Source organism: Haematobia irritans, chromosome 4, assembly GCF_050003625.1.
Source record: "Haematobia irritans isolate KBUSLIRL chromosome 4, ASM5000362v1, whole genome shotgun sequence".
In the NCBI taxonomy this organism is placed as follows: Eukaryota; Metazoa; Arthropoda; class Insecta; order Diptera; family Muscidae; genus Haematobia; species Haematobia irritans.
The window spans coordinates 182099604-182243782 of record NC_134400.1 but is presented as its reverse complement, the minus strand read 5'-3'; the positions used below and the strand labels follow the sequence as shown (position 1 = coordinate 182243782).

The following is a 144179-nucleotide window of genomic DNA, read 5'->3' as shown; positions in this document are numbered from 1 at the left end:
TATTTCTATAGAAACTTTTTTTAACAAAATTTTATTTCTATAGAAAATTTTGTCAAAATTGTATTTCTTTAGAAAATTTTGTTAAAATTTTATTTCCATAAAAATTTTTTTTTCCAAATTTTACTTCTATAGAAAATGTTGTCAAAATTTTATTTTGACAAAATTTTATTTCTATAGAAACTTTAAACTTAATTATATACGTATTTAATCGGTCTTTATACCCTGCGCCACACTGTGGTTAGTGCATATGTTTGCAACACCCAAAAGGAGACGAGATAGACACATGGTGTCTTTGGAAAAATGCTCAGGGTGGGCTCCTGAGTCGATATAGCCATGTACGTCTGTCCATGAACACATTTTTGTGATCAAAGTCTAGGTCGCAGTTTTAGTCGAATCGACTTCTGATTGGGCACATGTATGTGTTTTGGCTCAGAATAGATCCCTATTGATTTTGGAAGAAATCGGTTCAGATTTAGATATAGCTCCCATATATATATTTCGCCCGATATGGACTTATATGGCCCCAGAGTTTTACCCTAATTTGCTTAAAATTTTGCACAAGAAGAACAATTAGTACTATAGTCAAGTGTGCCAAATTTTATTGAAATGGGTTCAGATTTAGATATAGCTCCCATATATATCTTTCGCCCGATATGGACTAATACGGTCCCAGAAGCCAGAGCTTTACCCCAATTTGGTTGAAATTTTGCACTAGGAGTACAATTAGTAGTATAGTCAAGTGTGCCAAATTTTATTGAAATCGGTTCAGATTTAGATATAGCTCCCATATATATCGTTCGCCCGATTTACACTCATATGACCACAGTGGCCAATCTTTTACTCCGATTTAATTGAAATTTTGCACAAGGAGTAGAATTAGCATTGTAGCTATGCGTGCCAAATTTGGTTGAAATCGGTTCAGATTTTGATATATCTCCCATATATATCGTTCGCCCGATTTACACTCAAATGACCACAGAGGCCAATCTTTTACTCCGATTTAATTGAAATTTTGCACAAGGAGTAGAATTAGCATTGTAGCTATTTGTGCCAAATTTGGTTGAAATCGGTTCAGATTTAGATATATCTCCCATACATAGCTTTAGCCCGATTTACACTCATATGACCACAGAGGCCAATTTTTTGCTCCGATTTAGTTGAAATTTTGCACAGGGAGTAGAATTAGCATTGTAGCTATGCGTGCCAAGTTTTGTTGAAATCGGTTCAGATTTAGATATATCTCCCATATATAGCTTTCGCCCGATTTACACTCATATGACCACAGAGGCCAATGTTTAACTCCGATTTAGTTGAAATTTTGCACAGGGTGTAGAATTAGCATTGTAGCTATGTGTGCCAAATTTGGTTGAAATCGGTTCAGATTTAGATATAGCTCCCATAGATATGTTTTTCTGATTTCGACTAAAATGGTCAAAATACAAACAATTTCCTTGTAAAATCACCACTGCTTAGTCGAAAAGTTGTAAAAATGACTCTAATTTTCCTAAACTTCTAATACATATATATCGAGCAATAAATCATAAATAAACTTTTGCGAAGTTTCCTTAAAATTGCTTAAGATTTAAATGTTTCTCATATATATACCCTGCGCCACACTGTGGAACAGGGTATTATAAGTTAGTGCATATGTTTGTAACAGGGTGGGTCCCTGAGTCGATATAACCATGTCCGTCTGTCCGTCCGTCTGTTTGTGAACACATTTTTGTGATCAAAGTCTAGGTCACAATTTAAGTCCAATCGCCTTCAAATTTGGCACATGTTCCTAATTTTGGTCAGATATGCACTAATATGGACCCAGCAGCCAGACTTTTATACCGATTTGCTTGAAATTTCGTACAAACATAACACTTAGTCGTATAGTCAAGTGTGCAAAATTTGATGGAAATCGGTTCAGATTTAGATGTAGCTCCCATATATATCTTTCGCCCGATATGGACTAATATGGTCCTACAAGCCAGAGTTTTCGCCCAATTTGGTTGAAATCGATTCAGATTTAGATATAGCTCCCATATATATCTTTCGCCCGATATGCACTTATATGGACCCAGAAGCCAGAGTTTTATCCCGATTGAAATTTTGCACAATGAGTACAATTGGTAGTATAGTCATGTGTGCCAAATTTGATTGAAATCGGTTCAGATTTAGATATAGCTTCCATATATATTTTTCGCCCGATATGGACTTATATGGCCCCAGAAGCCAGAGATTTGACCCTATTTGGTCGAAAGTTTGCACTAGCAGTACAATTAGTAATATAGTCATGTGTGCCAAATTTGACTGAAATCGGTTCAGATTTAGACATAGCTCCCATATATATGTTTTTCTGATTTCGACAAAAATGGTCAAAATACCAACATTTTCCTTGTAAAATCGCCACTGCTTAGTCGAAAAGTTGTAAAAATGACTCTAATTTTCCTAAACTTCTAATACATATATATCGAGCAATAAATCATAAATAAACTTTTGCGAAGTTTCCTTAAAATTGCTTCAGATTTAAATGTTTCCCATATTTATACCCTGCGCCACACTGTTTTAATAACATTGTGTTCCACCCTAGTGCATTAGCTTAAATTTTGAGTCTATAGATTTTGTAGAAGTCTATCAAATTCTGTCCAGATCGAGTGATATTTAAATGTATGTATTTGGGACAAACCTTTATATATGACCCCCAACACATTTGACGGATGTGATATGGTATCGAAAATTTTGATCTACAAAGTGGTGCAGGGTATAATATAGTCGGCCCCGCCCGACTTTAGACTTTCCTTACTTGTTTCTTACTAAAATTGTGTTCCACCCCAGTGCATTAGCTAACTTAAATTTTGAGTCTATAGATTTTGTAAAAGTCTATCAAATTCTGTCCAGATCGAGTGATATATAAATGTATGTATTTGGGACAAACCTTTATGTAAAGCCCCCAACACATTTGGCGGATGTGATATGGTATCGAAAATTTAGATGTACAAAGTGGTGCAGGGTGTAATATAGTCGGCCCCGCCCGACTTTAGACTTTACTTACTTGTTTGGTTATTAATTTATTCTGTATTGTGCATATTACCAAACACAAACACGCATAACATAAATTTAAATTTATCACTCTCTGCATAGTGGCTTTAGTGGATCACACTTCTAGCTGTTTCGATTGTCCATAATGTTCTCCATAAATATGCCCAAAAATTACCAACATGAGCTAATTTTCCATAATCGTCATGAACCGTATGAGAAACATCTGGGTTAATTTAACGCCTGCATATGACACTCTGGCCACACAATTTGTCACACACACACACACATATGTGGAGGGCACTCTGGATGCAAGCAACCAGCAGTAGTTGGTTGTCATGTACCCACCAAATGTCACTGATGTATATTGGCAGGGGGTGGAGGAGGTCTAATATTCCATTCATGGATTGCCAAGAGCCACTTGAAGTGGGTCTCTGGTCTCTCAATGAATGAATTTTTCGAAAATTTGAAACCAAATCTAAAACTGAAAACAAAATACTTGAAACCTTTAAAATGTCACTCCATGGCCAATGAAAAGAAGCCGCTTTGCCCTTATGGTCATTGCTCGCCCAAGTGGCCAAATGTGAATTGGAACCCTAAACTCAAGTTAGGCCTATGTCAAATACCCCACCACAATCACCAAATGAATTTTATGTACAATCGACCCATGTAGAGGCTTTGGAATAACATCATCTCATATTCCAGTTAATTCCAAGGAAAACAGTATTATCACTTCTCTTTTGTTTTTTTGAAGAACTAACTCCGAAATGACCATGAGGAAATACTGCAATTAGTATGGCGCCATTAAGTGACCAGTGACGACGACCAGCTCTATTTGCATGCATGCCTTATTAGCCAGGGATAAAGTAGGTAGGTAGGAATTCGTCATTTTGTATTTACTTCTTAAGGCTTTTGTTTGATTTCCTAGTCTAGTCTTGCTAATGATCTGCACAATTCTTTGTGGAAGATTGAAAATTATTTGAGGAAATTATCACCGGAATTGGGTATGAAGTGTGAACGATCTTTTTTCGTATTTAGGCCAACACAAAAACAAATAAATCGGCATTTGATGACAGTGCACAAAATGGAGCATTCGAGCACAACATAGGAAGGTCAGTTGAGTGTTGCTAAAATACTAAAATCTGGGAACATAAAGAGTGGTTAAAATTTCAAGGGCCGATGTTGATTTTGAATAAAACACAAACTATTTAGGAAATTATTGTAATTTTATTTTATTATGATATATTGGTATAACTCAATTATGTATGGAACAAAATATCGGCCAAATGGGCGCCGCGACCACGGTGGCACACCTTCATCCGATGTTCCAAATTTTCGATGACGCTGAGGCATAATGGAGGTTCTATGCCGTTAATGTGCCGAATTATCTCATCCTTTAGCTCTTGAATTGTTGCTGGTTTATCGACGTACACCTTTTCTTTCAAATAACCCCAAAGAAAAAAGTCCAACGGTGTCAAATCACATGATCTTGGCGGCCAATTGTCATCGCCATTACGTGAGACGTAACACGGCCATTGAATTTGTTGCGCAAAAGAGCCATTGTTTCGTTAGCTGTGTGCACGCTCCCAAAAAATCGCTTCTGTAACATATACTCCCAAACATATTTTGCTTCAAGCATATACATTTTTGGGTATTGCCCAAACATTTATATGTTTGATCTCTTCCAATATATAATATGTTTGAAAGCATATTGGTCTAAACAATATATGTTTGGGTAGTCTAAGTTCCACACATTTTGTATTTTTGCATCCAAATTCAATAATGTTGTCTTCCAAAAAACAATATGTTATTATGTGAACATATAATATGTTTGGAAGCATTTTGCACCCAAAAATATTATATGCTTTAAAAAAATTCTCCCAAACAATATTGTGCTCAAAATTTTATTTATTTATTTATATATTTACAATCATAATGAATTATGAAAATAAACAGGACCTATATTGCTAACAACAAAGGTTTTTGACCTGAATGCTCAAAATTTTGTTTCTGCCTAATTGTATATTCCCCCACATCTTTCTCACTTCCACGAGATTTTTTAGTTCTTAGCACCTTTTTCTGTAATACAAACATTGTAGAAGAAATTATTCAATTTGATGATTTTGTTTATTTTAATTTTACCTTTTGCCGGACGGGGATTCGAACAGCGGACCACACAGTTTGTAAGGATCAAAGAAGTAGCTGATCAATTGCCCAAGGAAAAATAAAATGTTAATTTTGTAATAACAAGCAACAACCACCAACTTAATTCAATATCGCTCCCTGTTAAATAGCGCTCCAAGCTACTAAACACATATATGTTTATAGGCTATTTCTAAATTAATATATGTTTGCATCCAAGCATATTATATTTACAAACATTTTATGCCCCAAACATAATATGTTCTAACATATTAACATATATGTCCCAAACATGTTATGCTAGTTTATGAACATTATATGCTTGCACTCAAAAATATTGTGTTTAAAAATTTGTGTTCCAAACATATAATGTTTATAGCCAAACATATTAAAAACAGTCTTTTTCATCCGTGTGGCAAGTGGCATCGTCCTGCTGAAACCACATATCGTCCACATCCATATCTTCCAATTCGGGCCATAAAAAGTTCGTTATCATCTCACGATAGCGAACACCATTCACAGTAACTGCCTGACCGGCCTCATTTTGGAAAAAATACGGCTCGATGATGCCGCCAGCCCATAAACCGCACCAAACAGTCACTCTTTGTGGGTGCATTGGTTTTTCGACAATCACTCTTAGATTCTCATTCGCCCAAATGCGGCAATTCTGTTTATTGACGAAGCCACTGAGGTGAAAATGTGCCTCATCACTGAAGATGATTTTCTTCGAAAATTGATCATCCACTGTTGCCATTTCTTGGAACCATTCTGCCCATTCACGGCGTCCATGGTTCAAATTGAGTAAGTCTGAAATAGAGAAATGTCAAAAAAAAATTTCGGAGAAAAACTTGGCGTTTAGGTATGGTTCACATTCAACATCGGCCCTTACAATTTAACCACCCTTTATTATATTGAAAATGGGTCATATCGGTCCACTTTTACGTATAGCCCCCATACAAAGGGACACTCAGATTTGGCTTGTGGAGCCTCTAACAGAAGCATATTTCATCCTATCCGGCTGAAATTTGGTACATGGTGTTGGTATATGGTCTCCAACAACCGTCGGTCCATAATTATATATAGCCCCCATATAAACCGATCCCCAGATTTGGCTTGCGGAGCCTCAAAGAGAAGCGAATTTTATCCGATCCGGCTGAAATTTGGTACATGGTGTTGGTATATGGTCTCTAACAATCATGCAAAAATTGGTCCACATCGGTCCTTTATTACATATAGCCCCCATATAAACCGATCCCCAGATTTGGCTTGCGAAGCCTCTAAGAGAAGCAAATTTCATTTGATCCGGCTGAAATTTGGTACATGGTGTTGGTATATGGTCTCTAACAATCGTGCAAAAATTGGTCCACATCGCTCCATAATTATATATAGCCCCCAAATAAACCCATCCTCAGATTTGGCTTGCGAAGCTTCAAAGAGAAGCAAATTTCATCCGATCCGCCTGAAATGTGGTACATGGTATTGGTATATGGTCTCCAACAACCGTGCCAGAATTGGTCCATATCGGTCCATAATTATATAGCCCCCATATAAAACGTTCTCCAGATTTGACAACCGGAGCCTCTTGGAGGAGCAAAATTCATCCGATCCGGTTCAAATTTGGAACGTGGTGTTAGTATATGGCCGCTAACAACCATACTAAAATTGGTTCATATCGGTCTATAGTTATATATAGCCAATCTCCAATCACACAAAAATTGGTCCATATCGGGTCATAATCATGGTTGCCACTCGAGCCAAAAATAATCTACCAAAATTTTATTTCTATAGAAAATTTTGTCAAAATTTTATTTCTATAGAAAATTTTGTTAAAATTTTATTCGGTTCATAATCAAATTTTCATCATTGTCAAAATTTTATTTCTATAGAAAATTTTGTCAAAATTTTATTTCTATAGAATTTTTTTTTGTTTATTCGTTTTATAATCATTGTTGCCACTCGAGCCAAAAATAATCTACCAAGATTTTATTTCTATAGAAAATTTTGTCAAAATTTTATTCTATAGAAAATTTTGTTAAAATTTTATTTCTGTAGAACGTTGTGTCAAAATTTTCTTTCTATAGAAAATTTTGCCAAAATTTTTATTTCTATAGACAATTTTGTGAAAATTTTATTTCTTTAGAAAATTTTGTTAAAATTTTATTTCTGTAGAGAATTTTGTCAAAATTTTATGTCTATTTTGTCAAACTGAATTACATACGTATTTGATCGATCTTTTTTGATTTAATATATACCACGTACAGAGAATGAAGCCGCCGAGTCGCGCCGCCGATTTTAGCCGTCGCCGACCCGTTTTTAGCAGTCGACGCCGCCGCCGAATATGTCGACTCATCTCGACTCAAATTTTGCCGCCAATTAATCTAAAATATTGATTTATATCAGAAAAATTTAATAATATTTGTTATAGTTTTTGCCAAAATTTTGAACTTTCCACTTTTAATCAATTAGTATCAAGTTGCTATAATAGTTTTACAAAAATTTAGCTCAAAAAATTTGAATGAAATGTAAATTTGATTGTAAGATTGGTTGTACAACTAATCACATTACAATTGGGAAAACATCAAATTGATTTTATAATAGATAATTTTGCGCCGCCGAACAGACAATTTTTTATCGGCTTAGCCGTCAAGCCGCCGCCGCCGGAGGCAAAAATTTAGTGTTAGTCGCCGCCGACAAAAATGGGTCGGCTTCATTCTCTGACCACGTATGGACTTACATACAATTTAGAAGATGGTGTTAAAAGGTGATACGGTCAAAATTTGGTCAATATAAACTTGACGTATTTCTTTCAATTTTGCATTTAAAAAACCTGACCACCCCTCATTTTTAAAGTGTGTGTGTGTAGAATGTTGCTCCTATTTTGAGTTTGGAATTCACTCTTCAGTTGTCACAATGTCGTCCAAGCAAGAAGAGCAGCGTATCAAAATTTTGCTCGCGCATCGCGAAAATCCGAGCTACTCGCACGCAAAGCTGGCAAAATCGCTAAAAATTGCCAAATCAACCGTTACAAATGTAATTAAAGTGTTTGGGGAACGTTTTTCGACAGCCAGGAAGTCTGGATCGGGGGGAAATCGAAAACCGGAAGCCGCTGAGACGACAAAGAGAGTACCGGTAGTTTCCAGCGAAACTCTAACCTCTCTCTCCGAGATGCCGCAAATAAGCTGGGTGTATCGTCTACAACCGTGCATCGAGCCAAAAAACGAGCCGGACTATCGACGTACAAAAAGGTAGTGACTCAAAATCGCTATGATAAACAAAATACGACGGCCAAAGCGCGATCCCGGAGGCTGTACACGACGATGCTGACGAAGTTTGACTGCGTGGTAATGGACGACGAAACCTACGTCAAAGCCGACTACAAGCAGCTTCCGGGACAGGAGTTTTATACGGCAAAAGGAATGGGAAAGGTAGCAGATATTTTCAAGCACATAAAACTGTCAAAGTTCGCAAAGAAATATCTGGTTTGGCAAGCCATCTGTACCTGTGGCTTGAAAACCAGCATTTTCATAGCTTCCGGGACTGTCAACCAAGAAATTTACGTGAAAGAGTGTTTGAATAAACGTCTGCTGCCTTTCCTGAAGAAACGCGGTTGTTCCGTACTGTTTTGGCCGGATTTTGGCATGTTGTTATTACGGTAAAAAGGCCATGGAGTGGTACGCCGCCAACAACGTGCAGGTGGTTCCGCCCAATTGAGAAATACTGGGCTATTGTCAAGCGGAACCTAAAGAAGACCAAAAAAACTGCTAAGGACGAGCAGCAGTTCAAGGCAAACTGGCTTTCTGCGACGAAGAAGGTGGACAAGGTGGCTTTACAAAATCTGATGGCAGGTGTCAAGCGTGAGGCCCGGCAATTCGGATTTGGAAAAGCGAAAGCCTAACTGAATATTTTTCCTGAATTTTATACTAATTGAACTTGAAAAAGAAATTTAATTTTATTTTTTAAAAAAACGATTTCACCGATTTACACGCGTTTTCCCTTGACCAAATTTCAACCGTATCGCCCTTTAGGAGGTTTTAAGATACCTTGCCATCGGCAAGCGTTACCGCAACTTAAGTAATTCGATTGTGGATGGCAGTGTTTAGAAAAAGAATCCATGGTGGAGGGTACATAAGTTTCGGCCTGGCCGACATTACTTCCGTATATACTTCTTTTAATATTGCTTCCATTTAGAACCATCTCCCGATCTGACTTCTTGGATTTCTGTTTTCAGAGTTTGTTTGTTGTTTGTATTATAGCTCCATAAAGACCTCTATAAAATTTGATTTATATGTGTCCCTGTTTCGGTATAGCTCCCACCAGAAACGTTCACAGAATTCTATTTCGGCGGCCCGAGTCGACATTTATTCCATCTCACTCATCAGTTTATATCACATTATTCCATAGCACTTATCATCCAAAACTATAATAAAGATTTGTCTATTTTATTTCTGATACTCATTTGAATTATGCAGGTAAAAATCTACAGAATTTTGATTTAAACTCGTACGTTATTTTATCGGATTTTATTTACTCGCTTAGACGAGGACCTCAAGATTCCTTTAGAACTCAAACAAAAAAAGATTTTTTATAAATCCATAATCTGATGTAGTCTCCATATTTCAAATTTAACTTCTTGATGTATGTTCTACCAAATCTACCTGAAATGCTTTGTATAATAAGTAAGGTTAGGTTAGGTTAGGTTATGTGGCAGCCCGATGTATCAGGCTCACTTAGACTATTCAGTCCATTGTGATACCATAGTGGTGAACTTCTCTCTTATCACTGAGTGCTGCCCGATTCCATGTTAAGCTCAATGACAAGGGACCTCCTTTTTATAGCCGAGTCCGAACGGCGTTCCACATTCCAGTGAAACCACTTAGAGAAGCTTTGAAATCCTCAGAAATGTCACCAGCATTACTGAGGTGGGATAATCCACCGCTGAAAAACTTTTTGGTGTTCGGTCGTAGCAGGAATCGAACTCACGACCTTGTGTATGCAAGACGGGCATGCTAACCATTGCACCACGATGGCTCCCATAATAAGTAATAATCCGCTACAACATGTTGGGGTGGGGCTTCATAGAAACCTTGTGTATTTGATCCATGGTTGTGGGTATATAAGATTCAACATTTATTATGGCCGTATATACTCGTAGTTGTTTATCACCCTTTTTTGCTCATTTAGGAGTTTTGTCTGCTGTTTCTAATATCTAATTTCTTTTAGTGTGGTTTTAGCTCTGTTGATTTTACGGTATATTTGTTGTATGCGTGTAAATAAGTAGTTCCTTAATTGTCCATAGCATTACCTGCAATATTCCTTGGTAATGTAAAGTTTTATTATTGAACCCTATATTGCTTATAGAGAATTTATATTTACATCATTTAATCCTTTCGCCTGCTCAAATTCACTTTCCATCACCCATGTCATGACATTTAGGAACGATGCCAATAAATTTATGACCTTGTTTTCTTATGGCCTCGAACTCATAGCCCATGGTGAGAGCCAAGAGCCAGCCAATAGTTACATTGCAACAGGTAATAAATTTAAATGTTGTTGGTATTTTTTTACCATTTCTACATTACATCCTTAAGACACAACCCAAAAACGCAAAACGAAAACACTTGGCCTCATGGGTTTCTTAATGCGATATGACTATGCAGGTGGTTGATCGGTTACTCATTTGCTCAATCACTTGTTTATTTCCTATAGTCGATCGGTGTCACTGGCCATTCGATGGTCAATTCCTCAGTTTCCGAGTATCAACATGCTCATTTGGATGTCATACTGGTGGTGGTGGTGGTGGCCTCTGTAGAACAAGTGAGCAAAAAGGTTTTTATTGCTTGGTTGCCTTCATTAACCGCTGGCGACACTTGATGGTTACAAGAAAAAACAAAACAACAACAAAGAGGCGTTCTTGTAAATGATCAATATTTGTCGCCACCATTACTTAAGTATTTGCTAATGTAAATTTAATTACAAATCTATTTATTTATGGCAGCTCAACAAACTATTACCACCAATTGCTTCCGTAGCGTTTTCAAAAAAGTGATTGTAAGACTGTCATTTCCAAAGATTTTTCCATGATCTTATGGTGATTTCGATTGGTAAAAAATGTGTTGCATATCTTACCCCCCATAAATCGAAAATTTTTGTTCGATTGGAAAATACAGTGCAAGTGCAGCTTACCCAAAATATGCACGTTCGATTGACGGGGTGTTACCCATCGCAAGAGCAAAAGTGTAACCCATTTTACACCGTAGCTGGTCTACGGTGCAGATTGTTACACTTTCAATCAGATGTTGAAGACGCTTTTATTCTTCAACCTAAATCATAGCGTTGTTGAAAATACAAAAGAAAGTGCGTGACGCGTGTATTCTGGTTGCTTTTCAATTCCTTCAACACAGCTGATTAATTTACCAAGAAGCATATCAATTGTTTAATGCAGCGAAAACAAAATTCGATATTAAATATTTTTAATATAATAGCAAAATGCAACAAGTATATACGGCCGTAAGTTCGGTCAGGCCGAAGCTTATGTACCCTCCACCATGGATTGCGTAGAAACTTTTACTGAAGACTGTCATCCACAATCGAATTACTTGGGTTGCGGTAACACTTGCCGATGGCAAGGTATCTTAAAACTTCCTAACACCGTAATAAATACCACATAGTAATAAATACCACATATGTGGTATATATTAAATTAAAAAGGATTATTAAATATGTATATAATTAAGTTGAAAGTTTCTATAGAAATAAAATTTTGACAAAATAAAACTTTGACAACATTTTCTATAAAAGTAAAATTTGGAAAAAAATTTTCTATTGAAATAAAATTTGGAAAAAATTTTCTATAGAAATAGAATTTTGACAAAATTTTCTATAGAAATACAATTTTGACAACATTTTCTATAGAAATAACATTTTGACAATGTTTTCTATAAAAATAAAATTTTGGTAGATTATTTTTGGCTCGAGTGGCAACCATGATTATGAACCGATGTGAACCAATTTCTGTGTGATTGGGGATCGGCTATATATAACTATAAACCGATACGGACCAAGTTTGGCATGGTTATTAGCGGCCTTATACTAACACCACGTTGCAAATTTCAACCGGATCGGATGAATTTTGCTCCTCCAAGAGGCTCCGGAGATCAAATCTGGGGATCGGTTTTTATGGGGGCTATATAGAATTATAAGCCGATGTGGAGCAATTTTTGCATGGTCATTAGAGAACATATACCAACACCATGTACCAAATTTCAGGCGTATCGGATGAAATTTGGTTCTCTTAGAGGCTCCGCAAGCCAAATCGGGGGATCGGTTTATATGGGGGCTATATATAATTATGGACCGATGTGGACCAATTTGTGCACGGTTTTTAGAGACCACATACCGACACCATATTCCAAATTTCAGGCAGATCGAATGAAATTTGCTTCTCCTAGAGGAGCCACCGTGTAATGCTGGTGACATTTCTGAGGGTTTCAAAGCTTCTCTAAGTGGGTTCACTGCAATGTGGAACGCCGTTCGGACTCGGCTATAAAAAGGAAGTCCCTTGTCATTGAGCTTAACATGGAATCGGGCAGCACTCAGTGATAAGAGAGAAGTTCACCAATGTGGTATCACAACGGACTGAATAGTCTAAGTGAGCCTAAAACATCGGGCTGCCACCTAACCAAACCTAGAGGCTCCGCAAACCAAATCTGGGGATCGGTTTATATGGGGCTATATATAATTATGGACCGATGTGGGCCAATTTTTGCACGGTTGTTAGAGACCATATACCAACACCATGTACCAAATTTCAGCCAGGTCGGATGAAATATGCTTCTCTTAGAGGCTCCGCAAACCAAATCTGGGAATCGGTTTATATGGGGGGTATATATATAATTATGGACCGATTTTTGCATGGTTGTTAGAGACCATATATTCTAATTCTGAGTCGATCTGAGCATGTCCGTCCGTCCGTCCGTCTGTTGAAATCACGCTAACTTCCGAACGAAACAAGCTATCGACTTAAAACTTGGCACAAGTAGTTGTTATTGATGTAGGTCGGATGGTATTGCAAATGGGCCATATCGGTCCACTTTTACGTATAGCCCCCATATAAACGGACCCCCAAATTTGGCTTGCGATTGCTCTAAGAGAAGCAAATTTCATCCGATCCGGCTAAAATTTGGTACATGGTGTTAGTATATGGTCTCACAACCATGCAAAAATTGGTCCATATCGGTCCACTTTTACGTATAGCCCCCATATAAACGGACCCCCAAATTTGGCTTGCGATTGCTCTAAGAGAGGCAAATTTCATCCGATCCGACTGAAATTTGGTACATGATGTTAGTATATGGTCTCTAACAACCAAGCAAAAATTGGTCCACATCGGTCAATAATTATATATAGCCCCCATATAAACCGATCCCTCGATTTGGCTTGCGGAGCCTCTAAGAGAAGCAAATTTCATCCGATCCGGCTGAAATTTGGTACATGGTGTTGGAATATGTTCTCTAATGACCATGCAAAAATTGGTCCACATCGGTCCATAATTATATATAGCCCCCATATAAGCCGATCCCCAGATTTGGCCTCCGGATCCTCTTAGAGGAGCAAAATTCATCCGATCCGGTTGAAATTTGGTACGTGGTGTTAGTATATGGTCTCTAACAACCATGCAAGAATTGGTCCATATCGGTCCATAATTATATATAGCCCCCATATAAATCGATCCCCAGATTTTTCCTCCGGAGCCTCTTAGAGGAGTAAAATTCATCCGATTCGGTTGAAATTTGCAACGTGGTGTTAGTCTAAGACCGCTAATAACCATGCCAAAATTGGTCCATATCGGTCTATAGTTATATATAGCCGATCCTCAATCACACAAAAATTGGTCCATATCGGTTCATAATCATGGTTGCCACTCGAGCCAAAAATAATCTACCAAAATTTTATTTTTATAGAAAATAGATGTCAAAATGTTATTTCTATAGAAAATTTTGTCAAAATTATATTTCTATAGAAAATTTTTTCCAAATTTTATTTCAATAGAAAATTTTTTCCAAATTTTACTTCTATAGAAAATGTTGTCAATATTTTATTTTGTCAAAATTTTATTTCTATAGAAACTTTAAACTTAATTATATACGTATTTAATCGGCCCTTTTGTAGTTTAATATATACCACGTATGAACTATGTGGTATATATTACGTTGTTAGGAAGTTTTATGATACCTTTTCCATCGGCTTCAGTAGACGTTTCTACGTTTCCATGGTGAAGGGTACATAAGCTTCGGCCTGGCCGAACTTACGGCCGTATATACTTGTTTTTTTTTTTTTTTTTGAAAAGGCACTAAAAAGGCAATTTGGAAATCAAAAAGCACTAAATTTGTGCTAAAAGCACCACATTGGCATCACTGGTTGAAAAGGCGACTTTTTGATCCTAACTGCATTCAATTATTTACTGAACCTCAAATAACAGGCTGTTCCTACGACATAAGCAAAGCGAAATGCCTTGCTCTTCCTTGGAGAGTACGCTGAAAAAATAATGACCTAATATGAATACAAACTAAATTTTAGGATACGCAATTTACACAATTCCAAGGACAATAAAAAAGAAAATTTTACTAAAAGAAAGTTACCCCCTTGGCCCTTCTCACATCTTTTATGCTCATTATAGTAAATATGAATAAGGGATTTCATTATTCTCTACCTGTTGATTTAGTTTAAATTTTCTCGTCTGAGTGGACAAAAGACATACGTTTCTCATTTAAAGCAAAACCATTGCACACAGCGAAATATGAACTACGAAACTTAAGAAAAAAAAAACAACAACATCGAAATGAATGAAATGAATTTTAGCTCATTTGTCATTCTTTTAAAGTACAACTCATAAACTACAAAATGCCTTTTTGTTGCCAAAGAAATTCCTAAGAAAAAATATTTCCATTAACGAAATGAGAAAAAACGTCTCATTTTTTTTCGTCAAAAAAATCACTCCATTCTATGTAGAATATGAACGGACGGACTAGCGGACATACCATAAGCGGACTCACCTCATTCATATGATAACCATGCGACCATAGGCCAGACACATGGTCGTAAGGAGTGGGGAGTCAAAATATGGATGGAGTAGAAATCTACCTCATATGTGTAGAACATGATAAACAGACGGAACCTTGTCTGTCTGTCTGTCTATCAGAGCATTCTTAACCGTAACCATCATCCTCTTCGTGTTATTTTGGAGGCCCTACTACATGTGATTCTTATCATGTAACATGAACTGCGTGTCTTTCATTATATCAACTCGTCGACGTTCTCGTCGTCGTCACCATCGCACTTGTGGCATATGTAAAGTACTCGGATAGGGGGGAGGGAGGTATCCACAAACCAAATATGGAACCATCAAACATGAGACGTATGTATGTTGTGCTCTGTTTTTGGGCAGAGTGCATATTTTCTGATAGTTTCCAGGCTATTTTTCGGGTTAAAAAAATCGTTTTGTGTTTTTTGAAGATTTGGTCTTATGTTTTCTGTCCAATGCTTGTCAGGAATGTGTTCCAATGAAGTGGTGAACTAAACAAAACCGAAGGTGTTATCTGAATGAATTGGATTTTCAAAAGTGTTCCCCTTCCATATGCATTTTGGGGAATTTTCAAGTTAAATGAGACACATGAATAAAAATCCATTCGAATTTGAAGATCCCCATATAGAATATCTGTCATAGGAACTTCAAATTATTTGCATCTTTCTTTTCATATACTGAAGTAAAGAGGACAAGATTATTAAAAGAGGAAAGAGATTATTATGCCGAAATTGAGTTTTTTTTGAAAACATTTGTCTTGTCTTCTTTTTCTGGGGGAGAATTTTGAATACTGTAATTAAAAACCTGTCAGGTTGTCACAACTTCAGGGGCAGCATAGAGCTACACAGTTTTTGTCATCATTACCAAGCAAAAAAATTTGGAAGTTCTTCCAAAGGTACAACTTTAAAAGCACTTCCAAAAGATGTACTCCCAAAGATGTTCTTTATTTTAACTACACAGGAAGTTCTTGTAATTCAATCATTTATAACTCGCTTTTTTCTTATTTTGTCAAAATTTTATTTCTATAAAAAATTTTGTCAAAATTTTATTTCTATAGAAAATTTTGTTAAAATTTTATTTCTATAGAAAATTTTGTTAAAATTTCATTTCTATAGAAAATTTTGTAAAATTTTATTTCTATAGAAAATTTTGTCAAAATTTTATTTCTATAGAAAATTTTGTCAAACTGAATTATATACGTATTTAATCGATCTTTTTATACCCTCCACCATAGGATGGGGGTATATTAACTTTGTCATTCCGTTTGTAACACATCGAAATATTGCTCTAAGACCCCATAAAGTATATATATTCTGGGTCGTGGTGAAATTCTGAGTCAATTTGAGCATGTCCGTCCGTCCGTCTGTTTAAATCACGCTAACTTCCGAACGAAACAAGCAATCGACATGAAACTTGGCACAAGTAGTTATTATTGATGTAGGTCGGATGGTATTGCAAATGGGCCATATCGGTCCACTTTTACGTATAGCCCCCATATAAACGGACCTCCACATTTAGCTTGCAGATCCTCTAAGAGAAGCAATTTTCATCCGATCCGGCTGAAATTTGGTACATGGTGTAAGTATATGGCCTCTAACAACCATGTAAAATTGGTCCACATAGGTCCATAATTATATATAGCCCCAATATAAACCGATCCCCCAATTTGGCTTGCGGAGCCTATAAGAGACGAAAATTTCATCCGATCCTGCTGAAATTTGGTACATGGTGTTAGTATATGATCTCTATCAACCATGCAAAAATTGGTCCACATCGGTCCATAATTATATATACCCCCAATATAAACCGATCCCCCGATTTGGCTTGCGGAGCCTCTTGAAAAAGCAGAATTCGTCCGATCCGGTTCAAATTTGGAACGTGGTATTAGTATATGGCCGCTAACAACCATACCAAAATTTGTCCATATCGGCCTATAGTTATATACAGACGATCTCCAATCACACAAAAATTGGTCCATATCGGTTCATAATGATGGTTGCCACTCGAGCCAAAAATAATCTACCAAAATTTTATTTCTATAGAAAATTTTGTTATAATTTCATTTCTATAGAAAATGTTGTCAAAACTTTATTTCTATAGAAAATTTTGTCAAAATTTTATTTCTATAGAAAATGTTGTCAAAATTTTATTTCTATAGAAAATGTTGTCAAAATTTTATTTCTATAGAAAATTTTGTCAAATTATATTTCTATAGAAAATTTTGTTAAAATTTCATTTCTATAGAAAATTTTGTCAAAATTTAATTTCTATAGAAAATTTTGTTAAAATTTTATTTCTATAGAAAATTTTGTAAAAATTTTATTTCTATAGAAAATTTTGTCAAAATTTTATTTCTATAGAAAATGTTGTCAAAATTTTATTTCTATAGAAAATGTTGTCAAAATTTTATTTCTATAGAAAATTTTGTCAAATTATATTTCTATAGAAAATTTTGTTAAAATTTCATTTCTATAGAAAATTTTGTCAAAATTTAATTTCTATAGAAAATTTTGTTAAAATTTTATTTCTATAGAAAATTTTGTAAAAATTTTATTTCTATAGAAAATTTTGTCAAAATTTTATTTCTATAGAAAATTTTGTCAAATTATGTTTCTATAGAAAATTTTGTCAAAATTTTATTTCTATAGAAAATTTTGTTAAAATTTTTTTCTATAGAAAATTTTGTTAAAATTTCTATAGAAAATTTTGTCAAAACTTTATTTCTATAGAAAAGTTTATTAAAATTTCATTTCTATAGAAAATTTTGTCAAAATTTTATTTCTATAGAAAATTTTGTTAAAATTTCATTTCTATATAAAATTTTGTCAAAACTTTATTTCTATAGAAAATTTTGTAAAAATTTTATTTCTATAGAAAATTTTGTCAAAATTTTATTTCTATAGAAAATTTTGTCAAATTATATTTCTATAGAAAATTTTGTTAAAATTTCATTTCTATAGAAAATTTTGTCAAAATTTCATTTCTATAGAAAATTTTGTTTAAATTTTATTTCTATAGAAAATTTTGTTAAAATTTCTATAGAAAATTTTGTCAAAATTTTATTTCTCTAGAAAATTTTTTCAAATTATATTTCTATAGAAAATTTTGTTAAAATTTCATTTCTATAGAAAATTTTGTTAAAATTTCTATAGAAAATTTTGTCAAAATTTTATTTCTCTAGAAAATTTTTTCAAATTATATTTCTATAGAAAATTTTGTTAAAATTTCATTTCTATAGAAAATTTTGTCAAAACTTTATTTCTTTAAAAAATTTTGTCAAAATTTTATTTCTATAGAAAATATTGTCAAAATTTTATTTCTATAGAAAATTTTGTAAAAATTGTATTTCTATAGAAAATTTTGTCAAAATTTTATTTCTATAGAAAATTTTGTCAAATTATATTTCTATAGAAAATTTTGTTAAAATTTCATTTCTATAGAAAATTTTGTCAAAATTTCATTTCTATAGAAAATTTTGTTAAAATTTTATTTCTATAGAAAATTTTGTTTAAATTTCTATAGAAAATTTTGTCAAAATTTTATTTCTCTAGAAAATTTTTTCAAATTATATTTCTATAGAAAATTTTGTTAAAATTTCATTTCTATAGAAAATTTTGTCAAAATTTCATTTCTATAGAAAATTTTGTTAAAATTTTATTTCTATAGAAAATTTTGTTAAAATTTCTATAGAAAATTTTGTCAAAATTTTATTTCTCTAGAAAATTTTGTTAAAATTTCATTTCTATAGAAAATTTTGTAAAAATTTTATTTCTATAGAAAATTTTGTTAAAATTTCATTTCTATATAAAATTTTGTCAAAACTTTATTTCTATAGAAAATTTTGTCAAAATTCTATTTCTATAGAAAATTTTGTTAAAATTTTATTTCTATAGAAAATTTTGTTAAAATTTTTTTCTATAGAAAATTTTGTTAAAATTTCTATAGAAAATTTTGTCAAAATTTTATTTCTTTAGAAAATTTTGTTAAAATTTCATTTCTATAGAAAATTTTGTCAAAACTTTATTTCTATAGAAAAGTTTATTAAAATTTCATTTCTATATAAAATTTTGTCAAAACTTTATTTCTATAGAAAATTTTGTCAAAATTCTATTTCTATAGAAAATTTTGTCAAAATTTTATTTCTATAGAAAATTTTGTTAAAATTTTTTTCTATAGAAAATTTTGTTAAAATTTCTATAGAAAATTTTGTCAAAATTTTATTTCTTTAGAAAATTTTGTTAAAATTTCATTTCTATAGAAAATTTTGTCAAAACTTTATTTCTATAGAAAAGTTTATTAAAATTTCATTTCTATAGAAAATTTTGTCAAAATTTTATTTCTATAGAAAATTTTGTTAAAATTTCTATAGAAAATTTTGTCAAAAAAAATTTCTATAGAAAATTTTGTCTAGAAAATTTTGTGAAAATTTTATTTCTAAAGAAAATTTTGTCAAAACTTTATTTCTATAGAAAAGTTTGTTAAAATTTCATTTCTATAGAAAATTTTGTCAAAATCTTATTTCTATAGAAAATTTTGTTAAAATTTTATTTCTATTGAAAATTTTGTCAAAATTTCATTTCTATAGAAAATTTTGTCAAAACTTTATTTCTTTAAAAAATTTTGTCAAAATTTTATTTCTATAGAAAATTTTGTTAAAATTTCATTTCTATAGAAAATTTTGTCAAAATTTCATTTCTATAGAAAATTTTGTTAAAATTTTATTTCTATAGAAAATTTTGTTAAAATTTCTATAGAAAATTTTGTCAAAATTTTATTTCTCTAGAAAATTTTGTGAAAATTTTATTTCTAAAGAAAATTTTGTCAAAACTTTATTTCTATAGAAAAGTTTGTTAAAATTTCATTTCTATAGAAAATTTTGTCAAAATCTTATTTCTATAGAAAATTTTGTTAAAATTTTATTTCTATTGAAAATTTTGTCAAAATTCTATTTCTATAGAAAATTTTGTCAAATTATATTTCTATAGAAAATTTTGTTAAAATTTCATTTCTATAGAAAATTTTGTCAGAATTTCATTTCTATAGAAAATTTTGTTAAAATTTTATTTCTATAGAAAATTTTGTTAAAATTTCTATAGAAAATTTTGTCAAAATTTTATTTCTCTAGAAAATTTTTTCAAATTATATTTCTATAGAAAATTTTGTCAAAATTTTATTTCTATAGAAAATTTTGTTAAAATTTCTATAGAAAATTTTGTCAAAATTTTATTTCTCTAGAAAATTTTGTGAAAATTTTATTTCTAAAGAAAATTTTGTCAAAACTTTATTTCTATAGAAAAGTTTGTTAAAATTTCATTTCTATAGAAAATTTTGTCAAAATCTTATTTCTATAGAAAATTTTGTTAAAATTTTATTTCTATTGAAAATTTTGTCAAAATTTCATTTCTATAGAAAATTTTGTCAAAACTTTATTTCTTTAAAAAATTTTGTCAAAATTTTATTTCTATAGAAAATTTTGTGAAAATTTTATTTCTATAGAAAATTTTGTTAAAATTTCTATAGAAAATTTTGTCAAAATTTTATTTCTATAGAAAATTTTGTTAAAATTTCTATAGAAAATTTTGTCAAAATTTTATTTCTATAGAAAATTTTGTTAAAATTTCATATCTATAGAAAATTTTGTCAAAATTTTATTTCTATAGAAAATTTTGTCAAAACTTTATTTCTATAGAAAATTTTGTTAAAATTTTATTTCTATAGAAAATTTTGTCAAAACTTTATTTCTATGGAAAATTTTGTCAAAATTTTATTTCTATAGAAAATTTTGTCAAAACTTTATTTCCATAGAAAATTTTGTGAAAATTTTATTTGTAGAGAAAATTTTGTGAACATTTTATTTCTATAAAAAATTTTGTTAAAATTTCATTTCTATAGAAAATTTTGTTAAAATTTTATTTCTATAGAAAATTGTGGATGGCAGTGTTTAGAAGAAGTTTCTACGCAATACATGGTGGAGGGTACATAAGCTTCGGCCTGGCCGAACTTACGGCCGCATATACTTGTTCAAAATATTTTAATTCAAACGTGTCGGATAAGCATTAGAATACATTAAAAAATCATATTAAAAAATATTTATTCACACCCAAAACACTGAATTTGAATCACAGTGTAAGAAGTGATGCAAGTTCAGTGCAACGGCTGTTGAAATGGCGAACATCCGTCCCATGTTAAATTCATCACTTCTGCGCCAATTTTGCACTACTTCCGGATCCAAAAAAAAAACATTTTCACTACTTTTTTTGGCGATGCTTTTTTACTGGGTAGTATATGTATCTTTTCTTATTCCTTAGATGTCATAACTAGCAAAAATTTGAAAAGTAAGGGTGGCTGAAATATGTTGCAACCAACTTCAGGTTGGTATAATTTCGAAATCGCTCATCTGACAGCAGACAGTGAAAGTTCATTTTATTGTTTATCAGCTTCCAAAAAGCGCTGTGATCTAATGCAATCAAAAATAAAGTTATTCGTGAGGAAATTCAAGCGTTATAGTATGAAGCCTTTATATAGGACGGGAAACCTCCAATTGGCTATCGTATTAGCCTTGGTGATAACACGCCAGAACGAGCTTGAACTAAAGCCATTGAAGTTCCCAAAAAGGCAAGAGCTCACCGATGCACAAAATTAGTTAGACCGGATAGAGCCAAGGAATTGCTACGCTACACGAAAGTGTCTAGTTACCGGATTTGGTTTTCTCCGACGAGAAGGCATTCCAAATTTAGCAGTTTGCGAACAAAATAAAATGATCGGTTTGGTCGATACCCTTGTGCCGAACATTATCTGGAAAATGCCCTAAAGACACTACTGAAGCCATGAACAAACGTACATTTCGTTCGCAGATCATGACATTTGAACTGGACTCAGCACGCGTCAACCAAGCATGGTTTACAAAAGAGGTTCCTTACTTCTTCCGTACCGCCCAATGACTGACCGAAATTGCCAATGTGTCGATCATCTCAAAACAGCGCTTCGCCGGAAATTGGCCAATATACCGCAGATTAACCTTCATGAAGACTTTGTCGGCCATTTGAAGGCAGTACGGATGGCTGATATAGAGTGGTTAAAATTTCAAGGGCCGATGTTGATTTAGAATAAAACACAAACTATTTAGGAAATTATTGTAATTTTATTACAATATGATATACTGGTATTACTCAATTATGTATGGAACAAAATATCGGCCAAATGGGCGCCGCCGGTGGCACACCTTCATCCGATATTCCAAATTTTCGATGACGCTGAGGCATAATGGAGGTTCTATGCCGTTAATGTGCCGAATTATCTCATCCTTTAGCTCTTGAATTGTTGCTGGGTTATCGACGTACACCTTTTCTTTCAAATAACCCCAAAGAAAAAAGTCCAACGGTGTCAAATCACATGATCTTGGCGGCCAATTGACATCGTCATTACGTGAGATAACACGGCCATTTAATTTGTTGCGCAAAAGAGCCATTGTTTCGTTAGCTGTGTGGCAAGTGGCACCGTCCTGCTGAAACCACATATCGTCCACATCCATATCTTCCAATTCGGGCCATAAAAAATCGTTATCATCTCACGATAGCGAACACCATTCACAGTAACTGCCTGACCGGCCTCATTTTGGAAAAAATACGGCCCGATGATGCCGCCAGCCCATAAACCGCACCAAAACAGTCACTCTTTGTGGGTGCATTGGTTTTTCGACAATCACTTTTGGATTCTAATTCGCCCAAATGCGGCAATTCTGTTTATTGACGAATCCACTGAGGTGAAAATTTGCCTCATCACTGAAGATGATTTTCTTCGAAAATTGATCATCCATTGTTGCCATTTCTTGGAATCATTTAACACGTTGTTGTATTGTGTATCTCTCCATGGTTCAAATTGAGTATGTCTGAAATAGAGAAATGTCGAATAAAATTAGGAAAATTTTATTTGACTTGTTGCGTTACATATCAGTCACCTGTCCAAATACATTAAGTTTTTACTAAGAATCTTCAAACAGATAAATCGATCCCCAATCACACAAAAATTGGTCCATATCAAGCTCATAATTGTATATAGCCCCCATCACAAATGTCCGCTACGAGGAGGTTCTTCAAAAGGAAATTTTTATATGTAATACACAGTGGTGGTTATTGAAGATCCGCCCTGGCCGCAGTTTCGGCCGTATATACTCGTGCTTGTTTGAGAGATATCTTTATATTTCGATATAAACGAACTTTCTTTTTTTTTTTTTATACCCTCCACCATAGGGTGGGGGGTATATTAACTTTATCATTCCGTTTGTAACACATCGAAATATTGCTGTAAGACCCCATAAAGTATATATATTCTGGGTCGTGGTGAAATTCTGAGTCGATCTAAGCATGTCCGTCCGTCCGTCCATCCGTCCGTCCATCCGTCCGCCCATCCGTCCGTCTGTTTAAATCACGCTAACTTCCGAACGAAAAGAGCTATCGACTTGAAACTTGGCACAAGTAGTTGTTATTGATATAGGTCAGATGGTATTGAAAAGGGGCCATATCGGTCCACTTTTACGTATAGCCCCCATATAAACGGACCCCCAAATTTGGCTTGCGATTGCTCTAAGAGAAGCAAATTTCATCCGATCCGGCTGAAATTTGGTACATGGTGTTAGTATATGGTCTCTAACAACCGTGCAAAAATTGGTCCATATCGGTCCACTTTTACGTATAGCCCCCATATAAACGGACCCCTAAATTGGGCTTGCGAGTGCTCTAAGAGATGCAAATTTCATCCGATCTGGCTGAAATTTGGTACATGGTGTTAGTATATGGTCTCTAACAACCGTGCAAAAATTGGTCCACATCGGCCCATTATTATATATTGCCCCCATATAAACCGATCCCCAGATTTGTCCTCCGGAGCCTCTTAGAGGAGCAAAAATCATCCGATCCGATTGAAATTTGGTACGTGATGTTAGTATATTGTCGCTAACAACCATGCCAAAATTGGTCCATATCGGTCCATAATTACATATAGCCCCCATATAAACCGATCCCCCGATTTGGCTTGCGGAGCCTCTAAGAAAACCAAATTTCATCCGATCCGGCTGAAATTTGGTACATGGTGTTGGTATATGTTCTCTAATGACCATGCAAAAATTGGTCCACATCGGTCCATAATTATATATAGCCCCCATATAAACCGATCCCCAGATTTGACCTCCGGAGCCTCTTAGAGGAGCAAAAATCATCCGATCCGATTGAAATTTGGTACGTGGTGTTAATATATTGTCTCTAACAACCATGCCAAAATTGGTCCATGTCGGTCCATAATTATATATAGCCCCCATATAAGGTGATCCCCAGATTTGACCTCCGGAGCCTCTTAGAGGAGCAAAATTCATCCGATCCGGTTGAAATTTGGTACGTGGTGTTAGTATATGGTCTCTAACAACCATGCAAGAATTGGTCCATATCGGTCCATAATTATATATAGCCCCCATATAAGGTGATCCCCAGATTTGACCTCCGGAGCCTCGTAGAGGGGCAAAATTCATCCGATCCGGTTGAAATTTGGTACGTAGTGTTAGTATATGGTCTCTAACAACCATGCAAGAATTGGTCCATATCGGTCCATAATTATATATAGCCGATCCCCAATCACACAAAAATTGGTCAATATCGGTTCATAATCATGGTTGCCACTCGAGCCAAAAATAATCTACCAAAATTTTATTTTTATAGAAAACATTGTCAAAATTTTATTTCTGTAGAAAATTTTGTCAAAATGTTATTTCTATAGAAATTTTTTTTCCAAATTTTATTTCTATAGAAATTTTTTTCCAAATTTTATTTCTATAGAACATTTTGACAAAATTTTCTATAGAAATAAAATTTGGTAAAAATTTTCTATAGAAATAAAATTTTGCAAATTATAGAAAATTTTGTCAAAATGTTATTTCTATAGAAAATTTTGTCAAAATTTTATTTCTATAGAAAATTTTTTCCAAATTTTATTTCTATAGAAAATTTTGTCAAAATTTTATTTCTATAAATAATTTTGTCAAACTGAATTATATACGTATTGGATCGATCTTTTTTGATTTAATATATACCACGTATGGACTTACATACAATTTAGAAGACGGTGTTAGGAGGTTTTAAGATACCTTGCCATCGGCAAACTTAAGCGCAACCCAAGTAATTCGATTGTGGATGACAGTCTTCAGTAGAAGTTTCTACACAATCTATGGTGGCTTCGGCCTGGCCGAACTTACGGCCGTATATACTTGTTTTCGTATTAACTTGTTTTTAAGTAAAAATTCAAAAATCTGTTTGTGCGCCATTTAAGTGTAGACCAATGGTTTATTTAGTTCACTTCCAGAAAAAAACAAAACACCTCAATTGTAGCCATAACCGAAGAACATGAAGTGATAGTATATACTCGTATTTAAGGTTCATCGGTATCAACGAATTAATGTGAAACGTGAGTTTCATTAATTAAATAAAAACTTATTTTTTTTTTGTATTTTAGTTTCAAGTTTCTTTCTGCCCTGTCTAAGCCAAGATTATAACTATGCTGTTTTGTACTTGTACAAGGTGAAGCTACAATAAAGAGCAGTTAATGGGGAAAAAATTTCGATTTTTCATTTTCGCACAATCTCGTTTTATTTCCAGAGCTTGAAACTATAGCATTATCATTTCATATGAAAGACTGTGGTTTATTTATATGGCAAAAAACACCAATTTTTTGTAACCATTTTTTTTTGTTCTTATTTTTCGCATTCAGTTCAAGTTTCAATATAACTGAGTTGGCTTTAATTTTTTCTTTTTTGCGGATGTGTTGTAACGACGAATTTCTCAAGTTCGCATGAAATTGCATTCATATCCATCCATGGTTTATTGCATTTTCAAGTTAAGTTCGGCTTGGTTTGGTTTGGTGTCTCTTATCGGTTTTCTGGTAATTTCACATTAATGAAAATGGTTTTTATGTGGGTTTAGGTTTTTTTTGCTTTGTTTTTTTTTTATATTTTTGCCGACTTTATCAATCAAAATTTACTGTGGCCTGTCTGAATATTGAATGGTTTTATCTCACTCACTTGTTAATGTGAGAAAATTTTGCCATGCAAGATCAGATTACATGGAATTGTTAATGATACGGGAATTGAACCAACTTTGCCGCTTAGAGGTAATTCTAGGGGTTTCTTTAACTCGAGTAGCTGGGTTTGGTGGATTGATTGATCTACCGATGGAATCTTGAAATGTCGTTAACTAATATGCACACCGGCTACTGTGTTGTGCAAAGAGTTACCTACTACTTGGGTGTGTATGATCGGTGTTGCCAGTATTTTTATGACTCTTGTCCCCAAATTATGATGTTTTCGTCCCCAATTTAAACTTAAATTCCTCAGAAAAATCTCCAATAAATTTTTGACAAGTTTTTTTTTTTTTTTTTTTTTTAAAAGAATAATTCAAAATGCTCTGCTGTAGAAAATCAGTAATAATTTAAATATTAAAATTTTGTCAAATTCAACAAGCTGCAATAAGATCAAGATTTCGAACCACAACACCAAGAGACTTGTGATCGTCTTCCAAATGCTGGAGGTATGAAAATGGGAGTTCGGTCACTTTGTATTTATGAACGAAAATTTACTTCTAAATACTCAAGTAGTAAAATTAGGTGGTAGACACGTTGCAAAAGTTGGTAAAATTCTATCAGAAATGGTCAATTTTTTATTGTTTGATAGATTGGTAGAATTTTTTATGTTTTTGTAGACTTTGCAAAGATGTACTTCATAAATTTTCTATAGAAATATACTTCTGACAACATTTTCTACATAGAAATAAAATTTTGATAAAATTTTCTATATTGAAATAAAATTTTGAGATAATTTTCTATACAAAAAGAAAAATTTTGACAAAATCTCCTATAGAAATAATATTTTGACAAAATTTTCTACAGAAATAAACTTTTGACAAAATTGTCTATAGTTATGAAATGTTGACAAAATTTTCGATATGGAAATAAAATTTTTAGATAATTTTCTATACAGAATAAAAGTTTTGAAAAAATGTCTATAGAAATAAAATATTGACAAAATTTTCTACAGAAATAAACTGCTGACAAAATTTTCTACATAGAAATAAAATTTTGACAAAATTTTCTATATTGAAATAAAATTTTGAGATAATTTTCTATACAGAAAAATTTTTTTTTTTTAAATTTCTATAGAAATAAAATATTGACAAAATTTTCTATAAAAATAAAATATGGCAAGATTGTCTATAGAAATGGAATTTAGAAAAAAATGTCTATAGAAATAAAATTTTGTTAAAAAAAAAAGATTAAACTGAAAAATCCATACAAAAACCCCCAAATTTATGGAAATTCCCCACCAAGTCCCCAACTCGAAAAAATATACGCAATTTGGGAAAAAATACCCAATACTGGCAACAATGTGTATGAGTGTCGATGTCAAACGAAAAAAAAAAAACAAATACAAGTTACAAACGAAGATATCATTCATACACGCAAAAAAATAATTCTTTCCTCCCAAACGAAATTTTAGACAAACAAAGTTCGTTTCTCATTTGCTTTTCGCTGTAAGGAAGTGTATTTGGAAGAAAAGTATATACTTTTTGTGATAAACGTTTATTCTTTTCCAGGATGTAAAAACAATTTCATAAAGCCTAGCTCAAAAAAAAATATTATTTTCTTGCTAATTGCATTGTCCCTCACATCTTTCTCACATCCACGAGGATTTTTAGTTCTTAACACCTTTTCCTGTAATACCAACAATGTAGAAGAAATTATACGATTTTATAAATTTTTAAAATTTTTTTTACCTTTCGCCTGGACGGAGAATCGAACCGCGGACCATGCACATTGTAAGCCAACACACTAACCACTGAGCTATGTACCTGTTATGGTCATCAATAGATAAATATCAATACAAGTTATATTTATATAGCATAGCTTGCGGCGCCCACGAATCAAATAAACAAAGTTTATTTAACAGAAACAAACACTTAGTTTGGCACCGTGGAGCAGTGGTAGCTACGTCCGACTCTCATGCCAAGGGTCGTGGGTTCGATCCCTGCTTCGGCCAAAGTTTTTTTTTTTTTGTTTTTGTTTTTTTTTTACATATATTCCAGATATATTCGGAAGATTCCGAAAAAATGTTCAACATTACATTGTACTATATTAAATTTTGAACTGTAAAATGTTTCTTATTAAAGACCTAAAGTCAGAAAAGAACAGTGTTTGATATAAACGAAATGGACTGTGTTGTTATTTCAAAAATAACTTTTTTTATTGAAAAAATAAAAATTTTGTAACAAACGAATTTTTTTGGTGATAAAAGTTTAAAATTTTCGAAGCAATTCAAAAAACTCTAACAAAAGAAAAACGTTTTCGGTACACGTTTTCCAAACGTTTTTTTTCTTTGCGTGTAGTCATCCAAGATATAGATAGCCGACTGTAAACAAAAACTTAAATTAAATTGTCATTTGCAAAATTAAACAAGTAAGGAAAGTCTAAAGTCGGGCGGGGCCGACTATATTATACCCTGCACCACTTTGTAGATCTAAATTTTCGATACCATATCACATCCGTCAAATGTGTTGGGGGCTATATATAAAGGTTTGTCCCTAATACATACATTTAAATATCACTCGATCTGGACAGAATTTGATAGACTTCTAAAAAATCTATAGACTCAAAAGTTAATTCGGCTAATGCACTAGGGTGAAACACAATGTTAGTGAAAAATATGGGAAACATATAAATTTGAAGCAATTTTAAGGAAACTTCGCAAAAGTTTATTTATGATTTATCGCTTGAAATATATGTATTAGAAGTTTAGGAAAATTACAGTCATTTTTACAACTTTTCGACTAAGCAGTGGCGATTTTACAAGGAAATTGTTGGTATTTTGACCATTTTTGTCGAAATCAGAAAAACATATATATGGGAGCTATATCTAATTCTGAACCGATTTCAACCAAATTTGGCACGCATAGCAACAATGCTAATTCTACTCTCTGTGCAAAATTTCAACTAAATCGGAGTTAAAAATTGGCCTCTGTGGTCATATGAGTGTAAATCGGGCGAAAGCTATATATGGGAGATATATCTAAATCTGAACCGATTTCAACCAAATTTGGCACGCATAGCTACAATGATAAGTCTACTCCCTGTGCAAAATTTCAACTAAATCGGAGCAAAAAATTGGCCTCTGTGGTCATATGAGTGTAAATCGGGCGAAAGCTATATATGGGAGATATATCCAAATCTGAACCGATTGCACTCAAATTTGGCACACATAGTTACAATGCTAATTCTACTCCCTGTGCAAAATTTCAACTAAATCGGAGTTAAAAATTTGCCTCTGTGGTCATATGAGTGTAAATCGGGCGAAAGCTATATATGGGAGATATATCCAAATCTGAACCGATTTGGCTGATATTTTGCAAGTTTTTCGAGACCCATAAAATATTCGGATGTACGGAATTTGAGGAAGATCGGTTGATATACACGCCAATTATGACCAGATCGGTGAAAAATATATATGGCAGCTATATCTAAATCTGAACCGATTTTTTCCAAAATCAATAGGGATCGTCTTTGAGCAGAAACAGGACCCTATACCAAATTTTAGGACAATCGGACTAAAACTGCGAGCTGTACTTTGCACACAAAAATACATCAACAGACAGACAGACGGACGGACAGACAGACAGACAGACAGACAGACGGACATCGCTAAATCGACTCAGAATTTAATTCTAAGCCGATCCGTATACTAAAAGGTTGGTCTATGATTACTCCTTCTTGGCGTTACATACAAATGCACAAACTTATTATACCCTGTACCACAGTAGTGGTGAAGGGTATAAAAATAGAAAAACCCAAATTCATACGAATTCGAGTGACTGCCTTTCTTTCGAATGAGTTTTCGTTCGATATACAGGAAAAGGGCATTAAATATTTTTGTTTCAAATAGATTAAAAACAGAGTAAGAATTAATCAAATGGTTCAAATTATTACAAGTTTGTTAAAAAAAAAATGCTAAATCCAACATAGAAAAATTATGAATTTTTGAAAATATTTGAAAAATATCACAAAATATTAAAAAAATAATATCACAAAATTTTTTAATTCACATTCAAAACACTGAATTCGGATCACACCTTAAGATGTGATGCTATTTAATGTATAACATCCCGACATTTATCAATCATTACAATGATCTTTGCAACAAAATAAATATTTACTTTCAAAGACCACAATAATAATAACTCCTCAAGTGGTCTATCTGCCCATTATCGTACAAACTGGATGAATGATCTGGGTATCTTTTGTATCAGCCCGCACATTCACACTGTTGGTGAATCGGGGAAGAAAGTCACAATGGAATTAAATCTTGAATAAATTTCATTGTTCGTTCCTTGTCTTCTCCTTCTCCCAGATGCAGCACCTCATGACTGTTTGATATTTTAAGGGAAATATTTGATTTTGTTAGTTGAGGTGTTGTTTATGGCATTGTTAAGGCGAGATTCTTTTATTTGAGTATATCTCAATAAAGATCAACTCTTCCAGACAGACAAGAAAACAAAAACTTACCAGCTAAGGGGTTGTTTTTGATTTTAAGGCTTACTGACATTTGGGTGGGAATTATTTATACGCAAATGAGGGTATTAACACAATTTCTTATTGTCGCAATTGTAGCAACAAATTGCGAAGTATAGCTTTATGACGTCATATCAAATAGGACAAACTGTGATCAAGAATATGCAATGATACAACAATCCCTACAAATGCATCTGTGTGTGTGTGTGTAAAATTGAAAGGAGTTTTTGTTTGTAAAAAAAAACTTAAAGAAAAATTTTTGGCAAAATGTTGATTTATCTTTTTAATTCCAATGGTCGATTTTGGGAGCCACCATGTTAGGTTAGGTGGCAGCCCGATGTATCAGGCTCACTTAGACTATTCAGTCCATTGTGATACCACATTGGTGAACTTCTCTCTTATCACTGAGTGCTGCCCGATTCCATGTTAAGCTCAATGACAAGGGACCTCCTTTTTATAGCGAATCCGAACGGCGTTCCACATTGCAGTGAAACCACTTAGAGAAGCTTTGAAACCCTCAGAAATGTGACCAGCATTACTGAGGTGGGATAATCCACCGCTGAAAAACTTTTTGGTGTTCGGTCGAAGCAGGTGTTCGATCCTGCTTCGACCGACCATAAAAAAGTTTTTCAGCGGTAGATTATCCCACCTCAGTAATGCTGGTGACATTTCCGAGGGTTTCAAAGATTCTCTTCGATTTTGTTATTATTATTATTATTTTTTTTTTAATTTTCAAATCTCGACTTTCGAATATTTACGTATTTTCAAATTCGGGTTGTTTGACTTTCCGATTTTGTTTACTAATTTTGAAGAAGTTCCCATTTGTCATTAACTCTCTAAAGCCCCAATTTTTTTTTTGTCAGCTGATTAAATATTCAATGTTAACGACACAAAAGCAAGAAAACTAATCAAGAAAAAATTATACGGTCAAATTCAGTATATGCTGCAAAGGCTCTTGAAGAGGTTCAACTAAGTTTTCTTTTTATTTCATTCATTTTTGTTGTCTTAAGGTGTGTTTTACTAAAAGCTTCCTTACTTAATGAAGTCCGCCTAAAGGCGGGATTGGGCATTAGAGGTTTATGAATTCGAAGAATTTTCAGCATAAAAAAATCTGACTCAAATTCTCTTTCGTTAAAGTACGATTGGTCGATTTTTGCAAATTAAAAAACTTGACAAAATTTGCAGAAACCAACAATATCGTTTTTATACCCGCCACCATAGGATGGGGGGTATATTAACTTTGTCATTCCGTTTGTAACTCATCGAAATATTGCTCTAAGACCCCATAAAGTATATATATTCTGGATCCTGGTGAAATTCTGAGTCGATCTGAGCATGTCCGTCCGTCCGTCTGTTCAAATCACGCTAACTTCCGAACGAAACAAGCTATCGACTTGAAACTTGGCACAAGTACTTGCTATTCATGTAGGTCGGATGGTATTGCAAATGGACTATATCGGTCCACTTTTACGTACAGCCCCCATATAAACGGACCCACAAATTTGGCTTGTAGAACCTCTAAGATAAGCAAATTTCATCCGATTCGGCTGAAATTTGGTACATGGTGTAAGTATATGGTCTCTAACAACTATGCAAAAATTGGTCTACATCGGTCAATAATTATATATAGCCCCCATATAAACCGATCACCCGATTTGGCTTTCGGAGCCTCTAAGAGAAGCACATTTCATCCGATCCGGCTGAAATTTGGTACATGGTGTTAGTATATGGTCTCTAACAACTATGCAAAAATTGGTCTACATCGGTCAATAATTATATATAGCCCCCATATAAACCGATCCCCCGATTTGGCTTGCGGAGCCTCTAAGAGAAGCAAATTTCATCCGATCCGGCTGAAATTTGGTACATAGTGTAAGTATCTGGTCTCTAACAACCATGCAAAAATTGGTTCACATCGGTCCATAATTATATATATCCCCCATATAAACCGATCCCCCGATTTGGCTTTCGGAGCCTCTAAGAGAAGCAAATTTCATCCGATCCGGCTGAAATTTGGTACATTGTGTTAGTATATGGTCTTTAACAACCATGCAAAAATTGGTCCAAATCGGTCCATAATTATATATAGCCCCCATATAAACCGATCCCCAGATTTGACCTCCGGAGCCTCTTAGAGGAGCAAAATTCATCTGAGCCATTTGAAATTTGGTACATAGTGTTAGTATATGGTCTCTAACAACCATGCAGGAATTGGTCCATTTCGGTCCATAATTATATATAGCCCCCATATAAACCGATCCCCAGATTTGGCTTGCGGAGCCTCTGAGAGAAGCAAATTTCATCCGATCCGGCTGAAATTTGGTACATCCCAGCAAAAAAAGCGTCGCCAAAAATTTAATGAAAATATTCTTTTTGGATCCGGAAATGGTGCAAAATTGACGCAGAAGCGATGAATTTAACATGGGTTTGTCATAGGACGGAAGTCCTCCATTTCAACCGGCGTTTCACTGAATTTGCATCACTTCTTTAGGTGCGATCCGAATTCAATGTTTGGATGTAAATTAAAAATAATTAATGGATTGTAACGCTTGTCGGAAACGTTAGACCTCAAATATTTTCAAAAATTCACAATTTTTTCAGATTGGATTTAGCAATTTTTTCAATACCATTTTATGAATTCTTACTATGTTTTTAACCTCTTTGAAAAAAAAGTTAAAATTACCCATTAAAAGTATGAAAAAACCAAGTTATAAAAATTTTAATTAAAAGAGCTTCCTAGGTAGTTAAAAAAAAGAATATCATTGGGAGCGCATCTACTGGAAGTGCTTTTATAGTTGTGCCTTTGGAAGAACTTCCAAATTTTTTTGCTGGAATGGTGTTAGTATATGGTCTCTAACAACCATTCCCATCGGTTCACATCGTAATTTTATATAGCCCCCATATAAACCGATCCCCAGATTTGACCACCGGAGCCCCTTGGAAGGGCAAAATTCACCCGAACCGGTTGAAATTTGGTACGTGGTGTTAGCATATGGTATTTAACCAAAATTGGTCCACACCGGTCTTAATTATATAACCCCCATTTAAACCGATACCCAGATTTGACCGCCGGAGCCTCTTGGGGGAGCAAAGTTCATTCGATCCGGTTGAAATTTGGTATGTGCTGTTAGTATATGGTATCTAACAACCATGTAAAAATTGGTCCATATCGGTCCATAATTGTATATAGCTCCCATATAAATCCATCCCCAGATATGACCTCCGGAACCTCTTGGAGGAGCAAAATTCATCCGATTCGGTTGAAATTTGTTACATTGCGCTAGTATATGGCCGCTAATAGCCACGCAAAAATTGGTCCATATCGGTCTATATTTATATATAGCCAATGGCCAATCACACAAAAATTGGTCCATATCGCCAAAAATGATCTACCAACATTTTATTTCTATAGAAAATTTTGTCAAAATTTTATTACTATAGAAAGTTTTGTCACAATTTTATTTCTGTAGAAAATTTTGTTAAAATTTTATTTCTGTAGAAAATTTTGTCAAAATTTTATTTCTATAGAAAAATTTGTCAAAATATTATTTATATAGAAAATTTTGTCAAAATTTTATTTCTATAGAAAATTTAGTCAAAATTATATTTCTATAGAAAATTATGTCAACATTTAATTTCTATAGAAAATTTTTTGGAACTGAAATATATACGTATTTAATCGGCCTTTGTTTTGTTTAATATATCCCCCGTATGGACTAACTTACAATTTAGAAGACGGTGTTAAGGATTTTTTAAGATAGCTTGCCATCGGCAAGTGTTACCGCAACCCAAATAATTCGATTGTGGATGACAGTCTTTAGTAGAAGTTTCTACGCAATCCATGGTGGAGGGTACATAAGATTCGGCCTGGCCGAACTTACGGCCGTATATACTTGTTTTTTATACCCTGCCCCACACTGTGGAACAGGGTATTATAAGTTAGTGCATATGTTTGTAACACCCAGAAGGAGACGAGATAGACACATGGTGTCTTTGGCAATAATGCTCAGGGTGGGTCCCTGAGTCGATATAACCATGTCCGTCTGTCCGTCCGTCCGTCCGTCTGTCTGTCTGTGAACACATTTTTGTGATCAATGTTTAGGTCGCAATTTAAGCCCAATCGCCTTCAAATTTGACACATGTTCCTAATTTGGGTCAGAATAGAAACCTATTAATTTTGGAAGAAATCGGTTCAGATTTAGATATAGCTCCCATATATATCTTTCGCCCGATATGCACTAATATGGACCCAGCAGCCAGAGTTTTATACCGATTTACTAGAAATTTTGTACAAACATAACAATTAGTCGTATAGTCAAGTGTGCAAAATTTGATTGAAATCGGTTCTGATTTAGATATAGCTCCCATATATATCTATCGCCCGATATGGACTTATATGGCCCCAGAAGCCAGATTTTTGGCCGAATTTGGTTGAAATTTTGCACTAGGAGTAAAATTAGTAATATAGTCATGTGTGCCAAATTTGATTGAAATCGGTTCAGATTTAGATATAGCTCCCATATATTTCTTTCGCCCGATATGGACTTATATGGCCCCAGAAGCCAGAGTTTTGGCCCAATTTGGTTGAAAGTTGGCACAGGGAGTAGATTTAGCATTGTAGCTATGCGTGCCAAATTTGGTTGAAATCGATTCAGATTTAGATATAACTCCCATATATTTCTTTCGCCCGATATGGACTTATATGGCCCAGAAGCCAGAGTTTTGGCCCAATTTGGTTGAAATTTTGCACTAGGAGTACAATTAGTAATATAGTCATGTGTGCCAAATTTGTTTGAAATCGATTCAGATTTAGATATAGCTTTCATATATATTTTTCGCCCGATATGGACGTATGTGGCCCCAGAAGCCAGAGTTTTGGCCCAATTTGGTTGAAATTTTGCACTAGGAGTACAATTAGTAATATAGTCATGTGTGCCAAATTTGATTGAAATCGATTCAGATTTAGATATAGCTCCCATATATTTCTTTCGCCCGATATGGACTTATATGGCCCCAGAAGCCAGAGTTTCGGCCCAATTTGGTTGAAAGTTGGCACAGGGAGTAGATTTAGTATTGTAGCTATGCGTGCCAAATTTGGTTGAAATCGATTCAGATTTAGATATAGCTCCCATATATTTCTTTCGCCCGATATGGACTTATATGGCCCAGAAGCCAGAGTTTTGGCCCAATTTGGTTGAAATTTTGCACTAGGAGTACAATTAGTAATATAGTCATGTGTGCCAAATTTAATTGAAATCGATTCAGATTTAGATATAGCTTCCATATATATTTTTCGCCCGATATGGACGTATGTGGCCCCAGAAGCCAGAGTTTTGGCCCAATTTGGTTGAAATTTTGCACTAGGAGTACAATTAGTAATATAGTCATGTGTGCCAAATTTGATTGAAATCGGTTCAGATTTAGATATAGCTCCCATATATATGTTTTTCTAATTTCGACAAAAATAGTCCAAATACCAACATTTTCCTTGTTTAATCGCCACTGCTTAGTGGAAAAGTTGTAAAAATTACTCTAATTTTCCTAAACTTCTAATACATATATATCGAGCGATAAATCCTAAATAAAATTTTGCGAAGTTTCCTTAAAATTGCTTCAGATTTAAATGTTTCCCATATATTATGTTCCACCCTAGTGCATTAGCCAACTTAAATTTTGAGTCTAAAGATTTTGTAAAAGTCTATCAAATTCTGTCCAAATCGAGTGATATTTAAATGTATTTGGGACAAACCTTTATATATAGCACCCAACACATGACGAATGTGATATGGTATCGAAAATTTAGATCTACAAAGTGGTGCAGGGTATAATATAGTCGGCCCCGCCCGACTTTAGACTTTCCTTACATGTTTTTTTAGGTGAATATTTGAAAATATCAACTATTTTATTTTTCAAAACTAGAAAAAGTAAACTTTCTACTTTTTGTCGATTACGATTTAAAAAACAAAATCAAGAAGTCTACTTTTCCTTTTACTTTTTTGTGTACAAATGGACTTTCCGTTTTTATCAAAATTTGAAAAAGTCCTATTTTCCATTTCTTCATAATCTAAGTTATATAGTATGTAAAGTTTACTTGAACTTTTATAACTATAGGAGTAAATATTTGGATGAAAGATAAAAAAAAAAACTTCAAATCTAGACTAAAACTTTTTTTGAGAATTTTGCATCGTTGGCTTAAAATTATTGTAAAAATTAAGAAAACAAATTTTATTTTGAAGTAACTGCACTCAAAAAAAAAAGTGAACTCTCTATTTCACTAAAGCCAATTTAACTTTATTTTAGTTCATGGAATTATTAGGTTTGGAGAAAGTTTTCTTTACTCTAATAATTTTTTGTGTACGTTAGTTAAATTAACTAAAATCGAGGAAAAAATATACACAAATGAAGCATAAAGATTAACTAAATTCGAGTCTCCCACAAAATAGTTCAGTATTTCTTTAAATTTGCAAATTTTACTACAAATGCGTTCATCATGATCTTCATATGTCACTAAAGACATTCTTGCAATTTTGAACTCCAAATTTTTCCTTGAAACTACAAATTTTTCTTAAACAAGTGAAAAAACTTAATTATATCTAATAAATTTTCCTGAATTTGTCCAAAAATAAAGGGTGATTTGTTAAGAGCTTGATAACTTTTTTTTTTTAAAAAACGCATAAAATTTGCAAAATCTCATCGGTTCTTTATTTGAAACGTTAGATTGGTCCATGACATTTACTTTTTGAAGATAATTTCATTTAAATGTTGACCGCGGCTGCGTCTTAGGTGGTCCATTCGGAAAGTCCAATTTTGGGCAACTTTTTCGAGCATTTCGGCCGGAATAGCCCGAATTTCTTCGGAAATGTTGTCTTCCAAAGCTGGAATAGTTGCTGGCTTATTTCTGTAGACTTTAGACTTGACGTAGCCCCACAAAAAATAGTCTAAAGGCGTCAAATCGCATGATCTTGGTGGCCAACTTACCGGTCCATTTCTTGAGATGAATTGTTCTCCGAAGTTTTCCCTCAAAATGGCCATAGAATCGCGAGCTGTGTGGCATGTAGCGCCATCTTGTTGAAACCACATGTCAACCAAGTTCAGTTCTTCCATTTTTGGCAACAAAAAGTTTGTTAGCATCGAACGATAGCGATCGCCATTCACCGTAACGTTGCGTCCAACAGCATCTTTGAAAAAATACGGTCCAATGATTCCACCAGCGTACAAACCACACAAAACAGTGCATTTTTCGGGATGCATGGGCAGTTCTTGAACGGCTTCTGGTTGCTCTTCACTCCAAATGCGGCAATTTTGCTTATTTACGTAGCCATTCAACCAGAAATGAGCCTCATCGCTGAACAAAATTTGTCGATAAAAAAGCGGATTTTCTGCCAACTTTTCTAGGGCCCATTCACTGAAAATTCGACGTTGTGGCTCGTTAGTAAGTCTATTCATGATGAAATGTCAAAGCATACTGAGCATCTTTCTCTTTGACACCATGTCTGAAATCCCACGTGATCTGTCAAATACTAATGCATGAAAATCCTAACCTCAAAAGAATCACCCTTTATTTACTTATTTTAATGACATCGGCGTGATGCCAGCGTTTGTAATACTGTTTAGTTAAAATTTTCTAAAAATATTCAAAATTTTCTAAAATTAACCGAAATTTTTCTTCCTGGTGGGTTCACTGTTTTTTCAGTGTGGTATAATAGATAGCTCTTTAAAAATATATTTGTTTTAAAGAAACAACATCTTTGAGTTGAAAGCAATATTAAAATCCCAAGGTAAGGTGAAAATCTTTGGAACCTAATAAACTTTTTTTGAGTGTATCTAAAATTGATTATACAAAAGTCATTTTACTAACCAGTTGAAATTATGATGTAAAGATGAGAAAACTTATCTGAATATCTCGTTAACTATTCCTAAGATACAATCTCTAAGGTATCTTGTACTCGCTATGAAAGCAATATTCAGAAGAGACTTTCTGTGTATCCCATGTGGTTAACGATCTCACTACAGCGTAATGTTGGGAAAATCAACACATCTTTGTTCAATTAGAAATCTCTAACATTCCCCTTCATTGTTGAGCTAAAGCACCAAAGCTAAAGAGATACTAGGATTTTTCTCTTTATTTCTCCAAAAATGAGGGAATTTTTTTCTACCAGTATCTCTTTTTGTCAAAAATTCCCTCTTACAAATGTTAGTAGCTCTTTAATACCCCTCAAGGAAAAATTTCCCTGTGTTTACGTGAGTGTTGCAAAAACCTACCAATCAACTCAGCTCCATGTTGACTCTCAGTGAAATAAAGGTATTTTTGTAAAAAATAGGGGTATTTGTACAAAAATACCTATTTAACACACATGGGGATTTTCGTTTCTCATCTACCTACTTTCCGTTGAGGGGTTAATTGGTGTCTCATTTGTGTTGATACCTACTTTAGTGTTTATTTTCCCGCAGCTGTATGGTCGTTTAACGTCGACCAACGAAATTTCCTCTTCAATGAAAAAGGGATTATAATGTCAGCTGCTGATTTTTAATCTCACTCTCTGGTAATTTTGTTCTTGTAAGGGGAATTTTGAGAATTCGTCAATTACAAATACAGATGTTGAATGGGAAGCTAGCTAGTGCATCACCATGTGGCTAATAACGATGGCCAACGAACTGTGAGCGAGCAAGCGGTCGGATTATATGAGGTGCTATTATGGGCAATGTCAGCGAAACACGTGCATGTTTATAATGCGCTAGATTAATTCGATATGGGTTTAGAAATTGAACACTTGTTCAATTCGAATAGTGTGTGAATATTTTTGGTTAAGTTTGACAACAAAAGAAAATTAATTCTTGGAATTGCCAAAAATTTTATTTCTTTTTGGGAAAATGTGAAATATGAAAGTTATCCATATACCTAGTTAGGTTCTATACCTGGAGTGGTATTGTGAAGAGATCTTAATGATTCTCCGATCTAATGATAGATTATAATGTTTGCTCTATGGCTTGCTCGCTTCAATGGAATATTTTTACAATTCAAATGACACTTTTTTCAAATCATATGAACACTTTTACATTTTACAATTCAAATGCAACAATGCAAAATTAAAATTTCAATCGGATCGCATGAGCTTTGCTTCTCAAGAAGTCAAATCTGAGGATGCGTTTATATGTGGTCTATACCTAAAAGTGTTCCAATATGGCACATTTCCAATACCATCCGACTTTGATCAAAAAAAAAACTTCTGCCAAGTTTTAAAGCAATAACTTGTTTCGTCCAGAAGTTAGATTGATTTCAACAAACGGACGGATATTGTTAGATCGACTCATAATTTCACCACGACCAAGATCATATGTCATTTATGGGGTCTTAGACCTATATTTCGATGTTATACAAACGGAATGAGAAAGTTACTATACAGGATGTACCCTAAGATGGAGGATATAAAACCCCTATTAAAAGCTATGAATTTTTTTGATTGATTCGCTTGAGAGTTACAATTTCTAAGCTTGTATGATCCTAAAAATATCTAAATATTAAATTCCCTCTAAATTTACTCCATTCCCAAAATATCTCCCAAAGGAGTTTACAGGAGGAATGCTAAAGTCTCCCATCCAAAATACCTTTTTTGTCAGATATCAACTACGACAAAAATAGGCTCCAAGTAAATACTAGGAACATTTTAACCCCTTTTTGTGATTCAAATAAAAAATTTCCTTTATTCATTTCATTGTTTACTAACCTATAGAGGAGTCGAATGGAGAAAAGGCGAATTCATTAAATATAAAATGAAGGAGAATTTAAACAAGGGAAATTTCAAGTTTCAATAATTCCCAAGAGTGTATTTTTCAGGGAAAAAGGGAAATTTCTGGCTTCCCAAGCAATTCTTGTTTCCACAATATAATTGTGTTAAGGGGTAACTAAAAAAAGGTATTTTTTTCTTTCTCAATTTGATACATCCCATTCCCTGTATTGTCTTATGAATAGGAGAAATGAGAAGAAAATTCCCAGTCTTACAAACTTAAGGAATTTTTGAAGGAACTTTTTTATGTATGTTCGGGAAGGGAGGATGTTCTGTATAGAGGAAATATTTGTTAAAACGATGTTGTTTAATACAAGTTTTACTGGTATTATTTTAATATTTCCCCTTCACACGATATTATCTCCTACGTATGCCAAGGAGTTTTATATTATCGTATGTATGTGTGCCTTCTTGTTACTTGGCCCAGCGATGTTCCAAATATTTTAACACGTGTGAGTCGTCTTTTTTCCGAGGTCTATAGACTAGGTCACATTGATGATAAAACTTCCTCATTCGACATGTATTTGTTATCACACGGTTGAAAAAGACTGTTTTTCATATGTTTGGCTATAAACATTATATGTTTGGAACACAAATTTTTAAACACAATATTTTTGAGTGCAAGCATATAATGTTCATAAACTAGCATAACATGTTTGGGACATATATGTTAATATGTTAGAACATATTATGTTTCGGACATAAAATGTTTGTAAATATAATATGATTGAATGCAAACATATATTAATTTAGAAATAGCCTAGAAACATATATGTGTTTAGTAGCTTGGAGCGCTATTTAACAGGGAGCGATATTGAATTAAGTTGGTGGTTGTTGCTTGTTATTACAAAATTAACATTTTATTTTTCCTTGGGCAATTGATCAGCTACTTCTTTTATCCTTACAAACTGTGTGGTCCGCTGTTCGAATCCCTGTCCGGCAAAAGGTAAAATTAAAATAAACAAAATCATAAAATTGAATAATTTCTTCTACAATGTTTGTATTACAGAAAAAGGTGCTAAGAACTAAAAAATCTCGTGGAAGTGAGAAAGATGTCGGGGAATATACAATTGGGCAGAAACAAAATTTTGAGCATTCAGGTCGAAAACCTATGTTGTTAGCACCTATATTACCTGTTTATTTTCATAATTCATTATGATTGTAAATATATAAATAAATAAATAAAATTTTGAGCACAATATTGTTTGGGAGAATTTTTTTAAGCATATATTATTTTTGGGTGCAAAATGCTTCCAAACATATTATATGGTCACATAATAACATATTGTTTTTTGGAAGACAACATTATTGAATTTGGATGCAAAAATACAAAATGTTTGGAACTTAGACTACCCAAACATATATTGTTTAGACCAATATGCTTTCAAACATATTATATATTGGTAGAGATCAAACATATAAATGTTTGGGCAATACCCAAAAATGTATATGCTTGAAGCAAAATATGTTTGGGAGTATATGTTACAGAAGCGATTTTTTATGAGGGTGCAGCTAGTGACTTTTCTTAACATTGGGAGGAGAAAGGTCGATTCAGTTTTGCCATTATTTTTATGGCTCTTTTCCCCAAATTGGGACACCGTCGTCTCAAAAAACCACCATTTAGACTAAAACTCCTCACAAAAAATTCCCAATAAATTTTTGACAAATTTTTATGAAGAAGTAGAAAATCAGTAATAATATAAAAATTAAAACAAGTATATACGGCCGTAAGTTCGGCCAGGTCGAATCTTATGTACCCTCCACCATGGATTGCATAGAAACATGTACTAAAGACCCATCCACAATCGAATTACTTGGGTTGCGATAACACTTACCGTTGGCAAGGTATCTTAAAACTTCTTAACACCGTCTTCTCAATTGTAAGTTAGTCCATACGGGGTATATATTAAACAAAAAAGGGCCGATTAAATACGTTTGACAAAATTTTCTATAGAAATAAAATTTTGACAAAACTTTCTACAGCAATAAAATTTTGACAAAGTTTTCTATAGAAATAAAATTTTGACAAATTTTTCTATAGAAGTAAAATTTTGACAACATTTTCTATAGAAATAATTTTTTGACAAAATTTTCTATAGAAATAAAATTATGACAAAATTTTCTATAAAAATAAAATGTTGACAAAATTTTCTATAAAACTAAAATTTTGGTAGATTGGGGATCGGCGATATATAACTATCGACCGATGTGGACCAATTTTGGTATGGTTGTTAGCAGCCATATACTAGCGCAATGTACCAAATTTCACCACGTACCAAATTTCAACCGGATCGGATGCATTTTGCTCCTCCAAGAGCTCCGGAGGTCAAATCTGTGGATCGGTTTAAATGGGGGTTATAAATAATTAAGACCGGAATGGTTATATATAATTAAGACCAGTACCAAATTTCAGCCGGATCGGGTAAATTTTGCTCTTCCAAGGGGCTCCGGAGGTCAAATCTGGGGATCGATTTATAATGGGGCTGCATATAACTATAGACCTATATGGACCAATTTTGGCATGGTTGTTAGAGACCATATACTAATACCACGTACCAAATTTCAACCGAATCGAATGAATTTTGGTCAGCCATGATGCACCGGAGGTCAAATCTGGGGATCGGTTTATATGGATCCATTTTTGCGCGGTTGTTAGAGACCATATACCAACACTATGTACCAAATTTCAGCCAGATCGGATGAAATTTGCAAGCCAAGCCGCAAGCCAAATTGGGGGATCGGTTTATATGGGGGCTATATATAATTATGGACCGATCTAGACCAATTTTTGCGTAGTTGTTAGAGACCATATACTAACGCCATGTGCCAAATTTCAGCCATATCGGAAGAAATTCGCTTCTCTTAGAGGCTCCGCAGGCCAAATCTGGAGATCGGTTTATATGGGGGCTATATATAATTATAGACCGATATGGACCAATTTTTGCATGGTTGTTAGATACCATATACTAACACAATGTACCGAATTTCAACCGCATCGGATGAATTTTGCTCCTTCAAGAGGCTCCTCAAGCCAAATTTGGGGGTCCGTATATATGGGGGCTATACGTAAAAGTGATCCGATATGGCCCATTTGCAATACCGTCCGACCTAGGTTAGGTGATCCGATATGGCCCATTTGCAATACCGTTCGACCTAGGTTAGGTGGCAGCCCGATGTATCAGGCTCATTTAGACTATTCAGTCCATTGTGATACCACATTGGTGAACTTCTCTCTTATCACTGAGTGCTGCCAGATTCCATGTTAAGCTCAATGACAAGGGACCTCCTTTTTATCCGAACGGCGTTCCACATTGCAGCGAAACACTTAGAGAAGCTTTGAAACCTTAAGAAATGTCACCAGCATTACTGAAAAACTTTTTGGTGTTCGGTCGAAGCAGGAATCCAATCCACGACCTTGTGTATGCAAGGCGGGCATGCTAACCATTGCACCACCGTGGCTCCCACCGTCCGACTTACATCAATAACAACTACTTGTGCCAAGTTTCAAGTCGATAGCTTGTTTCGTTCGGAAGTTAGCGTGATTTCAACAGACGGACAGACGGACATGCTTAGATCGGCTCAGAATTTTACCACGACCTAGAATATATATACTTTATGGGGTCTTAGAGCAATATTTCGATATGTTATAAACGGAATGACAAAGTTAATATACCCCCCATCCCATGGTGGAGGGTATAAAAAAGAGATGAACTGTCAAAAACCCTTACAAAAACGTTCAAAATTGTATATTTTATAAAGAAATTTTTTTTTATGAACAATTTTAAACAAAATTATTTGTTGTCAAAATTAAATTTTTTGTAGAAAATTTGTCATTGTGAAAATATTTTATCAAAATTAATATTTTATAGAAAGTTTTGTAGAAATTTTATGTTTTATATACAATTTTAAAGTTTATTTTTTTCACAAAATTACGTTAAAATCATTTTTTTATTGAAGATTTGACGATTAACTGATTTTTTTTTAATAAAATGAATAAAAAAATTCCATGTGAACCTGATTTATTATACTGAGTCGATTTCCCAAAAATCCTAATATAAGCCCCAAATTTATGGAAATTCTCCACCAAATCCCCACCTCGTCCCCATCTACGAAAAATACTCCCAATTTGGGGGAAATCACCAATACTGACAACACTGGGCCGAATTGAAGTGTGGGACATTATGTTTTACTCAATAGCCATGTGACGGTGCCGAAATTGTTAGTTTGGTTTACAATCGAAATATTCGGGATTCCAATTTTTACCCGATAATAATGTCAGGTTCCAAAAAGCTATTCAAGAGTGGTGATGTATGATCACAACTGCCTATACAATCACCTGAGATGAAAAATTGTTTATGAAGGCCTTCGGTAAAGGTTCTCGGTAAAATTTTTTTGTCAGAGAGCACAATTTCCGCTGCTTTGCTTTACAGTGTTAAAAGTTTTTGCATTGGTGTACGATCGTGTGGCGATCATGATCTCTATGCAATTTTTTTATAATTTTTTTTTTTTTTGATATGTTTGAGATCGGCAACACAATAGCTTTCTTTATTTGGATGGACTTATGGATCTCATCATAATGTTGCAATATCCAAATGTTGTCCAAATAGCACCTCCATTGGTGTGAAGATAAATCACTAGAAGTTACCAACTTAAAATATTATCTTTATTAAGCGTCTATTTTGAAACAATCAAATTTAGCTCCGCACCGAGAAGGAATATGATTTTTCAGATGCTCGTATTAATTCTCTGGGTGCAATAAAGGCCTTTTTCATAAAATACTTTTCCATAAAATATTGTTTTTAGATATTTGTTTATTTATTTCTCTGGGTGCAATAAAGGCCTTTTTCATAAAATACTTTTCCATAAAAATATTGTTTTTAGATATTTGTTTATTTATTAATACTAAATTAGCTTAAAAAATACAAATACCACAGATGTTATGATTCGTGTCAGCTACAATAGCAAATGTGCTAATCTTACATTAGGCAGTGAGTTTAAGCCCTTATCGGTCTATCCTCCAAAAAAGACAACATCTACATCTCTTTCTCCTCTTAGTACACTGAAGGTCGTATGCAATGAATCTCCAAGTGAGAGTGCTGATTAAGACCAAAATTTTTAATTGACCTAAATATTTGGGACTTCTGGGTAGGTGAAGATCGACTCAACTGATTATTATCAGTTTATATATACAATCTATCATCTAGCATATCGTAGACATATTTTCTGTAGATACATTTATAGATTTCGATTTCATAAATATCGAACAGGTACTTGCAAACATCTTCACTTCGTACTCCCATCGGCATACTGAATAAAATACCCCCATCAATGAGTTTCCAACAAGTGACCCCCTACTTAATCTCTTTGTGAGAGCAGAGAATAAAAAAATCCCCCAATATTTACCCATAAGAAATAATGCATTAATATACTACAATGTCGCCCTCACAACGAATCAAAACAAATTTTCATTCTCACAAATTTTTTTATGATAATGTTGTTATTCTCTATTCTCTTTTCTACTCACACATACACTCTTTGTTTGGCCATAATTAATTAAAACATTTGTCAGTCACATTGTAGCGCATATAGGGTAAAACTGCATTTGGAATGGAAATAACATTAAATGCCTTAGAGAATCCATATGACAATTCTCTCACAGCCACATACAGAGTGAAATCCCTTTTCAACCGAAAAAAAAAACAAGAAGGGAACTATAAATTTCCCACGGAATTACATTTTGCATTGATTTCTTTTTCCCAACAAACATGGGTGAGATGATAGTGAATGCATTTAGCTAACCCACAGATGTTCAACTCTCACTGATAAGCACACACTCGCCCCTATAAAAGAGAGCCCATATAATTTCTACACAAAATCCATATTACCCATATTTTTACTCTCGCTCTCTTTCTCTCAACATATGGCAATATTTCGTATTATTCTCCCTAAGAGTTTCTTATCATTGCTATATGGGAGAATAAGCAGCTGATAGGCGGAGTTTATGGGCGCAGGTATAAATAGCCTTGCTCTGAGTGTAAAGAGCTCACAACGAGTTTGCTACTCAAAGCGCTAGGAATTCTTTGAAGAAATCGGAAAATCGTCTACAATTTTCACCAAACAAAAAATACCAACTCAGAGAATATTATATCAAAAAAAAAAAACAAGATTGAAAAAAATCTATCATATTAAACGCTCAGCTCACGGATTACGGTTTACAAACGCTGGAATATACAAAACAGAAAAAAAAATTAACGCAAATTTTGTGGATTAAAGTGGAATAAAAATAAAATTATAACAAAGATTATAATTTTGAAAGAAAATTAAAATAAAAAGTGTTGGCTACAATATTCAAAGCTGGTGTTTTATCCCAAGCAATTTGGATTAATTTATAAAACACTAAACAGCTTACGTATAAAAATAATAAAATAATTGGAAAAAATAAAGGAGATTTTGAAAAAAATAATTTTAAATAAATTGAAGATTTATTTAAAAATATACAAAAAAATCAATAAAATTATTTAAAATAAACATCAATACGGTTTAATCCCCGCTCCCATAACCGTTAATATAAACAGCCGTCAAAATTCTACTCAAAGAACGTAAAGACATCATTTCCAAAATGAAATCCTTAACGGCCGTCTGCCAAACCGGTGCCTCCATGCCCGCCATCAATCCCAACGGCCGCATCAATCGCCATCCGCCACATCGTGGCGATGGTGAAAATGCCGAAATGAAAATGTATCTCTCGAAATTGAAAGATCTGGTGCCGTTTATGCCCAAAAATCGTAAACTCTCCAAATTGGAAATAATTCAACATGTCATCGATTACATATGCGATCTCCAATCGGAATTGGAGACACATCCCGAAATTAATAATTTCGATGCTTCAGCAGCTTTAAGTTTTGCCGCCAGCAGTTTGGAACATGCCGACGCCTCCGGATCATCAGCATCGAATGATTCCATCTCAGACCCTTATGAAAATGCCGATGCGGATATGGCGGCTGCTGCTGATGATGAGATCCAACAAAGGCTAAATCCTCAACAGTCTAGTCCAGCTCAACGCCAGCCCTTGGTAGATCGTCAGACCCCCAATACGATTTTGCCCACAGCTAATTCCCAGCAACAGCAGCAGCTACAGCGTCAAATGACCAATTCACTGCAGAATCATCATAGCTCTACAGTTACAGACTCTTCATCCTCCTCCTCCGCCTCCAGTTCAGGTCCTTCAACACATGCGGTAAGTTTCTTGAAGAAATGTTAAAGGCCGGACACCGATACAAATCCACTCATCCCCCCCACCAACACCACCACCACAACCATAATTTCCCTACACTAGGCTTAGAAAATCGTATATAAGGAAATATCTCCAGAAAAATAACGCAGAGATTTTATAGGAAAATATTTGAATATCTCCTCTATACATTTTTTTTAATTTTATTTTGTTACATTACATTAATAATGTTTTCCTGGCTTTAGAAAAACAAAAAACAAACAAAAATTTTAACACCTTTTATCACTCCTCTATATTTTTTTATATTAAAAAAATTTAGTGAGATCTCAACACAAGATTTAAAAACAAAATTTTTAATTATTTTGAAAATATTGTAAAGGCCTAATTATAAAAAAAACAAATACTTTTTCCAATAAGGCCCTAATCTTTTAACTTTATCAAAAAAAAAAAGAAAAATTGTTAACTAATTTTTTTGTTATTTTCATTTGCCCTCAGTTTTTTGTATGATTTCCTTAAAAAGAAAAGCTTTTAATGTTGATTTATGTTTAAAACCTCCACAAACCTCAATGTAAAGTCATTTGTTTTAAGTATCGTTTATAATGATAATAAAAAAAAAAAACAAACTAAAATAAATGTGAAATTAACAATAAAAGTCCAACTTTCAGTTATTAAGAAAATGCAATTTTTTTGTTTCTTATTATTTTTTTAGTTTTGCTTATTTTTCTTTTCAAAAACAAAATTTATTAATTTTTTTTTGTATATATATGTAAGTAACTATTAATTATAAGCAAAAAAACAACAACAAAATGTATATATTTTATAAGTGATAATAGTATGTAAATAATTTTTAATATTTACTGAGAAAAAAAAAACACAAAATAAAACAATTAATGAAAATTTATTATGAAAAACAAAATATTTGAAAACTTTTTTGGAATTGGCTCTTCTACTTTAACTGGAAGTTGATTTTTATTGGAAACAATAAAATCATGGGGGTTGTAAAGGTTTAAAAAAAACATTTTAAAAAAATCTTTGGAATTTATTGATGACCACTAAAAAAAAGCAAAAAAAATTATTGATACAATTTTGCGAACAATAAATTGATGGTAGAGCAGAGGTGTGGAGACCTATGTAGTTTTTCTCAATTTATAGGTAAATATCAGAAAAAAATTTCATTAAAATTGGGCCAATGATCTTACTCATTGATATAAAAAAACATTGTCATTAGGGCCACGAACAACATCCTAAATTTTCATTATTTAATTGAAAACGCTTTATACTAATCAAAAATTTAGTTATTATTATATTACGAAGTTTTTTTTTTGTTACAAGTGCAAGAGCCTACGACTAAAATATCAAACAGATACAATTCGAAATTTGTAACAATTTAATGCAGATCGGTAGGATAGGAATAATATTAAAATTTGAAAATTCGCTGGATAACCGTTTGTGACCATTGCTTATTGCACACTGAAAAAAATATTGTTGTGAGGTCAAAGATGTCATGTCTTTCAAATACGAATGCAAATTTTTCTTAGCATAGAAGAAGCATTTCTCTAATATAAAGTTTTTTCCTTGTCCAATAGCCGGTAAACTTTTCAATGAAGTCGTATTGTCTTTATAATAAAGTGATTTCACTTAAAAATGGGTATCATAACATGAAAGAAAAAATGTTTGAACTGAGGTCAACTTGACTTTAATAATTCAGAAAAATTCTTTAAATTTAATTGTCTTTAAATTTGTTGTCTTTTTGCATCGTGACTACAAAGCAAAAAATCGTTCAAATATAGGACATGTTTTTCAACACATTATTTGAAAGAGGGGGCAGGCTTTTTTTTTTCAGTGCATCTTTTTAATAATACTAGACAATAGAGGAAGATACTAGGTATAATAATAAAATATAAAAAAGGTTTTTGAAAATTTTGGACGACTTTCCCCTCCACTCCATTTTTCAATTTTCGAAGAAAACAAAAAAATATTATCGAAAGTTAACTTTTTCATATTTTAATAATTCTCTTAAGTTCTTTTTGAAAATGTCGCTGTAATTATTAAGTCAGTTAATTTCTAACCCAGATGATTTTTTATACCCTCCACCTTAGGATGGGTGGAGGGTATAAAATTTTGTCATTCCGTTTGTAACACATCGAAATATTGCTCTAAGACCCCATAAAGTATATATTCTGGGTCGTGGTGAAATTCCGAGTCGATCTAAGCATGTCCGTCCGTCCGCCCGTCCGTCTGTTGAAATCACGCTAACCTCCCAACGAAACAAGCTTGACTTGAAACTTGTCACAAGTGGTTGTTATTAATGTATGTTGGATGGTATTGAAAATGGGCCATATCGGACCACTACCTATAGCCCCCATATAAACCGACGCTCAGATTTGGTTTGCGGAGCCTCTTGGAGGAGCAAAATTCATCCGATCCGGTTGAAATTTGGTACATGGCGTTTATATATGCACTCAGAGAAGGAATCTGATCACCTCAAACATCTTTTTGAGAGCAAAATGTTATTTTTGGGTGGTGACAAACATGTTACATGGTCACCATACAAAAATAACATTTTGCTCTTGAAACATGTTTGAGGTGATCATATTCCTTCTCTGCGTGTGGTCTCTAACAACCATGCAAAAATTGGTCCATATCGGTCCATAATTATATATAGCCCCCATATAAACCGTTCTCAAGATGTGAACTCAGGAGCCTCTTGGAGAAGCGAAATTCATCCGATCCGGTTGAAATTTGGTACGTGGTGTTATTATATGGTCTCTAACAACCATGTAAAAATTCGTCCATTTAGGTCCATAATTATATAGAGCCCCCATATAAACCGTTCCCCAGATTTGATCTCCGGAGCCTCTTGGAGAAGCAAAATTCATCCGATCCGGTTCAAAATTTGGAACGTGGTGTTAGTATATGACCGCTAATGACCATGCCAAAATTGGTCCCTATCGGTTCATAATCATGTTTGCCACTCGGGCCAAAAATAATCTACCAAAATTTTATTTATATAGAAAATTTTGTCAAAATTGTATTTCTATAGAAAATTTTGTCAAAATTTTATTTCTATTGAAAATTTTGTCAAAATTTTATTTCTATTGAAAATTTTGTCAATTTTTTTTTATAGAAAATTTTGTCAAAATTTTTGTTCTATAGAAAATTTTGTCAAAATTTTTTTTCGATAGAAAATTTTGTCAAAATTTTTGTTCTATAGAAAATTTTGTCAAAATTTTATTTCTATAAAAAAATTTGTCAAAATTTTATTTCTATAGAAAATTTTGTCAAAATTTTATTTCTATAAAAAATTTGTCAAAATTTTACTTCTATAGAAATCGTTGTGAAGATTTGATTTTGTCAAAATTTTATTTCTATAAAAAATTTTGTCAAACTTAATTATATACATATTTAATCGGCCTTTTTTAGTTTAATATATACCACGTATGGACTACCTTGCAATTTAGAAGACGGTGTTAGGAAGTTTTGAGATACCTTGCAAGTGTTACCGCAACCCAAGTAATTCGATTGTGGATGACAGTCTTCAGTAAAAGTTTCTACGCAATCCATGGTGGAGGGTACATACACTAAAAAAAATATTGTCGTGAGGTCAAAGATTTCATGTCTTTAAAATACGAATACAAATTTTGCTTAGCATAGAAGACGCATTTCTCTAAAATAAAGTTATTTTCCTTGTCCAAAAGTCGATAAACTTTTCAATTAAGTCGTATTGTTTTTATAATTAAGTGATTTGACTTAAAAATGAATATCTTAACAAGAAAGAAAAAATTTATAGGCTAAGGTCAACTTGACTTTAATAATTCAGAAAAATTCTTTAAATTTAATGAAATTGTCTTTAAATTTGTTGTCTTTTTGCATCTTGACTACAAAGCAAAGTTTTTCAAAACTTTATTTTGAAAAAGTTTTTTACTTCAAACATAGCATAATTTCTACTGGAAGTCGAGTCTTAATTTGGAAAATAAAGTTGCCGTTAACTCGTTTTTAAAGGACTTTGATAGCATATGAAGAAAAAAGCTGAGAAAGCGAAAAATTAAAATTTGCTTCCTAGAAGCAAGTACACAAAACCTAAATTGAAACGAGAATTGTGTCTTAAAAGTATCCTTACTTGTATTCTCCGCTTTTTTGGCTCGGAATCAATACTAAATTTTTTAAAGTAAAGACAAAATCTTTGGAACCGAGGATGCTTTTTTTTCAGTGTAAGCTGGGGCCTGGCCGAACTTACGGCCGTATATACTTGTTGTATTTGGCATTAATGCATTAGCCATACAAAAAGAAAATATCGAGAAAATGTTTCTTATGGGCAAGTAAAAATATTATTCAGAGTATTCCAACTAAAAAATATGTAATATCCCAGCAAAAAAAAAGGCGCGCCAAAAAAGTAATGAAAATTTTCTTTTTGGATCCGGAAGTGGTGCAAAATTGAGGCAGAAGTGATGAGTTTTACATGGGCTTGTCATAGGACGGAAGTCCTCAATTTTAACAGCCGTTGCATTGAATTTGCATCACTTCTTTAGGTGGAAGCCACCGTGGTGTTATGGTTAGCATGCCCGCAGACCGAACACCAAAAGGGTTTTCAGCCGTGGATTATCCCACCTCAGTAATGCTGGTGACATTTCTGAGGGTTTCAAAGCTTCTCTAGGTAAGGTTAGGTTAGGTTATGTGGCAGCCCGATGTATCAGGCTCACTTAGACTATTCAGTCCATTGTGATACCACAGTGGTGAACTTCTCTCTTATCACTGAGTGCTGCCCGATTCCATGTTAAGCTCAATGACAAGGGACCTCCTTTTTATAGCCGAGTCCGAACGGCGTTCCACATTCCAGTGAAACCACTTAGAGAAGCTTTGAAACCCTCAGAAATGTCACCAGCATTACTGAGGTGGGATAATCCACCGCTGAAAAACTTTTTGGTGTTCGGTCGTAACAGGAATCGAACCCACGACCTTGTGTATGCAAGGCGGGCATGCTAACCATTGCACCACGGTGGCTCCCAAAAAAGCTTCTCTAAGTGGTTTCACTGCAATGTGGAACGCCGTTCGGACTCGGCTATAAAAAGTAGGTCCTTTGTCATTGAGCTTAACATGGAATCGGGCAGCACTCAGTGATAAGAGAGAAGTTCACCAATGCGGTATCACAATGGACTGAATAGTCTAAGTGAGCCTGGCTCTTAAAGAAAATATTTTACATTAAGGGGAAATTATGTTTATCTGAAATTTCATTCCGCACTGAAAAAAAAGCATACTCGGTTCCAAAGATTTTGTCTTTAATTTAAAAAATTTGGAATTGATTCCGAGCCAAAGAAGCGGAGAATACGAGTAAGGACACTTTTAAGACACAATTCTCTTTTAAATTTAGGTTTTGTGTACTTGCTTCTAGGAAGCAAATTTTAATTTTTCGCTTTCTCAGCTTTTTTTCTTCATATGCTATCAAAGTCCTTTAAAAACGAGTTAACGGCCACTTTATTTTCCAAATTTAGACTCGACTTCCAGTAGAAATTATGCTAAGTTTGAAGTAAAAAACTTCTTTAAAATAAAGTTTTGAAAAACATGTCCTATATTTGAACGATTTTTTGCTTTGTAGTCAAGATGCAAAAAGACTACAAATTTAAAGACAATTTCATTAAATTTAAAGAATTTTTCTGAATTATTAAAGTCAAGTTGACCTTAGCCTATAAATTTTTTCTTTCATGTTAAGATACCCATTTTTAAGTCAAATCACTTGATTATAAGGACAATATGACTTCATTGAAAAGTTCATCGACTTTTGGACAAAGAAAATAACTTTATTTTACAGAAATGCGTCTTCTATGCTAAGCAAAATTTGTATTCGTATTTTAAAGGCATGAAATCTTTGACCTCACGACAATATTTTTTTCAGTGCGGAGGAGAGTATTTTGTTTGTTTTTTTTGTAAATTTACAAGCCGTCGGTAAAGTGTTTTCAATATTTGAGATGAATAATATTTGCACGTTTAAAAAACTTCACCAATTTTAAAAATGATTGAAGATTGAAAAAAATTTTTATTTTCTAAAGTAAAAAAAAAAATAAAACAAAAGAAATAAAAAAATTCTAACTTGAATTCAAAGATTTTGGTATTGATTCCGAGCCAACGATGTGGGTTCTGTATAATAAAGACATTGTTTAGGAATATATTTTGTTTTAAATATAGGCTCTATAAAATTACAATTAGGATACATATTTTATTTATTGAAATTTACTTTATTTGTGTTATATTAGTAGAGTTAGTTAGGTAGATGTAAATTTCCCATAAAATCTAAATTATTACAGACAAAAGTTTTCTAAATTAAAAAAAAAGAGATTTAAACCAAAAATGCAAAAAAACACACAAAAAAATAAGTTTCACAAAATTTGCATTTTCTTTTTGCGGGTTATTAACAAAGGTACACACAAAAAAATTTTTTTCTGATTCAATCACCAAATTAATTGATCCAATTAATTTTTTAATTGAAATGTCTTCAATCACGAAAATGATAGTAACAATCACAGTTTTAATTGGGCATAGAAAAAATTCTTGATTAAAAAATTAATTGATTTTTTAGCAAATTTCAATTAATTTTTTAATTGATTCAATTAAAAATTTAATTGATGTTGATTGCAAAACTCAATTAATTTATTTTAAAAAAGGTAACTATTTTTAATTACTTTCTGAATTGGCTTAGAGTTTTTATTTGGATTAACAAATGTTTGTTTGAAATACATTTTTAATTAAAAAAAAATCAGCACTTTTTAACTGAATTAGTCTTCCGAATTTGATTAAAAAGTTAATTGTATCAATTAATTTTTTAATTAAAATTTTTAAAATTTTCAATCATTGACTTAATTAACTTAATGTTTCTATCATGATTAAAAAGTTAATTGTATCAATTAATTTATTAATTAAAAAAATTTTCAACTTCAATTAACTTTTTAATTGGAAATATTTTGGTGATATTTTTTTCTGTGTACTCAAGTACAAACAAATGCCAGTTTAAAATTCCAAATTATAACGCAAAAATTTTTCCAAATCAAATTTTAATTGAGTTTTAAAAAATATTTAATTAAAAATTTTATTAATTCAAAAAATTTTTAAATTGAAACAAAAATCACTCACAAAAATTAATAGTATCAATTAATTTTTTAATTGATACTATCATTTCTGTAATTGAAGACATTTCAATTAAAAAGTTAATTGCTGGGCAACAAAAAAAGCATCGCCAAAAAAGTAGTGAAAATGTTCTTTTTGGATCCAGAAGTGGTTCAAAAATTGACGCAGAAGCGATGAATTTAACATGGGCTTGTCATAGGATGGAAGTTCTCCATTTCAACAGCCGTTGCACTGAATTTGCATCACTTCTTTGGGTGTGATCCGAATTCAATGTTTTGTCATAGTACAGAAGTCCTCCATTTCAACAGCCGTTGCACTGAATTTGCATCACTTCTTTAGGTGTGATCCGAATTCAATGTTTTGGATGTAAATTAAAAAACTCTGTGATATTTCGTCTAATAAATAATTTTTATAATTTTAACGCTTGTCGCAAACGTTTGAGCTCAAATATTTTCAAAATTTTTTTCAAAAAATTTTTCAGCAAATTTTTTAGATTGGATTTAGCTTTTAAAGTTGTGCCTTTGTAAGAACTTCCAATTTTTTTGCTGGGAACGAAAAAAAAATATATACAAATTAAGCATAAAAATTTACTAAATTCGTATTTCTCACAAAATAGTTCATTATATTGTTAAATTTTCTAAATTTCGTATGTCACTAAAGACATTCTTGCAATTTTGAACTCCAATTTTTTCCTTCAAACTATAACATTTTCTTTGACAATTGAAAACAATTAATTATGTCTAAAAAATCTTCTTCAATTTGTCGAAAAATCTTTACTTATTTTTGTGATATCGGCATGATGCCAGCGTTCTTAATACTGTTTAATTAAAATTTTTTACAAATATTCAAAAATTTCGAAAATTAACCAAAATTTTTCTTCCTGGTGGGTTCACTGTTTTTTCAGTTCATTAAAAAAAAATACGTCTATAAAAAAAATTGATGATTTTGATATTGATTTCGAGCCAAAGATGCCGTTTCCTTAAAATAAAGTCATTAAATAGCTTTAAATCTCATCTTAAATTAAAGTCATTAAATAGCTTTAAATCTAGGCTCTACACTGATAGAAAAAGCTTTATAATATCAGCGAATTGTGTCATTATAATTTAGCCAAAAAATTAAACTTTGCAATGATCACTGAATATTCCACGGTGAAGTGTATAGCTTGCCATTTTCTTTGCAGATTGTGGAGGATTATTTGTTTTTTTATTTTCTCAAAAAGTGTGTTAATTGTTTTTGCCCAAAAAATCATTTAAAATCATCAATTGACATAAGTTACTCTCACCATATATGGCTGGACATTTTTTTATACCCTGCTCCACACTGTGGAACAGGGTATTATAAGTTAGTGCATATGTTTGCAACACCCAGAAGGAGACGAGATAGACACATGGTGTCTTTGGCAAAAATGCTCAGGGTGGGCTCTTGAGTCGATATAGCGATGTCCGTCTGTCCGTCTGTCCGTGAACACATTTTTGTAATCAAAGTCTAGGTCGCAGTTTTAGTCCAATTGACGAGTATGTGTTTTGGCTCAGAATAGATTCCTATTGATTTTGGAAGAAATCGGTTCAGATTTAGATATAGCTCCCATATATATCTTTCGTCCGATATGGACTAATACGGTCCCAGAAGCCAGAGTTTTACCCCAATTTGGTTGAAATCTTGCACAGGGAGTACAATTAGCATTGTAGCTATGCGTGCCAAATTTGGTTGAAATCGGTTCAGATTTAGATATAGCTCCCATATATAGCTTTCGGCCGATTTACACTCATATGACCACAGAGGCCAATTTTTTGCTCCGATTTAGTTAAAATTTTGCACAGGGAGTAGAATTAGCATTACAGCTATCCGTGCCAAATTTGGTTGAAATCGGTTCAGATTTAAATATATCTCCCACATATAGCTTTCGCCCGATTTTCAACCATATGACCACAGAGGCCAATTTTTAACTCCGATTTAGTTGAAATTTTGCACAGGGAGTAGAATTAACATTGTAGCTATGCGTGCCAAATTTGGTTGAAATCGGTTCAGATTTAAATATATCTCCCATATATAGCTTTCGCCCGATTTTCAACCATGTGACCACAGAGGCCAATTTTTAACTCCGATTTAGTTGAAATTTTACACAGGGAGTAGAATTAACATTGTAGCTATGCGTGCCAAATTTGGTTGAAATCGGTTCAGATTTAGATGTATCTCCCATATATAGCTTTCGCCCGATTTACACTGATATGACCACAGAGGCCGATTTTTAACTCCGATTAAGTTGAAATTTTGCACCGGGTGTAGAATTAGCATTGTAGCTATGCGTGCCAAATTTGGTTGAAATCGGTTCAGATTTAGATATAGCTCCCATATATAGCTTTCGCCCGATTTACACTCATATGACCACAGAGGCATATTTTTTGCTCCGATTTAGTTGAAATTTTGCACAGGGAGTAGAATTAGCATTATAGCTATGAGTGCCAAATTTTGTTGAAATCGGTTCAGATTTAGATATAGCTCCCATATATATGTTTTTCTGATTTCGACAAAAATGGACAAAATACCAACATTTTCCTTGTAAAATCGCCACTGCTTAGTCGAAAAGTTGTAAAAATGACTCTAATTTTCCTAAACTTCTAATACATATATCGAGCGATAAATCATGAATAAAGTTTTGCGAAGTTTCCTTAAAATTGCTTCAGATTTAAATGTTTCCCATATTTTTACTAACATTGAGTTCCACTTAAACCGACTTAAATTTTGAGTCTATAGATTTTGTAGAAGTCTATCAAATTCTGTCCAGATCGAATGATATTTAAATGTATGTATTTGGGACAAACCTTTATATATAGCCCCCAACACATTTGACGGATGTGGTATGGTATCGAAAATTTAGATCTACAAAGTGGTGCAGGGTATAATATAGTCGGCCCCGCCCGACTTTAGACTTTCCTTACTTGTTTCTAAATGATTTTTAAGCATCTAACAGAAAAATAACCAGTGTATATGACCTGTTCGAATCTTAATTACAATAGCCTGTCACAGCAGATTATGAAGCCTGCAAACGATTTTGGCTATAATTTGACATAATATTGAGTCTAGTTTGATTTGAATTTCACATAAAGTAAAGTTTTCCAAAATTTGTAAACTTTATCAAAAATGTCCAGCTTAAACAACGTATGTGGGTAAGGACATTTTTACAAAGTCTAGCTTCAATAATTTCATCTTCAAAATACGAAATTTTCTTAAGCAAAAAAAAAAACAAAATACATAAAAAATAAATAAAAAATAAATAAAAAACAAGTATATACGGCCGTAAGCTCGCCCAGGCCGAAGCTTATGTACCCTCCACCATGGATTGCGTAGAAATTTCTACTGAAGACTGTCATCCACAATCGAATTACTTGGGTTGCGGTAACACTTGCCGATGGCAGAGTATCTTAAGACTTCCTAACACCGTAAAATATAACACAAAAATTCTATAGAAATTAAATTTGGAAAAAATTTTCTATAGAAATAAATTTTTGACAAAATTTTCTATAGAAATAAAATTTTGACAAAATTTTCTATAAAAATAAAATTTTGACAAAACAAAAACATTTTAACAATGTTTTCTATAAAAATAAAATTTTGGTAAATTATTTTTGGCTCGAGTGGCAACCATGATTATGAACCGATATCATATGCTGACACCATGTACCAAATTTCAACCGGATCGGATGAAATTTGCTTCTCTTAGAGGCTCCGCAAGCCAAATCTGGGGATCGATTTATATGGGGGCTATATATGTAATTATGGACCGATATGGACCAATTCCTGCATGGTTGTTGGATACCATATACTAACACCACGTACCAAATTTCTACCGGATCGGATGAATTTTGCTCCTCTAAGAGGCTCCGGAGGTCAAATCTGGGGATCGGTTTATATGGGGGCTATATATAATTATGGGCCGATGTAGACCAATTTTTGCATGGTCTTTAGAGAACATATACCAACACCATGTACCAAATTTCAGCCGGATCGGATGAAATTTGGTTTTCTTAGAGGCTCCGCAAGCCAAATCGGGGGATCGGTTTATATGGGGGCTATATGTAATTATGGACCGATATGGACCAATTTCTGCATGATTGTTAGAGACCTTATACTAACACCATGTACCAAATTTCAGCCATATCGGATGAAATTTGCTTCTCTTAGAGCAATCGCAAGCCAAATCGGGGGATCTGTTTATATGGGGGCTATATGTAATTATGGACCGATATGGACCAATTTCTGCTTGGTTGTTAGAGACCATATACTAACACCATGTACCAAATTTCAGCCATATCGGATGAAATTTGCTTCTCTTAGAGGCCTCGCAAGCCAAATCAGGGGATCGGTTTATATGGGGGCTATATATAGTTATGGACCGATGTGGACCATTTTTTGCATGGTTGTTAGAGACCATATACTAACACCATATACCCAATTTCAGCCGGATGGGATGAAATTTGCTTCTCTTAGAGCAATCGCAAGCCAAATTTGGGGGTCCGTTTATATTGGGGCTATACGTAAAAGTGGACCGATATACATCAATAACAACTACTTGTGCCAAATTTCAAGTCGATAGCTTGTTTCGTTCGGAAGTTAGCGTGCTTTCAACAGACGGACGGACGGACATGCTCAGATCGTCTCAGAATTTCACCACGACCCAGAATATATATACTTTATGGGGTCTTAGAGCAATAATTCGATGTGTTACAAACGGAATGACAAAGTTAATATTCACCCCATCCTATGGTGGAGGGTATAATAAATATGTCAAATAAATGTTATTGAGTTTGTCGAAATAGTATATTTAGGTTAGGTTAGGTTATGTGGCAGCCCGATGTATCAGGCTCACTTAGACTATTCAGTCCATTGTGATACCACAGTGGTGAACTTCTCTCTTATCACTGAGTGCTGCCCGATTCCATGTTAAGCTCAATGGCAAGCAATAGTATATTTACTTTTTTTTATTATATGAGCGTTTTTAATATATTTGAGTTAATAACATTTCCCTTCCTGGTATGTAGGTGTAGCGATCGTCTTCGGATAACCTCTCTGTTAATCCTTAGTCTTGAGTTCAATAGACATCGATTGCAATTTTCTGCAGGACACTGCAATCAAAAGTATTTTTTAAACATTTCGGGAAGATATTACAATTTTTTTTGTGATATATATAAACTAAAATTAAGATGAATATATGCTCATCTATAAATTAAATATATAAATTAATTTATCATTGAATATACTGCACCTGTTTTAATTTAATTTTTTTTTTTGTGAATTTCAAGTTTGCTTTGATATTCACATCGATAAATCTATAAAAAAAAGTAGAAAAATCACTTAATTTTAACACATCAAAAATTCCCCAACCATAAATAATTAACACCATTATAGCAGCGTTAGAAACCAGATTTCACCAAAAACCCTCAAAACAAAAACAAAAAAAACTAGAAATAATCAAAATTAAAAAAAACATACTTGAGCCAGAGGTTAGCATAAGCACCATCAGAAGATGCTGCTCTTAGCTGAAACAAGCAATAAAAATTAAAACAAAAAAATACCTCAACAAGTGTTATTTAGCTTAGATAAATATTTTAATTTTAAATTCAAAATATCATAAAAATTCCATAAAAAAATATTTTTATATTTGAAACAAATTTTTAAATTTTTGTATGGTAAAATAGCATAAAATAGCAACCAAAAAAAATTTTTTTTTAACGGGGGACAAGTGTTTGTTGCAAAAAAATGACCACATCGTTGAAATAGGCATAAAATTAAAAAAATACCTCAACTAGTGTTATTTAGCTTAGATAAATATTTTAATTTTAAATTCAAAATATCATAAAAATTCCATAAAAAAAATATTTTTATATTTGAAACAAATTTGTAAATTTTTATATGTTTAAAAACAAAATAGCAACCAAAAAATTTTTTTTAACGGGGGACCTGTGTTTGTAACAAAAAAAAAAAACTGACCACATTGTTTTAAATTTTGTTTTCTATTATTGAATATTTTTTTTTGTTGTTGTTGCTGCTGTTGTTTTTAATCGTGTGAATTAATGATGACAATGATGTGGCTATCCGGCTGCTTGCCTTTCTCATGGGGCGACTGTGTTGTGAATGTGCGTGTATTTTATACCATGTTTGTGGCCGAGGATGATGATAATGATCATCCATCCATCCTCATCAGAAACAAACAGCATTCAACTGAAACCTAATGAAATGATGGTCATCGGCCACTTGCTTGTCTTTCTAGATTATAACACTTGGTTACAAAATAAAAAAAATAATTTTGTATAAAAATGTCGGGGGCGAAAGCAAATCGTTAGATTTTTAAAAACCTCAAAGGAAGGAAGAAGAATTCAGAAGACCAAAGAAAACAGGCATATCTTCACGATTTTTTTAAAATATTTTTAGTATAAAAAGTTTTGGGTTCTTTATAAGATAATAAAGGTCGATATTTAGACTAATTGAATTTTTGTCAAAAATATTGTTGACTATTTTCTATACCCTCCACCATAAGATAGGGGGTATATTAACTTTGTCATTCCGTTTATAACACATCGAAATATTGCTCTAAGACCCCATAAAGTATATATATATTCTGGGTCGTGGTAAAATTTTGAGTCGATTTAAGCATGTTCGTCCGCCCGTCCGTCCGTCTGTTGAAATCACGCTAACTTCCGAACGAAACAAGCTATCGACTTGATACTTGACATAGGTAGTTGTTGTTGATGTAGGTCAGATGATATTGCAAATGGGCCATATCGGACCACTTTTACGTGTAGCCCCCATATAAACCGACCCCCAGATTTGGCTTGCAGAGCCTCTTGGAGGAGCAAAATTCATCCGATCCGTTTGAAATTTGGTATGTGGTGTTAGTATATGGTCTATAACAACCATGCAAAAATTGGTTCATATCGGTCCATAATAATATATAGCCCCCATATAAACCGATCCCAAGATTTGACCTCCGAAGCCTCTTAGAGGAGCAAAATTCATCCGAGCCAGTTGAAGTTTGGTATGTGCTGTTAGTATATGGTCTATAACAACCATGCAAAAATTGGTCCATATCGGTCCATAATAATATATAGCCCCCATATAAACCGATCCCCAGATTTGACCTCCGAAGCCTCTTAGAGGAGCAAAATTCATCCGAGCCAGTTGAAATTTGGTATGTGCTGTTAGTATATGGTCTATAACAACCAAGCAAATATTGGTCCATATCGGTCCATAATTATATATAGCCCCCAGAAAAACCGATCCCCAGATTTGACCTCTGGAACCTCTTGGAGGAGCAAAATTCATCCGATCCGGTTGAAATTTGGTATGTGGTGTAAGTATATGGTCTACAACAACCGTGAAAAAATTGATTCATATCGGTCCATAATTATATATAGACCCCATATAAACCGATCCCCAGATTTGAACTCCGGAGCCTCTTGGAAGAGCAAATTTAATCCGATCCGGTTGAAATTTGGTACGTGGTGTTAGTATATGGCCGCTAATAACCATGCCAAAATTGGTCCATATCGGTCTATAGTTATATATAGCCGATCCCCAATCACATAAAAATTGGTCCATATCGGTTCATAATCATGGTTGCCACTCGAGCCAAAAATAATCTACCAAAATTTTATTTCTATAGAAAATTTTGTCAAAATTTTATTTCTATAGAAATTTTGTTAAAATTTTTGTTCTATAGAAAATTTTGTCAAAATGTTATTTCTATAGAAAATTTTGACAAAATGTTATTTCTATAGAAAATTTTGTCAAAATTTTATTTCTATAGAAAATTTTGTCAAAATTTTATTTCTATAGAATATATTGTCAAAATTTTATTTCTATAGAAAATGTTGTGAAAATGTTATTTCTTAGAAAATTTTGTCAAACTGAATTATATACGTATTTAATCGGCCTTTTTTGTTTAATATATACCCCGCATGGACTATCTTACAATTTAGAAGACGGTGTTAGGATTTATTTATTTATTTATTCATTATTAAGTTACAATTGAAATTGATAACTTAAATGGCTTAATGGCTATGACAACTAAGGTCTTAAGCTCTAGGTGTTAGGATGTTTTAAGATACCTTGCCGTCGGCAAGTGTTACCGCAACCCAAGTAATTCGATTGTAAATGACAGTCTTTTGTAGAAGTTTCTATGCAATCCATGGTGGAGGGTACATAAGATTCGGCCTGGCCGAACTTACGGCCGTATATACTTGTTAATTTTAATTAGATAAATTTTTTAAGTACTTGGTGGTATTTGACAAGCAAGTGTTCTCTTCACTTCACTACTTGCGCTCTGAGAGAAAGACAGTGTATATGAGAGATGGAAAATACAAAATAATAAAATCTTTACACAATTTAAAAAAAGAAATAAAATTTTGACAAAATTTTCTATAGAAATAAATTTTGACAAAATGTTCTACCGAAATAAAATTTTGAAAAAAAAAATCTATAGATATAAAATTTTCAATAAAAATAAAATTTTGATAAAATCTTCTATAAAAATTTTTTTGACAAAATATTTAATAAAAATAAAATTTTGACAAAAAATTTCTATAAAAATAAAATTTTGATAAAATTTTCTATAGAAATAAAATCTTGACAAAATTTTCTAATGAAATAAAATGTTGACAAAATTTTCCACAGAAATAAATTTTGACAAAATTTTCTGTAGAAATAAAATTTTGATAAACTTTCTGAAGAAATATATTTTTGGAAAATAATATTTGTTGGTAGTATTTGATTAGATTTTCTCCAAGTGTTGGTAGATTATTTTTGTCTCAAGTTTCGACCGTGACGTCTTATCTAGAAAGTGTTCGTGTGGAAGCGTAATATAGAATCACATGCGTTTTTCTACTAAAACATTCTTCAAATTCAAGAAATATTGTTCTATGGCGTTTACAAAATCGAGATTTTCTTCCCGCATGAACTTGTCTGTTTTGCCAAATTTCTAAGAGACTATTAGCAAATAAGTTTGTTAAAGACTTTCTCAAAATATTAATTTATTTTGTCAAAACTATTGTACCGTAAATCTGATATCGGCTCAAAAGGTACTAAATCATTTGCGGGGGTACTACGGTACTGACGAGGGTGAAAAAGTGTTGAAAATAGTACTATAGTACTACATTTTCCATCCCTGGTGTATGTACTATATTCGACAGCAGACTATATTCGATGCAGACCTCTAGTATATATTAGACAAAAAAGTTATGTATAGATAATAGAGGTGTGCACGTGAGTAATAGTTTACTCACGCTCACGCACACTCACGACGAAAAAAACTTACTCACGCACACGTACACTCACGAAAGGAAAATTTGTACTCACGCACATTCACGCACGAAAATGTCACAACTTACTAAAACTACCGTGACTCACGAAAAATGTCGTGACTCACGAATAATTTTATAGGTAATTTACCTTAGCGACGTGTCTGAAAACATGAGCATTATTAAAATCGACAGCTCTATTAAATTCTTAACGTCCCAGGTGTCACTAAAATTGTAAATGAATTTAACTCTTAAGTGTTTTATGTTGGTGAGCGGGAATATTTTCGTGAGCGTCATTCCTTACTCACGCACACTCACGAAGATATTATTTTCGAGACTCACGCTCACGCACGACAAGTTAAAAGTTGCTGAGCTAGCCTTGCGCCAATAAAGTCTCATTAAAATGGATGTAAGCCGTATTTCTCCATTAGCATAGTGTAACACACACAAAATGTTTTTAGTCTCGTTTTTTTATTTTCAAAAAAACAAATTCAAACTAAGTTTTTTATTGTTTAGCTTTTTTTTTAGTATATCGTTGTTATTGGTTTGTTTTTTTTTTTTTGGATGGGGCTTTCTGCTAAGTTGCGTGATGCTTTATTTTCTGTCGGCTTTTGTTGTTGTTTTTTTGCTGTTCAGTAGATTTAACCGAATACGAATATAACAAAAAAAAAAAAAACACAAATGAAATAAATTTAAGTATTTGCAGGTGTTCAGAGAAACCAAGAAAAAATTAAAATAGCAACAAAAAACTTTTCTATGAATAAAATACAGAAAAATCAAAAACAACGAAATTTAAAACAAAATATATAATAAAATGTTTGAAGTTCATCAAAAGAAAACAAGATTTTTATTTTATAAAAAAAATAAAACAACGACAAAACTAAATAAATATCATCAAGATACATTAGCTATCATGTCAATAATCACTTGACAAAAAATCCTAGTATTTTGGAAATAAAATTTCAAAATTTATTAAATAATACAAATAAATTTATTCCATGGGTATATGGAGAATATGGTTGTGACGCCCCATCACCACATATACAAAATAAACACAAAAAAAACTAATTTAAATATTTCTCATCGCACTTGTTTTGATTGTCCTTGTTTTGCCTTTGGTTTCCCCAGAATTTAATGTTTTTTGTTTTTCTTTTTGTAAATGCATTTCTTTACTTGTTTTTTTTTTGTCACCAATGATACGAGTAACACTGTGACCTCATTTCATGCTTTGTTTAATCTGTATTTATTCGTGGCGGACATGTAAAAATTTTCAAAATTAATTTTATTTTGTTTTGTTATTTTTTGTGCTATTGTGGTTATTTATTTTAAACAATACCCTTATTTTTTTTTTTTTGAAAATATTCAAGTTTTGTGGTTTGACTTTGTATGAATAAAATAATTAATATTATGACGCTTCACTCATATCAGTAATTTTGCCTGTCGTAAACATCCGATATTTGTGTAAAAAAAATCACAATATTTCACTAAATTAAAATAAGTAAATAAGGCCTACATTTTGTTTGTCACGAATGCTTCATTATGGAATGTATTTAAGAATAAAACCCATAATAGCTCTCACACAACTTCCTACGGAATCCATTTCGTCTGAAAAGAATTTTGTCAAAATTTTATTTCTAAAGAAAAAATTAAATTTTAAAAAGATTAACATTTTTGCAAAATTTTATTTCTATAGAAAATTTTGTTTCCATAGAAAATTTTGTCAAAATTTTATTTCTATAAAAAATGTTGCCCACATTTTATTTCTACAATAAAGCTTGTCCAATTTTTATTTCTAAAGAAAATGTTGTCCAATTTTTATTTCTAAAGAAAATTTTGTCCATATTTTATTTCTAAAGAAAATTTCTCCAATTTTTATTTCTCAACAAAATTTTGTCCAAATTTTATTTCTAACGAAAATTTCATCAACATTTTTTTTCGATGGAAAATTTTGTCAAAATTTTAATTTTATAGAAAAATTTATCTAAGTTTTATTTCTATAGACAATTTTTCTCAAAATGTTATTTCTATAGAAAATTTTGTCAACATTTTATTTCTATAGATTTAAAAATTTAAATTTTAAACAGTCAAACATTTTTATTTCTATAGTAAAATGTGGTGTCGGTATATAATTGAAAATAGTAGCTCAAATTATAGTCTTAGAAAATTATAGTATTTGAAAAAATTACCAATTTGATAAAAACGGACCAAAATAAAAAAAAAAAATCTAAAAAATTTTGCGTAAATTTTATTTCTATAGAAAATTTTTCGTAAATTTTATTTCTATAGAAAATTTTTGCGTAAATTTTATTTCTATAGAAAATTTTGCCCAAATTGTATTTCTAAAGAAAATTTTGTCAAAATTTTATTTTGCCCAAATTGTATTTCTAAAGAAAATTTTGCCCAAATTTTATCTCTACAATAAAGTTTGTCCAATTTTTATTTCTAAAGAAAATTTTGTCAAAATTTTAATTGTAACGAAAATTTCATTAAAATTTGTTTTCGAAGGAAAATTTTGTCAAAATTTTATTTCTAAAGAAAAATTTATCTAAGTTTTATTTCTATAGACAATTTTTCTCAAAATGTTATTTCTATAGAAAATTCTGTCAACATTTTATTTCTATAGATTTAAAAATTTAAATTTTAAAAAGTCAAACATTTTTATTTCTATAAAAAATTTTTGCAAAATTTGTTTCCATAGAAAATTTTGTCCAAATTTTATTTCTATAGAAAATTTATTAAAATTTCATTTCTATTGAAAAATTTTGTCCAAGTTTTATTTCTAAAGAAAATTGTTGCAATATTTTATTTCTATAGTAAATTGTGGTGTTGGTGTATAATTGAAAATATTAACTTATTATTATAGTCTTAGAAAATAATAGTATTTGAAAAAATTACCAATTTGATAAAAACGGACCAAAATTTAAAAATGAAAAATTTCTATAGAAAATTTGCGTAAATTTTATTTCTATAGAAAATTTTGCTTAAATTTTATTTCTATAGAAAATTTTGCCCAAATTGTATTTCTAAAGCAAGTTTTGCCCAAGTTTTATCTCTACAATAAAGTTTGTCCAATTTTTATTTCTAAAGAAAATTTTGTCAAAATTATAATTCTAACGAAAATTTCATTAAAATTTGTTTTCGAAGGAAAATTGTGTCAAAATTTTATTTCTAAAGAAAAATTTATCTAAGTTTTATTTCTATAGACAATTTTTCTCAAAATATTATTTCTATAGAAAATTTTGTGAAAATTTTATTTCTAAGGATTTAAAAATTTAAATTTTAAAAAGTTAAAAATTTTTATTTCTTTAAAAAAAATTTTTCAAAAATTTGTTTCCATAGAAAATTTTATTTCTATAGAAAATTTATTAAAATTTCATTTCTATTGAAAATGTTGTCCAAGTTTTATTTCTAAGGAAAACTGTTGCAATATTTTATTTCTATAGTAAAATGTGGTGTCGGTATATAATTGAAAATAGTAGCTCAAATTATAGCCTTAGAAAATTAAAGTATTTGAAAAAATTACCAATTTGATAATAACGGACCAAAATAAAAAGACAAAATTCTAAAAAAATTTGCGTAAATTTTATTTCTATAGAAAATTTTGCGTAAATTTTATTTCTATAGAAATTTTTTTGCGTGAATTTTATTTCTATAGAAAATTTTGTCCAAATTTTATTTCTAAAGAAAATTTTGTCAAAATTTTATTTCTATAGAACATTTTGTCAACATTTTAATTCTAAGGAAAATTTCATTAAAATTTGTTTTCGCAGGAAAATTTTGTCAACATTTTATTTCTAAAGAAAAATTTATCTAAGTTTTATTTCTATAGGCAATTTTTCGCAAAATTTTATTTCTATAGAAAATTTTCTCAAAATTTTATTTCTATACATTTAAAAATTTAAAAAGATGAACATTTTTGCAAATTTTTATTTCTATAGAAAATTTGTTAAAATTTCATTTCTATAGAAAATGTTGTCCTATTGTCCTGAAATGTTGTTGTTCTAAATTTTGCAATATTTTATTTCTATAGTAAAATGTGGTGTCGGTATATAATTAAAAATAGTAGCTCAAATTATTGTCTTAGAATAATATAGTATTTGAAAAAAATACCAATTTGATAAAAGTGGATCAAATTTAAAAATAAAAAAAATTATAAAAAGTTTGCGTAAATTTTATTTCTATAGAAAATTTTGCGTAAATTTTATTTCTATAGAAAATGTCTAAATTTTATTTCTACAGAAAATTTTGTCCAAATTTTATTTCTAAAGAAAATTTTGTCAAAATTGTATTTCTAAAGAAAATTTCATCAAAATTTGTTTTCGAAGGAAAATTTTGCAAAATTTTATTTTTATAGAAAAATTTATTTATGTTTTATTTCTATAGACAATTTTTTGCAAAATTTTATTTCTATAGAAAATTTTCTCAAAATTTTATTTGCAAATTTTTATTTCTATAGAAAATTTTGTTTCCTTAGAAAATTTTGTCAAAATTTTACTTCTATAACAAATTTTGCATAAATTTTATTTCTACAATAAAGTTTGTCCAATTTTTATTTCTAAAGTAAATTTTGTCCAATTTTTATTTCTAAAGAAAATTTTGTCAAAATTTTATTTGCACAATAAAGTTTGTCCAATTTTTATTTCTAAAGGAAATTTTGTCAACATTTTATTTCTTATTTCTAAATTTTCATCAAAATTTATTTTCTAACGAAAATTTTGTTCAATTTTTATTTCTATAGAAAAACTTATCTAAGTTTTATTTCTATAGACAATTGTTCGCATAATTTTATTTCTATAGAAAATTTTGTAAATTTTTTTCTATAGATCTAAAATTTTATAAATTTAAATTTTAAAAAGATAAACGTGTTTGCAAATTTTTTTTCTATGAAAAATTTTGCAAAATTTTGTTTCCATAGAAAATTTTGTCAATATATTATTTCTACAGAAAAATTTACCCACATTTGATTTCTATGTAAACATTTATCCAAAGTTTATTTCTAAATAACATTTTGTTAAAATTTTATTTCTACAGAAGATTTTATCAAAATTTGCTTTCTAGCGAAAATTTTGTCAAAATTTTATTTCTAAATATAGAAAATTTTGTCCAAATATTATTTATAGAAAACAATTTTGCCATTTTTCTTCCTATAGGAAAAACATATTGTCAAACTTTTATTTCTATAGAAAATTTTGTCCAAATTTTATTTCTATAGAAATTTAAAAAATTTCAAATTTGATAAAAAATTAACCAAATTCGATTTGGTCTGACCATCGGACCAAATTTAAAAATTAAAACATTTTAGGGCCAATTTTGTGTATTGCATTTGCCTTTATCACCATAAATATTCACTTTCACACACACATTCTCTATTTTAATTTTTTTTTACATGTCTTGTAGTACTTGTGTGATGCTTAATTGGAAAATTAATACATTTCAACAATGCACATTAATACATTTCAACATAAATGTCAAGAGCTTGGCAGCTACATTACCCCATACCAGTGTTGTTAGTATTTTCGAGGCTCTTGTCCTTATATTGGGACACTTCTGACCAGTGTTGCCAGTATTTTGGCAACACTGTCCCCAAATTATGATGTTTTCGACCCCAAAAATCCCCAATTTAAACATAAATTCCTCACAAAAATCCCCAATACATTTTTGAGAATTTTTTGTCTGAAAAAAAATAAAGCATAAGGCTCTGCTGTAGGAAATCAGTAATAATTTAAATATTACAATTTTGTCAAATCCAGCAAGCCGTAATAAGATCAAGAAACACAACACCAAAAATTGAAAAAATTTTCTACGTAGAAATAAAATTTTGAGAAAATGTTCTATATAGAAAAATCATTTCGAGATAATTTTCTATACAGAAATAAAATTTTGAGAAATTTTTCCATAAAAATAAAATTTTGACAATATTTTCTATAGAAATAAAATTTTGACAAAATTATCTATAGAAATAAAATTTTAACAAAATTTCCTATTGAAATAAAATTTTGACAAAATTTTCTATTGAAACAAAATTTTGAGAAAATTTTCTATATAGAAGTAAAATTTGGAGAAAATTTTCAATATAGAAATAAAATTTTGACAACATTTCGTATTGAAATAAAATTTTGACAAAATCTCCTATTGAAATAAAATTTTGAGAAAATTTTCTATATAGAAATAAAATGTTGAGAAAATGTTCAATATAGAAAAAAAAATTTACAACATTTTCTATATACAAATAACATTTTGCCAAAATTTTTTATATCGAAATTTTGACAAAATTTTCTTTGGAAATAAAATTTAAAAAAATTTTCTTTGGGAATAATATTTAAAAAAATTTTCTATAGAAATAAAATTTTTAGAAAATGTTCTAAAAATCATTTTGAGATAATTTTCTATACAGAAATAAAATTTTGAGAAATTTTCTATAGAAATAAAATTTTGAGAAAATTTTCTATATAGAAGTAAAATTTTGAGAAAATGTTCAATATAGAAATAAAATTTTGACAACATTTCGTATTGAAATAAAATTTTGACAAAATTTCCTATTGAAATAAAATTTTGAGAAAATTTTCTATATAGAATGTTGAAAAAATTTTCAATATAGAAATAAAATTTTGGCAACATTTTTTATATAGAAATAAAATTTTAACAACATTTTCTTTGGAAATAAAATTTAAAACAATTTTCTATAGAAATAAAATTTTGAGAAAATTTCCTATAGATATAAATTTTGTTAAACAAATTTAAACCGATTTCTCGAAAAAAAAATCCCCCAAATTTATGGAAATTCCCCATCAAATCCCCAAGTCCCCAACTCAGACATTTCGTCCCCATTCACGAAAATAGTCCCAATTTGGGGGAAAATCCCCAATACTGGCAACACTGCTTCTGACCCCAGAAAAAACCTTTTTTTAAATGAAAATTTCTCATTATGAGAATTCCTCAGTGGAAAAAAATAATGTATGTATAAAAGGTGTAAACGGTATACAATTTATGGATGTGAACAATCTAAGAATTTTTATCTAATGAAAATCGTCTTCTAAAATTTCGAAAGTAATAATAGCATTTTGGTCAACATGTATTTATGAATCAAAATTTACTTCTAAACTAGAAATAAAATTACGGGATTGATCAATATGAAGGCGTTACTAAAAACGTAACACAAGCTTCATATTCAGAATTTAAAGTGGTTCAAATTAATTATGAATCTTTGGGACAAAAAAAAATATCAAAACTGATGATCAGCTTACATTATTGCGATGTCTTAAAAAGATAATGAGAAGAGAGGAATACCTACATACGAATACATCATACACAAATCTCCATTGTCTGATTGAATGTCAATGGAATATTTTCTTCAATATTTCTTTTGACTTTTAATTAGCATTGTAAAATATTTAGGGCATATGTATACGTTGTTATTCTCATTTATGGCTTGTTATTCAAAGCTTAAGCTTTTAAGCAAAATTGAATTCAATTGTGGGTCAAACTTTAAATATGGAAATTGAACTCAAAGTAAACACAATTAAGAATGCAGTATATTTCTTAAGGAAATGACTCAACAATGAGAGGTAGAGACAGAGAGAGAGAGAGGGAGAGTGAGGCCATAGTATGATTCTCTAACCTTTGTATTGTTGTATACAACTTGGACATAGTACAATTACTGCCAGCCTATGGAGAAATGGGAGCATTTTATGATAATGATCGAATGACAACTAAAATATGAGCTTACGTTAATAAGTTTGTATAGAACACAAGGAATACGATGAGCATGAAAATGTGCCCTTCGAGAAATTGGTGTAAATTGTCATAGGACTATGAAATAAAAGCCATTTTTCGAGAGGTTCAAATGTAATACACAGTGGGTTTAGTGAATTGGGAACATAAATGGGTCCAAGTCAGTGTTACCGTTGTACCACTTCAGTGGAAATTTTGCCATCTTTTTTTTAAGCGGTGATATTTTTGTGTCACTTTTTTATAAAAGCCATACTTTTTAGATGTTTGTGCTACCTTTTAATTAATTAGTTTAATTTTTTATAGATTTTGATTCAATATCCCGTTAAGTTGACAATTTCGTTATCTTAACAAATGATTACGTTTTCAAGTGGAATACTGTATTTTGCTCACAAATACAGTATTCCAGTATTTTGCGTTTATTTTTTGTTTTTCAGTAGGCATTTTTATACCCACCACCATAGAATGGTGACGGGGGTATAATAAGTTTGTCATTCCGTTTGTAACACATCCAAATATCGATTTCCGACTATATAAAGTATATATATTCTTGATCAGGGAGAAATTCTAAGACGATATAACGATGTCCGTCTGTCTGTCTGTCTGTCTGTCTGTGGTAATCACGCTACAGTCTTCAATAATGAAGCAATCGTGCTGAAATTTTGCATAAACTCGTCTTTTGTCTGCAAACAGGTTAAGTTCGAAGATAGGCTATATCGGTCCAGGTTTTGATATAGTCCCCATATAGACCGATCTCACGATTTTACTTCTTGGGCTTATAGAAACCGCAGTTTTTATTCAATTTCCTTAAATTGGAAATCTAGAGGTATTGTAGGACCACGTGTGCCAAAAATGGTGAGTATCGGTCCATGTTTTGGTATAGCCCCCATATAGACCGATCTCACGATTTTACTTCTTGGGCTTATAGAAACCCCAGTTTTTATACCCTCCATCATAGGATGGGGGTATATTAACTTTGTCATTCCGTTTGTAACACATCGAAATATTGCTCTAAGACCCCATAAAGTATATATATATATTCCGGGTCGTGGTGAAATTCTGAGTCGATCTAAGCATGTCCGTCCGTCCGTCTGTTGAAATCACGCTAACTTCCGAACGAAACAAGCTATCGACTTGAAACTTGGCACAAGTAGTTGTTATTTATGTAGGTCGGATGGTATTGAAAATGGGCCATATCGGTCCACTTTTACGTATAGCCCCCATATAAAGGGACCTTCAGATTTGGCTTGTGGAGCCTCTAACAGAAGCATATTTCATCCGATCCGGCTGAAATTTGGTACATGGTGTTGGTATATGGTCTCTAACAACCATGCAAAAATTGGTCCACATCGGTCCATAATTATATATAGCCCCCATATAAACCGATCCCAAGATTTGGCTTGCGGAGCCTAAAAGAGAAGCAAATTTCATCCGATCCGGCTGAAATTTGGTACATGGTGTTGGTATATGGTCTCCAACAATCATGCAAAAATTGGAACACATCGGATTTGGGTTGCGGTGCCTCAAAGAGAAGCAAATTTCATCCGATCCGGCTGAAATTTGGTACGTGATGTTAGTATATGGTATCCAAAAACCATTCATGAATTGGTCCACATCGGTTCATAATTATATATATAGCCCCCATATAAACCGATCCCCAAATTTGGCTTGCGGAGCCTCTAAGAGAAGCAAATTTCATCCGATCCGGCTGAAAATTGATACATGGTGTTGGTCTATGTTTTCTAATGACCATGCAATAATTGGTCCACATCGGTCCATAATTATATATAGCCCCCATATAAACCGATCCCCAGATTTGACCTCCGGAGCCTCTTAGAAGAGCAAAAGTCATCCGATCTGATTGAAATTTGGTCCGTGGTATTAGTAATTGTCTCTAACAACCGTGCCAAAATTGGTCGAAATCGGTCCATAATTATATACAGCCCCTATATAAGCCGATTGAAATTTGGTCCGTGGTGTTAGTATATTGTCTCTAACAACCATGCCAAAATTGGTCGAAATCGGTCCATAATTATATATAGCCGCCATATAAACCGATTCCCAGATTTGGCTTGCGGGGCCTCTAGGAGAAGCAAATTTCATCCGATCCGGTTGAAATTTGGAACGTGGTCTCCAACAAACACGCAAGAATTGTTCCATATCGGTCCATAATTATATATAGCCCCCAGATTTGATCTCCGGAGCCTCTTAGAGGAGCAAAATTCATCCGATCCGGTTGAAATGTGCAACGTGGTGTTAGTATAAGGCCGCTAATAACCATGCCAAAATTGGTCCATATCGGTCTAAAGTTATATATAGGCGATCCCCAATCACACAAAAATTGGTCCTTATCGGTCCATAATCATGGTTGCCGCGCGAGCCAAAAAAAATCTACCAAAATTTTATTTCTACAGAAAATTTTGTCAAAATTTTATTTCTATAGAACATTTTGTCAAAATTTTATTTCTATAGAAAATTTTGTCAAAATTTTATTTCTATAGAAAATTTTGTCAGAATTTTATTTCTATAGAAACTTTTAACTTAATTATATACGTATTTAATCGGTCTTTTTTAATATATACTACGTATGGACTATGTAGTCTATATTACGGTGTTAGGAAGTTTTAAGATACCTTGCCATCGGCAAGTGTTTCCGCAACCCAAGAAATTCGATTGTGGATGACAGTCTTCAGTAGAAGTTTCTACGCAATTTATGGTGGAGGGTACATAAGGTTCGGTCTGGCCGAACTTACGGCCGTATATACTTGTTTTCGACTGATTTACAAAAATGTCCCACGAATCCTAATCAAGATTCCAGTAACACAGCCCTGTGATTGTTTTACTCTCGAAGTCGATCACACGTTTTGAGTCTGAGAAGACGCTGGCCCTATTTCATTTAGGATAATAGGGAAGATTTTGCCTTCGTCTAAGCATGTTCACCTTTGTTGCTTTACCGGGACTGTCCCTTGCTCAGCTATGTGATGAAACTTCCTGGAATTACCCGCAAGGTTAGGTAACGTATATTGACAGCCCCATATTTCAGGCTCACTTAGTAGCACAGTCTATTTTGATACCTCAATGGTGAACACTCAAACAGCGTCAAAGTTTGCTCTCAAATGGTGATACGATTGCGTTTGGTTGTCGTATAGAGCAAAAGTGATACCATTCTTTATGCCCAAAATTTATGTGAAATGTCTCTAACTTTTTTTAGAGATCATCGAATTTAGGTAGGATGGTTCAGATTTATTAAAGACAAGTGAATCTCACTGCAATGGAATTTTATTTCATATAAAGGTAACCATTTTACAGTCGAATCTCTTAAATCCTAAGCCAAATCGCCTTCAATGAGAAGTTTATAAAATTTTGCTCACTTTAAAAAGTTTTGTATCACAAAATTAATAATTTATAATAATTTAATTTAATATTTAATAAAATTTAGTTTAATTTAATTTAATAAATGAAATGAAATTGCGTCTTAAGGGCCTCTACAGCAGGGGCGAACAAAATTAATAATTCATAATAATTTAATTTAATATTTAATAAAATTTAATTTAATAAATGAAATGAAATTGCATCTCAAAGACCTCTATGGTATGGATGAACGATAATATTTTTCAAGTGTGGATTTAAATCACATTTTAGCTCTCGCTTATAGCCCTTTTAAAGGATTTTGGGCATGGCCCATCAAATCCAACTTCTGATCTGCTGGGAAAAAAAGAGCCTAGATCGAAAAGATCAGTTAGAGATATTTTCTAGCAGATCAAAACGATTATACACTGAGAGAAGGAAAATTTTGGACTTTTTTTTTTTGAGGAAGTAACATTTAGACAAACAATGTTTTTTACGCTAAAAATTTTTCTTAGAAAGCAACTATAAAAGATTTGAATAATCATTGTAGTGCTTGTCATAAATTCGAGTTTGTTTTCTCTGCAAGAAAACTAGGGAATTTCGCTTGTCTAAAATTTCGTTCCAGAGTAACGAATTTTTCCTTTGGGTGTAGTTTTAAGGGGAACACAATTCGTTTGAAAATTCTACTATGTAAATTATTTCCTTTAAAAAACATTAATTTGTTTTCATAAAAATATTTCAAAAACATTTCCTCTATTTAGCTTATCGATTAGCGCCATGACACTAGAACTTTGTACTGTTTGTTCGTCTCAATCATTTAGAAACATTTTACAAATTTTCAAAAAACAAAAAATAAATAAATAAAATAAAAATTCAAATACAACCATAATATCATCAACTAAAACCGACATCATCTCAACGTTTCTTTAGTTATTTAAATATAAAACAGCAAAAAATAAGTGCTGATTAACCAAAACAAAATGAACCTCCATATTCATGCTGATGTGAGTAAATAACAAAAAAAAAATACAAATAAAATAAAGAAAATACAAATAACCGCATGAGGTTTTTTTTCGTTTTTAAAAGAGAACACGTGCAAGTCTTCAATAGCCAAACCCCCGGCTAGGTTCATTGGTTGTTGGGTAAAATTTTATAATGTCTGAAGGTATTAGGTTTGAAATAATATAAAAACAAAATTATGATGGCGTCAATGTTTTTTGTTTTTTTTTTTTTTCGAAGACATTTGTGATTAATAATAATTTATATTAATTTAATTGTAATAAATATATAACTATATTAAGTTAAATTAAAAATAAAAAAAAAATTAATTAATTTGTTAGTTTAAATTTAACAAGTATATACGGCCGTAAGTTCAGCCAGGCCAAATCTTATGTACCCTCCACCATGGATTGGGTAGAAACTTCTACGAAAGACTGTCATCCACAATCGAATTACTTGGGTTGTGGTATCTTAAAACTTCTTAACATTGTTTTCTAAATTGTGAGTTAGTCCCTACGTGGTATATATTAGACAATTATTTGTAAGTCTACAAATAATTACGAATCGATATGGACCTTTGCACGGTACGTAGAGAGCCTGAATTGAAATATGGGGGTCGCTTGTATGGGGGCTATATACAATTATTGATATGGACCAATTTTTGTGTGATTGGGGATCGATTTATCTGAGGGCTATATATAACTATAGACCGATATGGACCTAGTTAGGCATGGTTGTTAACGGCCATATACTAGCACAATCTACCAAATTTCAACTGACTCTGATTCAATTTGCTCCTCCAAGTGGCTCCAAAACCAAATCTCGGGATCGGTTTATATGGGGGCTATATATGATTATGGACTGATATGGACCACTTTTGGCATGGTTGTTAAATATCATATACTACCACCACATACCAAATTTCAAGCAGATCGGATGAATTTTGCTTCTCCAAAAGGCACCAGAGGTCAAATCTGGGGATCGGTTTATAAGGGAGCTATATATAATTATGGACTGATATGAACCATTTCCTGCATGGTTGTTGGATACAATATACTAACATCACGTACCAAATTTCAACCGAATCGGATGAATTTTGCTCTTCCAAGGGGCTCCGGAGGTCAAATCTGGGGATCGGTTTATATGGGGCCTATATATAATTATGGACCGATGTGGACCAATTTTTGCATGGTTGTTAGAGATCATATACGAAAACCATGTACCAAATTTCAGCCGGATCGGATGAAATTTGCTTCTCTTAGAGGCTCCGCAAGCCAAATCGGGGGATCGGTTTACATGGGGGTTATATATAATTATGGACCGATGTTGACCAATTTTTGCATGGTAATTAGAGACCATATACTAACACCATGTACCAAATTTCAGCCGGATCGGATGAAATTTGCTTCTCTTAGAGGCCTCGCAAGCCAAATCGGGGGATCGGTTTACATGGGGGCTATATATAATTATGGACCGATGTTGACCAATTTTTGCATGGTCATTAGAGACCATATACTAACACCATGTACCAAATTTCAGCCGGATCGGATGAAATTTGCTTCTCTTAGAGGCTCCGCAAGCCAAATCTGGGGATCGGTTTATATGGGGGCTATATATAATTATGGACCGATGTGGACCAGTTTTTGCATGGTCATTAGAGACTATATACTTACACCATGTACCAAATTTCAGCCGGATCGGATGAAATTTTCTTCTCTTAGAGGCTCCGCAAGCCAAATCGGGGGATTGGTTTATATGGGGGCTATATATAATTATGGACCGATGTGGACCAATTTTCACATGGTTGTTAGAGACCATATACTCACACCATGTACTACATTTCAGCTGGATCGAATGAAATTTGCTTCTCTTAGAGCAATCGCAAGCCAAATTTGGGGGTCCGTTTATATGGGGGCTGTACGTAAAAGTGGACCGATATGGCCCATTTGCAATACCATCCGAACTACATCAATATCGACTACTTGTGCCAAGTTTCAAGTCGATAGCTTGTTTCGTTCGGAAGTTAGCGTGATTTCAACAGACGGGCGGACATGCTTAGATCGACTCAGAATTTCACCACGATCCAAAATATAAATACTTTATGGGGTCTTAGAGCAATATTTCGATGTGTTACAAACGGAATGACAAAGTTAATATACCCCTATCCTATGGTGGAGGGTATAAAAATATTAGAAATATAGAATTATAATAGTGAAACATAGATTTATAAACAAATAAGCAATTGTACTAAGTTAACTAAAACAATAATTTAATTTTAAATATAATTGAAATTTAAATGTATAAATAAATTATAATTTTGAAAATATACTTTTAATTTATAAATAAAATTTGAATAAAAACAAATTAAGTCAATATAATGTATAAATTCATTTATTAAATATATAAATTAATTAATTTTATGATTTTTTTTGTTACACTTTGGGCCAGGTTAAGCTATTTCTCTATAACATAATATAGAATCTCTGCTTTTTATATAAATAATATTTAATAATTTAACATATTAATTCCATATAGCCGTTTATTGATGAAAATATTTTGTCTTTTCTTATCTTTGCAGTTATCTGACGAAAAATCCCTGGATAGCAGGCAGTTATGTTAAATTATTTTTATTAAATATTTATATATGTATATCTCTATGTATTTTTTAATATTTACTTTAATGTAGAAAACAAAACCAAGAATTCCTCATTTTAAACTGAAAAAAAAAACAAATAATAATAATAATGAAACCTTTAAAATTTATTGACCCCCAGAATAAAAAGTTTTCTCTGGCAAAGATAATTTACTGGGGCCAAAAATTATTATAATTATTAATTTGTTTCATTTAAACAAAAATCAAATAATTTTTTATTTAATTTTAGATGTTAGGGAAAATTACATGTTAGGACAAAAAATAAAAAAAAACATAAAAACAATCTCTTTCAAAATAATATGGAACTTTTATGATAATAGACATTTTATATAAAAAAACAAAATAGAAATGTTGCAAAAACGGAGTTTAAATAAAAAAGAAATTTAAAATAAGCACTTGATGTTTACTAAATTAGTATTTTTTTAATATTCAATATGCAGCAATAAATAATTGTTCAATTCAAATAGCTTTAATTTTTATATGTTAAGGTTTGATTTTTCTATGTTTTTTTATTTTTAATATAACACTCAAGGCAATATAATTTTTGTTAATAGTTTTTCAATTAATTTAATAAAATATTATATTAAACAAAAGCTTCCTAATAATTTAATTTTTTTATAAAAGATTTTTATTTTTTATTTATTAATAATATAATTTTTTTTTTGTGTGGGTTTATTAAAAAATTAAATCCATCATCCTAATTTAATTTAATACATTATTGGTTTTAACTATTTTGTTTTTATTTCCCTATACCGCATTATAAGTCTTTCAAAGTCTTTTCTTTTATATATTTTTATATTCTCTGTGATATGTAGCAGCCTACATAAGCAATTCATAAATTATTATTTTGAGTATAATCTTGGAAAATCTTCATGTAAAAATAAATTAAAAATAAAAAATGTAAAAATATTAAAATAGTCTATTTTTAGGTTTTATGCTTTATTTGTGCTTTTTTGGTTAATGAAATATTAAAAAAAAAAAAACTAAAATAACTATTTTAAATTTTGTGTGAATTTATATATGTTTGTAATTTAGTACTGAGTGTATTTAAAAAAAATATATATAAAACAAAAAGAAAAATATATAAAAATATGAAACAATTAAATATAATGTAATTGAAAAATATAAAAAAATCTATTTTTTATTTAGGAACTAGTCCCAGGTGTCCATATATTTGACCATACACACAACGAACTTTTTACTTTGACATAGCGAACACGTTTCCTTAAGACAATGAAAATATTCATTAATAGTTCATTTAATTGGGTATATATTAGGAAGATTTTTTTGCCAGCAAGCTTCTCTCAACCACCAAGTGTGTGATTGATGGGGCTTGGCCATCAAAATTTCATCCAAAGGTAGGAATATTAAGCTATACGGAAATATGACGGACCATTAACCAAAAATAGAGGAAACTGTGAGAGGAGCCTTGTATGTACACGCAGAGAAGGAATATGATCACCTCAAACATGTTTCAAGAGCAAAATGTTATTTTTGTATGGTGACCATGTAACATGTTTGTCACTAAAATGTTATTTTCTCGTCAAAAATAACCTGCTTGCCGAAATCATATACATGATTTCCGAAAAAATAATATGGTTGCGAAAACCATTTGACATGGTCACCGCCCAAAAATAACATTTTGCTCTTAAAACATGTTTGAGGTGATCATATTCCTTCTCTGGGTGTAGAGATAATATATGACCCTATACCGAAGATGACTACAAAGGCCTACAAAGTAGCCCTGGGTGTAGTCGATGACCTATTCATTCTATTTAGTTTTTTTTTTTTTAATCATCGAGTGAGTTTGGTAAGGTTGCACTAAAGAAATCGCTCGTGACAAACCCCATAGTTGGAAGTGGGTTTTCATATATGTGTCGAAGTTTCAAATCTTTTTAGCTTGCACCATCAACAAACAAGTGCTACTTCTACGAAAAGGGAGTACTTTATTGAAAGATTTTGACTTAATATTGACTCAAATGTGTTGGGTGCTATATATAAAGGTTTGTCCAAAATACATACTTTTAAATATCACTCGATCTGGACAGAATTTGATAGACTTTTACAAAATCTATAGACTTAAAATTTAAGTCGGCTAATGCACTAGGGTGGAACACAATTTAGTAAAAAACAAGTAAGGAAAGTCTAAAGTCGGGCGGGGATGACTTTATTATACCCTGCACCACTTTGTAGATCTAAATTTTCGATACCATATCACATCCGTCAAATGTGTTGGGGGCTATATATAAAGGTTTGTCCCAAATACATACATTTAAGTATCACTCGATCTAGACAGAATTTGATAGACTTCTACAAAATCTATAGACTCAAAATTCAAGTCGGCTAATGCACTAGGGTGGAACACAATGTTAGTAAAAAACAAGTAAGTAAAGTCTAAAGTCGGGCGGGGCCGACTATATTAAACCCTTCACCACCATGTAGACCAACATTTGTGTTACCATCTCAACTACTTCAAATTTGCTGGGAGCTATATAAAGGTTTGCGTTTCCAGATACAAATACTTATAATGGAGATAATTTTTTCTACTTCTACACTGTTATAAAAATATGTTTTTCATATGCTCCGATATAAACAAAATTTGTTTCGGGCACAATTTTTAAACACAATATATTTAAGTGCAAACATGTAATGTTCCTAAACTAACTCTAAATGTTTGGGACACATATGTTAGTATGTTAGAATATATTATGTTTGGGGCATGAATGTTACATAAAAATAATATGTGTGAATGTAAATATATATACATTTACAAATTTCGAGTAAACATATATATGTTGTGATATTTTATTCAGAGAGCGACAGAGAGAGAGAGAGTATAGAGAAAGAAATAGAGATGGAAACCGAAAGATATCAACATAACACATAATCAAAAGAGAGCAACTTCTGTGAAACCGCTTGTATGTTGTTTCGGAAAACTGTTTTATGATAAGGCCAAAAATTTGATATGCTTAAGTCTAAATATTATTTAATATGAATACTAGAATGAGTATTCGGAGTAAAGAGAATAGACATTAAAAAAAAAAAAAAAAAACAGCATGTGTTTTCGTCTTGAGAGCAGCATTTTAAGTTCGAGTTTTGTAGCTACAACAAATGAAAAAGTTTATTTTCTTTAAAATGAATTATTAAAGAAAAGTAAAAGGCAAAACAGGGTCATTTTAGAGCAATAATGCCAACTTAATACCGGCCTTAAAGGTAAAAATGAAATTAAGTACAAAACACGATAAGTTTTAAATGCATTTAAAATGGTGTTAAATGCTAGTAAAAACTGCACACGCTTAAATAAATTTATGTGTATATTATAAAATTATTTATGTATGTTTATACTCGACTCCACGTTCTTCTTTTGTTAGAGTTGTTAAATTCCTTCCAAAATTTCAAACTTTTATACCAAAAACAGTTTTTTATTACAAAATTGTTATATTTCCAATAAAAAAATAATGATATTTTATCCAAAAGCTCAGTCCATTTCGTTTATATCAAGCACTGTTTCTGACTGTAAATCTTTAATAACCCACATTTCGAAGTTTTATTAAAAAATTTAATATAGTATAAATATAAATGTGTAACGTAAATTAAAAAAAAGGTGTTTAGTCGGAGCAGGGATTGAACCCACGACCCCTTGCATGCAAGGCAGATATGCTAACTACTGCTCCACGTGGCCAACAAATGTATGTTTCTGTTAAATAATGTTTTGTTTGCATCGGCTCGTGGGCGCTGCAAACTATGCTACATAAATATAACTTATAACGATAATTGTCTATTGATGGCCATAACAGCTACGTAGCTCAGTATATAGTGTGATGGCTTACAAACTGTATGGTCCTCGGTTCGATTCTCGAAAGATAAAATTTAAAAAAATTATAAAATTGAATAATTTCTTCAACATTATTTGTATTACAGAAAAAGGTGCCAAGAACTAAAAAATATCGTGGAAATGAAAATTATGTGAGGGAATGAGCACAATCTTCAGCATCCAATAATATATATGCTTCCTGCAAAATATGTTTGGAACATATGTTAGAGAAGCGATTTTTTTTGAGGGTGTACAAAATCTCTAAAATTAAAATTGAAATCGGCTAACGCCCTGGTATGAAACACAATGTTAGTAAAAAATATGGGAAATATGAAGCGAGAGAAATTTTAATGCAATTGTACAAAGGAGCATTTATGATTTATCAGGTGATACATATGTATTCGAGATATAGGACAATTTTAGTAATATTTACAATTTTTGCTACTTATCAGTGGCGATTTTACAAGGATATTGGTTAGTTCTCGCCAAGATATGTGGTCAAGTGTGGGTTGTGATATATTATTTGGTCAAGTCGGCCGACTTGGAGCCTTATTTAAAACTCAAACGTTCTGTGGAAGTTCTGGCATTACAGTGCGTGACTAAGATATGGGGAAATCATCACAGAATTTTGTGTAAAATGTGGGAATTTGGCCATATTTGTATAAACCAGAAGAACGAATATAAGGAGGCTTTATCTAAAACTGAACCAAATTAGAACAAACTTGACACACTTAAATATCATATTAAATATATTCTCCGTGGAAACTCTGCAGTCAATTGGAGGAAAATCCCATTGAAAATGGGTCTAAAATATGAAATAGTCTACCATATTTTCCTAACTCTGGTGTACATATAACGGGAGCTATATATAATCTGAACCGATTTCGACTAAATTTGACATGTACAGTTAGAATAATAATTCTGCTATCTCTGCTAAATTTCACGTAAATGGGAGTATAACTAGCCCCTGTGGTCATATGAGTGTAAATCGGGCGAAAGATATATATGGGAGCTATATCTAAATCTGAAATGATTTCAACCAAATTTGGTACACTTACCGATACTGTTAAACGTACTCCTTGTGCAAAATTTGAACCAAATCACGGCAAAACGCTGGCTTTCGAGGCCATATAAGTGCAAATCGGGCGAAAGATATATATGGGAGCTATATCTAAATGTGAACCGATTTCAACCAAATTTGGTACATTTACCGGTACTGTTAAACGTACTCCTTGTGCGAAATTTGAACCAATTCACGGCAAAACTCTAGCTTTTGAGGCCATATAAGTTCAAATCGGACGAAAGATATATATGGGAGCTATATCTAAATTTGAACCGATTTGAACCAAATTTGGTACACTTACCCATACTATTAAACGTACTCCTTGGGCAAAATTTGAACTAAATCACGACAAAACTCTGGCTTTTGAGGCCATATAAGTGCAAATCGGACGCAAGATATATATGGGAGCTATATCTAAATCTGAACCGATTTCAATCAAATTTTGTACATTTACCGGTACTGTTAAACGTACTCCTTGTGCAAAATTTGAACCAATTCACGGCAAAACTCTAGCTTTTGAGGCCATATAAGTTCAAATCGGACGAAAGATATATATGGGAGCTATATCTAAATTTGCACCGATTTGAACCAAATTTGGTACACTTACCCATACTATTAAACGTACTCCTTGGGCAAAATTTGAACTAAATCACGACATAACTCTGGCTTTTGAGGCCATATAAGTGCAAATCGGACGAAAGATATATATGGGAGCTATATCTAAATCTGAACCGATTTCAATCAAATTTACCAAACATTTGTAGAATGTCAATTCAACTCTTTGTGCAAAATTTCACGTAAATCGGTAGTAAACTTTGGCCTCTGTGGTCATATTAGTCTAATTCGGACGAGAGATATATATGGAAGCTATATCTAAATCTAAACCGATTTGGATAATATGTAGCAAGTTTTTCGAGACTCATAAAATATTTGGATGTACGGAATTTGAAGAACATCGGTTGATAAACACGCCATTTACAACCAGATCGGGGATAAATATATATGACAGCTATATCTAAATCTGAACCGATTTTTTCCAAAATCAATAGCGATCGTCTTTGTTCCCCAAAACGACCCTGTGCCAAATTTGAGGACGATCGGACTTAAATTGCGACCTGTACTTTGCGCACAAAAATACATGAACAGACAGACAGACAGACGGACGGGCAGACAGACAGACGGACATCGCTAAATCGACTCAGAATTTAAGACGATCGGTATACTAAACGATGTGTCTCAGACTTTTCCTTCTTGGCGTTACATACAAATGCACAAACTTATTATACCCTGTACCACAGTAGTCGTGAAGGGTATAAATATGGGAAACATTTAAATCTGAAGCAATTTTAAGGAAACTTCGCAAAAGTTTATTTATGATTTATCGCTCGATATATATGTATTAGAAGTTTATGAAAATTAGAGTCATTTTTACAACTTTTCGACTAAGCAGTGGCGATTTTACAAGGAAAATGTTGGTATTTTGACCATTTTTGTCGAAATCAGAAAAACATATACACGCAAAAAAAAAACGTTTGGAAAACGTGTACCGCAAACGTTTTTCTTTTGTTAGAGTTTTTTGAATTGCTTCGAAAATGTTAAACTTTTATCACCAAAAATTCGTTTGTTACAAAATTTTTATTTTTTCAATAAAAAAAGTTATTTTTGAAACAACAATACAATCCATTTCGTTTATATCAAACACTGTTCTTTTTTGACTTTAGGTCTTTAATAATGCACATTTTACAGTTCAAAATTTAATATACTACAATGTAATGTTGAACATTTTTTCGGAATCTTCCGACCATATCTGGAATATATGTAAAAAAAAACTTTGGTCGAAGCAGGGGTCGAACCTACGACCCTTGGCATGCAAGTCGGACGTCGCAACACTGCTCCACGGTGTCAAACTAAATGTTTGTTTCTGTTAAATAAACCTTGTTTATTCGGTTCGTGGGCGCCGCAAGCTATACTATATAAAAATAACTTATATGGATATTTATCTATTGATGAAGAAAATAATGTTTTTTTTTTTTTTTTTTGAGTTTGTCTTTATGAAATTGTTTTTACATCCTGGAAAAGAATAAACGTTTATCACAAAAAGTATATACTTTTCTTCCAAATACACTTCCTTGCAGCAAAAAGCAAATGAGAAACAAACTTTGTTTGTCTAAAATTTCGTTTGGGAGGAAAGAATTATTTTTTTGCGTGTATATGAGAGCTATATCTAAATCTGAACCGATTTCAACCAAATTTGGCAGCTATGCTAATTCTATTCCCTGTGCAAAATTTCAATTTAAACGGAGTAAAAAATTGGCCACTGTGGTCATATGAGTGCAAATCGGGCGAACGATATATATGGGAGCTATATCTAAATTTGAACCGATTTAAATAAAATTTGGCACACTTGACTACACTACTAATTGTACTCCTAGTGCAAAATTTCAATCAAATTGGGGTAAAAGTCTGGCTTCTGGGTCCATAGGGCGAAAGATATCGGCCGAAAGATATATATGGGAGCTATATCTAAATCTGAAGCGATTTCTTCCAAAATCAATAGGGTTCTATTCTGACCCAAATTAGAAACATGTGCCAAATTTGAAAGCGATTGGACTTAAATTGCGACCTAGACTTTGATCACAAAAATGTGTTCACAGACAGACGGACGGACAGACGGACATGGTTATATCGACTCAGGTACACACCCTGAACATTATTGCCAAAGACACCATGTGTCTATCTCGTCTCCTTCTGGGTGTTACAAACATATGCACTAACTTATAATACCCTGTTCCACAGTGTGGCACGGGTATAAAAATTTTGTCAAAATTTTATTTCTATAGAAAATGTTGTCAAAATTTTATTTTCATACAAAAACTCTATAGACAATTTTGTTATCTATAGAAAATTTTGTCAAAATTTTTTTCCTACAAACAATTTTGTCACAATTTAATTCCTATTGAAAATTATTATTCCTATAAAAAATTTTGTCAAAATTTTATTTGTATAGAAAATTTTGTGAAAATTTTATTCCTATAAGAAATTTTGTCAAAATTGTATTCCTATAGAAAATTTTGTCCGCATTTTATTTCTATATTTTTTTTTTAATTATATTTTTGTAGATAAATATAAATAATAAATAAATATAAATACAATAAATATATATAAAAGTAATAAAGATAAAAAATAAATAAATTTTTACAAAAAAAAAAAACATTCTATATTTAGAGGAAACATTCCTATAGAAAATTTTGTCAAAATTTTAAAATAAGTCTATAGAGAATTTTCTTTTCTACAGAAAATTTTGCCAAAATTGTATTTTTATAGAAATTTTTTTTCTATAGCAAAAGTTCTATAAAGTTATTTTTCTATAGAAAATTTTGTCAACTATTTATAGAAAATGTTGGCAAAATTTCATTCCTGTAGAAAATGTTGTTTTCATAATGCTATTTTTTTTCTAAGGAACGAAATTTTAGACAAACGAATTTTCTTGTGACGTTGACAAAATTTTTCTTCAAAAACAATAGTAGCGTACACTAATAGTAAAAGGTTCGTTATATTAACGAAATATGTTGTTAAAAGTCAGCCAATGAAACAAATTCGTTAATACAACGAAATTTTTCGTTATTATAACGAAGTTTCTGTAAATCAACGTAACGTTTCGTACTATTAACGAATATTTTCATTCTATTAATGAAATTGTTTCGTTATATCAATGAAAATTTTTCGTTGGCTGAATTTTAATGAAATTTTCTTTGTGTGTAGCTTGTTAAAAAATCGATATGAAATATAATAATTTAACAAAGTGGAATTTCAATAACCTAAAATTTACTTCTTGAGGATAGTTTTTCATTTTCTTCGGATGTATGTGGCCATTTGGTTCTAAATTTAGCTTTAAATCGTCCATTATTAATCACAACTTGTAAATCTGGGAAATCGGAGACTATGGTCGTTTCAGACAATTGGAACACTAACCATCCTCGAAACATATTCATCGGCTGTAGTCAACTGCTTCGACTGTTCTTTGGTCCGACCACAAAAGGCATCCGTTACGGTGATATTCACGTCTGATTTCAAACCAAGTGTGACCCATTTATCTTCCATTCAGCGTCGATTCTGCCTAAAATTTCGTATTAGCACAAACCTGTGATCAGTTTACCCTGGCAGTCGTTCACACTTTATGAATTCGTGAAGACGTTGGCTATCGTTTTTTAGGCAAAAAAATGGCAATTTTTTGACTTTTTGGAAGCACTTTCACTGGATGGTATCCTTTGTTCCGACTGTTCTTTGGCCTCCGGTGTAGATTCAGGTTTAGTCGAATATTGCAAAACGATGCAAAAAATTCTTCGACTTGCGATCTTTTGATAGGCCTACTAAGCTCAGCTATCTCAAGCATTTGCAATCGATCACCTACCAATACGAGATTGACAACTTTTCTTATTTTATCCTCCGTGGCAGCGATTTTGCGGCCACCTGGACGATGCGATTAAATGACACGTGTTGGATCCGGACACCGATTCCTAGAGTGGTTTCCTTCTCTTAATCCAGAAATCGAAAGCTCTTCAACTACTGTGGTGAATTTCTCTTATCACTGAAATCGAAAACTCATCTCCTACTGTGGTGAACTTTTCTTATCACTGAGTGCTGCCCAATTTTATATTTACCTCAATGTTCCTCGTTTTCTTATGAAACCAATAAAATCGGATAAATCGAGAGAATCACAAAATTTCGATGGAAATTCATGATCATCCATGAAAATTATGGGATGGACGGTCAGGATTCAATCATCTCTGTTGATTATGAAAGTTTTGTCAAAAACTGTCAAAGTTTTTATACTTTGGTTGCTTCTCTGTTTACTCTCCACATTATGAAGGAGGTCACTAAAAAACTCCTGATTGAATGATTCCTTGACAAAAATCACCCAGATTCATGTTCCATCCCAAAAAAAAAAATACAATACCCCACTAGATTTCACACATTTCTTCAACCAATCCCACAACACAACCGAAAATCCTATAATTTCACAGAATTTTTCCAGACAAACAGAGACACAATAGTAATTAGTGTTAATTAATATTCAACCCAGAAACCCAACGTGACGACCTACCAGAAACGAGAACAAAAACCCAAAGAAAACGGCGACATAGCCACAGAAAAAGAAATGAAAAATCTCAGAAATGAAAACAGAGCACACCTGAGGTTGCCGATGATGATGATGATGATGAAACACCTCAATCGAAGCGATAAAATAAAAAAAAAATCCCATGTACCAATGCTTGGATGGTAGAGCTCCTCGAACAATCTATCCATGCTGTTGTTACGATCGATGGGTTGACTTGGCTGGCGGCTACCCACATAGTGAAAGACATTTACACCTGACCTTACAATGGAAAGATACAACGATTCATACATCCGTACTTGGAAATCTTAATGGCCAAACGGCAGCAACACTACAGAAATGCAGAACAATGGACGAAGAAAACGAAGCAACAGAGCAACAATTATTTGTGCTACCTACGCTCAAATCACCCAGCATGTCAAATCTAACGGCGTCTCAACAGAACTTTACCTTTTCCAGGCATACAAAACAAATCCCAATTTTAGTGAAAGATGAACAGTGGTTGCATAAGAGGCAAAAACTGCAATGACAATATTTAGAAAGATAAAATTAACGATATCTCGATCTTGAAATATAAACATAAGTGTACGATTTTTTTCGAGGGCCTGTTTCATTATATTTAACTCGTCCCGGTCGGTGTACTGGTAGAAACAGCTTTATAATATTAAAATTGAGCCCATGAAACAAATTCGTAAATACAACGAAATATTTCGTTATTATCACGAATTATGGAAATTTAATTTCTATGGAAAATTTTGACAAAAATAATTTTGTGAACATTTTGTCAAAATTATAGCAAATATAGCAAAAAAACTCTATACAGAATTTTTTTTTTTATCAAAATTTTAAAGAAAATTTTGTCAAAATTTTATTTCTATAGGAAATATTCTCAACATTTTATTTCTATTGACAATTTTTTCAAAATTTTATTCCTATCAAAAATTTGTCAAAATTTTATTCCTATTGAAAATTTTGTCAAAATTCTATTCCTATTGAAAATTGAGTAAAAATGTTTTCCCAGAGAAAATTTTCATACTGAGAGAAAATACTCACTACTGGAGAAAATTTTGTCAAAATTTTATTGCCTATAGAAAATTTTGTCAAAATTTTATTGCCTATTGAAAATTTTGTCAAAATTTTATTCCTATTGAAAATTGAGTAAGAATTTTTTTCCTAGAGAAAATTTTCACACTGAGAACAAATACTCACTACTGGAGAAAATTTTGTCGAAATTGTATTTCTATAAAAATTTGTGAAGGACCTCTTAGGTGGAGAGGAATATTTTGCAAAAACCACCCAGCAAAAAAAGTGTCGCAAAAAAAGTAGTGAAAATGTTCTTTTTGGATCCGGAAGTTGTACCAAATTGACGCAGAAGCGATGAATTTAACATGGGCTTGTCACAGGACGGATGTCCACTATTTCAACAGCCGCTGCACTGAATTTGGATCACTTCTTAAGGTGTCAGGTGAATTCAGTGTTTTGGATGTGAATTAAGAAATTTTGTGATATTTGGACAAATAAATAATTTTTACAATTTTTTATGATTTTTAATGCATTAAAACGCTTGTCTGGAACGTTTGTCATCAAATATTTTCAAAAATTTGCAATTTTTCTAGAAAGCATTTACCATTTTTTTCGGCTAAATTTAAATAAATATGAAACAAAAAAAATATAAATTTCCCATTAAAAATATAAAATAAGCTAGTAAAAACAAGTATATACGGCCGTAAGTTCAGCCAGGCCGAATGTTATGTACCCTCCACCATGGATTACGTAGAAACTTCTACGAAAGTCTGTCATCCACAATCGAATTACTTGGGTTGTGGTATCTTAAAACTTCTTAACATCGTTTTCTAAATTGTGAGTTAGTCCATACGTGGTATACATTAGACAAAAAAGTTATGTATAGTTAAGTCTACAAATAATTACGAATCGATATGGACTTTTGCACGGTACGTAGAAAGCCAGAATTGAAATATGGGGGTCGCTTATATGGGGGCTATATACAATTATGAACTTCATATAGACCAATTTATGTGTGATTGTGGATCGATTTATCTGAGGGCTATATATAACTATAGACCGATATGGACCTAGTTAGGCATGGTTGTTAACGGCCATATTCTAGCACAATGTATCAAATTTTAACTGACTCGGATGAAATTTACTCCTCCAAGAGGCTCCAAAACTAAATCTCGGGATCGGTTTATATGGGGGCTATATATGATTATGGACTGATATGGGCCTCTATTGGCATGGTTGTTAAATATCATATACTACCAACACGTACCAAATTTCAACCAGATCGGATGAATGCTTCTCCAAAAGACACCAGAGGTCAAATCTGGGTATCGGTTTATATGGGGGCTATATATAATTATGGACTGATATGAATAATAATTGTTGGATACCATATACTAACATAACGTACCAAATTTCAACCGAATCGGATGGATTTTGTTCTTCCAACGGGCTCCGGAGGTCAAATCTGGGGATTGGTTTATATAGGGGCTATATATAATTATGGACCGATTTCGACCAATTTATGCATGGGTATTTGAGGCCATATATTAACACCACGTTCCAAATTTCAACTAAATCAGATGAATTTTGGTCTTCCAAGAGGCTCCGAAGGTCAAATATGGTGATCGGTTTATATGGGGCTATATATATTTATGGACCGATGTGGACCAATTTTTGAATGGTCATTAGATACCATATACTTACACCATGTACCAAATTTCAGCCGGATCGAATGAAATTTGCTTCTCTTAGAGGCTCCGCAAGCCAAATCGGTGGATCGGTTTATATGGGGGCTATATATAATTATCGACCGATGTGGACCAATTTTTGCATGGTTGTTAGAGACCATATACTAACACCATGTACCAAATTTCAGCCGGATCGGATGAAATGTGCTTAGAAGATTCGCAAGCCAAATTTGGGGGTCCGTTTATATGAGGGCTATACGTAAAAGTGGACCGATATGGCCCATTTGCAATACCATCCGACCTACATCAATAACAACTACCTGTGCCAAATTTCAAGTCGATAGTTTGTTTCGTTCGGAAGTTAGCGTGATTTCAACAGACGGACGAACGGACGGACGGACGGACATGCAGATCGACTCAGAATTTCCCCACGACCCAGAATATATTTACTTTATGGGGTCTTAGAGCAATATTTCGATGTGTTACAAACGGAATGACAAAGGGTATAAAAATTCACTCAAATGAACTTCCTGTGCGGTTAAAATAAACAACATCTTTGGGAGGGCATTTTTGGAAGTTCTTTTAAAGTTGTGCCTTCAGAAGAACTTCCAAATTTTTTGGCTGGGTACCAAAACGTCAAAAATTCTACCAACTGTGGCAACCTTGACTGTAGCCCATTTTTATACCCTCCACCATAGAATGGTGAGGGGGTATAATAAGTTGATCATTCCGTTTGTAACACATCGAAATATCGATTTCCGACTATATAAAGTATATATTCTTGATCGGGGAGAAATGCTAAGACGATATAACCATGTCTGTCTGTCTGTCTGTTTTAATCACGCTACAGCTTTCAATAATGGATATATCGTTTTGCAATTTGGCACAGATTCGTGTTTTGCTTGCAGGCAGGTCAATTTCGAAGATGGGCAATATCGGTCCAGGTTTTGATATATAGCCCCCATATAAACCGATCCCCCGATTCGAGGTCTTGGGCTTCAAGAAACCGTATTTTCTATCCGATTTGCCTGAAATTGGATATCTAGAGGTATTTGTGGACCACAAATAAGTATGCCGAAAATGGTGTCTATCGGTCCATGTTTTGATATAGCCCCCATATAAGCCGACCCCCCGACTTGAGGTGTTAGGCTTCAAGAAACCGTGTTTTAAATCCGATTTGCCTGAAATTTTAAATCTAGAGGTATTTTAGAACTACAAATGTGTGTGACGAAAATGGTGCGTATCGGTCCATCTTTTGATATAGCCCCCATATAGACCGATCTCCCGGTTTTACTTCTTGGGCTACTAAAAACTTTATTTTTATCCAATTTGCCTGAAATTTGAAATCTAGAGGATTTTTAGGGCCATAAATAAGTGTTCCGAATGTCGGTAGAGATTTTTATATATCCCCCTTATAAATCCGCCCTCCGATTTGGGGTCTAGTTTTTGTTGGGTTTTCAGAACAAACACAATTAGGTATGCTGAATTTGGTGTGTGTGTTTTGGGTTTAGTTATTATCGGTCCATTTTTTGGTAAGGCCTCCATATAGACCGATGTCACTTCTCGTGGGTATTGGAGGCGCACTGATCATGAAAGTTGCATGAAACTGAAAGCACAATTTCCAGATTTTATTTCTTCTAATCATTTGAATAATGAGGGTAAAAATATACAGATTTTGGATTTCAAATCAAGGCGTTAGTTCATCATTTTCTAGCACACCTACACGAGATGTTTGTGGTTCCTCTAAAACTCATACAAAAATGGTTGTTATAAATCCAGAATCTGATCTATTCTTACTAGGTAGAATCTTTAAATTTATCTTCGGGAAGCGTACTGGTTGAACTTATTATATTATTAACCCGCTACAACGAAGAGCTTTAAAAGGCAACTATTATATTTTATTCATGGTGGTGGGTAACATTAGATTCGGCCCGGCCGAACTTACTGCTGTATATACTTGTTTAAATATATTTTGTGAGGTCCACATATTTATTAACTACGAAATATCACTTGTTCTTGTTTTACTACTACTAAAAGTCTCTCTGTACCACTGTGCAAATCCTCAGGTGTGTATGACGACCAAGTGTTTACCTTGTGAATGGAATTAGAAGGCGAAGAAGAACAACAGAAGAAAGTTTTTCTTTTTCTTTATTTGGGTCTCACTCGCTGTGATAAACCTCCCCCACCACCCAAACACAAACACACACACACAAGTCTACTACGATGAGTTACAATAACACGGCATTGTGAACCCAAAGTGGACATTTTTAGGTTGTTGTCATCGTTATGGGCTGTTGTAAACATAGCAAACAACAACACTTGGTGATAACAACAACTTCGTAATGCACGCAGCTATAAGCATTGCTTTTTAGTTCACACGACTGTGTGTGCGATGGTGCACTGATTGGAGGGGGTAGAGAGATCACAAACAACAACGACAACAACACCAATGAGAGAAGAAAGAAATTACAAGCATCCATAGCGCTATCTATTCGATTGTTGTGTAGCAACAACATCGTCCACGATAGTTACCTGTTACGTAGATCGTTATGACGAGTGTTTGCACTACCACACACATTCGTGTGTCTGCCTGTATAACGGAGAGATGATCATTGAAGAAAGGTTCATTGCTGCCGCTGTGCTGTTTAACTAAATGGTTTGCATGTCGGTGTTTGTTGTTGTTGTTGGTAACCTTAGATATTTTTATGGGTTGCACGTGTGCGAAAAATTTCCCAATGCTTGTGTGCTAGGTTTGTATTGTCCCAACACATAACACGCAATGCTGCTTCTTCTTATTTAGTGACAATGGGAAATTAAGACGAAACGAATTGAATCGTGAAAACACAACAACAAAAACATAGTACTCTGCAACAAAAAAAAAAAAAAAAAACAAAACGTATATACGGCCGTAAGTTCGGTCAGGCCGAATCTTATGTACCCTCCACCATGGATTGCATAGAAACTTGTACTAAACACTGTCATCCACAATCGAATTACTTGGGTTGCGGTAACACTTGCCGATGGCAAGGTATCTTAAAACGTCTTAACACCGTCTTCTCAATTGTAAGTTAGTCCATACGGGGTATATATTAAAGAAAACAAGTAAGGAAAGTCGACTATATTATACCCTGCACCACATTGTAGATCTAAATTTTCGATACCATATCACATCCGTCAAAAGTGTTGGGTGCTATATATAAAGGTTTGTCCCAAATACATACATTTAAATATCACTCGATCTGGAAGAATTTGATAGACTTCTACAAAATCTATAGACTCAAAATTTAAGTCGGCTAATGCACTAGGGTGGAACACAATGTTAGTAAAAAAAAATATGGGAAACATTTAAATCTGAAGCAATTTTAAGGAAACTTTGCAAAAGTTTATTTATGATTTATCGCTCGATATATATATGTATTAGAAGTTTAGGACAATTAGAGTCATTTTTACAACTTTGCGATTTAGCAGTGGCGATTTTACAAGGAAATTGTTGGTATTTTGACCATTTTTGTCGAAATCAGAAAAACATATATATGGGAGCTATATCTAAATCTGAACCGATTTCAACCAAATTTGGCACGCATAGCAACAATGCTAATTCTACTCTCTGTGCAAAATTTCAACTAAATCGGAGTTAAAAATTTGCCTCTGTGGTCATATGAGTGTAAATCGAGCGAAAGCTATATATGGGAGATATATCCAAATCTGAACCGATTTCAACCAAATTTGGCACGCATAGTTTCAATGCTAATTCTACTCCCTGTGCAAAATTTCAACTAAATCGGAGTTAAAAATTGGCCTCTGTGGTCATATGAGTGTAAATCGGGCGAAAGCTATATATGAGAGCTATATCTAAATCTGAACCGATTTCAACCAAATTTGGCACGCATAGCAACAATGCTAATTCTACTCTCTGTGCAAAATTTCAACTAAATCGGAGTTAAAAATTGGCCTCTGTGGTCATATGAGTGTAAATCGGGCGAAAGCTATATATGGGAGCTATATCTAAATCTGAACCGATTTGGCTGGTATTTTGCAAGTTTTTCGAGACCCATAAAATATTCGGATGTACGGAATTTGAGGAAGATCGGTTGATATACACGCCAATTATGACCAGATCGGCGAAAAATATATATGGCAGCTATATCTAAATCTGAACCGATTTTTTCCAAAATCAATAGGGATCGTCTTTGAGCCGAAACAGGACCCTATACCAAATTTTAGGACAATCGGACTAAAACTGCGAGCTGTACTTTGCACACAAAAATACATCAACAGACAGACAGACAGACAGACGGACAGACAGACGGACAGACAGACGGACAGACAGACAGACGGACATCGCTAAATCGACTCAGAATTTAATTCTAAGCCGATCCGTATACTAAAAGGTTGGTCTATGATTACTCCTTCTTGGCGTTACATACAAATGCACAAACTTATTATACCCTGTACCACAGTAGTGGTGAAGGGTATAAATATCACTCAATCTGGACAGAATTTGATAGACGTCTACAAAATCTATAGACTGAAAATTTAAGTCGGCTAATGCTCTAGGGTGGAAGACAATGTTAGTAAAAAACAAGTAAGCGAAGTCTTAAGTCGGGCGGGGCCGACTATATTATACCCTGCACCACTTTGTAGATCTAAATTTTGGATACCATATCACATCCGTCAAATGTGTTGGGGACTATATATAAAGGTTTGTCCCAAATACGTAATTTAAGTATCACTCGATCTGCACAGAATTTGATAGACTTCTACAAAATCTATAGACTCAAACTTTAAGTCGGCTAATGCACTATGGTGGAACACAATGTTAGTAAAAAACAAGTATATACAGCACTAAGTTCGGCCGGGCCGAATCTTAAATACCCACCACCATGAACCAAATATTAGGGTTTCCATTGAAATTTCAGGAGGGCTTGAGGACACTTCCCGGAGATAAATTTAAAGATTTCACCTATGAGGACTATATCAGATTCTGGATTTATAAGAACCATTTTTGTTCGAGTTTCATCTCTTGTAAGTGTGCAAGAAAATTATAAAATAACGTCTTGATTTGAAATCTTAAATCTGTAGAAGTAAATTTTACATTGAGTTTCAAGCAATTTTCATGATCAGTGCGCCTTCTACACCCTCAAGAAGTGAAGTCGGTCTATATGGAGGCATTACCAAATGGACCGATAAAAACTTAATCCGATACACGTTTTTGTGAGCCTAAAATACCAGAATATTTACAATTTCAGGCAAATCAGATAAAAACTACGGTTTCTAGAAACCCACGGAGTTAAATCGGGAGATCGTTCTTATGGTGGCTATACTAAAATATGGACCGATACTCACCGTTTTCGGCACACCTCTTTATGACCCGAAAATACCTCTAGATTTCCAATTTCAGGCAAATAGGATAAAAACTTCGGATTCTAGAAGCCCAAGAAATAAAATCGGGAAATCGGTCTATATGGGGGCTATACCAAAATATGCACCGATACTCACCATTTTCGGCACACCTCCTTATGGTCCTAAAATACCTCTAGATTTCCAATTTCAGACAAATTGGATAAAAACTACAATTTCTATAAGCCCAAGACCCCAAATCGGGAGGTCGTTTTATATGGGGACCATACCAAAACATGGACCGATACTCACAATTTTAGGCACACGTATTTGTGGTCCTACACTACCTCTAGATTTCCAATTTCAGGTAAATTGAATAAAAACTGCGGTTTCTATAAGCCCAAGAAGTAAAATCGGGAGATCGGTCTATATGGGGGCTATACCAAAACATGGACCGATACTCACCATTTATATATATATATATATATATATATATATATATATATATATATATATATATATATATATATATATATATATATATATATATATATATATATATATATATATATATATATATATATATATAGATATAGATATATAAATATATATATATATATATATATATATATATATATATATATATATATATATATATATATATATATATATATATATATATATATATATATATATATATATATATATATATATATATATATATATATATATATATATCGAGCGATATATCATGACCTTTTGAGAAGTTTGCTTAAAATTGCTTCAGATTTAAATGTTTCTTATATTTATACCCACCACCATAGAATGGTGACGGGGGTATAATAAGTTTATCATTCCGTTTGTAACACATAGAAATATTGCTCTAAGACCCCATAAAGTATATATATTCTGGGTCGTGGTGAAATTCTGAGTCGATCTGAGCATGTCCGTCCGTCCGTCCGTCTGTTGAAATCACGCTAACTTCCGAACGAAACAAGCTATCGACTTGAAACTTGTCACAAGTAGTTGTTATTGATGTAGGTAGGATGGTATTGCAAATGGGCCATATCGGATCACTTTTATGTGTAGCCCCCATATAAACGGAATCCCAGATTTGGCTTGCGGAGCCTCTAAGAGAAGCATATTTCATCCGATCTAGCTGAAATTTGGTACATGGTGTTGGTATATGGTGTCTAACAACCATGCAAATTGGTCCACATCGGCCCCATATAAACGGATCCCCAGATTTGGCTTGCCGAGCCTCAAAGAGAAGCAAATTTTATCCGATCCGGCTGAAATTTGGTACATGATGTTGGTATATATTCTCTAACACCCATGCAAAATTGGTCCACATCGGTCCATAATTATATATAGCCCCCATATAAACGGATCCCAGATTTGGCTTGCGAGCCTCAAAGAGAAGCAAATTTCATCCGATCCGGCTGAAATTTGGTACATGGTGTTGGTATATGGTCTCTAACAACCATGGAAAAATTGGTCTACATCGGTCCATAATTATATATAGCCCCCATGTAAACCGATCCCCAGATTTGGTTTGCGGAGCCTCTAAGAGAAACAAATTTCATACGATTCTGTTTAAATTTGGCGCGTGGTGTTAGTATATGGTCTCTAACAACCATGCAAAAATTGGTCTGCATCGGTTCATAATTATATATAGCCCCCCCTATATACCGATACCCAGATTGGCTTGCGGAGCCTCTTGGAGGAGCAAAATTCATCCGATCCGGTTGAAACTTAGTACGTATATGGTCTCTAACAACCAAGCAAAACTGGTCCATATCGGTTCAGAATTATATAACAGCCCCCATATAAACCGATCCCCAGATTTGAACTCCGGAGCCTCTTGAAGGAGCAAAATTCTTCCGATCCGGTTGAAATTTGATACATTTCTCTAGTGTATGGCCAATAACAACATGCCAAAATTGGTCCATATCGATCTATATTATATATAGCCCCCATATAAACCGATCCCCAATCACACAAAAATCACGATTGCCACTCGAGCCAAAAATAATCTATAGAAAATTTTGTGAAAACTATATTACTTTTATTTCTTATTTCTTCTTTTATTTCAAAATGTTATAATGTTATGATAAAAAATTTATGAAGCATTTCATAGTTGGAGAGGAATATTGTGCAAGATCTTCCAAAAAATTAAGAATTCTACCAATGTTAAGGGTGGTTAAAATTTCAAGGGTCCATGTTGATTTTGAATAAAACAAACAAACAAAATTTTCTATACAAATAAAATTTTGACAAAATTCTCTATAGAAATAAAATTTTGGCAAAAAATTCTATAAAAAAATAAAATATTGGCAAAAAATTCTATAGAAATAAAATTTTGACAAAATTTTCTATAGAAATAAAATTTTGACAAAATTTTCTATAGAAATAAAATTTTGACAAAATTTTTTATAGAAATAAAAATTTTGGCAAAAAATTCTATAAAAATAAAATATTGGCAAAATTTTCTACTAAAATAAATTTTTGACAAAATTTTTATAGAAATAAAATTTTGGAAAAAAAATCTATAAAAATAAAATATGGGCAAAATTTTCTATTAAAACAAATATTGGCAAAAAATTTTCTATTAAAACAAAATATTGGCAAAAAAATGTTGGCAAAATTTTCTATAGAAATAAAGGGTGGTTAAAGTTTCAAGGCCGATGTTGATTTTGAATAAAACACAAACTATTTAGGAAATTATTGTAATTTTATTTTATTATAATATATTGGTATTACTCAATTATGTATGGAACAAAATATCGGCCAAATGGGCGCCGCGACCTCGGTGGCACACCTTCATCCGATGGTCCAAATTTTCGATGACGCTGAGGCATAATGGAGGTTCTATGCCGTTAATGTGCCGAATTATCTCATCCTTTAGCTCTTGAATTGTTGCTAGCTTATCGACGTACACCTTTTCTTTCAAATAACCCCAAAGAAAACAGTCCAACGGTGTCAAATCACATGATCTTGGCGGCCAATTGACATCGCCATTACGTGAGATAACACGGCCATTGAATTTGTTGCGCAAAAGAGCCATTGTTTCGTTAGCTGTGTGGCAAGTGGCACGGTCCTGCTGAAACCACATATCGTCCACATCCATATCTTCCAATTCGGGCCCTAAAAAGTTCGTTTTCATCTCACGATAGCGAACACCATTCACAGTAACTGCCTGACCGGCTTCATTTTGGAAAAAATACGGCCCGATGATGCCGCCAGCCCATAAACCGCACCAAACAGTCACTCTTTGTGGGTGCATTAGTTTTTCGACAATCACTCTTGGACTCTCATTCGCCCACTGAGGTGAAAATGTGCCTCATCAGTGAAGATGATTTTCTTCGAAAATTGACATCCACTGTTGCCATTTCTTGGAACCATTCTGCCCATTCACGACGTCCATGGCTCAAATTGAGTAAGTCTGAAATAGAGAAATGTCAAATAAAATTCGGAAAACAACTTGGCGTTTAAGTGTGGTTCACATTTAACATCGGCCCTTACAATTTAACCACCCTTTATTAAACTGTAAAAAATCTGCTATTTTTCGTAGACTCGTGTTCGTAATTGTATACAGCCCCCATATAAAGCGACCCCCATATTTCAATTCTGGCTCTATAAATACCGCACAAAAGTTCATATCGGTTCGTAATTATTTCTTTCCTTTTCCAAGAACTGAATATGTACGTATTTAATCGACCTTTCTTTTGTCTAATATATATCCCGCCTGGACTAACTTACAATTTAGAAGATGATGTTAATAAGTTTTAAGATGCCTTGTCATCGGTCGCAACCCAAGTAATTTAATTGTGGATGACCGTCTTTAGTAGAAATTTCTACGCAATCCATGGTGGAGGGTACATAAGATTCGGCCTGGCCGAACTTACGGCCGTATATACTTGTTTTTTTTTTTTTAACTTTCTAGTTAACTTTTTTTATAAATAATAAATTTTGATAAATTGCAATACATTTGCTTATTTTCCCAATAAATGAATATATTTTTCTACGAAAAAATATATTTCACTTTTATAAAATCTGAATAGGGGCGTCAACTTCCTAAAATAGATGCAACAATATTGCATCAAGGCCCATTCTTATCAGTGCTACTAACAACTATTATTGCTAAAAATGGTTACAATATCAATTTTTATACAGAGATGAGCAAAACCAACACCTAAAACGATTGAGGAACTGGCAAAGCATTTTTAATTATACCCTACCTTATTTATCACACCGCCTTCGTGTAAATCAATGTCATGCAATATTTAGAGAGATGAATATCTTGATTGTTGATGGATGTGCACCTGTATCGGAATGCAAAGTAAGGTTATGCATTTAGCACTATCTCATTTATCGAATTTCACTCTCTTTTTACGATATATTAATAGAGTTCTTCACGTACAAACGAATGTCTGTTTAAAAATCAAAATTATAACAGATTGAAATAAGAAAAAAAAAATTTTTCTTAATTCCAAACAACTTTAAATTAAAGAGACAAACTCCTACAAATATGTCTGAGCCTATATTTAGGTTAGGTTATGTGGCAGCCCGATTTATCAAGCTCACTTAGACTATTCAGTCCATTGTGATACCACAGTGGTGAACTTCTCTCTTATCACTGAGTGCTGCCCGATTCCATGTTAAGCTCAATGACAAGGGACCTCCTTTTTATAGCCGAGTCCGAACGGCGTTCCACATTCCAGTGAAACCACTTAGAGAAGCTTTGAAACCCTCAGAAATGTCACCAGCATTACTGAGGTGGGATAATCCACCGCTGAAAAACTTGTTGGTGTTCGGTCGTAGCAGGAATCGACCTTGTGTATGCAAGGCGGGCATGCTAACCATTGCACCACGGTGGCCTATATTTGGTTTTACCTTAAATATAAAGATTCATTATATCAGATAATTTGCTTTTCTTTACTTTAAGGAAAATTTGCCTTAGTTTAAAGAAATGCGACCTTAACATAGGGACGAAAATTTACAAAATTCGTGTCCTAAATTCAATGAAAAGCGTTTTAGAAGCTAATGTTATAAAATTTTTTCATTCATTATTTTAAAGAAATTTGCCCCTAATATTGTCTAAATTGCGTGTCCTAAAATTTATGTTGTGTAATCGTTCATATTAGGTCAATATTTTTATACCCTCCACCATAGGATGGGGGTATATTAACTTTTTCATTCCGTTTGTAACACATCGAAATATTACTCTAAGATCCCATAAAGTATATATATTCTGGGTCGTGGTGAAGTTTTGAGTCGATCTAAGCATGTCCGTCCGTCCGTCTGTTGAAATCGCGCTAACTTCCGAACGAAACAAGCTATCGACTTGAAACTTGGCACAAGTAGTTGTCATTGATGTAGGTCGGATGGTATGGGCCATATCGGTCCACTTTTACGTATAGCCCCCATATAAACGGAAATTTGCCTTGCAGATCCTCTAAGAGAAGCAAATTTCATCCGATCCGGCTGAAATTTTGTACATGGTGTTAGTATATGGTCTCTAACAACCATGCAAAAATTGGTCCACATCGGTCCATAATTATATATAGCCCCCATATAAACCGATCACCAGATTTGACCTCCAGAGCCTCTAAGAGAAGAAAATTTCATCCGATCCGGTTGAAATTAGGTACATGGTGTGAGCATATGATCTCTAACAACCATGCAAAAATTGGTCCACATAGGTTCGTAATTATATATAGCCCCCATATAAACCGATCAACAGATTTGACCTCCAGAGCCTCTAAGAGAAGAAAATTTCATCCGATCCGGTTGAAATTAGGTACATGGTGTGAGCATATGATCTCTAACAACCATGCAAAAATTGGTCCACATCGGCCCATAATTATATATAGCCCCCATATAAACCGATCCCCAGATTTGACCTCCGGAGCCTCGTGGAAGAGCAAAATTAAACCGATTCGGTTGAAATTTGGTACGTGGTGTTAATATATGACCTCAAACACCCATGCAAAAATTGGTCGAAATCGGTCCATAATTATATATAGCCCCCATATAAACCGATCCCCAGATTTAACCTCCGGAGCCCCTTGGAAGGCAAAATTCATCCGATTCGGTTGGAATTTGGTACGTGATGTTAGTATATGATAGTTAACAACCATGCCAAAAGTGGTCCATATCAGACCATAATCATATGTAGCCCCCATATAAACCGATCCCGAGATTTGGTTTTGGAGCCATTTGGAGGAGCAAATTTCATCCGAATCAGTTGAAATTTGGTACATGTGCTAGTATATGGCCGTAAACAACCATGCTTAACTAGGACCACATAGTTCTATAGTTATATTAGCCCTCAGATAAATAGATCCCCAATCACAAAAAATTGGTCCATATCAAGTTCATAATTGTATATAGCCCACATATAAGCGACCCCGCATATCTCAATTCTGGCTCTCTACTTATCGTGCAAAAGTCCATGTCGATTCGTAATTATTTGTAGACTTATCTATACATACTTTTTTGTCTAATACCACGTATGGACTAACTGTTAATTTAGAAAACGATGTTAAGAAGTTTTAAGATACCACAACCCAATTAATTCGATTGTGGATGACAGTCTTTCGTAGAAGTTTCGACGCAATCCATGGTGGAGGGTATATAAAATTCGGCCTGGCTGAACTTACGGCCGTATATACTTGTTTATGTACACATTTTTGTAAATTCAATAATGATTTTATTGAAAAAGATTTGGTGACATTTTTCCTGCGTATATAATTTTTGCCTTCATACCATTCCTTTCGTTAAAAAATTCTACATTCTATTTTAGTAACCCTTTATAATAATTCAATTCAACTTTGATATTCTATTCTGGGTATTGTAGACGACAAATTCATTTGCAAAACACACAAAACAAAATCACTTAATACCAAAAATGAGAAGAAACACACAAAAACAACGGCGAATATCTGGTCATAATATGGCACTAATTGTTTTCAGACACCTGTAAAATGAAATTGTTCACAACAGCAACAACAATATCATTAAAAGCCAAAGCAATAGGAGGCAAATAAACCCCCCTCCCCATAGCAAATGCGTTGTGTCTATTGAATGAACATTGGAACGACACAAAATAAAGATCTTCGTACGAATTTTGCCTTCGTTTTTCCTCTCTCTCCCTCACACACACACACACTCTTGTGATGTAGATAAATGTTGCTTTTATTGTTGTTGTATCGGTCATTCGCACAGAAATCCCATATTAACCTCCTCCTCATTCGAATGAATATTCGAAGTTAGAATGACATTAAAGCTTAGCTGTATTAACTTGGTTTGTTTTATATGTTTTTTTTTTTGGCTTTATTGTTTATTTTTTATATAATTTAGATGTTATTGTTATTGCTTTATCAATGTGGTTTAGTTGTTGTTTTTGTTTGTCTTTCATTGCAGTTTTGCATTTTGTTAGCGACCAAGTTGTTTTTGTGTTGGTTTGTGTCTGGAGATCACAATCATCTGTGTTGCACAGTAGCACCAACACCCATGTAGATGTGAGATGTAATCGCTTGGCCTGCAATTCAAATGAGTTGGCCTTATCGCAAATTCCGATCATATGGCGATTTATCGTATCTTAGATTTCAAAACATGTATGAACATGATATTAGGGTGGCATCTTAATTGCTGGTAAGTACTAAGATGCTACAATGTGCTACCCTTTTTTTCTTTCGTTGCATCAATACAAAAATGTTTGCTAGCTCAATTTTAATGAAATTTTCTTTGTGTGCAGTAGGAATGGTTAATATGGTCATGATTTGGCGCCAGTGATTTTTTCTTTATTTTTACATATTTTTTCTTCCATGAGAGGGTGTAATTTCGTGAGCTTCAGTAAAAACGTACAACAGGGCATTAAATTTACCTGGTTTTAACAACGTTTTGTGGAAATCTCAAATGTGGAGTACAATTTAGTTTAATTGTATTATTTTATTGCAAACAAACTATTTCTCAACGTGGTTATAAAGTTCAATGAACCTACACATAAGTTCAATATGAACTAAAGCAAAAGAAAATTATTGTACGATTCCCAAAAACAGAATTACAGTCTAGTTAAAATGGTTTTTTCTTTACTTCTAGTTCATTTTTTTCTTCTATGAGAGGGTGTAAATTAGTGAGTTGCAGTTAAAAAGTACACCAGGGCATTCAATTTTCCTGGTTTTTAATAATGCTTCGCGGAAATCTCAAAATCTGAAATGTAATTTAGTTCAATTTTCGCACGAGGTGTTCATTCTTGCTAGAAATCAGTTTACTATTTTTCTGTGTATGGATTTTTTAAGTCAGTTAAATAACCAGCCTTGTAATATTTCGACATGAAAAGGTTGATTTTAAAATACGCAATTCTTTCACGTGAAATAATAAAGTGCTAAATTGCATGATATCTCTGTTTCTAAATCCCATTTGAAATAATTGCATTTAATATATACTTTTGTTGTCAATTTAACAAAAATAAGAATCACGCAATGATGACTACTGCAACCAATTGTTGTCGGTATTGCTTACAGTCGGTAACATTAGTGTGTCAGATCACTTGATGTCCATGAAAAAATAGCCAAAGAAAGTTGCTACTCGGGTCTAACCCACGGTTGCCATTTCTGCTAGAATTCTTCCAAAAATGGTACTGTTTGGTAGATTAGTAGAATTCTTGATGTTTTGGTAGATTTTGCAAAACATTCCTCTCCTACTAAGAGGTACTTAAATTTTCTATAAAAATAAAATTTTGACAAAATTTTCTATAGAAATAAAAATCAGACAAAAAAATCAAACAAAAATTTACAAAATTTTCTATAGAAATAATATGTTTACAATAAAAAAAATAAAATTTTGATAGAAATAAAATTTTCACAAAATTTTCTGAAGATATAAAATATTCACACAAAAAAATTTGAAAAGAAAAATAAAATTTTCTATAGAAATTAAATTTTCACAAAATTTTCCATAAAAATAAAATTTTGACAAAATTTTCTATAGAAATAAAATTTTTACAAAATTGTCTATAAAAATAAAATTTGCAAAAAATCTATAAAAATAAAATTCTAAAAAATTTTCTATAGAAATACAATTTTGACAAATTTTCTATAGAAATAAGATTTTGACAAAATTTTCTATAGAAATATTATTTTGACAAGATTTTCTATAGAAATACAATTTTGACAAATTTTTCTATAGAAATAAAATTTTGATAAAACTTTCTATACAAATAAAATTTTGATAAAATTTTCTATAGAGAAAAAATTTTGACAACATTTTCTACAGAAACAAAATTTCCATACAAATAAAATTTTCACAAAATTTTCTATACAAATAAAATTTTCACAAAATGTTCTATAAAAATTTTGATTCAAATTTTCTATAAAAATAAAATTTTAATAAAATATTCTATAGAAATAAAATTTTGACAAAATTTTCTATACAAATAAAATTTTCACAAAATTTTCTGTACAAATAAAATTTTTACAAAACTTTCTATAGAAATAAACTTTTGACAAAATTTTCTATAGAAATAAACTTTTGTCATAAGATATTCTATAGAAATAAAAGTTTGACAAAATTTTCTATAGAAATAAAATTTTCAAAGAATTTTCTATAAAAAAAAAATTTTCAAAAAATCAATAAAGATAAAATTCTAAAAAATTTTCTATAGAAATAAAATTTTGACAAGATTTTGTATAGAAATAAAATTTTGACAAAATTTTCTATAGAACTAAAATTTTGATAAAATTTTCTATAGAGAAAAAATGTTGGCAACATTTTCTATAGAAACAAAGTTTTGACAAAATTTCCATACAAATAAAATTTTGACAAAATTTTCTATACAAATAAAATTTTCACAAAATGTTCTATAAAAATTAAATTTTAATAAAATCTTCTATAAAAATAAAACTTTGATAAAATTTTTTATAGAAATAAAATTTAGATAAAATTTTCTATAAAAATGAAACTTTGATAAAATTTTCTATAGAAATAAAATTTTGATAAAATTTTCTATAGAAATAAAATTGTCACTAAATTTTCTGTATTAATAAAATTTTTACTAAATTTTCTATACAAATAAAATTTTCACAAAATTTTCTATACAAATAAAATTTTTACAAAACTTTCTATAAAAATGACATTTTGACAAAATTTTCTATAGAAATAAAATTTTGACAAAATTTTCTTTAGAAATAAAATTTTGAAAAAAATTTTCTATAGAAATAAAATTTTGACAAAATTTTCTATAGAAATAAAATTTTGACAAAATTTTCTATAGAAATAAAATTTTGACAAAATTTTCTACAGAAATAAAATTTTGATAAAATTTTCTATAGAAATAAAATTTTGACAAAATTTTCTATAGAAATAAAATTTTGACAAAATTTTCTATAGAAATAAAATTTTGACAAAATTTTCTATAGAAATAAAATTTTGACAAAATTTTCTATAGAAATAAAATTTTGACAAAATTTTCTATAGAAATAAAATTTTGACGAAATTTGCTATAGAAATAAAATTTTGACAAAATTTGCTATAGAAATAAAATTTTGACAAAATTTTCTATAGAAATAAAATTTTCACAAAATCATCTATAGAAATAAAATTTTGACAAAATTTTCTATACAAATAAAATTTTGACAAAATTTTCTACACAAATAAAATTTTCACAAAATTTTCTATACAAATAAAATTTTTACAAAACTTTCTATAGAAATAAAATTTTGACAAGATTTTCTATAGAAATAAAATTTTGATAAAATTTCCTATAGAAATAAAATTTTGACAAAATTTTCTATAGAAATAAAAATTTGACAAAATTTTCTATAGAAATGATATTTTGATAAAATTTTCTATACAAATTAAATTTTGACAAAATTTTCTATAGAAATAAAATATTACCAAATTTTCTATAGAAATAAAATGTTGACCAAATTTTCTATAGAAATAAAAATTTCTATAGAAATAAAATGTTGACAAAAAAATCAAAGATTTTTAAAATGATCACAAAAATATGATCTACAACTTCAAAAGCGATTTTTATACCCTCTACCATAGGATTGGGGGTATATTAGCTTTGTCATTCCGTTTGTAACACATCGAAATATTGCACTAAGACTAAAGTATATATATTCTGGGTCGTGGTGAAATTCTGAGTCGATCAAAGCATGTCTGTCCGTCCGTCTGTCTGTTTAAATCACGCTAACATCCGAACGAAACAAGCTATCGATTTGTGGTCGTAGTAAACTAACTTGAAATTTGGCACAAGTAGTTGTTATTAATGTAGGTTGGATGGTATTGCAAATGGGCCAAATCAGTCCACTTTTACGTATAGCCCCCATATAAACGGACCCTCAAATGTGGCTAAGGGCCTCTAACAGAAGCCTATTTCATCCGATCCGGCTGAAATTTGGCACATAGTGTTGGTATATGGTCACTAACAGCCATGCAAAAATTGGTCCACATCGGCCCATAATTATATATAGCCCCCATATAAACCGATCCCCAGCTTTGGCTTGCAGAGTCTCAAAGAGAAGCAAATTTCATCCGATCTTGCTGAAATTTGGTACATGGTGTTAGTATATGGTCTCTAACAACCATCCAAAAATTGGTCCACATCGGTTCATAATTATATATAGCCCCCATATAAACCAATCTTCAGATTTGGCTTGCGGAGCCTCATAGAGAAACAAGTTTCATCCGATCCGCCTGAAATTTGGTACGTGGTGTTGGTATATGGCCGCTAACAACCATACCAAATCGGTCCATATCCCTCTATAGTTATATATAGCCGATCTCCAATCACACAGAAATTGGTCCATATCGGTTCATAATCATGGTTGCCACTCGAGCCAAAAATAATCTACCACAGTTTTATTTCTATAGAAAATTTTGCTAAAATCTCATTTCTATAGAAAATTTTGTCAAAATTTTATTTCTATAGCAAAGTTTGTTAAAATTTTATTTCTAGAGAAAATTTTGTCAATATTTTATTTCTATAGAAAATTTTGTCAAAATTGTATTTCTATAGAAAATTTTGTCAAAATTTTATTTCTATAGAAAATTTTGTCGAAATTTTATTCCTATAGAAAATTTTGTCAAAATTTTATTTCTAAAGAAAATTTTGTCAAAATTTTATTTCTATAGAAAATTTTGTCAAAATTTTATTTCTATAGAAAATTTTGTCAAAATTTTATTTCTATAGAAAATTTTGTTAAAATTTTATTTCTATAGAAAATTTTGTCAAAATTTTATTTCTATAGAAAATTTTGTCAAAAGTTTACTTCTATAGGAAATTTTGTCAAAATTTTATTCCTACAGAAAATTTTGTTAAAATTTTATTTCTATAGCAAATTTTGTCAAAATTTTATTTCTATAGAAAACTTTGTCAAAACTTTATTTCTATAGAAAATTTTGTCAAAATTTTAGTTCTGTAGAAAATTTTATTTCTATAGAAAATTTATTTTGTCAAAATTTTATTTCTATAGAAAATTTTATCAACATTTTATTTCTACAGAAAATTTTGTCAAAATTGTATTTCTATATAATATTTTGTCAAAATATTATTTCTATAGAAAAGTTTGTCAACATTTTATTTCTATATAAAATTTTGTCAAAATTTTATTTCTATAGAAAATATTGTCAAAATTTTATTTCTATAGAAAATTTTGTCAAAATTTCATTTCTATAGAAAATTTTATTTGTATAGAAGATTTTGTCAAAATTTTATTTCTATGGAAAATTTTGTCAAATTTTTATTTCTATAGAAAATTTTTTCAAAATTTTGTCAACATTTTTTCAAAATTTTCTATAGAAAATTTTGTCAAAATTTTATTTCTATAGAAAATTTTGTCAAAATTTTATTTCTATAGAAAATTTTGTTAAAATTTTATTTCTATAGAAAATTTTGTTAAAATTTTATTTTTATAGAAAATTTTGTCAAAATTTTATTTCTATAGAAAATTTTGTCTAAAATTTTATTTTTATAGAACATTTAGTCAAAATTTTATTTTTATAAAAAATTTTGTCAAAATTTTATTTTTATAGAAAATTTTGTCATAATTTTATTTCTATAGAAAATTTTGTCAAAATTTTGTTTCTATAGAAAATTTTGTAAAAAATTTTATTTTTATAGAAAATTTAGTCAAAAGTTTATTTTTATAAAATTTTTTTTTAAAAATTTTATTTTTATAGAAAATTTTGTCAAAATTTTGTTTCTTTTTTATTTTATTTTTATAGAAAATGTAGTCAAAAGTGTATTTTTATAAAAATTTTTGGCAAAATTTTATTTCTATAGAAAATTTTGTCAACATTTTATTTCTATAGAAAATTTTGTTAAACTGAACGATCTTTTTTGATTTAATATATAACACGTATGGACTTACATACAATTTAGAAGACGGTGTTAAGAGGTTTTAAGAGACCTTGCCGTCGGCAAGCGTTCACACAAAAAAAAATTTTTCTGATTCAATCACGAAATTAATTGATCCAATTAATTTTTTAATTGAAATGTCTTCAATCACGAAAATGATAGTATCAATCACAGTTTTAATTGGGCATAGAAAAAATTCTTGATTAAAATATTAATTGGTGTCATTAGCAATTTTCAATTAATTTTTTAATTGATTCAATTAAAAATTTAATTGATTTTGAATGCAAACCTCAATTAATTTTTTATTTAAAAAGGTAACTATTTTCAATTACTTTCTGAATTGGCTTAGAGTTTTTATTTGGATTAAGAAATGTTCACCACTTTTTTTGACTGACTTAGTCTTCCGAATTTGATTAAAAAGTTAATTGTATCAATTAATTTTTTAATTAAAAATTTTAAAATTTTCAATCATTGACTTAATTAACTTTATGATCTATCTTGATTAAAAAGTTAATTGTATCAATTAATTTATTAATTGAAAAAATATTCAACTTCAATTAACTTTTTAATTGGAAATATTTTGGAGATATTTTTTTCTGTGTTACCGCAACTTAAGTAATTCGATTGTGGATGGCAGTGATTAGAAGTAGTTTCTACGCTATCCATGGTGGAGGGTACATAAGCTTCGGTCTGGCCGAACTTACAGATTATTGTTGGTCCAATCCCGGGAATCTAAAATTTGAAACACACTTCATATTTTTATGCCCTCCACCATAGGGTAGGGGGTTATGATAACTTCCCGTTTGTAACACAACGAAATATTGGTCTCATATCCAATAAAGTATATCTAGTTTTCTTTTTATTGTGAGAGCTTCAACTTCATCTTCTTATAGCTTCCATTAAATTTTTGTATTTTTTGAGCTATCCAACAAAACACGCACTTTCATTATCCACTGTCAATGGGTACACGTACCTTTCCAATCAAAAAGAGTCATGTGATAAATATTTCCAATTTGTGCATTGTTTTCATGATTCACGCGTCTACGAAATTCATTTCAATTCGTGTTTGGCCAGCCATACGTGATGTCTCCTCTTATATCATCACATCATCTTGATTTGCTGCCTCCAAAATGTCCATTTGTTCTCCATGACATCGGCTTACAAGTGAGAATGGGTCTGTGAAATAGCGTAGCGAGCTAACACAATAATCGCAATAATAAATAATCATAATGATACAACATTATAACTAAGTGCTATTGTTTTTCTTCGATTTATACAAGACACCAACAAACTATGTGAAAATGAATTCCACAAAAAAAAAAAAAAAACACATACACAAAATTTAACAAATCAAGATTCCAATTTTTTTGGAATCGTTTCGTTTCGGTTTTGTGTTTCTTTTTTATAGAAAAACCATTTATGCCATTGTCTTCGGGAATTGGTTGCAGTTTTTGGGAAATTTTTGCAAAAAAATTTTCTCACTAATGATCAATTGTGGCAAATAAACACCAGATGGAAGTTTAGATCGATGGACGGACGGACATATGAATAAATCCATGTAGAAGGTACACTAATAGAAAAAGCTTGATAATACTAAAGAAATTTGTTATAAAGTTTTGTTCAATCAAATCTTTTCATAAATACAATGAAACTTTTCGTAAATGTTATGATTTTCATGAACACTTTCAAGACACCAAATCAATATTTAACATATCAAGATTCCAATTTTTATACCCACCACCATAGAATGGTGACGGGGGGTATAATAAGTGTGTCATTCCGTTTGTAACACATCGAAATATCGATTTCTGACTATATAAATTATATATATTCTTGATCAGGGAGAAATTCTAAGACGATATAAGAATGTCCGTCTGTTGTAATCACGTTCAATAATGGCGCTATCGTCCTGAAATTTGGCACAGACTCGTTCTTTGTTTGCAGGCAGGTCAAGTTCGAAGATGGACTATCGGTCCAAGTTTTGATATAGTCCCCATATAAACCGACCTCCCGATTTGGGGTCTTGGGCTTATAAAAATTGTAGTTTTTATCCAATTTTCCTAAAATTGGAAATCTAGAGGTATTTTAGGGCCATCAAAACGTGTACCGAAAATGGTGCCTATGTTTTGGTATAGCCCCCATATCGACTGATTTCCCGATTTTGCTTCTTGGGCGTCTAGAAAGTGTATTTTCTATCTGATTTGCCTGACATTGATAATCTAGAGGAATTCTAAGACCATAAAGAGGTGTGCCGAAAATGGGGTGAAATCGGAAATCTAGAGGTATTCTAGGACCTTAAAGAGGTATGCCGAAAATGGTGATTATCGGTCCATGTTTTGGTATGGTCCCCATGTAAAACGACCTCCCGATTTTATTTCATGGGCTTCTAGAATCCGTAGTTTTTACCCAATTTGCCTGAAATTTGAAATCTACAGGTATTCTAGGACCCTAAAGACGTGTGCCGAAAATGGTGAGTATCGGTCCATGTTTTGATATAGCCTCCAATAGACCGATCTCCCGATTTTAACTCTTGGGCTTCTAGAATCCGTAGTATTTATCTAATTTACGTGAAAAATCTAGAGGTATTCTAGGACCTTAGAGAGGTATGCCGAAAATGGTGATTATCGGTTCATGTTTTGATAGAGCCCCCACATAGACCGATCTCCCGATTTTACTTCTTGGGCTTCTAGAATCCGTAGTTTTAATCCAATTTACCTGAAATTTGAAATCTAGAGATACTTTAGGACCCTAAAAACGTGTACCGGAAATAGTGAGAACCGGTAAATGTTTTGAAATAGCCACCATATATGCCGTTGTCCCGATTTTATTTCTTGGTCTTCTAGAATCCGTAATTTTTACCCAATGTGCCTCAAATCGGAAATCTAGAGGTATTCTACGATCTTAAAGAGGTATGCCGAAAATGGTGAGTATCGGTCCATGTTTTGATATAGCCCCAAATATGGACCGATCTCCCGATTTTTCTTCTTGGGCTTCTAGAATCCGTAGTTTATACCCAATTTTCCTGAAATTGGACATCTAGAGGTATTCTAGGAAAAAACGATATGCGCCAAAAATGGTGATTATCGGACCATGTTTCCATATAGCCCCCATATAGACCGATCTCAAGATTTACTTCTTGGGCTTCTAGAATCTATAGTTTTTTTTTTCAATTTGCCTGAAATTGGAAATCTAGAGGTATTCTAGAACTATAAAGGGGTGTGCCGAATATATTCAGTATCGGTACAGTTTTTGGTATAGCTCCCTTGTTGAATTTCTGGGGTTTTCTTTTTTTGGAATCTTTTGCAAAAAATTTCAATTGTAGCAAATAAACACCAGATGGAAGTTTGAACGAACTGACGGGCATACTACACCTGCAAAAAAGTAAACTGTTTCATAGGAAGAATAAACTAAATCGTTCGAAGATTGAACTACTTTATAACCACGTTTAGTTCATAAAATATTTGGGACATACCTAGGTCAGGTTAGATTAGGTGCACAGCCCAATGTATCAGGATCACTTAGACTATTCAGTCCATTGTGATACCACTGGGTGCTGCCCGATTCTATGTTAAGGTCAATGACAAGGGACCTCCTTTTTATAGCCGAGCCCGAACGGCGTTCCACATTGCCGTTAAGCTTTGAAACAATCAGAAATTTCACCAGTATTACTGAGGTGGGATAATCCACCGCTGAACAACTTTTTGGTGTTCGGTCGAAGCAGGAATCGAACCCACTAACTTGTGTATGCAAGGTGGGCATGCTAACCATTGCACCTCGGTGTCTCTCTAATACTTAACAAGTATATACGGCCGTAAGTTCGGCCAGGACGAATCTTATGTACCCTCCACCATGGATACCGGTGGCAAGGTATCCAGAATTGAAATATGGGGGCTATATGGGGGCTATATACAATTATGAACTTGATATGGACCAATTATTGTGTGCCTGGGAATCGATTTATCTGAGGGCCATATATAACTATAGAACGATATGGACCTAGTTAGGCATGGTTGTCAACGACCACAATGTACCAAATTTCAACTACTCGGATGAAATTTGCTCTTCCAAAAGGCTCCAAAACCAAATCTCGGGATCGGTTTATATGGGACTATGTATAATTATGGACTGATATGGACCACTTTTGGCATGGTTGTTAAATATCATATACTACCACCACGTACCATATTTCAAGCAGGACGGATGAATTTTGCTTCTCCAAAAGGCATCGGAGGTTAAATCTGGGGATCGGTTTATATGGGAGCTATATATAATTATGGACCGATGTGGACTAATTTTTGCATGGTTGTTAGAGACCATATACTAACACCATGTACCAAATTTCAAGTGAATCAGATGAATTTTGGTCTTCCAAGAGGCTCCTGAGGTCAAATCTGGTGATCGGTTTATATGGGGGCTATATATAATTATTGACCGATGTGGACCAATTTTTGCATGGTTGTTAGAGACCATATGCTAACACCATGTATCAAATTTCAGCCGGATCGAATGAAATTTGCTTCTCTTAGCGGCCTCGCAAGCCAAATCGGGGGATCGGTTTATATGGGAGCTATATATAATTATGGACCGATGTGGACCAATTTTTGCATGGTTGTTAAATACCATATGCTAACACCATGTACCAAATTTCAGCCGGATCGGATGAAATTTGCTTCTCTTAGAGGCTCCGAAAGTCAAATCGTGGGATCGGTTTATATGGGGGCTATATATAATTATGGACCGATGTGGACCAATTTTTGCATAGTTGTTAGAGACCATATACTAACACCATGTACCAAATTTCAGCCGGATCGGATGAAATTTTCTTCTCTTAGAGGCTTCGCAAGCTAAATCTGGGGATCGGTTTATATGGGGGCTATATATAATTATGGACCGATGTGGAGCAATTTTTGCATGGTTGTTAGAGACCATATACCAACATCATGTACCAAATTTCAGCCGGATCGGATGAAATTTTCTTCTCTTTGAGGCTCCGCAAACCAAATCTGGGGATCGGTTTATATGGGGGCTATATATAATTATTGACCGATGTGGACCAATTTTTGCATGGTTGTTAGAGACCATATACTAACACCATGTACCAAATTACAGCCGGATCAGATGAAATTTGCTTCTCTTAGAGCAATCGAAAGCCAAATCTGAGGGTCCCTTTATATGGGGGCTATACGTAAAAGTGGACCGATATGGCCCATTTACAATACCATCCGACCTACATCAATAGCAACTACTTGTGCCAAGTTTCAAGTCGATTGCTTGTTTCGTTCGGAAGTTAGAGTGATTTCAACAGACGGACATGCTCAGATCGACTCAGAATTTCACCACGACCCAGAATATATATACTTTATGGGGTCTTAGAGCAATATTTCGATGTGTTACAAACGGAATGACAAAGTTAATATCCCCCATACTATGGTGGAGTGTATAATTAAATATTTTCATAAATACAATGAAATTTTTCCTTAATGTTATGATTTTAATGAACATTTACATTCTCCCAGTGAAAATTGTCAGAATTGCATTGACTCAATTTTACTGAAAAATTTCTTTGTGTGTAAAGGTTGTCGAAAAATACTTTTTTTATGGTGGCTTACAAAGTATCTGCCATATGTTGTCCAGCAAAGTTTTGAAATTCTCTTTTCCTGTTTTTTTTTTTTTTTTTTGAGAAATTTTTGTTTTTCACTTTTCCTTCTGATCGTGCTTTTTGGAAGGGGGACAACAAAATGCTAAAGCTTTTCTTGGTTTCCTTTTGCATATTTCCCTGGAATCCATTCAAATGTCAATTTATTTGGTTTATATATAAAAAGGTGCGGATCTTTTGTTTTATGATTTCTATTAAGCCCCCTCCACTTACCCCATCAGGTCGAAACAGTGGCAATATATCAGAGGAGGGGATCATTTCGATTTTGTTGAATGTTTTCCCCATTTTTGGTTTAAAGGAGTTACATATTTTTGTTTTCTGGTTGTCATAATTTCGTTTGTTTTTGTCCCAAACCATTGTTCTCCTTAGTATTGACACTCAATTAGTTTTATTGAATGTTCATAATAATTGGATAATTTTTCGTTTTATGGATGAGAAACTTTAGCCAAATGGACATTCTTTGTGGGTCCATTATTATGTGGCTATGCCAAAAATAGAGACATCGTGGGAGGTTGGTATATTTTATTGATAATTGATATTCCATTATTAGAGGTCTATTTATATAATGGGTCGGATGGAGTATTATAAATATCGCAGTAGGGTGTTCAGTCAATGCTCATTTAAAAACGGGATTAAAAAAATCCATATGTTCGATGTGGGATCGAAACTAAAAAGTGTCGTATATGTCAAATTTTCCATCTTCCCTTGGCGTACGCGAAGCTCTGAGGATCAAATCAACTAGAGTTTTGGAAACAAAATTAAGTGCTGGGCCTACTAGGGTTATCTTTTTGTATTTCGGGATTTGAGAACAAAAACATATATTAATAATCGAAAATCGTTTTATTGTTTTTCAAAATATTCCCCACTGTTGCATGTATTTGAACTAATTGTCGAAACACTTTTGCCATTCAGATTCCAACACATGCATTATGAATGCATTAGCCGCTTCTTCAGGTATCGAAAAATTTTGACCTCTTATTTTACGTTAATAAATGAAGTCATTCGTATATAAAATCAATTTCCATACAATTAAAATGTTGACAAAATTGCCTATAGAAACAAAATTTTTTATAGAAACAAAATTTTAACAAAATTTTCTATAGAAATAACATTTTGACAAAATTTTCTATAAAAAAAATTATGGAAAAAGTTTCGACAGAAATAAAAGTTTGACAAAATTTTTATAAAAATAAAATTTTGGCAAAATTTCGTGCAGAAATAAAATGTTGACAAAAATTTCCACAGAAAAAAAATTATGGAAAAAAGTTTCGACAAAAATAAAAGTTTAAAAAAGTTAAAAATTTCGACAGAAATAAAAGTTTGGCAAAATTTATTATAAAAACAAGTAAAGAAAGTCTAAAGTCGGGCGGTGCCTACTATATTATACCCTGCACCACTTTGTAGATCTAAATTTTCGATACAATATCACATCCGTCAAATGTGTTGGGAGCTATATATAAAGGTTTGTTCCAAATACATACATTTAAATATCACTCGATCTGGAAGAATTTGATAGACTTTTACAAAATCTATAGACTCAAAATTTAAGTTGGCTAATGCACTAGGGTGGAACACAATTTTAGTAAAACATTTAAATCTGAAGCAAGTTTAAGGAAACTTCGCAAAAGTTTATTTATGATTTATCGCTCGATATATATGTATTAGAAGTTTAGGAAAATTAGAGTCATTTTTACAACTTTTCGACTAAGCAGTGGCGATTTAACAAGGAAAATGTTGGTATTTTGACCATTTTTGTCGAAATCAGAAAAACATCTATATGGGAGCTACATCTAAATCTGAACCGATTTCAATAAAAATTTTGCACACATGACTATATTACTAATTGTACTCTTAGTGCAAAATTTCAACCAAATTGGGCCCATATAAGACGATATCGGGCGAAAAATATATATGGAAGCTATATCTAAATCTGAACCGATTTCAATCAAATTTAGCACACATAACTATACTACCAATTGTACTCATTGTGCTAATCAAGATAAAACTCTGGCTTCTGGGACCATATAAGTGACTATCGGGCGAAAGATATATATGGGAGCTATATCTAAATCTGAATCGATTTCAACCAAATTTGGCACGTATAGCTACAATGCTAAATCTACTCCCTCTACTCAACCAAATTGGGCCAAAACTCTGCCTTTTAGGACCATATTAGTCCATATCGGGCGAAAGATATACATATGGGAGCTATATTTAATCTGAACCGATTTCAATCAAATTTGGCACAACTGACTACACGACTAAGTATTATGTTTGTACAAAATTTCAAGCAAATCGGTATAAAACTCTGGCTGCTGGGTCCATATTAGTGCATATCGGGCGAAAGATATATATGGGAGCTATATTTAAATCTGAACCGATTTCTTCCAAAATCAATAGGGTTCTATTCTGACCCAAATTATGAACATGAACCAAATTTGAAGGCGATTGGACTTAAATTGCGACCTAGACTTTGATCACAAAAATGTGTTCACAGACAGACGGACGGACGGACGGACAGACGGAAATGGTCATATCGACTCAGGGACCCACCCTGAGCATTATTGCCAAAGCCACCATGTGACTATCTCGTCTCTTTCTGGGTGTTACAAACATATGCACTAACTTATAATACCCTGTTCCACAGTGTGGCGCAGGGTATAAAAATAAAATTTTGACACAATTTCGTGTAGCAATAAAAATTTTACAAAATGTTCCACAGAAATAAAATTATGGAAAAAATATAGATAGAAATAAAAGTTTGACAAAGTATTTTATAAAAATAAAATTTGGACAAATTTTTCTGTTGAAATTAAATTTTGAGAAAATATCTACAGAAATAAAATTTTGACAAAATTTTCAATAGAAATCAAATATTGACAAAATTTCTATAGAAATAAATTTTGGCAAAATTTTCTATAGATATAACAGCTCGACAAAATTTTTAATAGAAATAAAACGTTGACAAAATTACCTATAGAAACAAAATTTTGACCAAATTTTCAATAGAAATAAAATTTTGACAAAATTTTCTGTAGAAAAAAATTTATGGAAAAAATTTCGACAGAAATAAAAGTTTGACAAAATTTCATTATAAAAATAAAATTTTGGCAAACACGAAATAGAAATAAAATTTTGACAAAATTTTCTACGGAACTAAAATTATGGAAAAAGTATAAATAGACAAAATATTTTATAAAAATAAAATGTTGACCAAATTTTCCATTGCAATTAAATTTTGACAAAATTTTCAATAGAAATAAAATTTTGACAAAATTTTCAATAGAAATAAAATTTTGACAAAATTTTCAATAGAAATAAAATTTTGACAAAATTTTTATAGATATAAAATTTTGGCAAAATTTTCTAAAGGAATAAAAGTTCGAACAAATTTTTAATAGAAATAAAATTTTGGCAAAATTGCAAAAAAAATTGACAAAATTTTCTATAGAAATAAAATTTTGACAAAATTTTCTATAGAAACAAAATTTGACAAAATTTTCTGTAGAAATAAGTTTTTGATAGAATTTTCTATAGCAATAAAATTACGGAAAAAGTTTCGACAGAAATAAAAGTTTAACAAAATTTTTTATAAAAATAAAATTTTGGCAAAATTTCGTGTAGAAATAATTTTTTGTTGTTGTTTTGATGTCAGCTTTAAGACCATTGTGTTGACTAAACTACAAGAGTAGCTTAACCAACAGTGGAAAAGAATGTTTGTCAAATTTATTTGGGCAACACAATGGTCAACACAATGGTTTTAAAGCTGAGATCAAAACAATAAATATGATTGAAGTACAAACCCACAATAAAAAACAAAACACGAATGAAATAAAATTCTGCCAAGATTTTCCACAGAAATAACATTATGGAAAAAGTATAGATAGAAATAAAAGTTTGACAAAATTTTTTATAAAAATAAAATTTTGACAAAATTTTCTAATGAAATTAAATTTTGACAAATTTTGTAAAGAAATAATTTTTTTACAAAATTTTCAATAGAAATAAAATATTGACAAAATAAAATAGAAATAAAATTTTGACAGAAATTTCTATAGATATAAAATTTTGGCAAAATTTTCTATAGAAAGAAAGGTTCGACCAAATTTTTAATAGAAATAAAATGTTAACAAAATTACCTATAGAAACAAAATTTTGACAACATTTTCTATAGAAATAAAATTTTGACAAAATTTTCTGTAGAAATAAAATTATGGAAAAAATTTCGACAGAAATAAAAGTTTGGCAAAATTTATTAAAGGGTGATTCTTTTGAGGTTAGGATTTTCATGCATTAGTATTTGACAGATCACGTGGGATTTCAGACATGGTGTCAAAGAGAAAGATGCTCAGTATGCTTTGACATTTCATCATGAATAGACTTACGATCTGCCACAACGTCGAATTTTCAGTGAATGGGCCCTAGAAAAGTTGGCAGAAAATCCGCTTTTTTATCGACAAATTTTGTTCAGCGATGAGGCTCATTTCTGGTTGAATGGCTACGTAAATAAGCAAAATTGCCGCATTTGGAGTGAAGAGCAACCAGAAGCCGTTCAAGAACTGCCCATGCATCCCGAAAAATGCACTGTTTGGTGTGGTTTGTACGCTGGTGGAATCATTGGACCGTATTTTTTCAAAGATGCTGTTGGACGCAACGTTACGGTGAATGGCGATCGCTATCGTTCGATGCTAACAAACTTTTTGTTGCCAAAAATGGAAGAACTGAACTTGGTTGACATGTGGTTTCAACAAGATGGCGCTACATGCCACACAGCTCGCGATTCTATGGCCATTTTGAGGGAAAACTTCGGAGAACAATTCATCTCAAGAAATGGACCGGTAAGTTGGCCACCAAGATCATGCGATTTGACGCCTTTAGACTATTTTTTGTGGGGCTACGTCAAGTCTAAAGTCTACAGAAATAAGCCAGCAACTATTCCAGCTTTGGAAGACAACATTTCCGAAGAAATTCGGGCTATTCCGGCCGAAATGCTCGAAAAAGTTGCCCAAAATTGGACTTTCCGAATGGACCACCTAAGACGCAGCCGCGATCAACATTTAAATGAAATTATCTTCAAAAAGTAAATGTCATGGACCAATCTAACGTTTCAAATAAAGAACCGATGAGATTTTGCAAATTTTATGCGTTTTTTTTTTTTTAAAGTTATCAAGCTCTTAACAAATCACCCTTTATAAAAATAAAATTTTGACAAAATTTCTATAGATATAAAATTTTGGCAAAATTTTCGATAGAAGGAAAGGTTCGGCCAAAATTTTAATAGAAATAAAATGTTGACAAAATTACCTATAGAAACAAAATTTTCTATAGAAATAAAAATTTTTACAAAATTTTCTGTAGAAATAAAATTATGGGAAAAAATTCGACAGAAATAAAAGTTTGAAAAAATTTCATTATAAAAATAAAATTTTGGCAAAATTTCGTGTAGAAATAAAATTTTGACAAAATTTTCCACAGAAATAAAATTATGGAAAAAGTATAGATTACAAAATATTTTAGAAAAATAAAATTTTGACCAAATTTTCCATTGAAATTAAATTTTGACAAAATTTTGTACAGAAATAAAATTCTGACAAAATTTTCAATAGAAATAAAATTTTGACAAAATTTCTATAGATATGAAATTTTGACAAAATTTTCTTAAGAAATAAAATTTTGGCAAAATTTCGAAAAAAAAATTGAAAAAAATTTCTATAGAAATACAATTTTGACACAATTTTCTACAGAAACAAAATTTTTGCCAAAATTTTCTATAGCAATAAAATTATGGAAAAAGTTTCGACAGAAATAAAAGTTTGACAAAAATTTTTATAAAAATAAAATTTTGGCGAAATTTTGTGTAGAAATAAAATTTTGACAAAATTTTCCACAGAAATAAAATTATCGAAAAAGTATAGATAGAAATAAAAGTTTGACAAAATCTTCTATAGAAATAAAATTTTGACAAAATTTTCTATAGAAATAAAATTTAAAAAAAATTCTATTTTCTTATTTTGGCAAAATTTTCTATAGAAATAAAAGTTCAACCAAATTTTTAATAGAAATAATATTTTGACAAAATTTCTATAGATAAACAATTTTGGCAAACATTTCTATAGAAATAAAATTTTGGTAAAAAAATTGAAAAAATTTTCTATAGAAATAGAATTTTGAAATAAAAAATTTTTTGTATAGAAAAAAATTTTGGCAAAATTTCATATAGAAATAAAATATTGGCAAAATTACCTATAGAAATAAAATTTTGACAAAATTACCTATAGAAACTACAGAAATAAAAGTTTGGCAAAATTTATTATAAAAATAAAATTTTGACAAAATTTCTATAGATATAAAATTTTGGCAAAATTTTCGATAGAAGGAAAGGTTCGGCCAAAATTTTAATAGAAATAAAATGTTGACAAAATTACCTATAGAAACAAAATTTTCTATAGAAATAAAAATTTTTACAAAATTTTCTGTAGAAATAAAATTATGGGAAAAAAATTCGACAGAAATAAAAGTTTGAAAAAATTTCATTATAAAAATAAAATTTTGGCAAAATTTCGTGTAGAAATAAAATTTTGACAAAATTTTCCACAGAAATAAAATTATGGAAAAAGTATAGATAGACAAAATATTTTAGAAAAATAAAATTTTGACCAAATTTTCCATTGAAATTAAATTTTGACAAAATTTTGTACAGAAATAAAATTCTGACAAAATTTTCTTAAGAAATAAAATTTTGGCAAAATTTCGAAAAAAAATGGAAAAAAATTTCTATAGAAATACAATTTTGACACAATTTTCGTCAGAAACAAAATTTTTGCCAAAATTTTCTATAGCAATAAAATTATGGAAAAAGTTTCGACAGAAATAAAAGTTTGACAAAAATTTTTATAAAAATAAAATTTTGGCGAAATTTTGTGTAGAAATAAAATTTTGACAAAATTTTCCACAGAAATAAAATTATCGAAAAAGTATAGATAGAAATAAAAGTTTGACAAAATCTTCTATAGAAATAAAATTTTGACAAAATTTTCTATAGAAATAAAATTTAAAAAAAATTCTATTTTCTTATTTTGGCAAAATTTTCTATAGAAATAAAAGTTCAACCAAATTTTTAATAGAAATAATATTTTGACAAAATTTCTATAGATAAACAATTTTGGCAAACATTTCTATAGAAATAAAATTTTGGTAAAAAAATTGAAAAAATTTTCTATAGAAATAGAATTTTGAAATAAAAAATTTTTTGTATAGAAAAAAATTTTGGCAAAATTTCATATAGAAATAAAATATTGGCAAAATTACCTATAGAAATAAAATTTTGACAAAATTACCTATAGAAACAAAATTTTGAAAAAAATTTCTATTTTCTACAGAAAATTTTGACAACATTTTCTGTAGAAATAAAATTATGGAAAAAATTTCGACAGAAATAAAAGTTTGGCAAAATTTATTATAAAAATTAAAATTTGGCAAAATTTCGTATAGAAATAAAATTTTGACAAAATTTTCTGTAGAAATAAACTTATGGAAAAAATTTCGACAGAAATAAAAGATTGACAAATTTTTTTCTAAAAATAAAATTTTGACAGAATTTTACACAGAAATAAAATTAAGGAAAAAGTATCGATAGAAATAAAAGCGTGACAAAATTTTCAATAGAAATAAAGTTTTGATACAGATTTGTATAGAAATAAAATTTGGACAAAATTTCTATAGAAATAACATTGTCTATAGAAATAAAATTTTGGAAAAAGTTTCGATAGAAATATAAAAACATAATTTTGAAAAAATTTTCTATAGAAATAAAATTTGGACAAAATTTTCTGTAGAAGTAAAATTTTCTGTAGAAGTAAAGTTATGGAAAAAAATTCGACAGAAATAAAAGTTTTGCAAAATTTATTATAAAAATAAAATTTTGACAGAATTTTCCACAGAAATAAAATTAAGGAAAAAGTATCGATAGAAATAAAAGCGTGACAAAATTTTCTATAGAAATAAAATTTTGGCAAAATTTCGTATAGAAATAAAATTTCGACAAAATTTTCTGTAGAAATAAAATTATGGAAAAAAATTTCGGCAGAAATAAAAGATTGACAAAATTTTTTTTTAAAATAAAATTTTGACAGAATTTTCCACAGAAATAAAATTAAGGAAAAAGTATCGATAGAAATAAAAGCGTTACAAAATTTTCTATAGAAATAAAATTTTGGCAAAATTTCGTATAGAAATAAAATATTGATAAAATTTCCTATAGAAATAAAATTTGGATAAAATTTTCTATAGATATAATGTTTTGATACAGATTTGTATAGAAATATAATTTGGACAAAATTTCTATAGAAATAACATTTTGACAAAATTGTCTATAGAAATAAAATTTGGGAAAAAAACTTTCGATAGAAATAAAAATAAAATTTTGAGAAAAATTTAAATAAAATTTTTACAAAATTTTCTATAGAAATAAAATTTTGACAGAATATAGAAATATTTATTTGTAATTTTTTTGTAGTTTTGTGGTAATTTTTTTCAGGTTTTGGTAAATTATTTTTTGCGCGAGTGGTAACCGTGCTTTTCCATAGCCCAAAAACTCTATGGTCAGGTGACATGAAATATGATTGCAATTCGTCCATCAAGTTAGTTCAAGCAAACAATTGTATTAAAAGCAAATGCCATATATATTTATTTTTATTTGTGTTTTTATTTTTTTCGTTTTGGAAATGATCAAATAACCATAAACCCATGGTAATATGAAACATATGCATGTCCATCCATGGAAATGACCAACAAACCGATGAAAACGAAAACTAACCTCAATACAAAAATTATTCCCATTGTAATTTTCACTATGAAACTCGGGTGTCGGGTGTTTCTCTGCATCGACTCAGACAATTGGATCGAATTATGGACAGATCGAAATGAAATCTAGCACCGGCAATAACAAAAACATTATCAACAATATTTGCTAACATTGGTGCATATAAGCGATTATATTACCAAACGAACTACGACCATGCGCATTTGTTATCTAAAGCGTCGGTGTTTTACAGGTGCGTTTGCAGGTGTTTCCCACCATCACGGCAAACATTGCCATTAAATGTGGCTCAGAAATGAAAAGCAGACCAGCAGCAGCAATAGGAAAAAACTACAACGAACACACACACACACACACGTTGGCCACCACCACTCAACAAATCAAGTAACCCCATTGACTATTTGGTCTATCCATTGGATCAGTTGCCGAAGTCCAATATACCCACAATGAAAATGAAAAGCAAAAAAAAAAACTAGAAGAAAAAACAACAACAACAAAACGAAAACGCAACTTTAATGTTAGCTGACCGATGAGGATAAATGCTGCTTCTATTGGCGGCGCCCAAGTGGTCATTTGTGGCTAACAAACTCTGAAGTGTGTTTGTAAATCGACCAAAACTGCAACTGTACAACACTCACACTGTGATCCACGAACTCTAACCGACCACATGATCGAATTCAATCGACCACGGACCCCCCTCTAACTTCGTATTGGGGCCAGGGATGGAAAATGCAGTACTATAGTACTTTTTTCAATACTTTTTCACCCCGGTCAGTACCGTAGTACTCCCGCGAAGGATTTAGTACCTTTTGTGTAGACATTTTTGAGTCGATATCAGATTTATGGTACAATGGCTTTGACAAAATATTTTAATATTTTGAGAAAGTCTTTATCAACCTTATTTGGTAATAGTCTTTTACAAATATGGCAAAACAGACATGTTCATGAGGGATAAATATCTCGATTTTGTAAAAGACATAGTCAAAAACAGGATTTTATTGAACTTCAAGAATGTTTTAGTCGAAAAAAGAATGCGATTCTATATTATCGATTTTTTATTTCGGTAGAAAATGTTGTCAAAATTTTATTTCTATATAGAATTTTTGCAAAATTTTATTTTTATAGAAAATTTTGTAAAAATTTTATTTCTATAGGAAATTTTTGCAAAATTTTATTTCTATAGAAAAAATTTTGAAAATTTTTTTTCTATAGAAAAGTTTTGCAAAATTTTATTTATATAGAAAATTTTGTCAAAATTTTATTTTCTTTAAAATTCAGTCTCTTGACAATAATCTTCCAGTGAAATTTTTGTTGAAATTTAGTAAAAAGTACCTTTCCGCTCAAAAAATACCTTTTTTGTACTTTCTTAAAAATTGTCTTTTCCATCCCTGATTGGGGCATGGAGCATAATATGGTCGCAGATACATAGTCGTTGTCTACTCTCTCTCTCTCTCTATCTCGATCATCTTGTGGTGAGTTTCATTTACCATATTGACGACAGTTATGTTGAGCTTTAAGGCAAGAGAAACTTCAAGTGACGTTACACAAATTACCAAACTGTTAATAGATCGATGTTGCCATAGCAAAGTAACCCACCATACAATGTAAGACGACATTCACTCGGACGATAATATTTACAATAAAATGTACATATTTTCATTAACAGTGGTAATTTCTATTACACTAATAGAAAAAGTTTCGTTATATTAATGACATGTGTTGTTAAAAGTCAGCCAATGAAACCAATTCGTTAATACAACGAAATTTTTCGTTATTATAACGAATTTTCTGTTAATCATCGTAACGTTTCGTACTATTTACGAATATTTTCATTGTATTAATGAAAATTGTTCGTTATATCAATGAAAAATTTTCATTGGCTGACTTTTAATGACATATTATTTGTGTGTACATACTCAACACTGAAAATATGAGTTATTTGAGCCGATGTGTGAGAGCTCGCATTGCGAAGAGTGATCTGTCTTGGGCGGTTGGTTTTCCTGATTTCTTGGAATAAACAAATGATTGTGTACCACTCAGAATTGGGTGGTCCACTTTTTGTTGGATTTGGCTCATCTTGAAGCATCCATGCAGTCGACTGCTGTTTACTTTTGGCCTCATACGTGTAAATTCACGCATTTCATTTTGATATCACGTAAAGTACGGCGAATGAGTATCACTAGTGAACAGTGACAATGACAGTGAAATGTTTCGTGAACCATTGCTTTCGTTCTCATCGTATGTGGAGACGATCCTGTATGCTACGTAACAATTGCAATCGCTCGTATCTTACGTGGAGACACTTCTGTAAGCAAAATAGTGATTACCTTCGAAGTATTCCGTAAGCACCGAAACAATTGTCATAACGCCTACCTTACGCGGAGATGCGCCAGTAAGTACCATTGCCATTGTTCGAACTAGAGGTGTGCGTGCGACACGAAATTCTCGTGACACGCATCAGGTGAGTCGTGAACAAAATCGAAAGCAACTCTCGTGAATATGCGTGAAGGGGACTAAAATAAATATGTCGTGCGAGAGAAACAAAATCGTGTCGTGAATTTGCGTGAATAGAATTTCTGCAAAATCACGCTCACGAAAATAATCACGATTTAATTCACACTCGTATGTTAACTGAAATTAATTTAGCTCTCGAACTATGTTCTATTTTTGAATTTTGTTACCTTTGCTGATTTCCGTTTGGAAAATATCGTGAATGTCGTGAATTTCTCTAAATGGTTTTACTGCAAAATGGAACGCCATTCAGACGCGGCTATAAAAAGCAGGTCCCTTGTCATTGAGCTTAACATGGAATAGGGCAGCACTCAGTGATAAGAGATAAGTTCACCACTGTGGTATCACAATGGACTGAATAGTCTAAGTGAGCCTAAGATATCGGGCTGCCACTATAACTAACCTAACCTAACCTACCACCACTCGCTGCACATGGAATGCCGCTTCAGGCCACGTGCAGCCATACGTTCGTAGGTGGAAATGCCAGGGGTATTGTCGTGTCAAAACACCCCCGTCTAGAAATGGAGCAATGTCCTTCGACTTCCCAAGCCGACCATACCCTAAGCCGCAGTGTCAGCCATTTATGATGCCGTTTTTCCCCCAAGCAACGCTTCACGTGCAAAGTACTCAACTCCAGCACAGACGCAGTGCCGTTCCAGGCCACATCAAATCTTCGTAATTCATCAATAAAGATCACTAAAATCGAACCTAACATCTTTCATCTATTCGGACCTTGCAGGATTATAATAACACGCCGTGGTTTTCCTGCCAACAAAAAAAAAAGCAATCACGCTTGAATTCCATCACGAATAACTTTATTTCTGAATGCAATAGATAAAAAAATTTGCAGTGCTTCCAATCATGCGGATGGGAAAAAATCAGACTATCATCTTTGTTGTAAGGCTAGTGTCCGCTTGCCCCTTTATGCAAACATTTCTTTCGTTAAATTTCATTAAATACCAACTCGATTTTTATACCCTCCACCATAGGATGGGGGTATATTAACTTTGTCATTCCATTTGTAACACATCGAAATATTGCTCTAAGACCCCATAAAGTATATATATTCTGGGTCGTGGTGAAATTCTGAGTCGATCTGACCATGTCCGTCCGTCCGTCTGTTGAAATCACGCTAACTTCCGAACGAAACAATCTATCGACTTGAAACTTGGCACAAGTAGTTGTTATTGATGTAGGTCGGATGGTATTGCAAATGGGCCATATCGGTCCACTTTTACGTATAGCCCCCATATAAACGGACCCCCAAATTTGCGATTGCTCTAAAAGAAGCAAATTTCATCCGATCAGGCTGAAATTTCGTACAGGGTGTTAGTATATGGTCTCTAACAACCATGCAAAAATTGGTCCATATCGGTCCATAATTATATATAGCCCCCATATAAACCGATCCCCCGATTTGGCTTGCGGAGCCTCTAAGAGAAGCAAATTTCATCCGATCCGGCTGAAATTTGGTACATGGTGTTGGTATATGTTCTCTAATGACCATGCAAAAATTGTTCCACATCGACCCATAATTATATATAGCCCCCATATAAGCCGATCCCCAGATTTGACCTCTAGAGCCTCTTAGAGGAGCAAACTTCAACCGATCCGGTTGAAATTTGGTACGCGGTGTTAGTATATGGTCTCTAACAACCATGCAAGAATTGGTCCATATCGGTCCATAATTATATATAGCCCCCATATAAATCGATCCCCAGATTTCTCCTCCGGAGCCTCTTGGAGGAGCAAAATTCATCGGATCCGGTTGAAATTTGGAACATGGTGTTAGAATGTGGTCTTTAACAAATACGCAAGAATTGGTCCATATCGGTTCATAATTATATATAGCCCCCATATAAACGGTTCCCCAGATTTGATCTCCGGAGCCTCTTGGAGGAGCAAAATTCATCCGATCCGGTTGAAATTTGCAACGTGGTGTTAGTATAAGGCCGCTAATAGCCATGCCAAAATTGGTCCATATCGGCCTATAGTTATATATAGCCGATCCCCAATCACACAAAAATTAGACCATATCGGTTCATAATCATGATTGCCACTCGAGCCAAAAATAATCTACCAAAATTTTATTTTTATAGAAAACATTGTCAAAATGCTATTTCTATAGAAAATTTTGTCAAAATTTTATTTCTATAGAAAATTTTGTCAAAATTTTATTTCTATAGAAAATTTTATCAAAATTTTATTTCTATAGAAAATTTTTTCCAAATTTTATTTTGTCAAAATTTTATTTCTATAGAAATTTAAAATTAAAACTTAAAGGGTACATAAGCTTCGGCCTGGCCGAACTTACGGCCGTATATACTTGTTGTTTGCTGGGTTATCCATTACTCCATGTAATAATTATCGAGGAGCTAAAATAACTGTTAACCACTTCCAACTGCCTATATGTCAGCTGAGCGAGAAGCAAAAAAAAAAAATGGAAATATTTGTAATTATTTATAACATTTTTTTTTTGTCTTCAAATACTCGTTCATATTCATAGCAATGCCATGAAATAATAATGGTGTGAAAATTATAATTAACTATTTAATATTTCTATATATGTGTGTGGTCACAATAAATACCAGCCACTTTTATGACAACTCCGTTTGTCAGTTTCTCAAGATAATAAACTTTGCAGTTTCCGCTTGGGGTTTGTGGGGAAGGTGGGTTGGCTATGGTGAACACAATGTAGCGGACAAATGTACGACCGTCTAACTGCTATGAGTGACGTTTAAACAATAGATCATTGTTTTTTCCTATGGATTTTGATTTTTAATTATGTGACTGGGATTGAACTCGATCACCGTCACACCCCTCGATTATTAGCAGGGTGCAAATGCTATTTTCGTAAACAATTTCTGGCGATTGATTGCATTTGCTATGTGGTTTTACTTTGTTTGGGATGAGTGACTGGTAATTTTGTCAGCTGGTCTATTGCAAATGTCAGGCTTTGCAATTAAAATGTCAAGTGGGAGCAAGAGAGAAGAAGAGAGAATCAATGGTGATTTTGATTAAAATATACATTTGACATGTGTTTTTGAAACAGTTTCATGTGAGCTCATATTTAACTATGAATGAAGAGTTTAGGAAAATTGAATACAACTATACGAGGGTTGCGTTTATATATTTCGGGATTAGAAACCAAAAACAAGAATATACGGCCGTAAGTTCGGCCAGGCCGAAGCTTATGTACCCTCCACCATGGATTGTGTAGAAGGTTAAAGTTAGGTTAAAGTGGCAGCCCGATTAAGATTCAGGCTCACTTAGACTATTCAGTCCATTGTGTAGAAACTTCTACTGAAGGCTGTCATCCACAATCGAATTACTTGGGTTGCGGTAACTTTTGCCGATGACAAAGTATCTTAAAACTTCCTAATACCGTAATATATACCACGTAGTCCATACGTGCTATACACTAAACTTAAAATGGCCGATTAAATAGGTATATAATTAAGTTTGACAAAATTTTCAATAGAAATAAAATTTTGACAAAATAAAATTTTGACAACATTTTCTATATAAGTAAAATTTAGACAAAATTTTCTATAGAAATACGATTTTACCAAAATTTTCTATAGAAATAACATTTTGACAAAATTTTCTATAGAAATAAATTTTTTACAAAATTTTCAAAAGATATAAAATTCTGACAACATTTCTGACAAATTTTGCCAAAATTTTCTATAGAAATAAAATTTGACAAAATTTTCTATTTTTGCTCAAGTGGCAAGCATGATTATGAACCGATATGGACCAATTTTTGTGTGATTGGGGATCGGCTATATATAACTATAGACCGATATGGACCATTTTTGGCATGGTTATTAGCGGCCATATATTAACACCACGTTGCAAATTTCAACCGGATCGGATGAATTTTGCTCGTCCAAGTGGCTCCGGAGTTCAAATCTGGGGATCGGTTTATATAGGGGCTATATATAATTATGGACTGATAAGGACCAATTTTTGAATGGTTTTTAGAGACTATATGCTAATACCATGTAGCAAATTTCAGCCGGATCGGATGAAATTCAATATAAACGGACCCCTAAATTTGGCTTGCGATTGCTCTACGAGCAGCAAATTTCTTCCGATCCTGCTGAAATTTGGTACATGGTGTTAATATATGGTCTCTAACAACCACGCCAAAATTGGTCCATATCGGTCAATAATTATATATAGCCCCCATATAAACCGATCCCCCGATTTGGCTTTCAGAGCCTCTATGAGAAGCAAATTTCATCCGATCCGGCTGAAATTTGGTACATGGTGTTACTATATTGTCTCTAACAACCATGCAAAAATTGGTCCACATCGGTCCATAATTATATGTATATAGCCCTTATACAAATCTATCCCCAGATTTGGCTTGCGGAGCCTCAAGGAGAAGCAAATTTCATCCTATACGGCTGAAATTTGGTACATGGTATTAGTATATGGTATCTAACAACCACGCAAACATTGGTCCATATGGGTCCATAATTATATATAGCCCCCATATAAACCGACCCCCAGATTTGAACTCCGGAGCCTCTTAGAGGGGGGCAAAATTCATCCGATCCGGTTGAAATTTGGTACGTGGTGTTAGTATATGGTCTCTAACAACCATGCAAAAATTGGTCCATATCGGTCCATAATTATATATAGCCCCCATATAAACAGACCCCCAAATTTGGCTAGCGATTGCTCTACGAGAAGCAAATTTCTTCCGATCCTGCTGAAATTTGGTACATGGTGTTAATATATGGTCTCCAATACTTATGCAAAAATTGGACCATATCGGTCAATAATTATATATAGGCCCCATATAAACCGATCCCCCGATTTGGCTTTCAGAGCATCTAAGAGAATCAAATTTTATCCGATCCGGCTGAAATTTGGTACATGGTGTTAGTATATTGTCTCTAACAACCATGCACAAATTGGTCCACATCGGTCCATAATTATATATAGCCCTTATATAAATCTATCCCCAGATTTGGCTTGCGGAGCCTCAAGGAGAAGCAAATTTCATCCGATACGGCTGAAATTTGGTACATGGTGTTAATATATGGTATCTAACAACCATGCAAAAATTGGTCCATATGGGTCCATAATTATATATAGCCCCCATATAAACCTATCCCCAGATTTGAACTCCGGAGCCTCTTAGAGGGGCAAAATTCATCCGAGCAGGCTGAAATTTGGTGCATGGTGTCAGTATGTGGTCTCTAACAACCATGCAACAATTGGTCCATATCGGTCCACTTTTACGTATAGTCCCCATATAAACGGACCACCAAATTTGGCTTGCGATTGCCCTAAGAGAAGCAAATTTCATCCGATCGGGCTGAAATTTGGAACATGGTGTTAGTATATGGTCTCCAACACTCATGCAAAAATTGGTCCATATCGGTCAATAATTATATATAGCCCCCATATAAACCGATCCCCCGATTTGGCTTTCAGAGCCTCTAAGAGAAGCAAATTTCATCCGATCGGGCTGAAATTTGGTACATGGTGTTAGTATATTGTCTCTAACAACCATACAAAAATTGGTCCACATCGGTCTATAATTATATATAGCCCTTATATAAATCTATCCCAAGATTTGGCTTGCGGAGCCACAAGGAGAAGTAAATTTCATCCGATACGGCTGAAATTTGGTACATGGTGTTAGTATATGGTCTCTAACAACCATGAAGAAATTGGTCCATATCGGTCCATAATTATATATAGCCCCCATATAAACCGATCCCCAGATTTGAACTCCGGAGCCTCTTAGAGGAGCAAAATTCATCCGATCCGGTTGAAATTTGGTACGTGGTGTTAGTATATGGTCTCTAACAACCATGCAAAAATTTGTCCATATCGGTTCATAATTATATATAGCCCCCATATAAACCGATTCCCAGATTTGGTTTGCGGATCCTCTAGGAGAAGCAAATTTCATCCGATCCGGCTGAAATTTGGTACATGGTATTAGTATATTGTCTCTAAGAACCATTCAAAAATTGGTCCATATCAGTCAATAATTATATATAGCCCCTATATAAACCGATCCCCAGATTTGAACTTTGGAGCCACTTGGACGAGCAAAATTCATCCGATCCGGTTGAAATTTGCAACGTGGTGTTAATGTATGGCCGCTAATAACCATGCCAAAATTGGTCCATATCTATAGTTATATATAGCCGATCCCCAATCACACAAAAATTGGTCCATATTGGTTCATAATCTTGCTTGCCACTCGAGCAAAAATAATCTAGCAAAATTTTATTTCTATAGAAAATTTTGGCAAAATTTTATTTCTGTAGAAAATGTTGTCAAAATTTGAATTCTGTAGAGAATGTTATCAAAATTTTAAATCTTTTGAAAATATTGTAAAAATTTTATTTCTATAGAAAATTTTGTCAAAATGTTATTTCTATAGAAAATTTTGTTAAAATCGTATTTCTATAGAAAATTTTGTCCAAATTTTACTTCTATAGAAAATGTTGTCAAAATTTTATTTCTATAGACAATTTTGTCAAACTTAATTATATACGTATTTAATCGGCCATTTTAAGTTTACTATATATACCACTTATGGACTACGTGGTATATATTACGGTATTAGGAAGTTTTAAGATGCTTTGTCATCGGCAAAAGTTACCGCAACCCAAGTAATTCGATTGTGGATGACAGTCTTCAGTAGTTTCTACGCAATCCATTGTGGAGGGTACATAAGCTTCGGCCTGGCCGAACTTACGGCCGTATATACTTGTTATTATTCAACATAGTTCCCTTCAAGAGCGATACAACGATTATAACGACCTTCCAATTTTTGGATACCATTTTGGTAGTACTCCTTCGGTTTTGCCTCAAAATAGGCCTCAGTTTCGGCGATCACCTCTTCATTGCAGCCAAATTTTTTCCCTGCGAGCATCCTTTTGAGGTCTGCGAACAAGAAAAAGTCGCTGGGGCCAGATCTGGAGAATACGGTGGGTGGGGAAGCAATTCGAAGCCCAATTCATGCATTTTGCCATCGTTCTCAATGACTTGTGGCACGGTGCGTTGTCTTGGTGGAACAAAACTTTTTTCTTCTTCATATGGGGCCGTTTTGCCGCGATTTCGACCTTCAAAAGCTCAAATAACGCCATATAATAGTCACTGTTGATGGTTTTTCCCTTCTCAAGATAATCGATAAAAATTATTCCATGCGCATCCCAAAAAACAGAGGCCATTACTTTGCCAGCGGACTTTTGAGTCTTTCCACGCTTCGGAGACGGTTCACGGCTGGCTGTCCACTCAGTCGACTGTCGATTGGACTCAGGAGTGTAGTGATGGAGCCATGTTTCATCCATTGCCACATATCGATGGAAAAACTCGGGTGTATTACGAGTTAACAGCTGCAAACACCGCTCAGAATCATCAACACGTTGTTGTTTTTGGTCAAATGTGAGCTCGCGCGGCACCCATTTTGCACAGAGCTTCCGCATATCAAAATATTGATGCATGATATGACCAACACGTTCCTTTGATATCTTTAAGGCCTCTACTATCTGGATCTACTTCATTTTATGGTCATTTAAAATCATTTTGTGGATTTTTTTGATGTTTTCGTCGGTAACCAACTCTTTCGGGCGTCCACTGCATTCACCTTCCTCCGTGCTCATTTCACCACGCTTCAATTTTGCATATCAATCAATTATTGTTGATTTCCCTGGGGCAGAGTCCGGAAAGTCATTACCAAGCCAAGTTTTTGCTTTCACCGTATTTTTTCCCTTCAGAAAACAGTATTTTATCAAAACACGAAATTCCTTTTTTTCCATTTTTTTCACAATAACCAAAGTTGCTTCACAAAAGACGCTCTATCTCACAAACTAATTGACTTACAGACGTCAAATTTTGACACGAATCAATAAAAAATATGCATTTAATACTAGCGACGCCATCTATGTGTCAGACCGGGGACTTATCGGCCAACCTGTTATATATACTTTATGGGGTCTTAGAGAAATATTTCGATGTGTTACAAACGAAATGACAAAGTTAATATATCCCCCATCCTATGGTGGAAGGTATAAAAATCGTTGGCGCCAAATCATGACCACTTTAACCATAGGGTAAGTGCAGCAAATGTGGTATAGGCTGGTAATGTGGTATAGTAGCTTTTTTCTGTATCTAACAACATACGAATAACTAAACCAAGCTGAATAGATTGTGGCTGTCAGAAAATGAAGCATTCAAAGATCGATTTGATTTTTGCAACTCTTTCTTTGTGTCAGTTGAAAGAATTCACATTTACCCGTGCTCGAAGGTTTTTTTGGTGGATCTTAAGCATTCCGTTTTGTGTGAAGATATATTTTAAATTTATTAATTTTCGGTTGTAAATAACTGACGAGTACTAAATAAGCATAAAATGTATGCAATTGCGATACATATATTGCATTTATTTTTTTTACAAAAAAATCTACATTATGGTGTACCACATTACCTGCACATTTTATGAATTCGTACTTAATGTGTTTTTTAATAAATTCGCAAATATATCCGAAATTATGGGTTTTTTATTTTTCGCTCATAGTTGCGTGGATGGCTAACACTAGTAAAATGAATGTGGTAAAATCTTAGCCTCGTCGAAGAAAAACAAACAATTTGGCTTTCGAAAAACAAATGGGTATACCACATTTGCTGCACATACCCTACTGTTGTTCATTCTTACTATTTTGGGGAACGTACGAAAATTGTCTGCTGCTTTAGTTCATATTGAACTTATGTGTACAGACCATTTCGTTTGTATCAAACACGGTTCTATTCTACTCCAATGCCCTAAGCCCTCCAGCAAGGAGAAGTATATTTCAAATAATGCACACTTCTTCCTAGACTTTAACCAGCATTTCCTGTTATTACTTGAAATGGACAAAAACAAAGATTTTGATTTCTTCTCAGGCCTCTTACATGCGGAAGATCAATATAACCACCATAGCCATTCATGGAAAGATGTTAGAAAAATTTCCAAACAAATAACAGTTGTAAAAAACAAATCATTTCAATTCTCCAGATTGGATAATCTCTCTTCCTCTCTCCCTTTCTCTTTAACAACTGTATCTCACCATATGAGAATTGTTTTGGCATTGCCAAATACCATACGCTCATCTCCTATATCCTTAGGTAGTCACCACGATTCAATTGTTTGTAGAATGTTCTTTGTTCAATAAATTCCCTCGAACTCCCTGTTGTTACATGGTTTTCACTTTGTCAAAAGAGAGGCTGGGGGGCAAATGTTCTCAAAGTACTTGACTAGAGCATTATTATTACTGTGCGGGTAGCCTCTTTCATGTCTTTGTCCAATGGCAATTGTCTTCATTTTTTTGGGTCTGGGATTTTGTTTCTTCTCTCGAGTGGTAATTCTTGAAATCACATTGGGGTTTTTTTATGGTCTTTCCAATGTTGTACTCAATGGTATTAGGGAAAAAGGAGTTTGTTTTGTGTGTTTTGCTTCTTTAACGTTGGTATTAATGTGGCAAATTGTGATTGAGTGTGAGAATTTATGTGCCATCTAATTACAGGTTTGTGGGAAAAAGGCAAGAATGTTTTCCATTTATACTTCAACTAAGGCACATTCAATCCGAAAGAATAGAAAATTTGTTTTTAATACCGATAATATTAATTAAAGAATTTTTCAATTGAAAAATCATATTATTAATGATAAGATGGCAACCAACCACTTTTTATAGCCACCTACGTAAAGTGAGGGAATCATAAGATTGTCATTCCGTTTGTAATACCTTCAAACGGAATATAATGATTTATAATGATAAAGTTAACAAGTAAGGAAAGTCTAAAGTCGGGCGGGGCCGACTATATTATACCCTGCACCACTTTGTAGATCTAAATTTTCGATACCATATCAAATCCGTCAAATGTGTTGGGGGCTATATATAAAGGTTTGTCCCAAATACATACATTTAAATATCACTCGATCTGGACAGAATTTGATAGACTTCTACAAAATCTATAGACTCAAAATTTAAGTCGGCTAATGCACTAGGGTGGAGCACAATGTTAGTAAAAAAAATATGGGAAACATTTAAATCTGAAGCAATTTTAAGGAAACTTCGCAAACGTTTATTTATGATTTATCGCTCGATATATATGTACTAGAAGTTTAGGAAAATTACTCATTTTTACAACTTTTCGACTAAGCAGTGGCGATTTTACAAGGAAAATGTTGGTATTTTGACCATTTTTGTCGAAATCAGAAAAATATATATATGGGAGCTATATCTAAATTTGAACCGATTTCAACCAAATTTGGCACGCATAGCTACTATGCTAATTCTACTCCCTGTGCAAAATTTCAACTAAATCGGAGCAAAAATTGGCCTCTGTGGTCATATGAGTGTAAATCGGGCGAAAGCTATATATGGGAGCTATATATAAATCTGAACCGATTTCAATCAAATATGGCACGCATAGCTACAATGCTAAATCTACTCCCTGTGCAAAATTCCAACCAAATTGGGCCAAACCTCTGGCTATTAGAACCATATTAGTCCATATCGGGCGAAAGATATATATGGGATCTATATCTAAATCTGAACCGATTTCAATCAAATTTTGCACACTTAACTGCACTACTAATTGTACTCCGAGTGCAAAATTTCAAACAAATTGGGCCAAAACTCTGGCTTCTAGGACCATATTAGTCCATATCGGGCGAAAGATATATATGGGAGCTATATCTAAATCTGAATCGATTTCAACCAAATTTGGCACGCATAGCTACAATGCTAAATCTACTCCCTGTGCAAAATTTCAACCAAATTGGGCCAAAACTCTGGCTTTTAGGACCATATTAGTCCATATCGGGCGAAAGATATATATGGGAGCTATATCTAAATCTGAACCGATTTCTTCCAAAATCAATAGGGTCCTATTCTGACCCAAATTAGGAACATGTGTTAAATTTGAAGGAGATTGGACTTAAATTGCGACCTAGACTTTGATCACAAAAATGTGTTCACAGACAGACGGACGGACGGACAGACGGACGGACAGACGGACATGGTTATATCGACTCAGGGACCCACCCTGAGCATTATTGCCAAAGACACCATGTGTCTATCTCGTCTCCTTCTGGGTGTTACAAACATATGCACTAACTTATAATACCTTGTTCCACAGTGTGGCGCAGGGTATAAATACGCAATAAAAAAAATTGGAAAACGGATATCGCAAACATTATTCATTATACCCTGCCCCGCCCGACTTTAGACTTTCCTTACTTGTTTTTTTTCCACAAATGTATGCCCTAAGGTGAAACATAATATGTTTGAATAATACAAACAATATTTTGTCTGGACCAATCCTGAAAATGTATATGTCTTTGGCTTATAGTTACAGGAGCGATTCTTTTTTGAGGGTGTACCGATCTACTGATTTTGATGAAATTATTTCCAGCGAGAATGTATTTTATTGTTCAGAAGCTTACAAAACCATTTAGATCTACTGTATTCAGAAATAAAGTTATTCGTGAGAGAATTCAAGCATGATAGTGTGATTGCTTTATATTTGGCTGGAAAATCACATCGTTAGGGCCCTCCAGCACCATAACATTGCTCTTTACCGTGATACTGACAGCCTTGCATCGTCTACAAAAAGTTGACGAAAAATGGTAGAAATCTTGCTCGTGAGCTGAGCATATTGCAAGAATGGATACAACACATGTTGCCAACATATAAATCGGGAGACTTATCACATACCAAAACAAAGACCGATCCACACCATATTCGCTACATCTATTTACGGACCTAAAATAACAGGTTGGCTGATAAGTCCCCGATCTGACACATAGATGGCATCGCTAGTATTAAATGCATATTATTTTTAGATAGTACCAACCTTCAAATGATTCGTGTCAAAATTTGACGTCTGTAAGTCAATTAGTTTGTGAGATAGAGTGTCTTTTGTGAAGCAACTTTTGTTATTGTGAAAAAAATGGAAAAACGGAAAAATACTGTTTTCTGAAGGAAAAAAATACGGTGGAAGCAAAGCCTTGGCTTGATAATGACTTTCCGGACTCTGTCCCAGGGAAATCAACAATAATTGATTGGTATACAAAATTCAAGCGTGGTGAAATGAGCACGGAGGACAGTGAACGCATTGGACGCCCGAAAGAGGTGGTTACCGACGAAAACATCAAAAAAATCCACAAAATTATTTTGAATGACCGTAAAATGAAGTTGATCGAGGTAGCAGAGGCCTTAAAGACATCAAAGGAACGTGTTGGTCATATCATTCATCAATATTTGGATATGCGGAAGCTCTGTGCAATATGGGTGCCGCGCGAGCTCACATTTGACCAAAAACAACAACATGTTGATGATTCTGAGCGGTGTTTGCAGCTGTTAACTCCTAATACACCCGAGTTTTTCCGTCGATAAGTGACAATGGATGAAACATGGCTCCATCTCTACACACCTGAGTCCAATCGACAGTCGGCTGAGTGGGCAGCGGCCGGTGAACCGTCTCCGAAGCGTGGAAAGACTCAAAAGTCCGCTGGCAAAGTAATGGCCTCTGTTTTTTGGGATGCGCATGGAATAATTTTTATCGATTATCTTGAGAAGGGAAAAACCATCAACAGTGACTATTATATGGCGTTATTGAAGCGTTTGAAGGTCGAAATCGCGGCAAAACGACCCCATATGAAGAAGAAAAAAGTGTTGTTCCACCAAGACAACGCACCGTGCCACAAGTCATTGAGAACGATGGAAAAAATTCATGAATTGGGTTTCGAATTGCTTCCCCACCCACCGTATTCTCCAGATCTGGCCCCAGCGACTTTTTCTTGTTCGCAGACCTCAAAAGGATGCTCGCAGGGAAAAAATTTGGCTGCAATGAAGAGGTGATCGCCGAAACTGAGGCCTATTTTGAGGCAAAACCGAAGGAGTACTACCAAAATGGTATCCAAAAATTGGAAAGTCGTTATAATCGTTGTATCGCTCTTGAAGGGAACTATGTTGAATAATAGAAAATGAATTTTTACAAAAAAAATGTGTTTTTCTTTGCTATACACGGGACTTATCAGCCAACCTGTTACTTCTAAATTTTGAATTTCGGGAAATACCAAAACATGGACCGATACACACCACCTTCGGCACACGTATGCGTGTAGCAAAAGTCAACTGAGGAGATCGGTCTATATGGTGACTCTACTGAAATATGGACCGATACACACCATATTCCGCAAACTTGTTTATGTAAAAAAAATACCTCTAGATTTTACATTTCAAGCAAGTAGTATAAAAATTTGGTTATCTAGGCACTCAAGAAAACAAATCGGGAGATTGAACTATATGGGGGCTAATCAAAACGTGAACCAATACGCACCATATTCGGCGTACTTATGTTTGTACTCAAATGATCTCCAGATTTTGAATTTTAGGCAAATCGTATAAATAGTGCGTTGTCTAAAATCCCAAGAAGTCAAATCGGAAGATAGTGTTATATATGGGTTATACTAAACCATGGACCGATACACACCATATTCGGCGCATTTATTTTTATACCCTGCGCCACACTGTGGAACAGGGTATTATAAGTTAGTGCATATGTTTGCAACACCCAGAAGGAGACGAGATAGACACATGGTGTCTTTGGCAAAAATGCTCAGGGTGGGCTCTTGAGTCGATATAGCGATGTCCGTCTGTCAGTCTGTCCGTGAACACATTTTTGTAATCAAAGTCTAGGACGCAGTTTTAATCCAATCGACTTCAAATTTGGCACAAGTATGTGTTTTGGCTCAGAATAGATCCCTATTGATTTTGGAAGAAATCGGTTCAGATTTAGATATAGCTCCCATATATATATTTCGCCCGATATGGACTTATATGGCCCCAGAAGCCAGAGTTTTACCCTAATTTGCTAAAAATTTAGCACAAGAAGAACAATTAGTACTATAGTCAAGTGTGCCAAATTTGATTGAAATCGGTTCAGATTTAGATATAGCTCCCATATATCTTTCGCCCGATATGGACTAATATGGTCCCGGAGCCCAGAGTTTTACCCAATTTGGTTGAATTCTGGCTCACTTAGACTATTAAGTCTATTGTGATAAGTGGTGCAGGGTATAATATTGTCGGCCCCGCCCGACTTTAGACTTTCCTTACTTGTTTTGTTTTTTTATTTATTGTAAAAATGTACACCTTCGATTGGCCACCAAAACTCAAGCATTGAAGATGGTAGTGGTATTGGCTTGCCTAATAGCCGATAGTAGCTCCCTTCTCGTATACATTGACGCTGTGGTCACAAAATGACGAATTATAACGGAAAAAGACAATATTGAAACCCTGGACAGACAAAGATTTCGGCCGGCGCTTCGACGGGAATGGGCCCAAAATACCGCAGAGCTTTTTCGTGCAGCGTATGTTTGTCGGCCATTTGAAGACCACAATTCGTGGCATAGGTAGCCAATTCGAACAATTTGGATGTTATTTCCGAAATTAGCTTTTCCAAGAGGCATCGGAAGTCAAATCTGTTGATCGGTTTGTATGGGGGCTACATATATTTGTGGATCGTAATAGATCCCATATTCTTACATCACGTACCAAATTTAAACCAGATCGGATGAAATTAGCACTTCTAAGAGGCCCTCAAGGAGTTGCTTTATATGGGGGCTATACCTAATAGTGGCCCGCTATGGGCCAGGGTGGTGGAGGGTTTATGAAATGGAGAGCTTGAATTGATTTTTCAAAAGTCGGTTAATAGAGAGAACCCGCTTCCTAAAAATGAAATATTCTGGTTTCACATAATATTTCTCTTTATGTGTGTTGTATACGTCAAATGAATCGTAACAAGTATATACGGCCGTAAGTTCGGCCAGGCCGAAGCTTATGTACCCTCCACCATGGATTGCGTAGAAACTTCTACTGAAGACTGTCATCCACAATCGCATTACTTGGGTTGCGGTAACACTTGCCGATGGCAAGGTGTCTTAAAACTTCCTAACACCGCAATATATACCACATAGTCCATACGTGGTATATATTAAACTAAAAAAGGCTGATTAAATACGTATATAATTAAGTTTAAAGTTTCTATAGAAATAAAATTTTGACAAAATAAAATGTTGACAACATTTTCTATAGAAGTAAAATTTGGAAAAAAAATTCTATAGAAATAAAATTTGGAAAAAATTTTCTATACAAAAAACATTTTGACAAAATTTTCTATAGAAATACAATTTTGACAAAATTTTCTATAGAAATAAAATTTTTTTCGTTTTGTTTGTTATTGTTGGCTTCTCTTCAATCGTTATTGTTGTTTTTTTGTTTTTTGATCTCAGCTTAAAGCCATGCATTGACTAAACTACAAGTGTAGCTTAACCAACAGAGGAAAAGTATGCTTGTCAAATTTATTTGGGCAAAGCCCTATAGACTGCAAGATGGTTGGATGTACAGCTGTTTCGGAATTACCACATTCCTCATCAGCATCCTCTACTTGCAGCAAAACTATCAACCAATTATCAGAATAAATTCGGGTAATTCACTCAACCCAACGTGAACTACACTTGAACCTCCCGAAAAAGGGTTTGATAGTCGGCTACTGCCTAAACAAATCTGCCAGCATATCTCTTTTCCTTTGCCAAACTCAAATCATCGATTTGTATGTATTTGGCTGGGTTTGTTTTTGGGCGTGCTTCCTCTATCTTCATTCGTTTTGTTTGTTATTGTTGGCTTCTCTTCAATCGTTATTGTTGTTTTTTTGTTTTTTGATCTCAGCTTAAAGCCATGCATTGACTAAACTACAAGTGTAGCTTAACCAACAGAGGAAAAGTATGCTTGTCAAATTTATTTGGGCAAAGCCCTATAGACTGCAAGATGGTTGGATGCCAAATACATACAAATCGATGATTTGAGTTTGGCAAAGGAAAAGAGATATGCTGGCAGATTTGTTTAGGCAGTAGCCGACTATCAAACCCTTTTTCGGGAGGTTCAAGTGTAGTTCACGTTGGGTTGAGTGAATTACCCGAATTTATTCTGATAATTGGTTGATAGTTTTGCTGCAAGTAGAGGATGCTGATGAGGAATGTGGTAATTCCGAAACAGCTGTACATCCAACCATCTTGCAGTCTATAGGGCTTTGCCCAAATAAATTTGACAAGCATACTTTTCCTCTGTTGGTTAAGCTACACTTGTAGTTTAGTCAATGCATGGCTTTAAGCTGAGATCAAAAAACAAAAAAACAACAATAACGATTGAAGAGAAGCCAACAATAACAAACAAAACGAATGAAGATAGAGGAAGCACGCCCAAAAACAAACCCAGCCAAATACATACAAATCGATGATTTGAGTTTGGCAAAGGAAAAGAGATATGCTGGCAGATTTGTTTAGGCAGTAGCCGACTATCAAACCCTTTTTCGGGAGGTTCAAGTGTAGTTCACGTTGGGTTGAGTGAATTACCCGAATTTATTCTGATAATTGGTTGATAGTTTTGCTGCAAGTAGAGGATGCTGATGAGGAATGTGGTAATTCCGAAACAGCTGTACATCCAACCATCTTGCAGTCTATAGGGCTTTGCCCAAATAAATTTGACAAGCATACTTTTCCTCTGTTGGTTAAGCTACACTTGTAGTTTAGTCAATGCATGGCTTTAAGCTGAGATCAAAAAACAAAAAAACAACAATAACGATTGAAGAGAAGCCAACAATAACAAACAAAACGAATGAAGATAGAGGAAGCACGCCCAAAAACAAACCCAGCCAAATACATACAAATCGATGATTTGAGTTTGGCAAAGGAAAAGAGATAT

The 144179-nt window shown here is 32.6% G+C and overlaps 2 protein-coding genes across 2 annotated transcripts; one reads left to right on the top strand and one right to left on the bottom strand.

Annotated features, from left to right (window-relative positions):
- Positions 1-21980: 21980 nt before the first annotated feature.
- LOC142235887 (uncharacterized) lies at positions 21981-25562 on the bottom strand. Its single transcript, XM_075307138.1, has 4 exons — positions 25341-25562; positions 22468-23135; positions 22168-22308; positions 21981-22116 (listed from the first exon to the last, which is right to left on the bottom strand). Exons 2-4 carry the CDS (start codon positions 22776-22778, stop codon positions 21981-21983), a joined length of 588 nt encoding a protein of 195 aa, XP_075163253.1. The 5' UTR covers positions 22779-23135; positions 25341-25562.
- Positions 25563-46677: 21115 nt separating this feature from the next.
- On the top strand, positions 46678-79458 carry emc (Basic helix-loop-helix domain-containing extra-macrochaetae). The gene is made up of 2 exons (XM_075304827.1): positions 46678-47863; positions 78920-79458. The coding sequence occupies exons 1-2, from the start codon at positions 47246-47248 to the stop codon at positions 78959-78961; spliced, it is 660 nt and encodes a 219-aa protein (XP_075160942.1). The 5' UTR covers positions 46678-47245; the 3' UTR covers positions 78962-79458.
- Positions 79459-144179: the final 64721 nt, after the last annotated feature.

Bases quoted from the DNA above. Each gene is read 5' to 3' on its own strand.
- emc (XM_075304827.1), top strand. From the start codon at position 47,246: ATGAAATCCTTAACGGCCGTCTGCCAAACCGGTGCCTCCATGCCCGCC. The intron at 47,864-78,919 runs GTAAGTTTCTTG...TTATCTTTGCAG, and splicing joins CAGGTCCTTCAACACATGCG to TTATCTGACGAAAAATCCCT.
- LOC142235887 (XM_075307138.1), bottom strand. From the start codon at position 22,778: ATGGATGTGGACGATATGTGGTTTCAGCAGGACGGTGCCACTTGCCAC. The intron at 22,309-22,467 runs GTGCCACCGGCG...ACTCTATATCAG, and splicing joins TTGGAATATCGGATGAAGGT to CCATCCGTACTGCCTTCAAA. The intron at 22,117-22,167 runs GTAAGGAACCTC...TGCTGAGTCCAG, and splicing joins CATTGGGCGGTACGGAAGAA to TTCAAATGTCATGATCTGCG.